This window comes from Cygnus atratus, chromosome 24 (assembly GCF_013377495.2).
Source record: "Cygnus atratus isolate AKBS03 ecotype Queensland, Australia chromosome 24, CAtr_DNAZoo_HiC_assembly, whole genome shotgun sequence".
Classification (NCBI taxonomy): domain Eukaryota; kingdom Metazoa; phylum Chordata; class Aves; order Anseriformes; family Anatidae; genus Cygnus; species Cygnus atratus.
This window is the reverse complement of record NC_066385.1, coordinates 1,956,022-2,093,691: the sequence shown is the minus strand read 5'-3', so window position 1 is coordinate 2,093,691 and position 137,670 is coordinate 1,956,022. Positions and strand designations below refer to the sequence as shown.

At 49.8% G+C, this 137,670-nt stretch overlaps 6 protein-coding genes across 11 annotated transcripts; 4 read left to right on the top strand and 2 right to left on the bottom strand.

The window, feature by feature from the left end:
- Positions 1-18,257: 18,257 nt before the first annotated feature.
- Positions 18,258-25,920, bottom strand: C24H1orf116 (chromosome 24 C1orf116 homolog). 3 transcript variants are annotated; one of them, XM_035561408.2, is made up of 5 exons: positions 25,158-25,920; positions 22,320-22,456; positions 20,804-20,972; positions 20,104-20,319; positions 18,258-20,013 (listed from the first exon to the last, which is right to left on the bottom strand). In XM_035561408.2, the coding sequence occupies exons 2-5, from the start codon at positions 22,410-22,412 to the stop codon at positions 19,058-19,060; spliced, it is 1,434 nt and encodes a 477-aa protein (XP_035417301.1). In that variant the 5' UTR covers positions 22,413-22,456; positions 25,158-25,920; the 3' UTR covers positions 18,258-19,057. The 3 variants fall into 3 exon arrangements, with proteins under 3 accessions (XP_035417301.1, XP_035417299.1, XP_035417300.1); XM_035561406.2 differs by having other exon boundaries at positions 18,258-20,319; positions 25,158-25,840; XM_035561407.2 differs by having other exon boundaries at positions 18,258-20,319; positions 25,335-25,840.
- Positions 25,921-29,333: 3,413 nt separating this feature from the next.
- Positions 29,334-34,140, bottom strand: YOD1 (YOD1 deubiquitinase). Its single transcript, XM_035561405.2, has 2 exons — positions 33,853-34,140; positions 29,334-33,508 (listed from the first exon to the last, which is right to left on the bottom strand). Exons 1-2 carry the CDS (start codon positions 34,058-34,060, stop codon positions 32,802-32,804), a joined length of 915 nt encoding a protein of 304 aa, XP_035417298.1. The 5' UTR covers positions 34,061-34,140; the 3' UTR covers positions 29,334-32,801.
- A 292-nt stretch (positions 34,141-34,432) lies between these two features.
- On the top strand, positions 34,433-51,398 carry PFKFB2 (6-phosphofructo-2-kinase/fructose-2,6-biphosphatase 2). Of its 3 annotated transcripts, none has more exons than XM_035561566.2 (16): positions 34,433-34,523; positions 35,141-35,266; positions 35,352-35,448; positions 36,099-36,165; positions 36,322-36,396; positions 36,524-36,580; positions 37,282-37,406; positions 37,769-37,976; positions 38,165-38,311; positions 39,185-39,289; positions 39,913-40,042; positions 40,881-40,943; positions 41,571-41,644; positions 43,427-43,618; positions 45,419-45,441; positions 45,990-47,378. In XM_035561566.2, exons 1-16 carry the CDS (start codon positions 34,448-34,450, stop codon positions 46,045-46,047), a joined length of 1,623 nt encoding a protein of 540 aa, XP_035417459.1. In that variant the 5' UTR covers positions 34,433-34,447; the 3' UTR covers positions 46,048-47,378. The 3 variants fall into 3 exon arrangements, with proteins under 3 accessions (XP_035417459.1, XP_050571341.1, XP_035417460.1); XM_050715384.1 differs by having other exon boundaries at positions 45,419-45,474; positions 45,990-46,040; XM_035561567.2 differs by lacking the exons at positions 43,427-43,618; positions 45,419-45,441; positions 45,990-47,378 and adding an exon at positions 48,441-51,398.
- A 3,226-nt stretch (positions 51,399-54,624) lies between these two features.
- CR1 (complement C3b/C4b receptor 1 (Knops blood group)) lies at positions 54,625-122,010 on the top strand. Its single transcript, XM_050715262.1, is given in 89 exon segments — positions 54,625-54,721; positions 55,201-55,389; positions 55,900-55,999; positions 56,971-57,056; positions 57,407-57,619; positions 58,040-58,222; positions 59,030-59,218; positions 59,588-59,785; positions 60,014-60,196; positions 60,488-60,676; positions 60,928-61,107; positions 61,205-61,374; positions 61,571-61,718; positions 64,424-64,447; positions 64,533-64,709; positions 64,892-65,071; positions 65,544-65,726; positions 66,245-66,433; positions 66,685-66,864; positions 67,166-67,365; positions 67,606-67,772; positions 69,665-69,897; positions 70,130-70,318; positions 70,788-70,979; positions 71,719-71,818; positions 73,386-73,468; positions 73,957-74,151; positions 74,360-74,419; positions 74,543-74,671; positions 80,778-80,969; positions 81,600-81,791; positions 83,114-83,200; positions 85,575-85,964; positions 86,082-86,273; positions 86,903-86,999; positions 87,737-87,819; positions 88,689-88,880; positions 89,534-89,716; positions 90,136-90,321; positions 91,127-91,220; positions 91,593-91,678; positions 92,295-92,486; positions 92,641-92,826; positions 93,632-93,725; positions 94,102-94,187; positions 94,804-95,010; positions 95,404-95,427; positions 97,188-97,216; positions 98,420-98,558; positions 99,919-100,107; positions 100,773-100,955; positions 101,090-101,269; positions 101,396-101,581; positions 102,101-102,283; positions 102,422-102,601; positions 102,729-102,911; positions 103,192-103,413; positions 103,714-103,905; positions 104,154-104,253; positions 104,597-104,682; positions 105,634-105,828; positions 106,177-106,359; positions 106,464-106,655; positions 106,834-106,933; positions 107,098-107,183; positions 107,724-107,918; positions 108,058-108,240; positions 109,161-109,343; positions 109,594-109,776; positions 110,035-110,217; positions 110,718-110,909; positions 111,095-111,194; positions 111,746-111,837; positions 112,049-112,243; positions 112,825-113,007; positions 113,360-113,542; positions 113,776-113,967; positions 114,240-114,339; positions 114,896-114,981; positions 115,608-115,787; positions 116,412-116,594; positions 116,790-116,966; positions 117,485-117,667; positions 118,002-118,184; positions 119,353-119,532; positions 120,130-120,159; positions 120,323-120,398; positions 120,650-120,734; positions 121,533-122,010. Coding segments are annotated over 88 exon segments (13,701 nt in total). The 3' UTR covers positions 120,732-120,734; positions 121,533-122,010.
- Positions 78,577-85,230, top strand: LOC126913567 (complement decay-accelerating factor-like). 2 transcript variants are annotated; one of them, XM_050715405.1, is made up of 9 exons: positions 78,577-78,767; positions 80,778-80,969; positions 81,600-81,791; positions 82,033-82,129; positions 82,287-82,381; positions 83,114-83,200; positions 83,764-83,790; positions 84,486-84,540; positions 84,733-85,230. In XM_050715405.1, the coding sequence occupies exons 1-9, from the start codon at positions 78,758-78,760 to the stop codon at positions 84,809-84,811; spliced, it is 834 nt and encodes a 277-aa protein (XP_050571362.1). In that variant the 5' UTR covers positions 78,577-78,757; the 3' UTR covers positions 84,812-85,230. The 2 variants fall into 2 exon arrangements, with proteins under 2 accessions (XP_050571362.1, XP_050571361.1); XM_050715404.1 differs by lacking the exon at positions 78,577-78,767 and adding an exon at positions 80,253-80,401.
- A 257-nt stretch (positions 122,011-122,267) lies between the features above and the next one.
- LOC118255424 (membrane cofactor protein-like) lies at positions 122,268-134,758 on the top strand. Its single transcript, XM_035561601.2, has 11 exons — positions 122,268-122,517; positions 123,377-123,568; positions 123,772-123,868; positions 124,557-124,642; positions 125,039-125,245; positions 125,696-125,878; positions 126,901-127,089; positions 127,689-127,880; positions 128,223-128,249; positions 128,998-129,064; positions 132,817-134,758. The coding sequence occupies exons 1-11, from the start codon at positions 122,427-122,429 to the stop codon at positions 132,866-132,868; spliced, it is 1,383 nt and encodes a 460-aa protein (XP_035417494.1). The 5' UTR covers positions 122,268-122,426; the 3' UTR covers positions 132,869-134,758.
- Positions 134,759-137,670: the final 2,912 nt, after the last annotated feature.

Sequence of the window (137,670 nt, the reverse complement as noted above, 5' to 3'; positions counted from 1 at the left end):
CACAGGTGTGTTTGCCTTTCCTACAGCTCCCATTCCCACAGGCACCTTTCCCTTTTGGATGCCATGGTGTTCCCCACCCGGCTGCTCTGGCCCTGCAGTTTGCCCAGAGATGTGTAAAAGCACCGAGGAAGGCGGCATGGCCACGGGCAGAAGAAGCCCTGGCAGAAACCAGCCCATGGGGACCTGCAGCCACTTGTGAATCTCGGGCAAGAAGAGGTAGTCCCGGGTGGATTAACAGTTTCTTTAACCAAGCCACTGTCTTCGCCCTTGAAATTTCTGGTAAAACTGATCCATTGTCTCTGAACAAGATGGAATTACGCAAATATATTTACTTGCTTTAACAGACAAGGAAACGTCCTTCTGCCAAGTCACAGGTTCCAAAGCACTTTGGCATCTCCAGAAAACAAACAACCCTTACCTTGCTTTTTTGGGGGAGCCAAAGCACAGTTTACAGCATGGGATGTAATCTGAGCATGCAAACCAAAGCTACTGGTTTGGTCTGAGCTTCCTTCCCACCAGGAAGCTCAGCTGCTACAAGAGACAGTAAGGGCTGCACACAGGAGTAGCTTGATTAGACACCTTGTTTTATTCTCTACAAACCACATAACAAGTGACGTTTGGGCAGCCTGCAGTGATTCAGATTTTGACCTGCTGCACGGGATGCTCAGCTTCTGATTGGGGAGCAAGGAAAATATGGTGCTGTGTGCTTTGGGGTTTACAGCGATGCCTCAGCTTTTGATAAAGCAGCTCTGGTCTTATGTATGGAGTGGTTTGACAGCAGGGAGTTCTGCCTTATTTCCCTCCAGTCTTGATCAATTCTGTTGAAAAGTGTTTTTTTTCCTCAGAGGATCCCTGTGAAAACAGAAGGAAAGCTGTTACCCTGGTATTGCCTCTGCAATATTTTTAATGGTGTTTGTTTTTATGCCTAACTAGGTATTTTAAATGGGTCTGATATTTCAGGAAGTCCTGAGAACAGAAACTTTAAAAAAAAAAAAAAGGGGGGGGGGGAGGGGGTTGGAGGAGACTTCTGGAATCCACCCTCATACTCCGTTTAAGAGGGCAGTTAAGCCAAAATTTTTGAACTACTATTACATCAAATGATTTTTTTTTTTAATGGAGGAGAATGCATTTCAATGATATGAATTTCTACAAATTGGGTATATTTTAAAGTATCTTCTCAGGTGTTTTCTGTAAGAGCGAAGACAGACACTTACACATAAGCTGGTCCGCCTGAACCTTCCAAGGATAGCATAGATTATCCTGCAGATGTAGGGCAAAAAAGAATATGATTGCAACATAATGAACAAGAATTGCTTCTGTGTAATACTGCAAGAGGTTCCAAGTAATCAGATTTTGTTGGAATAAGCAAGCAGGAAGAGTGATAACATGCTTACTATGTGTAGGCAATAAGTTATCATCAACACTATAATAAATTTATAAAGCTCGCAAAGGATTTAATCAAATTATTTTGAAATATATGGCTCAATGTCTGTTGGTAAGGAATAAAGACAACAGCTCCACATCAGGTCATCTATCCTGGATTGCAGGATGGCAATTCCTGGACTGCAAACCCAACGTCTATCCCGTGGAGACATTTTACATGCTCAGTGGCAGATCCTCTGCCTAAAATGTGCTTTTACTCTCTTCTACCAAGGGAGCCAACATTTTCAGCACCAGTTTCAGAAAACACCCACCGACATTTGCTTGAGTCTGTCTTGCAACTGTTTGCTTTGTCTGGGATCCCGGTTTCCTCCATTTGCTCTTTCGCAGGGTTTAGACCAGCCTGAACCAGCACAGCTTCTGCATGTCCCAGGGTGCTTCTTTCTTGTCCTTAACAAAAAAATATGCTTGCAATGGAAGGGAAAAGCTCCTCTAAAGCCTATTTAAATCTATGAGCATGTTGTAACAGACATTGGATTAGGCCCATTGTTTCCCGGTTTCATTCTTGTAAATAATGTATTTTTATTCATCATTGTTCCCACTGGAGGTTTTTGGCCCTAAATTTCTAACCAGAGACACAGCATGTTGTAGAATAATGTATACATATGGTTTTTTGACAAACAGTTGTTAATGAAGAGCTTTTGGGTACGTTTTTGTCAGCTGTGCACTGAATGGGCTGGATTTGTCCCCGTAGAGCTGCCCAGCTCACAGCCACTCGCACGGCAGAGGTCCCTGCCCTTTATGCTCAGGATTTCCGAGCACTCCTGGAGCTGTAAAACTGTTTGTTCAATGCACAAAAACTCAGCCACGCTTTTGGTAGATCTCCACAATTTCTGTTTCCTTCCTTTGCTTTTCATTTAAGCATATTAAAACCCACCTTGATCATGCCGCCAGCAAAATGGATGCCTGTCTCTAGAGCCAGAAATCGTCAGTGAGTCATGCTGTGGCAAGAGCCAAGCCCTTGCAAAAGGATCAACCGCAACTCAAAAGGTGGTGCCTGGCCAACTTACCAGTCTCCTTTTGAAGCTTTATTTTGGTAAGGACGAGAATAGCGATAGTGATGAAAATCAGCAAAAGCAGAGCCGATAGCACAACTGGGAGCAGGTGTGATTCACCTGATGAGCTGGAAAGATGAACCATCGGAATTAAATTGGATTTCAAGTTAAAGACCGTGTTGTTGAATGGAGGCTGCAGATTTTACACCAAAGAGCACAAAAGAGTTATAAACAGACTGAATCAAAGGAGAACAGCCAACAAAGTCAAGTAGAGATGAAATTGTTTGATCTAGAGCTTGGCTTATGAGGAAGTAATTTCTACAGCTACCTCTGCTCTGCCATGTGGGGCTTATGCTGCCCGCTGAATTATCCCCTCCAAGAGGAAAATGTGCTATTTTCATCATATAAACTCCCAAGCAAGGTTCATACTCTTTCTTTGCAAGTTCTTGTAGGTTGTCATGCTGTTGCAGGGTGTCTACGTGCCATCTCCTTGTGAAAATGCCATAAATGCTATCAGAGCTCGACACGCGGATAGAGCTTTGCCAGGAACGGTGCAAAATCCTACCCTTTATACAGGAGCGTGACTTAAGGTAGGTAGCATGCTCCTCCTGGCTGGATGGTAGCTAAATGTGGTTTGAGGGAGGCTGTGGATGGGGAGGACAGGGTTGTAGAGAGGGTTGTAGAGGGGAGAACAGGGTTGTTTCATGCTGGGGGGGCAGATGCAAGCCCCGAGGTGTGCAGAGGGGCTGCTCAGGACATTGAGCTGGATTTGTGGACTGTGGTGTTTCTTCAGTTATGACTGATACTGCAATATCTGATACATCTGTGCCAGCTATGCAAATCACTTCACCTGGCACTGGATGGTGGCCATAGCCGGGATGAAGGGTCTAAGGGCTGCTCGCAGCCGTCCTGGCTAACAGGAAACCCAGGAGTTAAAATCACCAGGGAGCAAACTGGCTCTGGGGTGAGCAGCATGGCTTTTTTATAGAAGTCCTGTGGAGTAATTACTGGCCAAAATAGCTCACAGCCTTTTGATTAACCTTGTCCAAAGACAGGTCCTTATGCAACGCAGAGCACCCAAACACCGCACTGATTACTGACTGCCCATGATGAGTGGGATAAGGTGCGCCATGAAGTATGTAGCAGCTACTGATTTGCCAGCATTATTGCTCAAACCTAATGTTTCCTAACGTCCTGTCTCCACACTAACCAAAGGAAAACAGACAGGAGCACATCTGTTGACTCTGGCAGCTGATCTACAGGAGTGACCAGCACCAGAAGATTTCAAGACCAGTTCAAAGATCCACTCGTCAGATAGACAGGAGATAAGCTTGCCAACTGCTTTTCTAATTACACCCATCTCCTATCAGAGTTTATAACTTGCAGCCTCTGCACAACCTAAGTAGAGGCCAGGGGAATTGGGCAGACGGGTGCAAACCACCAAGTTTGCATCTCGGAGAAAAGTGGCTGTGAGCTTACCTCTCGTGATAGATGCTGCTGCGGGAGGTCACCAAAGTGCCAGGGGGGGCAGTGGGCAGCTGGATGCTGGTGCCCGTGGTGCCCATGGTGCCTGCAGCGTACTTGGTGCCTGTGGTATACCTGGTGCCCACAGTGTATCTGGTGCCTGCAGTGTTCCTCTGCGTGGGCATGCTGTAGGCCGCCAGGCTTGATGGCAAAATGGGGTTCACAAGAGTGTATGTTTCTGGGTTTTGTGAAGTGCAGGTTCCTGCAAAGAAAATGATTTTGAGGCTTGAATACCCATCTTTTTGCAGAAAACATTCTAGATTTACCAAAAGTTTGTGCATTTCACCTTGCAGTTGATGGAAAAAATATACAGCATGATATGACCAAACTCAAGTATTTATACTATGGAAAGCAATTTGGGAATACCAATGAAAACCCATTAATAGTTGGCAAAAATTCTTTCTTCAGCCCCACTGTTTCTGCCTTTTACAGCTGAGCAGTGACATGGATCTATGTATTTATGTGCTGCAGTCTCTAAAGCTGTAAGATAACGTTCAGCTTGTCTGCAGAGCAAAGCATTTGTCTCCACGGTGCACATGCTATGCTCAGGTTGTCATATGCTGGGGTTTTGCCTCATAAATAATCAATAATATAATTCAAACAAACCAAGTTCCTGCTGAAAGCTCAGCTTACAGCCCCACCTCTACAAACTTTGCCATCCTCTCGGTTACTTGCCAATACCTGCTTGTAAGGCAAAATGTAGAGCAGAAGTTTCTCATAGCGCCATGACATTTATGCACAGAGCAAAGCAAAACCTACTCTTTTCGTGCCCATGAAGGAGTAGGGGGAAGAATGATTAAAAAAAACAAAAGGGATTATTGTGTTCCTAGCTGCCTCATGGCCTACCCTTCTGGATGAGCAGCTTCACAGCGGACGTGTGCTCCGTGTGCCCGCTTCTGGCCCCACACCAGTACCACCCCGCATCGTCCTCTCTCAGGGGGCCCATCACCACGGTGTACATCCCCTTCTCCTTGTCGCTGCTGGCGATCCGTATGCGCCCTTCGTAGGACTCATGCACAAACCCATCCAGATCCACCAGCAGGGAGCAGCTGGCCGCCTTCCACCTGCACAGGTACTTCGCCTCGTAGCTGCCCTGGGGGTCGTGATGGCACCTCACGGACAGTGAGCCTCCCACCGCGCCGCTTAGGAACTTCGGCCTCCTGGGCCGGGAGGAGGCTGCAAGTTGGGAGAGGACCATCAGCATTAATGTGAATTAATTAGAATTTCGTGCTCCTTCTCAGAGGCCATGAGGAGCCCCCAGGGCACAGCAGCCACCCAGCGCCCCGTCCTACCTGTGGTCACCTGCAGAGCCACGTCCCGTGGGCTGTCCCGGCTGCCCAGGCTGCCCGTCCCACACCTGTACAGCCCTGCGTCTTCCTTTCTTAAATCGTTTATCAGCACTTTGAATGTTCCAGAGCTGTCCTGAGGGGTAATAAAGATTCGTCCCTCGTAGCTCTTTGCCACATAGCCATTGGTGTCGGCGATGAGAGTGCAGCCAGTGCTCCCCACTTTGCACCAGAACCTCTTTGTGCCATTGCGGGTGTCCCCAGGAGGGCAGGGGATGGTGACGGAACCGCGGAGCTCCCCGTGGAGCAACTCGGCCAGCCTCGGTGTGCCCAGGTCTGTGGGGAGAGAGCGGGTGGGCAATGTCATGCACAGCCAGGTGTGGTGGTGGTCCCGTTTGTGCCGGTCAGCAGCTGCTTGCGGTCACACCTGGGGGGTTTTGCCCCTGAGTGCTGAATAGCAAAGGGCAGAAAAACTTGGTACCGCAACGCTGTGTGCCACAACAGCACATGCTGCCCCTGGGGACTGGACCCCCCTCTCCACATTCCAGCTGCCTTACCTTCCGAAACCATCAGGTTCAGGCTGACATAGAGGTCCTGGTTGGTGCTGCCGATGCCACAGCGGTAGGTCCCTGTGTCGCTGCTCTCCAGCTGCGTCATTGTCACCATGAAGGTGCCGTTCTCTGGGATGTCCTTGAGGGACACCCGGCCTGCGTGGCCTTTTGAGACATAGCCAGTTGTAGAAACGATGGTGTAGCAAACTCCATCACTTGCTCTTTTACACCAGTATTTTCTGTCGTGTTTGTTGGCGGGTGTGATTGAGTAGAAGCACTGGTGAGTGACCGACCCTCCAACTGTGCCTGTCAGAAACCGGGGCCCGTACAATGTACTCGAGACCAGCTCTTTGTGGGGAAAGAAGGAAACAGAAGTTGTTTGTTAGAGACAGGCAGGTCCTCCCCTGGCAAAATCAGCCCCATGCCTTAGGGTCAGCAGGGGGCTAGGAGCAGCACTGATGTGATACCTGGCTCCAAAAGGCCAGTCTTCATTTTGGACACGATAAGTTACTTTCCTTGAGTGCCCCATTACGGGCTGTGCAGGTGGGGAAACCCTCCCTGACCCACCGGAGCAGGGTGTCCGGCTCCTCCGAGGGCAGAGCTCCCACCAGCCCTGACCCTCCTGCCCGGAGTGAAGCATCAGGGGCAGCAGTCAACAGCAAACAGCCAGCGGTGACCTTTGGTGTTTGCAGACTGCCCGCTCTGGCAGCTTTCTTCCCCCCGCAGCGGCGTTGCGCAGGCGGCTGCACGAAGCGCAGAGCAGCGTGGTCCTGCCCGGGGCTGAGCCCGTGCCAGCAAGGTTTGACCCGGCCCCATTCTGCAGGTGGGGTTGGCTGCTGTGCACATGGGGATTTAGCCGGAGCTGCACCCCTGTCCCCTGCACCTCCAGTTTCCCCTGTTTTCACGGTGGAGGTAGCTGGAGAGTTTCTTGGCAACTCACCTTGCAGCAAAGCTACAAAGAGAAGGAGAACCTCCATGCCCACCTTCCTCAAATGTTTGCTCAGCAAACTTCCAAATCTCACTTTGGACACTGGATTTTGCTGATGTCTCTGTTACCAAACAGAAGAGAGATTGTGGCAGTGATCTGCCAAGGTTGTCTCTGGTACCCCCTTGACGCAGACCACCCACGTCCCTTGCGGCTCCCACCCTGGGACATGGCGCAGTGCAAGATAAGAGAATTTTAAAAAGAAAACAAGTGCTCGTAGCACTCCTGCATTAATCCCGTGTTGTTCAGGCAGGATGGTCACTAAAGACATTGCTGGTAATGACCGCTCATGGGCAGCCAAAGCTCAGGGACCACGCTGCAGACCCAGCACCGCAGACTGAGACCTGTGCGAGCACTGGCTGAGTGTGGGCACGCACGGAAGGGTTTGAGGACCACAGCGGCATTTGCCAAACCAGCAGCTATGAGCCACAACACCTCACCAGGGCCTGCACCCAGCCTCCTGCAGCCAGACCTGCAGGCATCAAGCCTTGTTTTTTTCTATATTTTTTTTTTCAGTGCAACAAACTATAGCACATGCTGCAGCTCTCGGGAATGCCAACAGCACTCCTTAAACATCTCCTGCTGAACTGCAATCATCTTTCTTCCCTTTCTATTTTTCTTCCCTGCAGCTCCCTGCAGAAAATCTTTGGGCAGATTGCTGCTATCCGTTTTCAGATCTGGATAGAAACGGTGTTTGAGTGTCTCTGATTAGCAAGGGAACTACTTCCTTGTCTGAGTTAAAAATTGACCTCTAATTACTGCAGTTTTATCCCAAAGACTCCCTACTAGAATTCTTTGTTTAAGATTTGCATAACCCCCGCCATGGTTAAAACCTTGGTAGGTACAAACCAGGCGATTTATTTCATACTTGTTAACACATTGAGATCACTTCAAAGCGTTTTGGAGATATGAACAAGGAAATGTCGGAAGCACAACGCCATCGTGAGCCTTATTCCCCGTCACGGTGCAGAGCTGAGCCCTGGCCGCCAGCGCTGGTGGCAATGTCTGGGGCTGGATGACCGCGGGGGCCACGCTTCGGCTGCTGCCCACCCTGGTCCACAGGCAGCAGGACACGAGGGGCTTGGTCCACACAGTGGCTCTCTCTATGCCTTGTTTTGGGGGTGACGTGCATCGCTCCTGTAGCTGCGACCCCCCCAGCCGTGAGCTCCAGGCTTGCAAACCTGGCTCCCACCCAGCTCTTGGCCTCAGCTCTCGCACTGCTGGAAGGAAGCGTGGGTTGGGGCAGCAGAAATGGGCTCTTCCCCTTTCAACTCAGGCAGAAGCGCTGTGCCGGGGCAGCTTCTCCAATATACACCACTACGGCTGAGCTAGTGCCTTGCTCTTTTTCTTGTTTTGGGGCTGGGGACATGAGGAGAAGTCCTGGCACCCCAAAATTAATGAAAAAGTCTCTGTTTTTGCCAACTAGAGGCCAAAGTTCCATCATTTAGCTGGCCCAGCTGCTGTGATCCTAACGTTCAGGTTAGCATCCGCACAAGGCTCTTTTTCCTAAGCAGACGAATTCTGTGCTGGCATGAACGTGCTAAATTCTCCCTGGCATCAGGCCATGAACAACTGAGATGTGAAGTGTCTGCAAGCCCACAGAGCTCCTTGCCTCGCTCGGAGGTGGGTGCCATGCTTGCACAATCACCCAGCTGCAATCTCTAAAGATCAGGGGCAATTACTTCCCAACCCCCCTCATTCACTTCTCCATTTCCCACCCTGCAGCAACAGGCAGGGCGTTAGCAAAGAGCCTGAGCCGTGCCCTCCAGGACCACCATGAAGGGCTTTCAAGCTGCTAATAAGGAGATTTCACTTTTTCCATGAGAAAAGCTAGTCCAATTATCTTGGGTAACTTCAGCTGAGTGCCAGCCATGCTCATTCAGCCCGCAGCACGAAATGGGTGCTTTCGGGGTTATTGACAGCATCCCCTGGCAGTGAGCTGCGTGCGATCTGCAGGTAGGAGATAGCTGGCTGATGTGCAGGCAGACTTATGGATTAGATGGAAGCTAAAATAAAGCACCTTCAGTGAGGTCTTTCTCGCCTGCCTGTCTGTGCTTGCAGCACTGTTGGGTTACTGGGCTGCTTTTTTTGTGCTCTCTGTGGGGTCTAATTGTGAAAAATCCTCTGTAGGGGGAGTACTGATGTATGTAGGAGGGTGGACTTGGTTTCCTATCGACGACACAGAGCTGCCAGCTAAATTTTAAATTCATTTAATTTCAGGATTTAGGTGAGGAGGTGTTTTGCTTGTAACCAGCAAAATAGGCATTTCTCACCCCAATAACAGAGCAGAAAATGAAAAGAGAGACAGAATTATAAATCCTGTAAAAGCAGGCTTTACTGGGACGCATTGATTTTTTTTTTATCCTATCTTCAATTCAGTTCTGTCTTGTGAAAATGTTTATATGCACAGTTTTCTTCATCTATCTGATTAAGCCACTATCCTGCTACCAACCAAAATAAGCTAGCTGCTGCTACACAATAACTGGACAAAGGGTCTCTCTGTGTGGGTTTGCATAAGAACTTGCCTCATCTACCTCATTTTTGTATGTGTTCTTTGTAAAAAGCCAACAATCTAATTTATGACTTAAAAAAATTACAGTTACACCAGCTTAAAAAAAATAAAAATTTCAGCATAAATGAGTTATGCTACACTTACTGCTATAGAAATAATCACCTTAAATTTCAGATCTGTTGCACATTGTAAGCGAAATCCATCAAAGTGGCACATACAAGTGCTGTCTGATAGCATAATACTCCATTCAATAGTAAATTAAGGGCAAATCGAGGATCACCCACCTGAGGTCAAGATGCTTCTGCTGCTGGAAATTTTCTCCTGCACTGCACTCTGGTTTGGATTTAGTCTAACGAAGTATCTTGCAGCTCAGATGGTCTCTGCTCTGTTGTTGACGTTAAACTGTTTTTTTAATATAGTGATGTCCAGAGTTAAGAAAAATAGTGTATTTATTTTTTAAAGTCCAGGTATGCCTTGCTGAGCAAAATGATAGCCAAAATACTTAGACAATGGTAGAAATGCCACCAATGTACTGAACATGGAACCTGAAAAATGTTCTTTTTTAGCCACCAAGTAAGTGATGTGGGTGACATCATGGAAGAAAAATAACGAAGAGGTCAGGAGCAGAAATTGCAAAGTTTGAGAGGAGTTCCCCTGTTTTTCAGTTAACTTGCAAAGATTTAACACCAAACGACTGCTTCTAATTACTAGTAGTGAAATGTGATTGCTGGGAACTACTTCCAGGCAGAACTTAACATGAAGAACGAACTTTGTGTGTGTTACCTCAAACTTCTGCAGTTTGAATGAACCTGACTGCGTTAACCAGCTCATGCCTGTCCTCTGGTGCTATGCTCTGTATGAATACAGGATAAAAAGCTGTTTTCTGCCCCAATGTTTGTTATAAAATTATCCGAGCAGGAAGAATGTAGCATGTGATGCCCTGTAGATAGAAGTCCTGCCTAACTAACATGTTTATTTGCTTGTTTTTTGTCTGTTCTTCTTCGTTTGTTTTTTTTTTCCTCTAGTAATTCCTTTGCACTGCAGAACATACTCAGATGCCTCTTCCACAAGGACATCACCTTTATAACCAGCAAAACTCTACTCAGCCTTCACAATTCTATAAAATGTACTTTCAGACTATTTCTTAAGGGGTTGTGGGGTTTGTTTCTTTTGTTTTCCGTGCATTGCTAATCTCTGTTTGCAGGGCTCCATCCCACAGGTTCATCCCATGTCCTCACTTCACTCAGCTAGCCTGAAGAAGTCACCCTGGGAGCTCTGGAAGCGGCCAGAAGCTGGCTCTGGGAGGCTCAGGGCCCTGGTACCCAAGAAGCACAAACCAGCCCAGCTCTCCACTGCTAAACACTGCTGTCTTTCTGCTGTAATTCCCAGGTAGGCAGCTTCAGTTACAATCAGGTTAATTGAAGAAAATTATATAAGAGCATTGCCACATAGCCTGATTGAACCAAATTGCCAATCAGTGAAGTAGACCAAAGCTGAGAAATCAAAGCAGCATGACAGTAAGGCACAGGCACTCGGGAATACCTTTACGCTCAGTAACTTGTCATTTCGTAGTGATTAGCTTCTCTCTAATTTTGTTGTGCTTCAACCATTTCACATTTAAAGTCGGGCAGTCAGTGGGTTACAGGGCCTCGGGAAATGTGCCATCATTTCTTGCTAAGCCCAGAGCTCTGCGAGGTGCGACCAAAGCCCAAAGGCTTGGTTCACATGGCAGTGGCCATGCTCATTGCCTTGCAGGGGCTGGAGATGTGGCTAAGGGCTGCTCATCCCTGCACACATGCAATTCCTCTTCCACACTGACCAAGTCATCTTAATCGGCTGAAGCTTGGATGTGCTGCTCGTTATTTCAAAGCTAGGTGTGCATGGTAATGGTTGTGTTATTGCGGGGACTTTGCTCTATTTTTCTATCAAATAAAAATGACGGGTTGAAAAAGTCTCCCTGTGGCAGTTCTGGGAACACCCTGGGCTGGTCCTGCCTTATCTGCATATCTACAGAGCCTGCAAGATATCACAGCGTGAGACATAGCATGTGGTTTAGAGCGTTCACAGCGGGGCTGATAGAAACCACTTACTGGAAAGCTTTGGTCTGCCCCGGTGCAGTGCTGCCAGGGTTCAGAGGTCCGACTCCTGCACTCCTTGTACACAGGCATGCTTTGAAGATTGTGATCATGTTTTGTGTGTGTCAATGTTTGAAGCACTTTGGAATCTCCCTGGATGAAGGCATATCTCTATCAAGTAGTTTTGCTTTCTTTATCATGATATGATTATTATATTGCAGTAATTTTTGTTGTTTTGTACCAAACCTGTGCAATAACCAGCTCCCAATATTGATTGTATTGCAATGATATTGGTCTCTCTAAGGATGTTTTTATTTACCGCATTGTTAGCAAAGCAATTGGATTGCCCTTGTACTAGTAATAAAATGTGATGCATAAAACTGATGATAAGAAACGCCTAAGACTGTTGAGTGTTATTTATCCGTGCAGCAGATGTGGCAGAAATGTTCAGCCCACGACAAGCTGCCCTCTCCAGGGAGCCCCTGCCTATGCCAAAGGGGCAGCTGGAGGGTTGTGGTGCAGCTCCTTCCCTCGGCACCCAGAGACCCCTCTGTAGGTCTGCATTCGAGGGCTGAGGGAGAAGCAGAGCTGATGCCACCTCTGCGGGGCACAGTGGGATTTGCAAGGGTGAGCTGAGGATGGGAGCTGAGCTGCTTGTCCTTGTCCTTGCCCTGCAGGGAAACCACATTCTGGGCTGAGAGGGTCTCCCACAGCCCGGTCACCCCAGTTGGCCTCACCTGGCTGACAATTTGGGTGAGATTGTGCCTGCCTTAGCTGGTGAGCCCTGCACAGCAGCAGTGTCCCCCGGGACCCCGTGCACTGCCACCGGGACGGGAGCTGGCACCTGTGGGCAGGCAGCCAAGGCACTGCAGGGGCTGCAGCCTTGGTGCAGAGGCCTGGGCTTAGGAGGTGCACCTGAGGCGCAGATTTGTGCCCCCAGTTCTGGAAGCGCTCGGCGTGCTCAAAGGTTGCTCTCACAATTGTTTTATTGCCTCCGATAAGACAAAGCCTACTTCTACACCACTGTTAATAATTCATCTTTAACTGCGGCGCTGGGTTAACTGCGCCATATTCGGCTTTCATTACCTTTCCCCAAATACTCGTGTGCCCGTGGTGCTGGGAAGGGCCAAGTACCCTCTGCGGGGCCAGACCCCGGCTCTCGGTGCGGCTCGGAGGGGGCACAGCGGGGAAGGGTCGCCCCTGCCCTCCGCTTCTTGCCTGGGCTGGTGGGGGTTCGGGGGTCGTGGAAGCCCCCGGGGGGAGCGCCTGCTTTGTGCTGCCGGCAGCAAAAAGCCCCGGGCGCCTCCGGGCTCCTGGGGTGCAAATGCCTTCGCAGCACAGCTCAGATGCGGGGAGCGCGTGGGTGCCGGCTGTCCCCGGCCCTGTCCGGCTGTCCCCGCCTGTCCCCGGCCGTGCCCGGGCGGGCGGCGCTCCCCGCGGGCTCGCAGTGCCACCGCGCGTCGCTCCGCGGAGCTGCTGCCGCCGCCGCGCCCTGGCGACCCCTTGCTGGCACCGCGGGGAACGATGCCGGGAGCAAGGGCAAGTCCTGGCGCCGCGCTCTGCCCGGCCACCTGCCCCTAAAGCCGGGCTAAGGGGCTGCTCTCGGGGCTGCCAGCCCGCAGGATTGGTGCCGGGAGCGGGGCAGAGCTGCTCCCAGACCAGAACGCGTGGGTAGAAAGCTGCTCTACCTGGTGGTCCTTCTGGATCCATCAGCTGGATCCAGGCCACAGCCGGAAAACACCTCTTCTAGAGAGTCATTTCTTTGTGGAAAAGTTCTTCTAGAGAGTCATTTTTTGGTATTTTTTTAATTATTATTATTTGGATGCAAATTCTTGACCTCTCTGGGTACGGGGGGGGACCTGGCTCCGCTTCTGCGTTTCGCTCAGTCCAGAAAGGGGCGCTTCTGTACCTCAGTACAGAAAAGGGAGGGAGGTGTGTTAGCAAAGTGGGGCCGGGCAGGAGGGGTTAAGGCTCCTCTGTTTGCTCCCTGCCTTGTTCAGCCTGAGGGTGTTCAGCACCAGGAGCAGCCGCTGTTGTGGGGTGTCCGTGCTGGGGTGTTGTGTGCTGCCAGCCTGCTGCAGGGGCATGGTGAAATCCATGGGTGACAAAACCTGCTGCCACCGGGTGAGCCACCAGCGCCTGGCATCCCGTGGGCTCCTTACAAAAGGTAATGAATGCAGCTTGGGGCTGCTACGTCCCGCAGGGAGTGCTGCAGCCTGTGTGCGGATGGAAACGAGCAGAATTGCTGGGGAACTGGGAGAAAAGAGCAACCTCTGGGGGATAAGGAGCAGGACTTATGCAATGTTGCAGCAGAATCCCAGCCCCATGGATAGGGGCTGGTTTGCCCCAATAGTGGGAGCTGTCCCACCCCCAGCTGCAGGAGCTGCTGGAGCAGCCACGGCTGTGCCTGCGTTAGGAAGGAGCTCAGCGGGTTGAGATCAAAGGCAGTGGCTGCTCTCGGACGAGCTCTCCCGAGAGGAGCCGGTCAGGCCGGGTAAGACGTCCTGAGTCACTCTGAAGAGCAGTGAGGTGGCAGGATATTCTGGGTGGAGGCAGATTGCCTGTGACAGAGATGCTGTGAAGGGGTGCTAACAAGCAGCGCTAGCACTGAGCTGCTTCCTTGCTCTCCTGGGGTGGGAACGCTCACCTTGTTCTCTGCACAAGGTCCCCGGGTGTCCCAAGCTGACCCCAGCTTTTGAACAGCTGGGCTCTCCACCTCCTTCAGATAGAAAAGCAAACAGATTCGGCAGCCCTGGAGCAGCGAGGGACATTTTCAGAGCATAACTCCTGAAGCAAGGAACACGCTGTGGCAGGGTGACAGTGACCGCAGCAAAAGGCAGGGACTGCGTGGGGGCAGCAAAGGCGGCTGCTTCATGGCCTTGCAGCTTCTCCTATTGCCGAACAGGAGCTGGCTTTCAGTCAGGTTACAGGATTTGCTCTTCTGAGCTATGCTTGTGAAGGAAATTTCTCTTCCTTTCTGTAATGGGCACACGATGGCACAACTCAGCACAACTGAGCAGTGGCCCCGTGCCACACAGATGGGCATCGCGCTGGTCCCCGGTGTGTGTTCTCCCAACGAGCAGCTGTGGAGGCTGCTGGCAGCATCTCCGTGCAGCCTGCCTGCACTCAGAGCTGTTACCAATAAATCCCAGCACCCCCTGCTTGTTCTGCAGCGTCCACGGGAGTTAATGATTAAATTCAGGCTAGGGCAGCACTGTTGAAACAGGTCAGATATGTTATCACTGCGCACAAACCCCTGTGTCAGGAACAATAATGACCCGTTCTGTCTCTTACTGAACTTCAAAGCTGAAGGGTATTTGAAAACAAAGAACAGCTGAAATCTCACAGCAGCGTGTTCACCCACACCATCCTGCCAAGGGAGATGCAGGGGTTCACTGGGGCTGAACTGGTGGCTGCTGAGGCAGAGCCAGGGCACAGGCTTTAAGAGCAGGGGTGAGGAACATTGACCTCAATTGGTTTTAAGATATCAGGTAAATTCACATCACTGGTAAGTAAAGCAAAACAAACCAAAGCCAGAGAAAAAAGTGTTCATTTTGAAGGAGTCTGCAGTAAAACACTTGAATGCATTTGGTGCAGCTCGTCTTTCTGTCTGGCTTTTCTGCAGGTTGCTAGCTCTCCGGCGCTCAGCACCGTGCGCAAAGGAACTGCAGTGAGGAGGGTTTGGGGGTACGTGCGCCTGTTTTCTCTGAAACGTCCATTAGAAACAAAGAACATGAACAAAAACATAATGGAGAGAAATGCAGAGTATATTTGGTCCAGTTCTGCACTGGATTCTGCCCAGCTTTGCTGAGCCCCAGGGGAGGTTTGTCACATCCGGACCAGCGCAGGGGCAGCAGGGACAAGGCAGCTTCCTGATACCACCAGAATTTAACAAACCACTTCTCCTGAAAGTGATCTTTGTAATGAAAGATGTATGCAAGAATGCTTTAATTGGGCTAGCAGGTCTTGACAGACTCACATAGACATGGAAATGATATGTCTGAGCCAGTGCGGGACTGATAGTTAAAAAGTGGATAAATAGTCTATGCAAAATGCAAAGCTGAGTGTTTTCTTTGGATCCTTACTAAGATTGTTGCAGTGTAAACACAGCCTGTATAATCCAGGTATCGAGGGTAGATTTGCCAACTCTTTATGTTACATTTTAAATACTACGTTCTCTCTTCATGGCTATTTTTTTGTCTAGGGTCTGCTGTAATTTTGCCTTCCAGACACAAATCAAGAAAATTGTGCCCAGAATTAAATGATACCAAGTCTGCTTTCAGAGGTACCCAGACAAGAGCCCAGGAACCCAGCTGGAGTCTGGCTGAACTTGAACGTGGATTTTGGTTTTGTTCTTTCTTTTCTCCTGCTCATCCCCTGGATACCTGGATAAATCCAAGCACCCACCATGGCTCTGCCAAGTGCTTTTTATCATGTCCTCTTATTGTCTGTGCACACTGTGTCAGTACTTTTAGGTTAAAAATGACCATGTTTCTGTGCAAAGAGCAGCAACCACTACAGCCCCTCGCACCAGCTGTGCTTGGGCAAGGCTTTGGGCTTGATGGAGGCAGCAGCTGTGGCAGCCAGGCACCTGACCTCAGTGCCCTATAAAAGAGACACGAAGTGCTTGGCTCAGGCTCCTTCCAGTCTGCAAACTAGGGTTGTTCTGGCTGCTTGTGCACCAGGTGACAGCGGGGATGCTGCGGGCACTTGGCTGCAGAGCAGCTCGTCCTTGGAGACTGCCGCTGAGAAGCGTGGGCTGGGTTGGAGCAGAGGTAAAGCTTTCCTTTGAGCCTGTGGATTACGGGTTACGTCCGAGCAGGAGAGCTCTGCTCCCTGTGGTCTTTGCTGGCTGGTGTGGAGGGAGAAATCACCTGGGAGGCTGACAGCACAGGGCTGATGCTGATTCCCAGCCCCACTGCCTGCTTGCAGGGGCTGCAGCTGCCTCCTGGGCTGCAGGAGGAGAGGTTTCCACCCAGTGCTGTGCTCCCCAGGCCCTTGACTTTCAAGTGCAAGTGATTCTCTTTAAAGGAGAAAGCATGGTCTAAATGAAAGAGAAGTTTTGGTTGGCCATCTTAGCAGAAAATTTGCTTTAAAGGTTATATGTTAAACCCGGATGGCATGGAGTGATGGTCACTTACAGGAGCTGTGCACGTGGCTCAGTTGGTGTGAAATGCAAACAAAAGGGAATAAATTAAAGCAGCTGCACGGATGAGTGGTGTCCCTTCTCTGAACTCCCAGAGCTGTGCCTCTGGGAGCTGTGCTGGTGAAGTGCTTCTCTTGGCCTTGGGTCCTCTGGGTGTAATCGCTCACCCTGGGCCAGCCCTGCCAAAAGCAGGCGTTGCTATGTAATCCTGCGAGCAAAAATACAGCAATTGACAGGTGAGGTGTGTTTGCAGTCATTAGAAGGGAAGGGAAGGTGTTTATCCCCACAGGCTGTGTGACTCCTTGCGCAAGAGCAGCTCCTGGGTGCGTGGTGCTGCCCGGAGCTGGCCCTGCTGTGGACACTGGGATGGATCCTGCTGTGGCAGGGAGGGCACAGCTGTAGCCTGCAGAGCCTTTTGCAACATCTGGGAGTGGTTTTCTCAAGCCAAGCTGTGCTTTCTGCCTTTTGCTTTGGCCAGGGTGGCCCCAGCCCTGTGTGCAAGCAGCTGGCTGTGGAGGGTGGGGTGGGACAGTCGGGATGCAAGCACCGAAATCATAAAAGCAGAGCATCCCCTTGCTCTTTTTTCCCTTCACATGGCCAAGTCTACCAATTTGCATGGAGGACACCTTCACTCTGACCCCTGTTACTGTGAGCTGCTTGTGCCCAAGGTGCTGTGCACGGGACCTGCACCCTGCTCAGTCCTCACTGCAAGGAGCTGTAATCCTGCCCGGCCCCTGCAGCGTGGCATTTACTGAGCAAAACGCTGAGTTTTCGGTTGGACCTTAGCCCGTGCATCTCCTAGCTTCCTCTCTAGGTTTGCATTACTGCTGGCCAGCCTCAAACTAATTAAGCTATTTGCTTAACTACAAACAAGCATTTCCCTGGTTTCGTAAAGTGTAGCTAATCAGATATTTTCTTGCATTCCTTGGATTCCTGATGTGGGTCAGTGCTTTTAATTTGTACTCTTCCCACCACTTGTGCACACCTCTGTTATTTGGGGATTCAGAAAATGGTGTAGCTCTTTTGGAGGGATGCTTTCCCCTTTCCATGCAAAACCAAAGCTCTGCTTATGCCTGTTGAGAGAGGAATTAGAAACCTGGCTCTGGGTTTTGTGGTATGAGCCTGTTTAGTATTCACAACACTGGCTTTAAAAAGTATTTTTATTGCAAGGTCAGCTAGGAAAACGGTAGAGTGCAACTTTATCTTAATATTGTCAGCAGTTAATTAACATCAGTAAATTGTTTCGTGCAATTGCCTCCACAGGTCAGCCCCTCTTTCCAAAACAAGCCCGTGTTAGTTTGGAAATGAAATTGCCTGTTAGGAACAAAGGCGCTTGCTTTCTCAGGCAGAGGCTCTTTCTAAAAGTCCAGCTCTGAAAACCAGGGTTGCATGAAAGACTTGTTTTTGGGGGGAAGAAAATAAAATGGTCTTTTCAAGCCAAGCTGCTGTTAACGTTGCCACCCGGCTGCTATGGGCCATGTCCCCGCAGAGCCAGGAGGTGACGCAGGTGGGGTGGGACTGTCAGAGCAGGTCCTGTGTCCCAGCCTGGCAGAGTTTTGTGCCTGCCTGTCCTACTGGAAGCACCGACACAAACCCTTATTTCTGCAGGTCCCCGACTGGCTTGGACCTTGTCACGGTGCTGGCTGGGCTGCTCGCACCGTCAAGTCAGGGCACCTCGATGGGTAAAACTCATCACTCGCCAGAGCTTTGACTGCTACACAAGAGTAAATCTGTACCACATCGTTATTTTACGATCACATAAATTTTATTACAGGAATAATACACCTTTGTCATAAAAGGTGCACAGCATAAATTTTGGGTCTCAAGGATGCAGGGAGAGCAGAAAGGGAATGAGATGGTGTTTTCTGATTTGCACCTTTCTGGCTTTGGGCAGCATTTCTGGCTCTGTCACCAGAACACAATCTGTCACTTCTTAACTCTCTTTTCGTGATGAACGCTGATGTTTGTGTCTTATTTCTAAGCGGCGTACCCAGGGTTATCAGGGCCGGGTGTGAGCACAGTCACTGTCTGAGGAGCACTGATGCACGCTTCCAGCTCCTGTCAGCCTGGCAGTTTTACACGTGGCAGTTGTGGCTTTGGGGAGGTGTATGCGTGGGGCAGGTGAGCGCTCAGGCCTTGGAGGCTTTTGATTAATTTACCAAAAAAAAAAAAACCTACCATAAAATCCCAAAGTGAGCAGCAGAGTCCAGCACTTCTCTCCAGAGAGCTTTTATCCAGAGCCAACCCGTGTTAAAACAAGCAAAATCCACAGTTTCCCCACTGTGACAGACCCCAGATGCATTAAAGACATGAGACGCACCCCGTCCAAGTTCTGACTGCCAACTTCTTTAAATAACTCACCCCTTGCTATGTACAAAACCTTATGTACAGGTGGCATCGCTTTATTTGGCATGAGCGCAGCTCTGGGGGCAGCAGGACCCGATGTCCCCCCTCCTGAGATGCTGGGCTCACGGCAGCAGGTTCTGATGGCCACATCCCCAAGGAAATCCCCGCGGGGTGAGCCCCTCATGCCGGGGGTCTCGCTACTCCTTCAGCAGGCCGAGCTTCCTCAGCGCCTCGCGCCGGTGCTCGTCGGTGGCTCCCTTGGGGGAAATCTTGACGCTGACGCAGGAGCGGGGCGGCCGGGGGAAGCTCTGCAGCGGGTGCGATCTGCGCTTGCTGCTCTTCTCCGGCTCGGGGGGCTCCTTCAGAGCCGCGAAGTCCTTCCCCGCCCCGAGCGATGCCGGCCGGGGGCGGCTGCTGCGGAGGAAGCTGGGGGCGAGGCGCTCGATGAAGGACATCTTGCCCAGCGAGCTGCTGCCCTTGGTGGCCGGCTCCTTGGCGCTGGCCATGCAGCTGCCCAGCCCCACGCCGGAGCGCTCCAGGGTGTTGGACTTGAAGTGCATCGCCCGTGCGCCCGGGGCCGCGCTCTCCATCGCCCTGTGCTCGCCGCGGGGAGCAGGGGCAGGGCCGAGGCGGGTGCGGGGCTCCCCGTGGTCCTGGGGCAGCCCCAGCTTCTCCAGCGCCTCCCGCCTGGCTTTCTCCCGCTCCTTGGGGTCGAGCTGCCCTGAATTCACTTTTTCTGCAGCGGCATCGCTGGCAGAGCCGGGCTGAGAGCCGGCGGGTGCCGGAGGGGGGATTTTCACCTTCTGGCCAGGCTCTGTGGCGAGCAGCACCGGGCTGTTTTTGCTGGTTTTCAGGATAATGTTTGGTGGCAGTTTGCGTGGCTTGGGGGCTGTTGGAGGCCCACGCTTGGCTTCAGGGTCCTGAGGGGCCTCCTGTGGTGCTGGCTGCTCCAGCTGGCCCTGAGGAAGCGCTGTGCTCTCCCTCCCCATCTCCTGGTGTGGTGGCAATGTAAGATCAGGGACAGATGCGTGCTCTGGGGCTGGCCGGGATGGCACGGCCCGTGTCCAGCTTTCCTCCGTGTTTTCCCACTTGGCATCCAAGCTGCTCCTCCGTGGCTGCTCTTCACGGCTCACCAGGTCATCCTGGAAGGGAGCTGGAGGTGGGATAAGCAGGGGTTTCACCTGGGTTCTTAGGTTGCCTTGGCCAAGCCTGTCCTCCTCAGCCATCTCCTGGGAAGCTTTACCTGGTGGCGCTGGGTCCTTCACATCGTGTACAGCCACTTTGCCATCAGAAACCTGGTTTGCTCTTTGTGCATTTGCTGTAGTGATGCTCCTTGGAAGACTGTAGTAGCCTGGGCTTGGAACGGCTGCTGGAGCTGGGCTGGAGGAGCTCTCGCCACCCCTCTGCTCAGCTGCACGCTGCTGGCCTGCGCCGGGAGGAGGAGCCCCGTTCTCCAAATCTAGTCAGAGAGGGGAAAAGTCAAGCACTTTTCTGCACATGGACACAGAATATCTTGGTGCTTACAGAACATTTCATGCCTGATTAAACCAGTGCAGTACAACAGAGTACTTGCTCCCAGTGTTTACCCCGACCCCAGCTAATGTGCTCTGGCTGTAAAGGTCAGATACTTTGGATTTGACAGAGCACATGTGGTGAGGAGCCTTAACTTGTGCATGCCTGTTCAGAGCACAGGAAAAGATGCAGTGCTCTTTGCCTTGTTAGATAGCTGCTAGCAGCTCCTGCATGCAATAACTGGGAAAAGGCAGCTGGTGCCCTACCTATGGCTGCCTGAAGCCACCTCTTATCTGTGGAGCGATGGAAACCAGCTGGCTTTGGCTTATGTGAATAAAACTGGGGCCCTGCTCCTTCCCTGCCTGCCAAGGAGGTGCACCCCAGTGTGGAGTCCCCTGGCACCCCAGGGAGGAGCACGATTCCCAGCTCACCCCAGGCAGCGGCGTCTCTCTTGGGCCGTGGCCTGGGGGGCTCCGTGTAGTCGGTGTCATCGGTGGAAACCCCACTGTCTGCTTCGGCATCCAGCGAGCCGATGGTTTCTTCCAAGAACATCAAGCACTCTTTCTCTTCCACAGATAAATAGTCATAGCTGTTATCACTCTGAAAAGGAAAAAGGTGGTGTGGATAGGAGACGCAGGTGTACTTCATTCACAGCCCCAGCAGCTCAGGGGAGACCTGGGGCACGACTCCTGGCCCTGGGACCCAGGCAGCAGCTACTCAGAGACGGGTACTTAGCAGCTGCAGGCAACTAGAGAATGTCCTCTAATGAAGATGGTACTGCAGGGACACTTTTACATCGCCCTACTGCGAGCATCAGAAGGCAGGTTATTCTCATTGTGAAAACTTGGCCTCCACCTCTCAGTTCTTTGTTTTCCTTTGAAATATGACAGGGCTGGTACCGTGGGTGGTCTGTAGATGCTGACATCTGTACTGACCAGCAGTGCTGAATCCTAGAAATTTGTCTAAACATCCTAAATACTGAAAGCTTCCTGGGGATGTGGTCCCTCTCCTTGTTCTCCCATTTGTACCCCAGCTTAGAAAGGAGTACAGCAAGATCCTGCTTAATTATTGTTGCACTTCAAGCATCATGAGATATGATCGCTGTAGAAGTGCCAAGTCAAAAGGCACCACAAGCAATATATCATCAAACAACTGAAGGGGGGGAAAGGATGGAGAGTGCATCAGATCAACAAGCATGGGGGATAAATTGTCCCAGGTGGAGCTGTTTTGCAGAGGCACCTACCCAAACCCTTTACCATGCAATATTACAACCAGTTTGTCCATCCCTAATAAATTTTAGAGGGTTTGGTTCTGGTTTGCAATACATCAAATGGAAAACCTGTTTGGGACTGAGCTTTGCACTAACACATATCAATTATGCTCCAAGTCAGACAGGATGTAATTAGGCCATCAATCTTGGAATCGGTGTTTGGAGACAAACAAGTTTTAAGAAACAGATAATGAAAAATTGCGCATCTACACCCATCACCCCAGCTCGTCTCTGCCTTAACTCCTAACCCAATCTCTTGTCAGCTGGGGAGGAGTCTCAGTGTCTTTTCCAGGTGAAGTCACCCTTGCTGGAGCCACTCTGACCCAGTTATCCGGCTGGTCTAATCCTGCATGGGGGAACCACCAGGCTCCTCCTGCCCAGTGCCAGGGCAATCTGCCCCTTTGGCAGCTCTTGCAGCTTGGTTTTATTCCTCAAGGGAACCAAACTGCAGTGAGGTCTGCTCCATCGCTGCCACACAGGCAGGGAGGACTCTGAGCGCTTTGGGGCAGGGATTCCTGGGGCCCTTGTGCTGCCCTTGGCACGGGGCTCCCCAGGCACTGTCACAGCACCTGCAGGGAGTAGTTTTGAGCAGAAATTGAGGAGAGCAGAAATCAGACCCAAATCCCGTGCTGAGAGGGTTGAGCTGTGCCCAGGCTGGGCGCGACGGGGTGACTTACCCGCTGCGAGTGGTTGGAGGCCGTGCTGACCATGCTGTCGCAGCTGTCGGAGTTGCAGCCAGCCATCCCCAGTCCCAGCCCCTTCCCAGGCATGTCACAGGCTGCCGCGGTGTCCGGCGCAGGCTGGGATAGCCCGGCTGGAGCAGAAGAAAGGAGATGTGTTAGGCTGTGAGGCCACTTGCGGGGCCACAGGGAGCACAGGAGGGCTGCTGGGTGCAAAGGTGCTCGTCCTTAGGCTGCTCCCAGAGGGGAGAAGGGAGCAGATGTGGTTTCTGAAAGCATCCTTGGAAATGAAGTTATCCCAAAAAGAATTAGAAGCAGAGTGAGCCCTGGAGCACCTATCTACATCCGTTTCATGGTGGTGGTGACCACTCGGAGGTGTGGATAAGGGGTTCCCGAGCGAAGGAAGGGGCTGTAAGGCTGCAGTGAGCATGCACGCTGCCCCACCAGAGCTGAGAAGTGCCGCCAGCAGCCATCCCAAAAGTGCTCTCAAAATTCTGAGCACGTTGGCCCCCGATGCTGCCCCTTACCCCCTGCCTTGCCCTGCTGCGTGCTTCCATCAGTAGCCACGGAGCTGTCACGGGGGTGCCCGGGTGCGTTTGGGCAGGCGATGGGCAGCAGCGATGTGCTGACACAAGGGGTGCTGGTGTCCCCCGATGTCCCCTGCTGTGCCAGGCACTGTGCCAATACCACACGCAGCCCACCAGCGGTGCTGCCCGAAGGCGGCGATGCCGAGCTGATTGAGGTTTCTCCCTGCCACGCCACCCTGGGGGTCCCACGCCAGCCGGTTATCTTCACAGGGCGCCCAGCAAAGAGAGCTTCGCTGCCTGGGAGAAAGGCCAAGCAGCCTACAAAAGCCGTAATTACAGCCGTAAAGTATTAATCTTCCAAAATTTACCACCACCGCCGCCAATTAGGTGCTTTCTTCACTCGCACCGCCCGTCCTCCAGGAGGGATCTGGGCTGCAGAGGCTGCTGAGAGCAGCAAACAAACGCCCCCCCCAGCGCTCCCCATCCCACGCGGGAGCAGACAGAGGAGCTCTTTGTGCTGTAACCTGGCCGTGGCGCACGGGAGCACACTGGTGTGCTTTTTGGTTTTTTTTTTTGTTTGTTTTTTTGGAAGCAGGATCAGGGAATTAGATCTGGTGATAAGTGAGCAGAACTGGCTCCTTGTTAAGAGAGTCGGACCCTGAAAGAATTCCTTTGTAATTGGAATATGCCGCAAAAATCAGATTTCACCACCCACACCCTGAGAGATCCAACGCTTCCACCCAGGAAGAGCCGAGTATTTCAGTCTCACTTCTGCAGTGTTTACTACCCAGAACGCATTTGAGGAAGCAATTTTTTTGGAGCAGCAGCACCCTCGATTCTCTGAATTTGGATAAGCTTATAGCTTTTAGCTGTCAGGAAGCAGGGACGTGGTGTAGGTCTGGGGTTTTTTAGGCTTCTGCAGGCTGCGTGGTTTTGCTGTGAACCCAAACATTCGCAATGTGAAATAGAAATCTGCTTCCAAGCACCAAGAGACTACCGTCTGCTCAATTGGGACCCGCAGGATTGCTGCAATGCTCTTCGCTGCTTCCTTCCCCACCACACAAACCCCAGGGAGCAAAGCAGGCGCAGGGAAGCGAAAGTCCTGCTTGAACTTGACGCCTGCAGCTGGAGCGGCCGCTCGGAGCCAGCAGCACAGCGAGCAGCCCCGAGGGGAAGCGGCAGCCCACGCGGGAGGCTCGGCAGAGCTAATTTCTTGGTGAGGGGCCTGGTCAGTGTGTCAAAAGAAATGCCACGAGTGGCCCTCTCTTTCAAAGGATGTTGCGGGAGCAGAGGCTGGCTGCCCCCCACCTCAAGCCCACCCACAGGCAGGGGCTGCAAAGCCGGCACCGGGAGGAGGCAAAGTTCAGCACAGAGCACGTCGGGATCTGCGCAGGAACAAGAGGTTCATTTTGCTCTGTGCTGGTTCTCTGAGCAGATTATGGCTCTGACACATTCATCCGACTCAGGAGAGGGAAAAGGGAAACCAGCCCTGAAAAAATCTGTTTTCAGGATTCAGGAGGGTTTTACAGTTCCTTCCTTTCACAAAACAACAGCTCTGCCACAAACCGAAAATGCGACCGAGCCTTTAAATTAAAAGACGTGCTCTTTGAAAAGCTGTTTTTGATGACATATTCTTCCCCACTAAAAATGCTTTTATAAGAGGTTACTTTTTATCTGAAATAAAAGCTAGTTTGGGCAGCTTTTGCAACAGCTGCCCTAACTGTCCTCTGCAAAGCTTGCTGAGCCCTCAAACATCAAAGAGGTGCTGGGTAGCAATTAATGCTAATTGCTTTATGTGAAGAAGCCACTTTCTTTTAAGCCCAGAGTTACTACAAGTGCTCAATGGCAGCTCTTCAGCAATGTTCAGGAACATCGGTGGGTTTTTTGTCCAAGGCAGTGCAGCTCTACCCCGTGCCTTACACCTGCCAGCTCCAAACACAAAGAGCAAGGAGGCAATGGCAGCAGATCCCAGTTCCTCCTATTTAAACAAATAAATCGGGTGCATGTTGCAGTTCCCCAAGCTGACTTCGCTGTCCTGAGTACGAGTTTTACCAGTACGGCCGCCAGCAGCCACTGGGTCTCCCCAGCTCCCCCCCACTACCTGCAGGCACCCCGTCCCTTCCCCAGTGCCACCTCGGTGTGACAGTTCCACAACCCTTCTCCTCCCAAAGCAAAGCAGTCGTGAGGGTGCCCACAGCCCCCCTGTCCCCAGGGAAGAGGCGCTCAGCTCCTCACCGCGGCCGCGTTCAGCAGGAAAGGGACAGAGAGCAGAGGGCGAGAAGGAACCGAGATCGTCGGGCTCTTTTACCAGGATGGCTGTCGTTCCGCGGCGCCCAAATCCTTGTCCTGGCCGTGCCTATCCCAGGACCTCTTTGCTTTTCCGTGCTAACCAAACAGGGCCGGATTACACATTAACTCGCCCTCCCAGCAGAGATAAGGCTGCGCGGGGCTCGCCGGGCACGCGTGGCAGCAGCCAGCTCCTCACCTGCAGCCACGCCAAGCCGAACTCATCCCGAGCGCGGCAAGCTCCTTACTGCCGGGTGCTGCTGCAGCAGGAGGAGCAGCAGAGCCCGACTGGGGTCACAGCCCAGCCCAGCCCCGCAGCAGCACCGTGCTCAGCCCCGGAGAAGCGCGGTGGCTGCGTGCGTCGCAGCCCCGCGGGAGCAGCTCTGCCAGGGCGCAGCGGCCACGCCAGCACCCAGTGCCCGGGAGGGCAGAGCCGGGCGAGCGGCTGCGGGTGCTCGGCACCACCCAGCGCCCTCCCTTCCTGGCTCCGGCTGCCGGCCTCGGCACGGGTTTCGCCGGAGACTCCTTAATCTGACATCCTGTTCTGCTGCATAGTTGCTCGCTGACATCTGGAGGAGTCGCGCGCGCAGCCCTGACCGAAGCGCTTTTGCACATAGTAATTAAGTCCTGCACTGGGTGCTGCCGAATGCATTTCCTCGCAACAGGTTGATGCTCTTCTGTGGTTTGGGGCACTGGGTCCCTCAACTCAGGGTTCCCTCGCAGCTCCAAAAACACAGATTTGTTGCCCAAACCGATGGAGACTCGTGTATCGCCAAAGCTATCCCAGGAACCCAACATTTGCCTGCTGCTGCTGCACGCTGTAAGGAAATGCTTGCCAAGATAAAAAGCCATTTTAGAAGGAAAGCTTCACCAGTGCACTCTATTTGCCTGTTAGAGGATGGGTGAGGAGGCCAGGGCTTGTTCAGCTCACACAGACACCTGCGGACCTGCAGCTGCCCCGTTGCGGGGGCAGAGCAATGCCGAGCCCCTCTGCAGGCTCACCCCCATCTCTCATACTGGAAACCGCAAGGTGCTGTGAGGTAGAGTCCAAAAATAACCAAATATTCAAGCAGAATCCCTGCAGCAAACTCCCATATCTGATACAGCCACCAGATTCATTCACGTTTTCATGCTTTGATGATTTTTTAAAAAAATATTGTGTCGCAACATGTGCCCTGCTACACAGAACAGGGAAGTGGAAACATCAGTTATTTAAAGCTGTGGTAGGATGGATGGAAAGCGATGAGCCAGGAAGCACGGAGATTGCCACCAGCCCTGTCGAGCTGCAGCTGTGCCTGGTTACAAAAGGGCCGGGTGGGTTGAAGAGCAAATCACAGCAAATGGGGGGCTCCTGGGAGCCTCGTGCCAGCTCTGCTCTGCTCTGCTCTGCTCTGCTCTGCTCTCCCACCCCAGCCTGCAGTGAAGGTAAGAGATATGAACGTGTGTGAATGTGTCCAGAGCTGTAGCAGTGCACTGACTGGTTATTGTAGAGCCAAGTGCCAGGCTTAGTCCAAACGCTGCTGGAAGCGATACCTGCTGTGGTGCTTGGTGGTGTGGCAGTTTAAACAATCGGGTTTGTGATGGTTTTGTCAAGTTGCGCTTAGTTCTGAGCCTGCTTGTAACAAAGGAGCAAATCAAACCCAGATATTCTCGTATTGTACGTACAGATACAGAGGGGCAATGAATAAACACCCCAGGGCAGGGCAAGTATGTTCTGAGAGCATGATGCTGATAGTACTGGGACTTAAACCTTTGCAATAGGATATGTAGAGCTGCTGCATGAGCTCTATATAGATCAGGGAAAACGTCCTGATCCATTAAGAGAAGCCTCGAGCTGCTGAGAAAGCTCAGCTGCTGTAAACTGGATGCCCGGAAAGAACCTGGTCTTTCTCTGTGTTCTTCTTCCTCCAACGAACAAAAATAGCTACTACCCAAAATAAAGCATGATTTCATGTACGTGGTATGAAGCATATGCAAGTAGTCAAGTGATGCAAAGAAAACTCTCTGCAGTGCTACGAAAGGACTTTGGCATGCTGACAGGCCCCTGGTGCCTCACCCTCTGCATAAACAGCAGAGCAGGGGTGATTCAGTCCTGGCGCTGAAGGAAACGCATCCGTACGGCATCGCAGATAAGATACGTGCTAACACAGCCGTGTCTATTTGTCTGTGTAGGACTGCTGAACACTTCCCTCACACCGAGTTGTACGTACAGTACCATGTATGCTGACAAATTAATTATGAAAAATACTGGGTAATCAATACCTCATATTACGCAGCAGTTCAGAGCAATAATTGCGTCTTAGTACAGCTGTGAACCAAGCAAGGAGCCCTATTTATTATCCCCATTTTACAGGACAGAGGCAGAGAACTGAGGCGGTCTGTTTCCACAGCTTGGTTAGCATTAACTCTGCCTGAGAAACCAGGAGCCAGGTCTTACTGTGTAATACAGCTCCCCAGCATCTTCCCCTAGGCTTTAATTAAAAATAATAGACAAGGACACCACAGTCCTGGACAAGCTAGTTCTGCGAACTCCCCTATTCTTTCATTACAGAAACCATTCTGGTGCTCAGACTCGGAAAAGTAAAAAAGCAATCTTGATTTCAGCAAACTTAAAGTCATTTTATTCTGCCCTGTCCAGAGCAGAGCAAAACCTGACGGGAGGTCTAAGGCTGGAGGCATAGCTTCGTTCAAGGCGCAGGCAGACGTTTAATTTGTATGATACAGAGCTGTAATTTTCAAAAAAGCAAGCTGAAAACTCTGTGCTCCTCTTATTAACGAGTTTCCCTGCCAGGGGGAGGGCTGCTGGGCTGCGCAGCAAAGACAGATGCCTTCATCAGTTCTGCGCCCAGGTCTGAAATCCCAAAAATCCATCGACGCGAGTGTTTCTGCGCTAAAGGCAGTCAGCAGAGACATTCTGCAAAGAATCAGAAGTTTCCTTCGCTTGTGCCCGTGCCCTCGTCCCTGCTTCCTCAATCCTAGAGCAAATAATGACATTGCCTAGGTCAAACGTGGTCAGAACAATGCCTGCTGTGTTCCTGGGCTGGGAGTGCAGTTTGACAAGGGCTTTGTCACCCCCCAGCTGATCACATTCGCTGCACTGTGATATTCCTGAACAGGTCGCTACAAAAACTGGGGTGGGCACACAGGACACGCTTCCAAAAACGCCACGAGCAAACCCTGCTGTGAACACAGAAGAGGAGATGCAAATGGAGAAACTGCTCCTGTACCATGTCACAAGACGTCCCTTTCCTCTCCCCTCTCCCCAGTCGTCCTTCCTACATAACTTTACTCAGAACTCAGGAATCCAGTTTCTCTCTCTTCTGCTGTTGCGTGTGCTTGTCGAGTTGATACGAAAACATTGCGGTCATTATTACAAACCGTGTGTAATTTCTGCTCTCAAAGAAAACTATGGGAACATGGGAGACATTCATGTGCTATCAGCTCTGAGGATGTGCAACATCCCTTGGGTTTCCCTGGGGTAACAGGCGGCACCCATGCTGTTCTGTTCCCTGCTTCTATGCTGCTATATCCTTTGAAGTCTATGACAAAAATCCATTCCCAAGTCCATTTTCCAAGAGACTATTTTGCTTTAGTGGAGACTTTTTTCCCCTCCCCTGAAAGTAATATAAAGAACTGGGACTTGTTAAAGGCAGGGCAAAGGAGCTGCTGCTAGAATCCAAGTTGCAGAGGCACGCAGGCAGCCCAGCAACCCACCTGCTGACAGCTGTGGCTGGGGAATTCAGAGCAGCACTGATTTCCTCCTGTGGTTGGCCTTTCGGGCAATTGCTTGAAGTGGATGTGAATGTCACAAACAGAAAACTCCTCAAGTCTGTCTATTTAATGACTTATACGTGTAAATGCGTGAATGATTGGGGAGGTATGTAAAACCTTGAAGAGCTGTTCTTCTTGATGCCTGACAGAGTACACAGAGGAAGTATTTTACTATTAAAAATAACGTTATTGTTGAACAAGTTGAAAGAGAAGAAGGCCTGAGCAGGCTGCGAGGCTGAGTCCCTCTCGATATGACTGCCTCTTAGTGTCAAAGAAAAAAGGGAATGAGACAGGGGAAAGCAGATGTAAATTACTCCAAGACTGTATTATATAGGTGTGAAGGCAAGAAAAAACGCACTGGTGAACAAGAGTGAATAGAGCAAAAAAACAAAATTCAAGAACTGAGGCAGAGACTACACTAAGCAAGTATGCATGCATCAGTCGTTTATTGGTGCATCAACAATTTCTGCAGTTCAGGGTACGTGTTTAAGGAAATATTCCAAGCGATCCGTACTGATGACACAAAGCAGAACGTTATACCACTGGGTTACATCGGTAAGACTTCTAGAAACATTTGCTCACACCGCTCACTGCTGCAACGGGAACACGCGCTACCTACATCAGTGAAAGTCCTTGCTCGACATCTGCTAAACGTCGAAACTCAGACAAGCTTTTAAAGTGCTGTTAGGACCATGAGATGTGCATCTCTTCATACAATATAAAATGCTCGTGAAAGGCCACGTGATTAGAGTGTGTTAGGCTCTTCTTTAGTTAAAGAAGGAATTTAGTGCTGGTGAAACGGCCAGACTAGCCCCAGGAAACTGAAATCTCTATTTGGGCAAAGGTCCCTACCTGTTTCGGCCAGTAAAACAGTATTAATAACCCAGCTTTCAGCGAGCCCACTCCCAAAGTAAAAATTTCAGTTTCCAGGGCCCATTTAATTATTGACCTATGTGCTGAAGTATTCAGCAAGGAAATTAGTGCTTGTTTTAAATTTTTATGGGAATAAGTGGTAACAGTAAGGACAAACCCATATCTTGCAGGCTTTCTGGACTGGTGTGGACAGGTGACCCCTTCCTGCCACTACCTGAGCCTGTGCCCCACAACGCATCTGCTCTAAAACATCTGTAACTAAGACCTTGCTGCACAATTAACAACTGTTCAGCGCAAATGTATTAGTGATGTTTAGAAATTGATCCTACTAGTACCAGGATGCCATTTTTGTGACACTTCCATAACTGTATCATTAAGGACAGGTAAATGCTGGTAAAAAGACATTAAAAAAATCCCTAACTTTCACAATCTTTTTAAAAAAGGGGAGTTGTCCTTTAAATGTATTCTGTTCAGGAGAGTTCAGAACTACACAAGGTTTTCCAACTCCACCAATATCCCCTTGTTACTTGTTCTTCGGAACAGTGTGTCAGCCTCTAACACTATCAGCTTTTACACAGATGAATTACAGCAGTTCAGTTGATATTTTTTTTTTTTTAACCAAAGAGATTTTATTGTCTAGGCAACTAAAGAAAACATCCACGCAGTGATACTGACATCGCCCTCAAATGGAACTCGCGCTCTGTTAGTGGATTTGCTATGCAAATACAATAAAGCAAAGCTAAACACTCTGGATTAAATAAAACTAAGTTTAAATTTAAAAATACTGCAACTGAGAAATATCCCAAAAAATGTCTTTACACACTTTCAGAAATCCATCCAAGATACAAAGCTAAAAAAAATCTAAGTGTTGCTCCCAAACATCAACACATTTGCAAACATGGCAGACAATAAATACTTATCTTCCGCTTCTACAGCACTTCTGTTTCAAAGATAGTCACCTTGTACACCTCTCTGAGGTAGGTATTCTGTCCGTTTTACAGGTGGCAAGTGGTGAGGAACAGCTCCTTGTCCAAGGCGCCTCACCTCTTCAGTGTGAAAGCTGAGAACACGATTTAGGATTGATAGTCTCTTGGTCTCATTCCTAGACAGCATTGCATCTCAAGTAGTTATAACACAGTGTAATCTTCAAGTTCCTTTGAACTGTCAGGTTATTTCTTTAGATTCATAAGCATCAGCTTCTATAGTCTTTTGGTTTTTTTTCCTCATGATAGGCTAAAGCAAAGTGGGGTTTAACACTGGAAGCTAAGTGGTTTTCTATCGGAAACTCCCAACAGTGTGAATATCTACTTTAATGCTGAATTGAAAAGAAACTTGGTCCTCAGTGCTTTTGGCAATTTATCCTTAATTATTCATGACTTGCTTTAGCAAAGCACGTACATAATTATGTTCCATTTTCAATAAGACCCCTTCAGTATTTTACGGTATTTCAACCTCAGCTGAGAACTTCAGTGGAACACGCTTCCTGCAGAAAATAAGTTTTCGCTGCACCAGGAGTTTAGCTGGATGCCTTACCGAACAGAGGCCTTTGAAGCTAGCTAGACTGATTCCATTAGGAAAGTGGGTTTATTTCTGCCTCAAAATGAAGATGAACGTTCTTGCTCCCCATTTGTAGAAGTGCAAGAGAGATAACTCAAAACAGAGCGGCAAAGAATAGAAGGCTAAGAGTATTTTAAAATTCATTAAAAACAAGCACGTATTACAGGCATTAAAAAGAAAATCCCTTTCAGTAATATGCACCTTTACAGCACCTTTTCAAAGACCTCAAAGCACTTACTGTTAAGCCTCACAACCTCTCTGTGAGGTAAGATTTATTAAACCAATTCCAACCTCCCTGATTCTGAGGAGTACGAGAAGTAGGGCAGTTTACCCAGCTTGTTTTGTTCTGACAATTAAACTGCACCCTTCATTATCGGAATTAGAGTCTTGCTACTGAACAGTCATCAGTGACAAATCAAACGCATTAAGGCAGAATGCAGATGAAGAAACCTTGAGCCTCCCTTCTGGATTAGCACTCTGCCCTTCTAAAAAGGGCAAAACTTCTTACCGGTAAAGAATGAGAACCATACCTTAAAGTGCTAATTTACAGTATTTGGAATCTGCTACAGCTCGGTAACACTGTGGCCGTGAGATCAGCTACACCCAAGCCAAGTCTGTTTGAATGTATTTAACAGATGCAAATTAAGTTACTTCCCTAGCTGCTCTATTTCCCTCTTGCCAGAAGTTGAGATATTATAAAGAAGAAGCCAAGAATTTCAAGAAACATGCCTATGTTCCGATGCAGTGTAAACACCAAGGGGTTGATAGTTATTTTCCAAGCAACTAAAAACTACCTATGGAAGATTAATAAGTTTATTCAACACTTAATCAACTACTCGTTAATTTTAAGAAGGCTACCTTAAAGCTTAAAGGCCATTTCTCTCTCTAAAGCCATGACTTCACACAAACAATACATTCTACTTCTGATGGTACCATAGTATAGGGCAGCTTTGGAGATGCTCTTTCCACTAAAAACTGTGCACAATGTGAGCAGTTTCCCCCGCAAGGTCTGCTTGTATGTGCAGAGTCTATTTTTTAGTATGAACAATGCCGATATGTGTTTCCCAAACCCTTAGATTAATTTAGTTACCCTGAAAACATAATACAGAGAGATTAATTCTGTAACTGAGAGGCTACGTTGTTACGTTAGTGTTGAAGAAGCCCGGTTTTGTATGTCTGCTCAGAGCACACACACAAAGAAAAGATTATTTCAGGAATCAGGTTTTAGCTGCCAGTGTATACCACCTGCCAAAGTACTATAAATTAGCATGCGAGAAGATACCTATTTCAAACCAGTTGGCAAAGTCACTAACCACAGCAAACCTGTGCATCTCGGCCATCGTCAAGTTAATGCGCTTTTCAAGCTCTGTGAACGGAATTTTATGATTACATACAGCTTATCTGGAAATCCAGAATTTTATTCCGGATCAGTGAGGTAGTAGCTGTACCCATCCTCATGCAGTTGTCACACTTCCCCGAAGTTGGTGTGTCCCGTCTCCTTGGCGTGTTCTCTGGCTTCCACTTGTCCCGTCAGTCCCTTCTGGCACACCATGCAGCGCAGCGTAAAGCGATTCACGTCGGTAAACTGCCTCTTCCGTCGGGCTTCATCTGCTAACTCCAAGGCTTGTGCAAGAACAACATCGTCAGTCGTAGAGAAAATGGTCTGGGGAGGAACGTCCGAGTCGGGGATTTTACGCTCAAGGGGATCGTAGTGAATCCCATCGTAAATTAACAGGACCCGCTTGGTGTAACCGGCATCTTCCCCAAAACGGTCAATTCGGACGGTCTGCGTGTCCACCACGCAGATTTCACACTGGTAAAACTTGGATAAAATAGACACTTCGATGGCTCCTCCCCAGGTTTCTTCTCTCCTGATCCAGTCGCAGTACTCCCTGTTGGTTTTCCCTAGCACTGCCTCGCAGTAAGACTCGGGATCGCTCGCTACTATCTGGGCTATGAGGCTGCGCATCTCTGGAGCGCAGCCGGGGTCGTACACGCCCCCCTCCACCACATAGTACACACTGGTGAACAGACAGGAGTTATCTGCCGGCACCACCCTCCGCGCCAGCACTGGCACCGCTTCCCTGACTGAGTTGGCCATGGGTCTTTTCGCAACCGCAGGTGGGTCAGCGCCGGGCTTGGACGGATCCTCCTCGACGATGAGAGTGTCCCCTGTCAGGGAGAGAGGGGGGTTGAGAGGGACGTGCGGGTGGGAGCTAACGATGCTGCCAGGGAGGGATCCCAAAAAAGGGGGGGGGGGGGGGGGAACAGCAAAAGGATGGGGGGACTCCAAAGGACCGGGGGGAGGGGGGGTGGGGACCCAAAGCGGCTCGTCACCGCAGCCACTCGCCTCCTCCCCTCCGAAGGCGCCTCGGCCGCAGCCCGCCCGCCCTCCCCGACCCTGCACCGGCCCCGCGGAGCCGCCGCGGAGAACGAGCAGAGGAGAGGAGGCCCCGGCCCGGCCCGGCCCGGCCCGGCCCGGCCCGCGGAGGCGAGGCGCCGCCGCCCGCCCTCACCCGAGTGGATGCCGAGGTCTCCCAGCCGCCGCTCGCCGTCGCTGAGGTCGAGGCTCCGCGGGGGGAAGCCGAGGAGGAGGCGCTGGGCCGGGGCGGGGACGCCGGTGAGGGCGGCGAGGGCGGCCTGCATGTCGCGGAGGCGGGAGTGGGCGGTGAGGCCGGGCAGCGGCTGGCTGCCGCCCCGGGCCTTGCAGCGCAGCCGCAGCATCGTGCGCGGGGCCACCCCGCGCCGCCGCCTCCACCGTCCCGACCGCCCCGACTGCCCGCCGCTTCCGCTTCCGGCCCGTTCCCCCCGCCCGCTCCCGCGAGATCTACCTCCGCGCCCCGTCATTGGCCGCGGGGCGCTGCCTGCTCCCGGCCCCGCGCCGAGCAGCGGCCAATCAGGGCGTCGCCATCGCAGGGGCGGCGGGGAGGGGGGCGGTGGCGCGCGCGCGCGCGGCGGCAGAGCCTCGGTTTGGTCTGCACGGCGGGCCCGCCCCCCTTTGTGACGTCACGCGGGGCGCCCTCGCGCCGCCCGCTTGCCGGCGCGCGATTTGCATGCGATTTGCATGCGATTTGCATGCGATCTGCATGTGGCGCGGCGCGCAGCGGGGCCATGGCGGCGGCGGCGCGGGCGGGCGGCACCGTGCGGGGCAGCAGCGGGGCCCTGCGCGGCGGGGAGAAGCAGTGCTGTGAGTGCGGGGGGGCGCGGGGGAAGGGGGGGGGGGGAAGGAAAAAAAGGGGGAAAAAAGGGAGGGGGGGAAAAAAGGGGGAAAAGGGGGAAAAAAAGAAAAAAATAGGGGAAAAAATGAAAAAAGGAAAAATGGGGGAAAAAGGGGAGAAAAATGCAAAAAAAAAAAAGGAAAAGGAAAAGGGGGGAAAAAGGGGAGAAAATGGAAAAAAAATAAGGAAAAAAGGGGAAAAAATGGGGAAGGGAAGGGGAAGAAAAGGGGGAAAATGGAGGAAAAAAGGAAAAAAAAGGGAAAAAGGAAAAAAGCGGTTTCCCCTCACCGCGTGTCCCTGGCTGCAGCCCCCCAGTGCTGCCCGGCCCCAGCCCCTCGTTGCCGGCCGCTGCCCCGCGGCTCGGTGCCGGCGTCGCCTCGGTGCCGCCGGCAGGTGCAGCCCTGCACATCGCCTCCTTGGCTGCCGGTGGCGGCGTTAGCAGCGGGGGGCACGGCTGCTGGATGTCCTGCAAGGGTCCATCCATCCATCCATCTATCCATCCGTCCATCCATCCATGCATCTGTCCGTCCGTCGGTCGGTGCGCCGAGCCCCCCGCTGATGTGCTGCCCCCCTGCCGTCCCCGCAGCGTGGGCGTCCTACATGACCAACTCGCCCACCCTCATCGTGATGATCGGGCTGCCCGCCCGCGGCAAGACCTACGTCTCCAAGAAGCTCACGCGCTACCTCAACTGGATCGGGGTGCCCACGCGAGGTGAGGGGCTCGGGGGGCCGCGGGTGGCTGGGGGCTGGCGGCCGAGTGCTGCCACCCTCACCGGTGTGACTTTTTGTGTGTGAAGTGTTTAATTTAGGGGTGTACCGCCGGGAAGCAGTGAAGTCGTACAAGTCCTATGACTTCTTCAGGCACGATAACAAGGAGGCCATGGAGATCCGCAAGTAAGTCGGGGCGCTGAGCAGGTCGGTGGCGATCTGGTTGCTCTCAGGTGTTCGCAGCCTGTGTGCGTGCACGAAGGAGTGGTTAATGCCCACGAAATTGTGGCAGGAGACAGTGCAGCCCATACAGGGCGCCTGCCGAAGGGTCTCCGTGGGGGAATTTTGTCACTGACTTCAAGAAAAATAGACAGACACAAAGACTGGGCTCTGAACACCCAGAGGTGCATGAAATGTGAGGCTCTGGGCACCCAGAGGTGCGTTAAATGTAATGCTCTGCATGCCCAGAGGTGCATGAAATTCTGGGTACAAATCCCCTGTGGTCTCACCAGGCATGGATTTGTGCCCTCAGGGTCTCTGGTGGGGGTGGCCTCCTGAGAGCAGCCATGGCTTGGGCTCTGCGGGGAGCCTCAGCTGGCAGAGGGAGCGACGGGAGCGTTCTTAGAGCAGGGATGTGGGCATAGGAAAACGGGAATTTAAACAGGATTCAGCTCTGCAGAGCCCCAGGGACTCGGGAGGAAGCAGGGCTGGGTGCCCCATGCAGGGAGAGAGAAGGAGTTTGGATCTCTCCCCATATCAGTGCCAGAGCGGTGATTCAGAGGACCCGAAATCTGAGTGCTGTACATCCGCTGTGACAGCATGTTTCTCTCCTGCAGGCGCTGTGCCTTGGTGGCTCTAGAAGATGTGAAAGCTTACCTCCTGGAGGAGTGCGGGCAAATCGCTGTAAGGCTTTTCTCAACTAAACACACGTGTGGGGGTTTATGTCTGTGTTGTTCAGAGCTGCCCAGGGCATTTGGGAACCCAACTGTAATCCCAAATGATTTGGGGCTGGTTTAAAAGTGTAGATAAACTTGCTCATTGCCACTTCTTTTCTGCCAGGTGTTTGATGCGACCAACACAACTCGAGAAAGACGGGACCTGATCTTAAATTTTGCTAAAGAAAACGCTTTCAAGGTAGGGTCCCTGCATTTAACTCGTAATTGGAGTTGCTGTACCAAAGCCGTTACTGCTCCCTCGGGTAATAGTGGTTTGAGATAGAGCTCCTGGTTCTCTGAACCGTATCTCATCGCCTCCCTCCCAGGTGTTCTTCGTGGAGTCCGTCTGTGACGACCCGGAGGTGATTGCTGCCAACATCCTGGTGCGTGCGGCACTTCCAGGCCCAGCTCTCACTGCCCGTAGGAGATCGGTGCAAGGTCACCGGCGGCTTACGGGAACGACGGCAGATTGTTGGCACTAGAGGTGTGCCCAGCACCAGGGAACTCTGAGTCCCAGTCGGGCTGGCACCGGAGGTGGCTGCGGTGCTGCTTGCGAACATCCCCTCCGCCTCTGCTTGCAGCTGGGCAGTCGGTGCCTCCCTTGGAGGGCAGCCACAGGCCAAGGCTCTGCGGTTGTCACCTCGCCGCTGCAGCCCGTGGGAAGCACGGGGAGGGCTGGTGCCTAAAAACGCTCGCGGTCTGGTTTCCTACGTCCCACCTCGCAAATTAGCAGTTAAGGTTTGTAGGCTTACGAAAACTAAAGGTGCAGTTATTTAGCCCGGAAATCAAATGGAGCTGAGAAATGTTTGACCTTGAGCGTGGCTTTATTGTCAAGGGAGGACAGGCAGTGAGTGGCTCGCGGGGACGGGTGGATGGCAAGCCAGCTGTGTTTGTACCAGGGCCAAGCGCTGCAGCGTGCCTCCAGAATCGCCTTTTGTTGCCTTGCCAGGAGCAGGTTTTTCCACAGGGCGGCATGAGACAATGTTTACTTGTTTCAGAAGAGAAGAATAATGTTATTCAGCAGCGCTTTTGCTCCGTGTCGAGTTTGCTTGACTTTCACGGAGTGTCACTGTCTGTTGGCCAGGAAGTGAAAGTTTCCAGCCCCGACTACCCAGAGAGAAACAGGGAGAATGTGATGGATGATTTCCTGAAGAGGATCGAGTGCTACAAGGTCACCTACCAGCCCTTGGATCCCGACGAGTACGACAAGTAAGGAGCAAGGCCCCGGGCTGTGTTTTGTCCTCGCGCTCCGGTGCACGAAGGCGTGAGCTGCTTTGCTTTGTCGCTTTTGTCCTCCGGCTCGAGACGCTGCAGTGCTTGTGCTGAAGCCTCTGCTCTCCCAAAGCGAGGTTGCTCGCGTGAAGGTGATATCCTCGGGCCCCAAGGGATGATTTGAAAGTGATGCTCCTTGTTTAGCACGGCAGTTCAGTGTGTCTCCTGTCTGCTGAGGCAGCCCAGTGGTAGTGCTGATGCCTTTAACACAGGGTAAATAGCTAGATTACACCCGCAGATGCACGTGTGTCATTTTTAAAACCAGTCGTGTGGGTGTTCTTATTTTATGTTGACTCCAGAGATCTTTCCTTCATTAAAGTGATCAATGTGGGACAGCGGTTCCTAGTAAACAGAGTCCAGGATTACATCCAGAGTAAAATCGTCTATTACCTAATGAACATTCATGTCCAGCCGCGTACCATCTACCTTTGCCGACATGGTGAGAGTGAATATAATCTTGTTGGCAAGATTGGTGGGGATTCTGGTCTGTCACCACGAGGGAAGCAGGTACGTTTTTTTGGCAACACCCGGATTGCTGTATGTTTAAAGTGTCGTGTGAACACGGTCCGAGCCTGGCACCTGGCTCTGTGCAGGTACGGCCCCGCGGCGCTGGATCTTGTCGCGGCAGCGGAGGGGTCGGCTGGCCCCGAAATGATGCTTCCTGCGCTCTGCTAACCTCCTCTGGCCTTTTCCAGTTTGCCCAGGCTCTGAAGAAGTTCATTGAGGAGCAGGAAATCGTCGACCTGAAGGTTTGGACGAGCCAGCTGAAGAGGACGATCCAGACGGCCGAGTCGCTGGGGGTGACATACGAGCAGTGGAAGATTCTCAACGAGATCGATGCCGTGAGTGAGGGCACGGGGGGAGCACAACGCTGCCGGCAGCCTTCGGTTTTCTGAGATGGAAGGTGACATTAAAAACAAACCCACTGCAATAAACTTATATCCTGATCATCAGTTGAGCCTTCCAGCCACAGCTATGTATAACGTACTCCAGCCGTTATCGGGAAGCTTAGGATCACTTGCTGCAGGGCTGAAAATGTCTGGAAGTGTTAGACCTTGCTGCAAAGCAGCTGGTATTGAGAAAGAGAATAACACCGAACATCCCACGCCTCTGTGGCCCTGGCTGTAAAACTGTCCTGGGTGGACAAAGGTTAATACTCCCACTCCAGTTCTTTCAGGCAAAAGAAATTGCAAGATTGTTGCTGTGGAAATGAACGCTCGTTTTCATCCTTTGCAAACAATTTGCAATAAAAACAAAGCCCATGGCCCTGAAATATCAGTATGTTATCTTAAATTAAAAATGAGGAAACAAGTGGTAATAATTTACAGAACATCTACTGGTTGTGCTGGGTGATTTCTTTGGCATTTCCAGCTCCCTGAATTTACTGGTGCTGTGCTCTCAGGCTGCTTGCTTCTCCTTTCTGCACCTCGTGCTGGGGTCAGGGGGACAGAAACTGCCTTGCTCAGCTCTGGGACTCAGCAGAGTTTGGAGATTTCAATGTTTTCCAGTACTGCAAGCATGTTAGGTGTAGGTGGTTCATCATTTCTAAGCCACCCTCGACCCGTGATGCACAAGCACGGTGTCGATTCTGAAATTTTCATCCCAGAACAGAATTTCTGATACCAGTCCCTTGCTATTTATGTGTGTGTATGTGTTGTATTTTGCTGTGCTTCTGTTGAAACAAGCTGTGTTGTAACAAATTCTACTTCCTCCAGGGGGTATGTGAAGAAATGACCTACGCAGAAATTGAAGCCAAGTATCCTGACGAGTTTGCCTTGAGGGATCAAGAAAAATACCTTTATCGCTATCCTGGAGGAGAGGTGAAAGCACTTAGGAAAAACAATAAGCTACAGTGTGTGGCCAACAGATGCATGATGTGTGAAGGACTTTGCTTAATTTCAGCTTTCTGTCCCCACTGTTTGTGTTAGGAATTGAAACCATTAGGATCCCCAGATCTCTTTTAGAGGAGAGGTATTTTGGTGTGCGTAACGGCAGTGTGCTAATGATGCCGTACTAATGGGGCCGCTCGAGTCCTTGACACTCTCCTCGCCCAGAGGTTTCTGCACTACACTCATGGGCTGAAGCCTGAGGTGTCCCTGTGGAAAACCACCTTGGGCAGAAATGAATGGGGGGGGGGGGGCGGGTACAGAGTCATTTCTGGTTTTACTTCACAACCTTAGTTAAATGTATCATTGACATTTTTTTTTTTATTTTAATGGAGTTATCAGTAATCTGAATCTCCCGGTAACCTGAGGGTTGCTGACATCCATTTCACCTTGTGCTGTTTCCTTTTTTTTCCTCCCTGTATTTACTGGATCACCCACGACTTCTGCAGTTTGTTTTAACTGATACTTTCCTAAATGCGAAGCCGTGCTAATTGCCACTTCTGCTTTCAGCGTATGTTTATAAAACCCCTTGCAAAACTCCTGTTTTGTTTTTTCAGTCCTACCAGGACTTGGTTCAGCGCCTGGAGCCGGTAATTATGGAGCTGGAACGTCAAGGCAACGTCCTCGTTATCTCCCACCAGGCAGTTATGAGGTGCCTCTTGGCTTATTTTCTTGACAAGAGCGCAGGTACAAAAATAAGCGCGTGATGTTAGGGGCTGGATTCTATTTCTGCTTCCATTTCAGAGTTTTTGGGAGGGTGGCTTGTAATTGCTGTTTTGATTTTTGCAGCAGAGGAGTTGCTTAAAAAGGAAATAAAAACACTTGTGAAATGCTATAACCGTTGCATTTCAGCAAAGCCTTGCAGGAACCTCTGCTTGTGATGAGTGCAGGGGCAGAAAGCTGACTTTTTGATGCCTGCCCTGATGTTTTTCTGCTCAGCCCTTGTTTCTGCAGCTGTTTCAACCAGTCACCTTTCCAAAATCTCAATGGGATTAATTTTTAATATAAGGACACAGTTTTCTGGTACATCAGTAGCCTGTGAGGGCTTGCCAGCAGTCCTGCACCTCTGAGTGGCGCTGATCCAGCGCATGGTGTGCTGGCGACAAGGTGCTGTGTTAAAACTCAGCGAAACTGTAAAATTCAGTGCAAAACACTCATCACTGCTCATCCTTGCTTTGCAAACGGTGAAACGTACCGATTGGCTTAGAGGTATAAATAATGGGGAAAAGTACTATTTAACGTTATTCAAAGCAAGAAAACGATCAGGCAGCCGAAACCCCAGACCCTAAGAAATCGAGGTGTTGCTCGAAGGTGCTGGTGGCTGGGGGAACGGAGGGTGCGTGCCCCCGCTCTGTGATGCAGGCCAGAGGTGTGCTCGGCCGCGGCGTTTCTCCGCGCTGCCATTGGGGCAGGCTCCTCTGGATGGCGGTGTCCGCTGCTTGGCGGCTGGGTGGCTGCACTGAAATAGTTGTTACTGGAAAGAAAAGGGGATAAGGTGCACGGGTGACGCCTGCCTCTCTCGCAGACGAGCTGCCCTACCTGCGGTGCCCCCTGCACACCATCCTCAAGCTCACCCCGGTTGCGTACGGTATGTGCCTCCTGTTTTTTTTTTTTGTTTGTTTTTTTATTTTTCTGTGGTTTATATGAATCTGATTATGGTATCTGTGTGCAGAAGTAGCAGGGCTTGCTCTCAATGCGCCCGGAGATGTTCTGAACACAAAAAGGCACTGAAGAGTGGGAGGTTTTGGGGGGACAGTGGAAGGGGGATGGATGGTTTTGGGATTTTGTTTATCCACGTGGGGACACAAGTGGTCTCCCACGGCTTCTCTCTTAAATAATAACCACCGTCTCTGGGCTTTATTTGTCAATGAAGAAGCCTGTTTGTCCCTCACGCCTGGATTTGCCTCTGGGTGCAGTGAGTTAAAAGCAGCTTTGCTGGATAAGCGTGTAGTTCTCTTGACATGTGGCTGCCTGCAAGGTGTCGCTGTGCTTTTACAGTGAAGGTCAAAGCCAGAGAGTGATTTAAGTGTAAATTCTCCGTTAATTTGGAATGAAATGTTTACGAGTTTTTGGCTGTTGTTTTGTTTATTTTTTTTTAAACAAGTAACAAACTTACTTCTGCTCACTTTACATGCTCTTTTTAATACATTTTTAAAAATAGATAATAAAATAGATTACAATTCCTCATGTAAACTTCTCTTTCTTTTTGGCAAAGGTTGTAAAGTGGAGACAATTACCCTGAACGTGGAAGCAGTGAACACCCACCGCGACAAACCTTCTCTGAACTCGGTAAGTCCTGGTGCAGAATTTTGGCTTTTGTTTCAGGCAGTCACCAAACACTTGCCTTCTTTGAATACAACTAAAGTGAGACAATAACTTCTTAAACTCTTAAGGTTCTTAAATACCTGCTAGAAGAGGCTGGCTGCTTTCAATGACCAGAAAGACTTTCTTCAGAAGTAGTCCCCAGAAGTAGGACTAATGGTTGGTAGAATTGCACGTGCTTCCCAAACGAGAGGGAGATATTTGTAAGAATTGTTCTAGGGAGCAGAATGGAGAAACTGAAGTCACTTTGGTCAGGATGTACTTTTTAAATTCCAGGTCTTGTTCTCAGTTTTTTATGAAGTGTTTGTTGACGCTTGTTTGTGTTGATTGCAGTAATTCCAAAAAGACATGTCAGAGTATTTAAAATTAATTCTTCTTGCTGTCTTCATCAGCTTTGTCTCCTTCAGAGAGCCACAGGCGGCGTCAGGCTGGGCGCGGAGGCTGGGCTGGTGCCTTTGGGTGGCTTTTGGTGGGGTGGGCAGCCCCCAAGACAGGGTTGCTGCTGTGCATGCCAGTGGAAAGTACAGGATTCATCCCTCGGTTTGTGATGATGTTTGTGGTTTGCTGAGAGATGTGGGGATCTTTCTTTGCCCTTGTCTCTGCAGGTCTGACCTTTACAGGCTTTCTGTGCAAGTTAAGGCTGTGCTGCTACTAAACTTGTATGTGTGTACCAAAGCGTAGGGAGCAGGAGCTGAGGTCCGTGCTACCTCCCATGTTCTGTGGATCTTCTTGCAGCAGCAGTGGGAATGTGCACTGCTTCCAGCCCAGTCAGTAGGTGGTTTTGTTTAGGAAGCCCTGCTTTGCAGTGACTCAGGTAACCATTCAGCTATCTACCTGGCTCAGCAAAGCCCTGAAGTATGTGCCAAATCTGTGGAGTTGCTGCTATTTTTGGTGTTCACTTTTGCAGGCATGGTTCTGTTTTGCAGAGGGACTAAGCTGGGAGCACCCGCAGGCTTGGCTCCCCGGTTAAACACCACAAACCAACTCGCTGCTATGAGTAGATCTGATCTAATTGATCACGTTTTGTGTTCTTTTGGTGCATTTAGGCTTTTTGCTGCCTCTTGTCATTGTAGGAGGTTTTATAAAGATCTCTAAAGGTGAAAAGTTATTTGCCAGTTGCCTCGAATACAGTTATTTTTGTGTCCTGGCATAAAAAGGGCAGAGTCAGGAGCTCCTCTATGCTGAGGGAATCCTAAACAATAGGTGGAAAACCTGGAAAATGCATCTCTAGTTGGGGGGCTTGCAGAGCTAAGATGCCAAATGCTAAATGAGGATGTTCAGCAAGATTTTTGTGGCTGGTCCCTTTCTGGTGGTGCCTAGTCAGGCATTTATTGCTTAGCTACTTCTGTGTGATTCCCACGTTGCAGTCGTTGATGCCCGCTCGGAGGAGTCGGAGGCTGTTCCTGGTGGTTTGTGCTTACTTTGAAGCACAGCTGCTTTGAGACCAGAAGTACAAATAAGGGAAGTTTTGTACTTGATTTTTTTTTCTGAAGTTGATGGTAAAAATAAGTAAGCAAAAAATAAAGAATCCCAGAGAGAAGTAAAACTGCTGAAAAAGCAGACTGCTAGCAGACTTTGGGCTTGACCAGCCAACAAAGAGGTCATTTCCTACCGCGCGCCCGGTGCTGTTCGGCCACTGTCCGCTCGTGGCAGTGGCTGGAGGCTCTCAGGTGCCTGCAGGTGTGTGATGTGGTTGTAAACTCTGCTTCCACTTTTCCATGCCTCGCAACATCCTCTATCTCTGCTCAGAACAACCTTCCCACCAGCCAAAGCCCAGTGAGGATGAGAAGGAGCAGCCTCACCCCGCGGGCCAGCACGGACACAGAGCAGCGCCCGCGGCATCACAGCGTTGGGAGCAAGCCCCTTGACCCGCTGGGGCCCTTCCCCTTCCTGGAAGCTCGAGGTGGATCTGGTCGGCCACGGCTGCCAGCCGGTGTCCAGGTGGTACCTTGCCTCTGCTACCCCTCCCCGGCCACCCCGCGTGCCACCGCTGTCACCCCGCCATGGCACTGGTCCTGGCTGCAATCCCCTGCTGGGGTCTGGGATGCTGCCACTGATGCACTCAAAAATTGTGCTGGATTAGGTGCCCTGTTTAAAATAATAATAATAATAAATCACCCCACTAAACTAGACTTGTGGTGCCAGAGGCTTACAAAATCAGGCTCCATGCAGGCGAGTTCCCATCAGTACCACAGGGTTTTTGTAGGGTGGTTGGTTCTGGGTAACATCTTGCTTTTCAGCAAAAACTTGCCTGGGAAGAGTTACAGATACTTTCTCTGTCCAGGTGTGGTAGTGCCTAACAGTGACAGCCGAGCGTTGCTCTAGCTGTGGCACAGCAGGTTGGGAAGGCTTTGTGTTCGTGGTGATAGAGCCCATTTTCCTACAGATCCCATCAGTAGGTGGTTGAGCAAAGTTTGGGCTTCTGGTGTTTGGGTGCTGCTTGGTTTTTGGCAGCTGGCTTTTCTTTCGGCTTGAAAGAATGATAGAGTCGTAGAATATCCTGAGTTGGAGGGGAGCCATGAGGATCATCGAGTCCAGCTCCTGGGCCAACACATAGGACCTCATCAGGATTATGTGTGAAGCCCTGTTTGCTTCTTTGCTCATTAAAAATCATCTCTCTTTGCTAAGTTAGGAGTCTTTGTGTGCCTGGAAGGCAGAACAGGCTGCACGCTGCCTCCCATCACATGAGGCAGAGGAGGCATGAGGGGCTCCTGGCTGGGATCCTCGTGTGGTTGGTTCCCCTCAGTGCAGCCTGAGAGCTCCTTTCAGCAGGACAGCCTGGGGTGGCTCTTTTGTAAGAATGTTAATTTTATTTTTAAGATAACAATGGAGAACAATTTTTATCTTGGATACTTTTCAGCTCGATGTTTTCCAAGCTATTCAGTGAGCCCTGCTTCTTGTTCTTCCTATTAGTAGAGTAAGTGGTCAGAGGGAAAGGGGCCATGCGCAGGTGAACACTGCTGGTGTTTTCACAAATGGCAAACATCAGCACGAGGCTTGGACATCTCCAGAGACCTGGGCTCCAGTGGGACTGGATCAGACAGGGCTGCTGGTGTTTGCATTAGGAGTGAGTTTGGCCCATAGCTGTTATCTGATGAATCACAGCGGGAGAGGACCATGGCTTCCTGGGGTCCCAGGTGCTCTGAATTTGTTGGGGCAGTGAGCAATGAGCAGCTACTAGCCCAGCTTAGCAGCTGTTAGCCCCGCTTGTCATCAGCACCATGGGTCAGTCGTCCCGTTCCTGGCCCCAGACTGCAGGAGGGGTCGGTGCAGAGCCTGCATCCAGCATTTGTGGCTCACGGGAGGCAGAAGTGGGCAAGTCTGTGCTGGCTCTGTGTGCTCCATGCTGCTTCTGAAGCCTCCCAGAGCTCAGGTTCCTTGGAGGTCTCTGCAGCTGCCCCTGCCCTGGCTGTCCGCTGTTGGCAGTCGTACCGCTTGTAATCATAACGCAGCGTTGAAAACTTTGGAGCGTTTCAAAACCTTCTGGAGTTGGTGTGGGTGGGGATGGGGAGTGCTGTTCTGAACCTCTCACCTGAACGGAGCTGCTCGAGGAGCCGCAGCAGGCAGCGTGCATGGCTTGTAGCAGCGGCTGTCACACCAGGCCGCGGCGACCTCCCTGCCCTGAGACCCTTGGGTTGCTTCACTTTATTCCTCACCTGCTTCAGTGCTGTTCCTATTGCTTCTAAACCGTCTCGAAAATGCACTACGAGCTCTCCTGTGCTGTTTCTTTTTCCTTTGCAGCCTCCAGTGGGAAATGCTTGCCTGTGAGTACCACTGACAGCAGCTTGTGTGTTGTGGTTAGTAAGTAGGCCTTCTCCTGACCCGAGGTGCATGGACACCGCTTTGGGGAAAGGCGACTGCTCGGGGCAGAAGGAGGTCTTGCTGTGTAAAAATCCCTCACTGAGGGGGGACCACTGCTCTGCAGGGCTCCCGCTGGTGCACGTGCACAGCCCCCAGAGCAGGATGCTGGAGCTTGCTCTGGGCACCCCGAGTCCCGTCCATCACCTGTCCCCGCTGTCAGTCTTGGGGCGCTGCCGTAACAGGGCCTTGCAGGAGGCATCTGATGGCAGTCTGCGCTGGGTGCTGCATGCCTGTGTCTCAAAGTGAGCCGCATGGGAAGGGGGCTCTGATTTGTGTTGTGGGGAGCACGCTTGGAAAGCAGCTTCGTGAATGAGCCTTGCTGTGCTAGTGGCATCGCCACTGCCTCCTCGCTGTCATGGCCCCATGGGGGCACCTTTGGGGTGAGCAGGGCAGGGCTGGCTGTCTCCCACCACAAAGGGAGGACGTTCTCTTGTCTGTCGCCCCTCTCCAGGGAGCCAGCAGCCAGCATCACCCAGGAGACCTCGGGCTCGCTCTCGGCCTCCGAGTGAGGCGGGCGGAGGAGACGTTTGCTGCTGCTACGCTGAGGCCGGGGGTGCCCTTGCCCCACTGCACGCCCGCTGGCCTCGAGGCCGTCCCTCGGTGCGACCCCTCGCTGGGCTTAGCAGACGCTTCTCCTCATGCAGGACGTGCAGCGTTGATGTTTCTGTTTTGTAGAAGTTTGTCGCCGTTTATTTTTGTGGACCTGACTGTACAGTGTGCTATTTCCCCATGGGATGGCTCTGGGCAGGCGCTGTGCCTGGCTTCCTGGCACAGTGCCACGCTGCTCCCCGTGTGATCGGGATGCCCCCCAGCACCAGCCTGCTTTTACTTGTCCTTGGAAGCGTTGTGGCCCTGGGAGGCTTTGGGCTTTGCACCTGTGCTGCTGCGAAGGTGGATGTTGGGTGTTGCTGCTCTGGGGCTACCGGCAAATCCTCTTGCCTGCTGGTGCATTGCCTTCAAATTTAGAGAAAAACTGAATTTAGTGTAAAGAAAGTAAAGTGGTAGCCAGTCCCATTTCCTGGCAAATCAAGAAAAGAAGATTAAGGTTTGGCTGGGAGGATGTGCCTGGGTTTTGCCCGGAGGCTGGGTGAACCCAGGCGCAGCTTCTGCTGAAATGGAGGGAGAAAGGTTTCTGTCTGGGTGGTGTTCCTCCACGTCTCAGCGCCCCTGCTGGAATGCATTTGGCCATTTGGATGAACAGATTTTGGTTTTGTCAAAAGTCTGATTTTGCACTTTATCCTCAAAGTGAAGCTCTTCCAGCTTTTCTTCAATGATACTCGCCAGCCTTTCCGCACAGCCAGTAATTATACGCATTTCTTGGGATAAAAAGGGCCAATTTTGATCTGACAATTGATCTTAAATGTGTCTTTCCTGTTCCCTGGCTTTATGGCATCCTTAATAATGCTGCAGAGGAGCTGTCTTAATGATGAAGCAGCAGGACTGTCCTGCCAAAGCTGCAGAAGCGCACAAAACGTCAGCTCGGGTGTTGGGGTAGCGCCTCGCATGGTGCCGGGGCTTTCCCTGGAATTGTCCAGCGGGTCACGATGTGAGCACTGGGACCTTCCTCCTGACCCTGCCTGTCTCCACAGGTTTCAGAGTTAATGGTGAAGATGGGGGGAAAAGCAGAAAGAACCTGGGATGGGGGAGCCTGCAATAAGTCTGATAAGTCATCAGATTGTTCCTATGCTTAGGAACTTAGAATCAAATAAGAGAAAAAATGTCCACAGGCTAAAATTCGAGCCTTACTGACCTGTTCAGCTTTGCCTTTATATTCTGAACCGAAAGGAGCTGTGTTTAGAAAATTAATGTATATGCCAGCTTTGAAAAATTACTTTTCTAACTCTGTGCTTCAAGTGTTTGTTTTCCCTTCATTTAAAAAAAAAAAAAAAAGATTCCTTGGAAGGGAGCTTGGTCCAACTTCCTTGATTCCTGTACAAATTCTGTCTTTATCTTGGTGTTCTGCTTGAGAAAACAACATGTGAGCAGCTCTTGCGGATTAACTCTATCTGATGATGGTTTTTGGTGTTGCTGTCAGGAAAGCTGTTCAGATTTTTATTTTTTTTCCAATTGCAAATGGAAAGAATGTAGGGTCTGAGTTTCCTGGATGCTGGATCAAAATGTTGATGGTTATTGTTAATTGTCAGCGTGATAGCTGTGCTGTTTCTTTATTGCAAAACAGCTCTGAGACAAACTGTACATACCGATTGACACATCCATTGCAATCTCCAAAAACGCTGCAGCCGAGCAGAACGGGCACTGAGCGTTGTGGCTCAGGTCCCTTGAGATCATTTGCTTTGCTCCAAGCCATTGAATGAGCAGCAGCTGCTTTAGGCCGTCCTGGCTGCCAGGTTTTAATCTACGTGCTTGTGCATTTGTAAATATCTAACTCACTTGTACTGACACGAGTGTGTTCTTGTCTTCTCTCCGACCCTCAGGGAGGCAGTGGAAGGCATTTTATCAGAACTAGAAGTATTTATCATGGCTAATATGCAAAGGTATTACTGTAATGTTTCTTACATCTGTCCTGGAAGTGTAATTTCCTGTGGAGAAGGTGAATAAAACCGAGTAACCTCCAGTACGAAGTGGCTTCATTCTTGCCTGCCTTCCTGCGAGACCCTCGCTGAACCGCAGCCTGCCTGGTCTCGGGGCTGGGAAGAGGCAGCACACGGAGCTCTGCGGGGGGCTGCAGGGCGATGTGAAGTGGGAAAGCAACACAGGAGAGATTATTTACTCGGGGACAAGTGAATGAGTAAACCCTCGGGTAGATCTGCCAGGTAGCCCAGCTGCGTGGAGCTGTCGGACTGCTGCAAAGTGCCTGTGTTCGTCCTGGGCTCTGTCCCAGGATTTACCATGCCCTGCTTTAGCCGTGTTATAACCCGTACTACTTCTCTCTTATTCGCAGAGGATGGCTGGTTTAGCCATGTAGAGGCCGGTGGCTTCACCTCGAAGGCGGCCGGGACGTCAGTGGCCGGGAGGAGTGCGGCGCGGGGAGCCCTGAGCCGGTGGCACCGCGGGGAGCACAGTGAGCCCTGGGCACTCCGGCCAGCAGTGTCCTCGCTCGTGTGCTTCGCAGCCTCTGTGTCCTGTCCTTCCGAATGCCGAAATGTCTACCAGTGACACTGGAGAGATTTTTATCATGAAGATTTTTAAACCGCTTTTAATGTGCATGTGTGTGCGTGAGCGAGCACGTCCCTGAGCCTGTTGGGAGAGGTGCGTGCTGCTCGGCCCCGCAGGGGTCGGGGTCATCCCCTGCACCTCTCCTCCCGTCGGATGGCGTGAGTATCTGCAGTGTGTGCGAGGATGAAGCTGTTTTCTGCACATTTCTGTACTTGCTGAAGTAGCTTTTATTGGAAGATGTTCTCAGCACGCCTAATCCCATTTAACTTTGCTTTCGTGGCTGCTGATTTGAATCCCCAGACCTGAGCCTCTTCCTTTGGTTTGGGAAGGGTTTTTTTGCACGTGGCAATGCAGAAGGTGTGCATGGGGTTGGCTGATCCCTGGAGAAGCCCCCTATGGGGGGACAGAAGTGCCCAGTGCCCTCTGCGAACAGCTGAGCTGCCAGTGCTGCTGCTCCTGCTGCAAGCCTTGCCGTGTCCGCCTTTCTTCTGGGCTCTGTGGATGCTTTTCTCTCTTGCAACAGAAAATGCTTGCTCTGCCCTGCACTGCCTTGCTCCTGCATTCCACATTTGACGTCCTGTTCCTTTTACCTTAGCCAGAACCTCTCAAAATAAGCTCGGATGTTTGTCCCTGCGTGCTCGCGCACGAGCATTGCATCCACAGGGCTTGGTTTGTAGACAGAGGTTGAGTAACATTAATTCTGCAGAACATTTCCTATTTCTCAAGTTACTGTTGTTTTCAGAGGCTATGGGTGAGGTGAAGAGGAGCAGCGAGGAGGTACAGTTGTCTCTTGTACCAAGTTTTAGGCCCGCAACACATTTCTGAACTTGCATACGATTAAGCTGTGAAAGTTACTGCTGTTTAATGCTGCCTTTCAGAGAGTTTAAGCTCTTTTAGTACTTAGGACATGGTGCAACTCCTGCGGCACTGGCTGCCAGTTGCTGGAGCACCCTGCCGAGCCGGGGGGCAAGCGACCCCCCGGATGTTCAGTTTTGTCCCACGAGCCTTGACTTGTGTTTTGCTAAACTCCATTTGTCTCACTCCTACTGTTCTCAGACTCCTACAGTCTTTTATAACAAAGACAAAACTGTCAGGCTTGCAGTCCCAAGGTTAGGTGAAGAAACGAGCGTTTAGGTACAAGCAGGAGGCTGTCACGGACCTGCTGCTTCCAGTAACTCCAGGATCTGTGTGAGCAACCTCTGGGACCCAGGCCGCTGATTTTAAAGGCGTAAATAAATGCCAGGCACACCCCATCTGAGCCCCAGAAATGCAGGCTTTCTCTGCCCTTGCTGCCACAGAGCTCAGCAGCCCGAAGCCTGAGGTTTACCTGGGGATTTTGAGAGCTCAGAGCCAGTTGTTTTAAACATTCCCTGAGCTTTAATTCTCTAAAGCTGAGATAGAGAGGGCCACGGTTACGGTGCTTAGAAATAAACCAGAAAAAAGGGAAGGAGGGAAAAAGGGGTGAAAAAAATGAAGGAAGAGGTTTATAGCCTATATAGCATAGCAGTGCTTGCTTGTGCTTTCTGCCCCTTTCTGCAGTAATCCTCTAAATGCACAAAGTGGCACCGGGACAGGCTGCCTGCCTCTACAAACCTGCTGCACGGAAAGAGCCCGTGGAAACGCACTGTGAGATGTTAACGCACAACATGCTGTCATGGCCTTACACGGTGATAAGGAGTTAATTCTGTTTGTATCAGTGAGTGGCTAATGGCTGTACCGAGACAGATGTCTCTTTTTACCTGCCAGAACTCACCAATGTAGCTGCTAATACATTGGCAGTCGTAACTTTTAAATCACTGCTAAAAATCAGGATGGAGCCTCCCAGACCCACCTGCAGGAGTCAGGATGCGAGCCTCAGTGTTAAAGCCTAATTATAGCTTCTCCTCCTGCTTTTTAACTTTTAAAAGGTGTAAATATGTGTGTCTGTAAAGCAGGGCATTGGAAAATGTTGTGGAGACCATGTACGGGTGATGCTAGCGAGCGCATGCCTCTCCCCATGCCCAAACGGCCGGGTGGGTGCCAGGTATTTCCTTGAAACCACCTGATTCCCTTGGCACTATTCACGCAAATACCCCAGAATAAACAAAGATTGCACAATTTACATGAATTTAAGATTAGCAGGGGCTTGTGCTGGTGGTCATAGCGGAGCCGTTGTGTTAGGCTGAGCAGATCCAAGCCCTGTTCAAAGCACTCCGGTAGTTCACAAAGGGCTGAGCGTAGGTGTGTGGAAGTGGACTTGTCTGCTTCATGAGCGTTGCACCAAGACTAGATCTCTGTGATTCTGTGATCTTTCTATTTCCCTGTCTTTCTCCATCCATGTTCAGTGTCAGAGGTGCAGTGAGCACTGCCGCAGTGAATGCCGTCCCTGCGGTCTGGGCGCTTGCAGGCACAGCAGCATTACGTCCTGGTTTAGAGAAAAATGTCATCACTCGTGCAAAATCTGTTCAATTTCTGCTGCCAGCGGGGCTGGGGCCCTGCCCTGTGCTGGTCTCGGGGTGCTGGCAGCACTGCGCCTCGCTGCTGCTGCATCGCTGAGCGCCACTCGCAAGCTGCATCTCTGCGTGGCGTGCATGGCGAGGTGGATATTACGTGTTTACGTGCTATTTTGTTATGTTACTGCTTTCTAATGATTTTTTTTTTTAGCTTTTTAGGAAAAAAAGCTATGTATGCAAACTTGTGCTGTGTGTTATGTATTCTTTGCATTTATGCATAAATATCCCATGGGCATTTATTTACAATAAAGAGATTAAAAAAAAAACAAACTGCTTCCTCTTGTGTTCCACTAATATTTGCTGTAACTACCTGTAGTGTGCTGGTTTGGGGAGATAGCACCGAATTCAGGAATTCTGTGGGAAGCATTTGAAGGAAGAGGCTGTGCAGGGAGCAAGGTGCCCTCAGGTCCTGGGAGCAGGAGAGATGGGTTGGGAATGGTGAATGCTGTACCCTGGAACTGCTGCTGCTGCCAGCCCACTACTAAATAACCAATTTTAAGTGTTTATTATTATTATTATTATTTATTATTTATATTTTATTTCTTTTTTATTGGATCAACTGAAATTCACATCTTCAGGTTTCTTATGGAGCTGTTATGGTAAGAACATATTTTTCCTTTTTTTATTCCTTAAAACACATCTGTCTTCCATCAGAAAGTTAACTGGTGTTATGAATCTCTGATTTCCAACCTCTGCAGCTGGAAGCCAGCCTGTCCAGCCATCCGGTCCCTCCACCTGTGTGCTCACCTTCCCCATCATTTGGAAGGTCCCTGAGCAGGCTGCGTTGTAGGATAACCCCAATTTCCTGCTCTGCTCCTGTCTGAGAGCAGAAATCGAGTGTGAGGACACGCTTTAGAGGGAAGGTCTGTCCCCCAGGTAGCTGTGCGTGTTTTACAGCTGTGTTGTTAACAGAGCTCATTCTTTTGCAATCATATTTCCATTTTACGAGAGTTTCATAACTTAATAATTTAATTTTATAAGAGTTTCATAATTTTACCCTTTAGCTTTAGCCAAAGCCTGAAGAGCAGCAGCAGCAATGTGGTGTGTCATGGATGTGGTCAAGGAAAAAACCCTTTTATCCTGCTTACCCTGACTGTGCCTCGGAGCAGGAGGTGCCTCAGGTGCTGCTGTGCCCTGCCTGTTGCTCGCGGCGGCTGAGAGCCCCCGGGGAGGTGACGGGCACGGAGCCGCTGAGCTTTCAGCATGCACGGGTGGGCTTGTTCTGAGCCGTCCAGGAAAAATAAATCAGGCAGGCCTGTGTTTGGGTTTGAGATTAACTGGGTTCTTGTAAATGGTTATTGGAAGTAACTGCGTGCTCGGGGTACACGGCATGAACAAGCCTGAGCTTGTGGCATGTGGGATGGCAGCGTTTTGGTGGGTTTTAGAGTCAAATCTGCTTTGTGTTACGGCCTGGGCTCAGGAGAAAGTCAGGAAGGTAACATATCCCACTGAAAGTGGGGATGCAGTAAATTTTTTTTGGGAAAAAAAAAAGCTCAGATCTGACTGAACAAACCACTAAGTGCGAGAAAAACAATGCAGGGTAACAGGGCCACTGCGGAGTTCGTGGTGGCAATTCAATCCTGAACGAAAGTATGCAGCCAAAGTGCAAAAGGAGCAAATGGTTGTGGCCTCTGCCAAAACTGTTACTGGAAAACGGGCTGGCAGCGGGGCTCAGGTGCTTCCCATCACTGACCTGGGCATTCCCTGGGGCGCAGAGCGCTGCTGAGCCCTGCGCTGGCTCTTTGGCCACCATGACTTCAGTGGGATGAGAGTGGGTTGAGGAAACCCTAATTCCGAGGCTGGCCATGAGGCTTTTGGGTCAGGAGACATAAGCCGTGGTGGAGCTGATGTGAGCCTCTCGAGGAGGCCGTGGAGCGGTGCCAGGCTCTGGGTGCCTTCACCTCCAGATCATTTCAGCACAGCGCTGGCAGCTCGGCGCAGAAAGCAAACGATTTCACCATCTGAGTGGGCTGCGTTCAGCTTCCTACCGTGTTTCGTTTTGTAGGCTGAACAAACGACTTCCTTCTTGCTTGGAAGAGTTAATAATTTATAGGCGAGCTGGCACAAGCCTGGTGTCTGCAGAGCTCGGCCCCGGCTGCGTGTGGCCGTCTCTGCGCGTATAGGCGTAGCGCGACGCCTCCTGCAGCTCGGCACTGCCCGGTGTCAGGGTCAGCGGTGAGGAACTCGCTCCTCTGCCTGCCAGGAGCCCAGGCTGGTCAGCTCCCCCACTGACGGACCCCCAGGTAAGATGAGTTGAGCCACCCAGCTTCGGGCGCTGTTGCTCTCAGGGCTGTGTCGGAGCATTCTCACAGCTCCAGCGGGCACAAGGATGAAGGAATTCAGCCAAAAGCTGTGGTAAGGACTGAGGGAAAGCCAGAAGTGTCAGGTTTAGGGCAAAGGGGTGGAAAAAATAGGGGTGTAACCTGATTAGAAAGAGGTGCTTTCCTTTCTTTTAGTTACTAATTTGTTGTAAGAGTCACCTTTGGTCAAAGCCTGTGCAATGTAGAAAGCATCAAGAAAGACTGCCTCGTTTGCAGAAGGAAGGCAGGCACTCACTGTGCATAGTGCTGGGAAGATTTAGGTTCATAAATGATGATCCTGGGTAGTTAGAGATTAGAAAAAGTTAGAGAGAGCTCTGCCTGATCTCCAGCGCAGCCAGGTTAGTCAAATTGCACTTAAATTCCGTTTTGTAAAGCAATCTCCTGAATGATTTGCATGCTTCGGAGCCTTATTTCAACTGGTAAAATGTGACAATCTGCGCAACCCTTTTGTGCATACAGTTGTAGCTTTCTGCTTAGGTATTTTTTCCTTTTTCTGCATGTAATTTATTTCTAGGGGATTGTATTGACTCCAGCAGGAGGATTTCTCCCACCTGTGGATTTGCTTCCCGAAGATTTATTGCTAAAGCAAAATGTTTTGTCCTTAAGTTAAGTTTCAAGGTAATTTTTCTGGAAGGATAAATGAATTCAAATGACCCTGCAGGTATTAATTTGGCTGTTTGGCTGGGAAGAACTCCTTACTGGTTTTATAGTGTTCTTAAGTAAACCTGACAAGCTATGAAGTATTTGTTACAATCAAAGTGGAGCTTTTTTCTTTTTTCCTACCTTTAAAAAATTTTAATTAAAAGCTTCTCACACATGTGAACGAAGGACTAGGGGAGGAAAGCCTACAGGATGCTTAGCATCTACAACCAGTTTCCCTGTTCCTGTGCTGCCTCTCAGTCATGGGCCAGCGAGGAGCCTGCAGAGGGGCTGCTGCTGAACTGCTCGTCCCCTGCTGGGGCATCTGCAGCGCCTCATCCCCTCCTGTCCTATGGGCACTGCATGGAGATGGAGAACTGAGACCTGTCCCTACCAGCTGTGGTTACCCCAAGTGTAAACTCAACACTTTGTTCCCCCCTCTGCTATTTTTCACAGGTACTTGGCCTAGAAAAAGAATGTGGTAATGTCTGCAGGCTCTGCAGGCAGGGAGGCTGGGATGAGGATGATGCCAGCTCCAGGGGCAGGGAGGTCAAGGGGCCGTGCTGCTGTCCTCAGGCTGCTCCTCGCTGCTGCCCTCGTTGTGGCTGTGCAGGGTAAGTGAACGCAAGAGGGGAGCGAGTCCGTCGGATAAACTGAGCTCCGTCAGAGGGAAACTGTTTCCCAAGGTTCACAAAACCTTGATGCTCCTCATTTCCTCATTGCTGTGCATTTCAGGGATCTGGTCAGAATCCATCCTCCTTGGCCTTTTTTTCCTTTCCTGTGCAGAATGGCTGTAAAATTACTCTAGCTTAAAAAGGTGCACTGGTTTGGAGATAGGAAGCAGTTAGTCTGGACTTTGGCACCAGCCTTTGAAACGGCCAGATGAAGTGTGAGGAGCAAAGAACATACGGGGTGATGCTCCTTCCCTGTCCTTTGTGGCTGTCCCGAGTCACAGACTGCCTTCCTCCTCTTTGCCTCTAGCTTTAAGGGGTTTTAAGGCCACCAAAGCATCTTTACCTGGACCTTCAGAGAAAGGCAGACTCAAACTCTCATTTTTTTCCTCACATCTTTCTGATGGTATTTCTGCTGGTAGGTTCCTGCGATGCTCCGCCACGTATCCCATCCGCAGAACTGAAAGAGAGCTACCAGCACATCAGGACATTTTCCCGCTCTCAACGGGTGGAATACACCTGCCGTCCAGGTTATGTAAAAAATAGGGTCCGGACCAGCCTTGTTTGTGAAGAGGATGGTAGGTGGAAAGGATCGACCGACTTTTGCTCACGTGAGTACATTTTCAGTTGATTTTGATTCTGTGCAAGTGCTGTCAGCTCGCTGGGCTGGAGCAGCATCCCAGGGGCTGCATGGGGTGGCAGGAGCTGAGTGAGGGTGACAGCACCGGCGGTGCTCTGCTGAGCACCAGCAACAGCGGCAAGAGCTGAGATCTGTTGCCTTTGACCATTGACTCTGACTATATTCAAAAGCAGGTTCCTCTGCTCAGGCACTTAGTAACTCTTAGTTCAAAACGGGCTTTTCAAACTGTCAGTAAGAGAACCCTTTAGCTGTAAAGAAATGCCGTCATGCTTGGCAGAGGTCCTGCAACCTCCCTTAGGCTGCAGAGGCTGACTGCAGGTCATGATGCAAAGTCCTGACGGCATCGTGAATCATGCAACAATTTAGGGTAGGAGGGTCGTCCTTCCCCTTGTTAAATATTGGAGGCGTCTTCTGCTCTCCTGCTGGATTTTCCTGCTCCTTCAGGAACCAAAGCACTCACCCTGGTCCTGTTGTCCCTCAGCCAAGCCATGCAGCTACCCCGGAGACCTGGCCAATGGCAGACTTGTGGAAGTGGAGCAGTTCACCTTTGGCTCAATAGCCAACTACAGCTGCGACATGGGGTAAGCCAGCAGCGCTCAGGGCACAGGTCCTTGTGACCCCGAGGTGATGCCCAGTCCAATTTTCTGTACAATAGTGGCTGCAGAGCTAAAGCACAGGCTCTGCTATCAAGCCAGCTTGTCGTGATTGACTTACAACACGCTGCCTGGAAACTCCTCCGATTTGTGTTTAAGGACCCAAAAGGAGAGTCCAACACACGGCGCAGTTATGGTTCTTCATGCTCACTCTTAATTACAAGTCAGGTACCAGGAAAAAAGGCATTTGTACTCCCTGGTGATAGCTTGTGCTATCAGAAACCCTGTACTAGTGTAGGTAACTGCAGACTGTAATCAAAGTGTCTTCTAAACTTTCCTTTGAAAGCTTGAAGAATTTTTCTTAACCTCATACTTTGAGGCAGTTCTTCCCAAACTCCAGCTCTCCAGGGCCTTTCTAAACCCTTCCCAATGTTTCATTATCTTTCTGAAGGAAATACATCAGTACTGAAGTCAGAGCTCTACTGATAGTTACAGCCAGCTGATCAGTGTGCAGAGGGGAATCCTGATTTAAGAAAGTGTGCTTCTGAATCGGTCACACTGCTGTAGTTTTCCTGCAGCTGCTACCAACCATTCTGCTAGTTTGTTTGGGGCTGATGCCCAGTGAGACAGGGCCACCTCTGATCCTGCCTCTTTCACAACAAGGACAGGAGAGGAAAGAGTGAGACCTCCCAGGTGCAAATGTGATGAGCCATCATTAACTGCATCTTGATGTCACACATAATAAATAAAATAATGGACATTTTTCCCCTAGAAACCATGTAACATTATGCTTTGTCAAAAAAACAACATCACTGGAAAAAAAACAGCATTGATGGCAAATTTCTGATCAGCTTGGATTATATGGAAGCCAAAACAATCCTACTGTTGATGTTTTAGGTAAAATCAAAAAAATCAAAACTGAGCTTGACAAGTAATTCCCTCCCCTCTGTTTCACACAGGTACAGACTGATTGGAAATTCCCAAATCCGTTGCGTGCTTAAAAATGGGCAAGTTACGTGGGATGGAGACGTTCCCTTCTGTGAACGTGAGTCCCCCAGCTGAGCTGCTTTTTAAATGGTACTGGGGATGCAAGAAGAAGCAGTCGCTTTACCCCACGGAGGGCTTTGGTAATTCATGGCCTGGTGAAGCCTGGAAAAATAGTTTTTCTTGGTGTTTTTATTCCTATGTCATCCTGTGGAAAAGTCGAAGCAAGGCAGCTGCACGTAAGAGGGATTACCCCAAAGCCACCCAGTTGCGAGGCAGAGCCCTGCTGAGCAGGGGCTGGCACGTAGGGCGCCTGCCTTGAATTTCTGACCCCTCACTCATTTGTATTTCAACTCTCTTTTACCAGACCTTTGATTAAAAGGAGTCTTTCACCTTTTTTTTTTTTTTTAGCAATCCCATGTTCACCCCCTCCAAAAATAGAGAATGGAGAGCACAATGGAGGCGACGTTGCCATCTTCAGCTACGGATCCTCCGTCACCTATCGGTGCCGCTCTGCCGGCAGGGGGGAGAGAGCTTTCTCGATGGTGGGGGATCCCTCTATTTTCTGCACGACCATGGATAACCTGAACGGTGTCTGGAACAAGCCAGCCCCGGAGTGCAAAGGTGAGCAGCAAAGTGCCAGGCTGCTGCAGCCTGCAGGGGACCTGGTGCTGGGGACTTTGGGGTTGGACCCAATGATCTCTTGAGTCCCTTCCAACCCCTACAATTCTGTGATTCTGTGATTCTGTGGGACTTATTTGAGCTTTGGGAGGAAACAGAAGGCCTGCAAAGAATTCAGAAACCTGCTGTGGTACCTGCTGCCTTTCCTTTTTTCTTCTTGTGATGTGCCTTAATAAATGTGTAAAATTAAAGAAAAAATGCTGTAATATAGAATGAAGAGTTCAAAAATATCATGTCAGCCTGCTACCTGGTCCTGTCCATTTTCAGCCCTTTTCACAAATGTGTGCTATGAGAATGCTTTTAATAATCTCCCCTTTAAACATGACTGCCCGCTGGCTGAGCGGTGGCATTTCTCTGATGCAGTGGTGGGCTGCGAGCACCCCCGGGTCGAGAACGGGAAGCTGCTGAGCGGGTACAGGGCCGAGTACACGTACCGCGACACCGTCATGTTCGACTGCGAGTTCCGCTACACCCTGCAGGGCAGCGAGACCTCCACGTGCAGCGAGGCCGGGCACTGGGAGCCGCCGCTGCCACTCTGCCAGCGCAGTGAGTGCCCATCCTGCCAGGGGAGTGTGCAGTACTGACAGCGGTGCCTCCAAGCTTCAGGATTTCATTTTTCATAATTATTTTATTTCATTTCATTTAATTTCATTTCATTTCATTTCATTTCATTTCACTATATTTTATTTTACTGTATTTTACTTTATTTTACCATTTTATTTTATTTTATTTTACTATAGTTTATTATATTTTATTTTACTTTATTTTACTATTTTATTTTATTTTACTTTTTATTTTATTTTATTTTATTTTATTTTATTTTATTTTATTTTATATTTTTATTCCTTAGCAAATCTGTTGCACCACAGTGGCTTTTGATTTCCTCTTTCCTGGCAGCATGCTGGAGATGAGATAGGAATAGGATATAGGAATGTAGGTGTAGGAATTTACAACTTCGGGCCATAAAAGCTGAAGTCTTGTCCCGCTCAAGCTGGTGAGCATTTCTCAGTAGAATTCAAAGGGACTAAGCTGATCTTTCTATACTTAATAATTTTAAAGGTCATTGGCAGGTGAGGTCAGAGCCTCACACAGTATAAACTTTGTTAGAAATCGCACCTCATTATAACATAGTAGTGTAAATTGCTGTCTGGTCTGAAACTATTTGTACATTTTCATTTATTTCCATTGCATTCACTCTCCAGCATTACTGAACTCAGGCAATTGCCTTAAGTGGATCTCAGAAAGAACAACGTGAGCCCCTATTTTTCCCCAAATTCTCTTTTTCCGCATGCTGTTAAGGGCATCACTGGTTTATCGCTGGCAACGTCCTCAAATTGCTGATTTCACTCCTAGGCAGCTGCGATGACCCTCCCGATGTGTTTAGGGCTGTTAAAGCGAGACTCGCGGGCAATTTGTTTCCTGTTGATACTGTGGTTACCTACGAGTGTGAGACAGGCTACGAGTTCAGCCCCGGAGAAAACACGCGACACATTACGTGTCTGCCAGACCTGACCTGGACCAAGGTTCCCCATCCTTGTGACAGTGAGTGCACGTCCCTTCAGCTTCATTTCCCGTGTGATTGGACAAAGCTGTTCCCAAATAAATAATCTGCATGCAACCTGCTTCATTTACCGCCACGTCTAAGGCATGGGCTGGCTTGGTGCTGCCCCACAAGCAGCTGCCGGGGCCCCCAGGAGAGGAGGAGGAACGTGTGCCCAGCAAAGCTCCTGAGGGGCCTGCCTTGCCCGTTTTTGTGGGAGGATGTGTGTGCCCAGAAAATAAAAGTTCCTCTAGGAGAGTCAGGAAATGGCCATCCATTTGTCTTACAGAGCCTTCTGCTTCCGATGAATCTGCTCTCATCCGGTTATCTTTGCCATGATTTGTCTCTTGCTAATATTTGGCATTTCTCAGAAATTAGGTGCCCGGATCCAGTTGTCAGGAACGCAATGCGTGTAAATGAGTGGTACAAAAGAGGCAAGTACGCGTATGGAGACAGCGTCGAGATTGTGTGTAACGAAGGCTATACTGTCAAGGATTATGGCAGCAAAGTTGCGCTTCGGTGCACAAACAAAGGCACGTGGGAACCGGCAGTAACAGAGTGCACAGCAGGTAGGCAGCGCTGGTGAGGCATGTTGGCTGGGTGACTGCTTATTTCTGACTTCAGCAAAGGTTTGGGTCACTCTGTACAGTGCCCCTGTCTGCTACCAGCACTGGAAAAATGTGTGCAGAAACCTACAAGCGGCCTTGGATGATGATAGCTGTCTTTTCCATGGAAAGCCTCTTCACTGGAGTTCTTCCTGAAAATATATGAAATCCTTTATTTTCTTCTGTTTCTAGAACCTCGTTGCCCACGGCCCGTTATTGATCATGGGCAAGAGGTGTATAAGAGCAAAAATGACTACAGCGCCGGGACCCGCCTGAGGGTGGTGTGTGATGAAGGCTACGTCCTCAGAGGCGATGAGCAGATCGAGTGCAAGGCTGATGAGAACTGGGCTCCCTCGGTGCCGTTTTGTGACAAAGGTACGTGCAAGGCAGCAGCATCACCAAGGAGAATCGTGGGTGCCTTCCCCCGGGAGGGGCCACGGGGTGGGTGCTGAGCACGGGGGGAGCAGGGTGGCGGTGGAAGGGGCTGCGCTGGGGCCTGATCCAGCAAGAAGCTGGGCAGCAACCCTACATGTGTTTTCGTTCTTACAAGCATGAAGTTGACTCCTGTACTAACTTCTGAGAAGTGATTTTGGTTCTCACCTGAATGCAACGATCACGCATTATTTTTACTTTATTTATTTTGTATCAATTCCCATTGTTTCATAGTCTGTGACCCCCCTCCCCAAATCACCAGCGGGCAGCACAGGAGCTCGAGATCAGGGGTCTTCCCCTACGGCTCGGAGGTGACGTACAGCTGTGCCGCGGGTCTGTCCCTCATCGGGGACGAGTCCATCTACTGCACCTCCACCGACGGGGTGAACCTGGTGTGGAGCGGCCCTGCCCCGGAGTGCAGGGGTGAGTCGCTTCCCCATGGGGTCACACCGGGACCTGGGTGCGCAGGGGGGTTCAGAGCAGGGGTGTCAGCAGCTCCTGCTTCCCCTGCAGGCTGCGGTGTGAGCTCGGTGCCTGCCTCGGGGCTGGCGTGGAGAGAGGAGACGCCAGTTCTCCTGCGCTGGGTGCCCCAAAGCGCTCAGGGAGAGTCCCGCTTTGTGTCCCGGGGCAGGGCTGCACCCGGCCTGACGCAGCCATGCGCACTCTGCCCGCAGTGGTTCGCTGCCCCGGGCCTGCCGTTGAGCACGGAAGGATGTCTCCGCTGAGACACACATTCCCCTACGGGGTGACCTTGAAGTTCTCCTGTGATGAAGGCTTCACGCTGCAGGGCGATGCTGAGACCCGGTGCATGGCTGACGGCACCTGGCAGCCGCCGCTGCCCTCCTGCGTCCCAGGTGGGTCCGGCCCCGGCACTGCACATCCACCGCCCTGGAGCTGGCAGGGCATTCTCTCCTTCTGTTGCATCATTTTTGCCACCTGTTTTCCTTCCAGTTCAATGCCCCTTGCCAGTGAAAGAAGGGGATATAGAGTTTCACTACTTTAAGACTATGTTCAAGGTGAATGACATCCTGTACAGCTCCTGCGAGCATGATGGCTATCGCTTAAAAAATGTACCAAGCACCTGCTCAGCTGATGGCACGTGGATACCACCAGCCAAATGTGTGAGTACCACTTTCTGCCCAGGCTCTGCATTTTGCCCCATTCATAGCCTGGAACAGCACTGGTCTGACTTCATGACTGTGCCTTGTTACCATAGGGCTGGCACGGTGGGGGGGCTGCATTAAGAGGGGGATGCGTCCTGCGTAGGTCCTGTCGTGTAGCCTCACGCCCTCTGTCTTTGTCTTGGTTCTTTTAAAGAAAACGCTTCACACATGCCAGAAGATTCTTCAAATCAGGGAAACTTTCCTGTGCGGCGTTCCTCTGACAGAACTGAAAACTTTGCTGGAGGTGCAGAAGCTGTACCTGGAGATCCAGAAGCTGGAGGAGGATCTGAGAATCAGAAGAAGCAGCTGACTACAGCGGCTGCTTGGTTTCATGAGAACCGCCTCCTTTGCGTGATGAATAATATGCTGACTGAGGATTTTGTATGACCTTGTAATTCATGCTAATACTTAAGTAGCCAGAAAAAAAAGTCGGTGAAGGAATAGATTTTTTTTTTTTTTTAGAAAAGGAGTCAGAAAGTCTTTTGGCTCATTCTGCTACAGCTCACTGGGTTAGGTTTGTACATCACTTCATACTTTAAAGCTTTACTTTTAGATATGTTTGTTAGCCTCTGTTCACATACATTATGTGCATCGCTGTGAACAAGCATTTAACTGCCTAATTAGCTGCAGCCTTCAGAGCTGATACAATGAGGAAATCTTCAAAGCCTGTTTTCTAGCACAATAAGAATGCCGTGTTTTCTTCCCAAGCAGGACAGTTCTGACGGAGCAGAAGTGCCACTTGCTGCTTCTTTGTGTGTCCCCCCTTGCACCAAGAGCAGTTGTTGGAAATAATTTCAGCTGCTTCTTTCTTTACAGTTTAATTTCTGCAATGTCCAGCAAAGGGGAAGTGCTCCACTGGATCTTGTGATCGGAGCAGTATTCCTTCACTGCCAGATTAAAATAAAGCTGCAGTTCTAATGACAACTGCGTCTTGTTTTCAATAACTCTGTCCTCTCTGTGCTAAAGCAAGGGCACGTTCTGTACTCTCTGCTTGCTCAGACACAGTTTTGCTGTTCCCCAAGCACAGGGCTGCCTGGAACAGGGTGTGTGAGGCCATCGGCTGCCTGTCCCACTGCCCCTCCTGGGTCCAGGTGAAAAGGCAAAGGGAACACACAGCCCTGCCCTGTGTGCCCATCAGCGTCTCCTTCTGCTCCAGAAACGAGGCCAGCATGGTGCGGAGCAGCTCTAGCCATAAAATAGCTTTATTCCCCGTTGTCCCCACCGGGGAAGAAGGCAGAGCAGTATTCCTTCCCTTACTACAGCCTCGCTGGAGGATGCAGGGTGGGCAGCCCTCACCCCGAGCAGGACAGAAGCACCAGCGTGCTGCCGTCGGCGTGGCTGCCTGGCCTGGCCCCGACTTCCTACAGCTGCTTCCCCTTCCCCGGGGCTCCTCGCCTTCCCCCGGCACAGTCGGCGCTCGCCCAGCAGCTCCCGCACCATGCGGGCGCTTCACAGCTGGATGGGGCCGCTGCTGGCAGCGGCGGTGCTCGTGCTGCAGCCCACTGGGAGTCTCGGTGAGTGTTGCACCCCTGCCCACTTCCCTTGCTTCCGTGGCTCAGCTTTGCTTATCAGTCAAATGGGGAATAATCAGGCCAGGAAAGTTCAGCAGGAGACCTTCCTATGGCTGGAGGCACTGCTGATTTCTTTCTGATGTTCTTGCAAAGCTGCCCTGAGCCCAGTGGGTCCTGCTAACTGTGCATTTCTCCACTCAGTTGCGCCTCTGGATGCTTACAAACAGCCACCCAAAATTCCCAAATGCTTTCCCATAGTCTGGATCCGCCCAGCCTGCACTGTTGAGAAGTAAGGCAGCTCAGGGGCTGTGAGCTTGTCTCCGGGATAGCCCAGGGCCAGGTCCTTTGCTGAGCTTCTCACGGGCTGAAGCTCAGGACTTTATTGCAGTGAGTGCATCAGCCTGGGACTCACTTATCTGTGTGGTAGCCGAGAAGTTGTTCCCAGGGTCAGAGGATGTCCTGATGCTTTGAGGCTTGAGATAAGGATGGTGGTAAGTCAGGGAGACTCAAGAAGCGGTAATAGTTTGTATCATTTAATTACAAGGGTCATAGTTTGTAGTTTGAGCGGTGTCAGGAGCGAGGCTGATGCGTAAGCACAGAGGTAGCCTGCAGACATCCTGAAGGCAGCTGGCCCCTTGTTGTCGTGCATCCTGCGGGCTGGCAGCAGGGCATGAGAAGTGGAGGTTTGCTCGCTAATGACCCTCAGAAGAGGAATAACTCACGGTTTCTGTCTGGAAGTTGACATTTGCTTTAAAAAGAGGCTTTATAGGAAACTGCTCTGCTGTGCTAAGTGTTCCCTGCTGCCTCCTCAGCCTTGTGCAGCTGCTGCCCCCAGCTGAGCGCTGCTTTACACCTGTTTTCTTTAACTCGTGGTAATTCTCAGAAGCCCCTTGTCCCAGCCAAACGTTACCACTGGGGTGCAGATACCTAAGCTGAGACCTGGGGAAGACACAAGCAGATATGGAGACTCTCCGCTGAGTGCAATCCTGGGTAGGGTATCAAGGGCAGGTATGCTGGTGCCGCTGTCCCAGCGTGTGAACCAGGTTTGTTTCTAACAGAGCAGTCCTGCGGCTTGGTGACCTGCTGGCCTTTATCATAAGGCATAAGGAACCCCAGTTATATCCACCTTTAGCTTTGCCCCCCGCTATTACGGTCTGTGACCAGCCCCAGCATGTTTCTTGTGGCAGGTACAGTAGCCGAAGAAGTTTTTTGTTTGGGCATCAGTGATGGACACATGGGCTGGAGGCTAAGTGTTGTTTTTGAGCCTCTCGTTTACCTTAAAGCTGGAGGCAGGGCGCCAGCACAGCGGGGTCGCCCACCCAGGGCGTGCAGTGCGGTCGTACCCCAAGCTGCCAGAGCAAGCAGTGTTAGGAATGGGCAGAAACAGCCATCAGTTGTCTGTGAGTGATGGAAGGGCTACACCTCTGCAGTCCTGGTGATGATGGCTTCTCAGGCATGCTTATTAACCCTTAATCTCTCTGCCTCAATTCCTGCAGTTGTTAAACTGATCAGTTTACCAGGTGGGGGTGCAGTGACCACGGGTCACCGCAGCTGCGATCAGTAAAAAACACCCCTGCAAAGTCCGTGTTGTCCACTGCTCTGCAGAGCTGCAGTGTCCGGTCCCATTTATTGCACATGGACGGCTGAGACCCGTGCAGAACTTCACCTCCGGCAGCGCGGCCATGGTCGAGTGCGACGCTGGCTACGTCCCCGCGGGCACCGGCACCGTGCGGTGCCTGTCCAGTGGCAGGTGGCAGCCGCGGGTGCCCGCCTGCGTCCCAGGTACACGCAGGTTCCTCTTCTCCCTAGTTCATCTCCTACGTGTCGTTTCATGAGTTTATTTTGCTAAAAATGTGTTGGGGTGGGCTGGGTCCTGCCAGAGGCAGGGCTCAGCCCTATCCCTGGCGGGTCCGGGAGAGCCCCGGTGGCTCTGAGTGTCCTCCCGGTCCCTGCCCCGGCACCAGGTCGCTGCCCTTCGCCTCCTGCTCTCAGCTACGCCGACCGAAGCCCTCAGCGCGAGTTCCTGGTCGGTTCGACCGTCACCTACTTCTGCAGAAACGGGTACACTTTGATCCCCGAAGTATCTCCGACAATTACTTGTCTCAAAAATTTCACCTGGTCCGCAATCCCAACGCTTTGCCAGAGTAAGTGCCCCGGTTTCTTTGCCTTGCCAACAAAGCAGCCGTTTAATGGTGGGGAAATACCATCATTTTCTAAACACCCACCAGCAGTGCAGTGCCACAAGGCTCAGTGCTATATAGCAGTGTTTTGGCTCTCAGTGATAATAATTTTGCCATTCAAAGGGTGGCATGGATGAAAAGAAATATCTGAATCTCATTCTAATCATTTAGTCTTTCAAACAATGATGCATCCAGTAACGTTGTTCCTCCAGTGCCATCTCTAGCTAATCACGGGGTTCAGACCGCTCTGCCTTCCAAGAGAAATGGCTGTTATCCCGTTATTGCAGTCCCTGAGTGTGCCAGGGCTGGCTGGGGACGTCTGGCAGGGTCCCTGGGTTAGCGAGCCACCACCATGGGAAACACCCCGGTGTGGATGTGTCCGGCAAGCACTGTCTGACCCCATCCCTGGAACCTTTCTGATGCCGGTGTTCCTCAGTGGTGCAGTGTCCGAACCCCGCCATCAGCCACGGGCAGGAGATCAACGTGAAGGATGCCAAGTACACCTTCGGGCGCCAGGCAGCGTTTCAGTGTGACCCTGGCTACGTGCTGTGGGGCAGCCAGAGGGCTCACTGCGGGTCTGACGGGACGTGGAGCCCCCCCATTCCGTTCTGCGATAAGGGTGAGTCCGAGCAGCAGCTGCTTGGGGGGAGCTGGGAACTGCATTTCCATAGCACGGGGGAAGAGCAGTTAGAAAAATCACATAAACCTGGCGTCTCCGGTCGGAGAAGGCTGTGTTAGAAGGGGTCCAAGTCACAGCATTAAATGGTTTTAATGTATTCGCTTTCTAATCAAGGTGTTGAGTAACGAGCCTGCAGCCATTTTCTTAGAGGACTGTTTAAGGGGTTTATAATGCTGGCAAATCCCTGACCCAGTTTATGAGCAGGATTGTTTATAACGAGATCCAAGGGGAGGGAGACCCACAATGTGGTGTGGGGTTGGCGGGTGAGGGTGCACGGCTGCTCCCTCTATGAGCACCAGCAGAGCTGGGGATGAACCTGGCAAGAAGCTGGGAGACTTTGAGCAGAGCCTGGCCAAGCATAATACAGAGAACTGGCTTCTCCTGGTACTGCCAGCACTTCTCCATCTGGAGACAGACTCAAAAACATCTTAACTTTTCTTTTCTCCTCTCTCTTGTAGTCTGTGACCCCCCTCCCCAAATCACCAGCGGGCAGCACACGGCCTCGAGATCAGACCTCTTCCGCTACGGCTACGAAGTGAAGTACAGCTGTGCCGCGGGTCTGTCCCTCATCGGGGACGAGTCCATCTACTGCACCTCCACCGACGGGGTGAACCTGGTGTGGAGCGGCCCTGCCCCGGAGTGCAGGGGTGAGTCGCTTCCCCATGGGGTCACACCAGGACCTGGGTGCGCAGGGGGGTTCAGAGCAGGGGTGTCAGCAGCTCCTGCTTCCCCTGCAGGCTGCGGTGTGAGCTCGGTGCCTGCCTCGGGGCTGGCGTGGAGAGAGGAGACGCCGGTTCTCCTGCGCTGGGTGCCCCAAAGCGCTCAGGGAGAGTCCCGCTTTGTGTCCCGGGGCAGGGCTGCACCCGGCCTGACGCAGCCGTGCGCACTCTGCCCGCAGTGGTTCGCTGCCCCAGGCCTGCCGTTGAGCATGGAAGGATGTCTCCGCTGAGACACACATTCCCCTACGGGGTGTCCATGCGCTTCTCCTGCGACGAAGGCTTCGTGCTGCACGGCGATGCTGAGACCCGGTGCGCGGCCCATGGCACCTGGCAGCCGCCGCTGCCCTCCTGCGTCCCAGGTGGGTCCGGCCCCGGCACCGCAGCCCCGGTGATGCGCAGGCATCGGGGTGCAGCACGGCATGGTGGTGCCTCCTGCCGCGGCTCCCCTGGTGCCTTCTCCTCTCAAGGGCTGTTCTGTCCTTCGTCAACCCCTCCTGCACACCCTGGGGATGTAACTTTGCGTTAATGTTTGGTTTTGTGGCTTCATAGATTTAAGTTCACCTGCACTGATTCATTCTTCACTAATTTCATATTTATTTCCTACCGACATAACGATGATCCCCTGGCTGTGCTGCCCTCTGCTGTGTGGTTTACTTTCAGTTCAGTGTCCGGAACCGCAAGTCGTCAATGGAAGGCTGAAAAACCCCAGTGACAGCAAAATGTGGTACCCAGCAAACGCGACTGTTACTTTTGAGTGCCTTCATGGGTACCAATTCTCTGGTGATGGACCCGCCACTTTCGAAGACACTTGGACAGCCACGTGCCTGGCTGATGGCAACTGGACACCGCTGCCCAAGTGTGTAAGTGTCATGGTCTGAGTTTCTGGATGAGTGCTGCCTGATTCCTAATACAAGAAGTGATGGTCTGAGCCTCTTAAAGGCTTTGGCGTTATTGCCACAGTGTGGGATGCAGACTGCATTAGGGCAATGCATGGCAAATTGGGCAGAAGCGCAGCCTCAGAGCTGCAGTGTTTGGAACTCCATCCACCACCATGCAATCATACACGCCTGTCTCTGCTTTTTGTTACACTTTTTTTACAGAAGAAGCAAGGAGATGCTGATGTATGTGAAGAGATTGGGTATATTAAAATGGCCTTTGAGTGCGGTGTGCCTATGGAGGAAGTGAGAACTCTGCTGGAAGTACAAAAACTGTTTCTGGAGATTCAAAAACTAAAGGTGGAAGTTGAGCTATTGAATAAGGATGTCCTGTAACACGCAGTGTAATGAATTACCTGTCCTTTGGACACAGTTCACGCAGTCAGAGCATCTATAAGAAGACTCTTAGTGACTTCATAGTTCATGCTTGCATACACAGAACCAGAGAAATAATAAACAATTTTTGGGAGGTTGCTTTTGTCATGCTAGGTGCTAGAGCACAGGGAAGTTTTTGCTCTGTTTCTTAAATCCACAAGCTTGATTTCCTATATAACAAACCATTTTCACTTTTCATTTTAGCAAGCATAATAAGATGTTACACTGAGCTTCCTTGAGTCACGGAATAAACCGTGCTAGGCCAAGGGCAGTGAAACTGGAGTCCAGGGAAGCAAATTTCTGGCAGAGCTGAGCTGCCGGCTCCTGGAGGCGGTTCTGCAGCAACCTGCTGCCCGGCAGCCCCTGCCCGCTGCCCGCTGCCAGGCATTAGCACACCTCGCCTGCCCAGAAATAGCCCTGGAGTGAATATTTAACTGCGTCATTTCCTGGTGACCCAGGTCACGGCTTCTATTCATCTAGCTAAGGGCAGTTATATTTAAGTGTGTTAGTGGAGGCTTGCAAAGCCTATTTGCTTATGCCTGGGTTTTAAAAGAGGCAACAGGTTCTGACACAGTGCTGCTCTTGGCAGATAGCTGGGTTGGTGTCGTCTTCCACATCCCTGTGTTTCCAAGCAAATGCTAAGAATAGATGTTGTAAGTTTAAGTGGAAAGAATCAGACAGCAATGATTTTTCTTATTCAATAAATGATAATCCTCTTACTGTGCCTGCGTGGTGAAGGAATCAGGCTTTCTGTTCAGGGGTATGATAAAAGCAGAGATGTAAGCGCGTGTTTTGTAATCCCTCACAGCAGCTGTAGGTCTGGCAGGGTTTTGCTGTGGCCAAGCAGTCCTTCTGGCCGAGAGCTGAGCCCTGGCAGCTGGGGCGGGCATGGGGCAGCAGCGGGGCTCAGCAGGAGCCGGGAGGTGCTCAGCTCCTGCCCAAGAGATTCATAGCCGTACGTCCTGGTGAGTCGCACACTTTTAATAGTTAACTAGCGTTGCTTTCAAGGTTACTAGTACCCAACACACAATGCCCAGGGATGGCATCTCCCACAGGATGCACAGAAGGGTGCCTCGATAATTCATCCGGTGCTTTACCAAGGTGGCGCAAGGGGACACGGTAACGGGAGGCAGAGCCCGGTGTCACCAGGAAAGCCATGCTGCACCCTGCGGTGCAACACCCTGCTCCCGGTGCTGCACCCTGCGGTGTGACACCTTGCTCCCACCCCTGGTGCTGCACCCTGCTCCTCCCACGCTCTGCACACCTCTGGCTGCAAACAAAGGTAAAGCATCGCCACGGGCGGTGCTCGAAACACGTAAGCAGAAGTGAGCTGGGTGTTTCTAGCAATGTGCTGGAGCGCTCCTAACAGACGTCAGGGGATGTTTCAGAGTGTTAGTCAGTGCACAGATGTATCCGCTCACAGCCCTTCCTAATTACACAGTGCCTGACTCAGGCAATTAGGAAAAAATATCAGATAATAAGATAATAGGAAAAAGGGTAACACTTTTATTTTGCATTTCGCTAACATGGAGGAGCTGTGCTGCGTTACCTGCCAGCAAATGACTAAGCAGGCATTTTTCTGCCTTAGTTACAGCTCAGGGGTGGAGGGCTTTTCTGCCCTGGTAGTGTTTGGTTTTGGTATATCTGTGCTAGTCAGGGCTCACTGCTAGTCTCAGGACTAAGAAAAGGTCTGAGTTACTCCCCCAACCCCCATGTGGGGCAGGAGGACCTGGAGGCTTTGCCCGGGCCCCCTGGGTGACTGCTGTTCGCCACCCCTGGCTGCACTCCTTGTCCCTGTGGGAGGGTTGAGCTCCATGTGTGTTCTGGACGGGTTTCCACTGCTCCACAGGCTTGGCTGCGTCTCCGCTGCTGCATCTCCTCTCAGCTTTCAGAAACAGCCTCTGGGAGCCAACAGTGCTCGGCAGAGGAGCACAGGAATCGCTGCGATAAAGCCTGGAGAACCAGGTCAGGGGAAGCACACTGGCACCTCGAGCTGCTGGGCTCCCACCATGCGGCAGGGATCCGGCTGCCCCACACTGCTCCTGGCCTTGATAGGACTCCTGGGCACACCTGCAGCTCGCGGTGAGTAAGGGCACATGGGATACACTGCGGGGGGCAGCGAGACCTGCCCAGCTCCCCCCTCATTGCTCGGGGGCTGGGGAGGGCGATGGCACCACCCCCAAGCCAAGGTGCTCCCAGGGATGCAGCCCAGCATGGTGCCTTTGCTCAGAGGGAAATCCAGAGCTGCCCTCCTGGGATGCTCGCTGGGGCTGGGGAATGGGATCCTCACCCAAAGAGGTTTTCTCCTGCACAGGTGACTGTGGGCCCCCACCCCGTATGGCCCACTCCAAGCCGTCCGTGGCCGAGCAGCCCAGCAGCTTCCCGGTTGGATCCAGGGTCACCTACACGTGCCTCGAAGGCGCCATCAAAATCCCCGGGCGGGCGGACACGGTGCAGTGCCTGCCCGGGCCCCACTGGTCCCAGCTGCCAGAGCCCTGTGGCCGTAAATATCCCCTTCTCTGAAGCAGCACCGCTTCAGCTTTCTCTTGCTTAGTTAAAGCTTTCATGCAGCTGCTCTGCAATGGCACCCTTAGGTGCAAAACCGCCTCCTTTAGCTGCTGCCAATGGGCGCGGGGTCTGCTCCTGCCGGTGATGGGGTAAGTGGGGCCGCAGCCCCTGGGGCCGCTGTTTGTGCTGACCCTGGGCTGGCAGAGGTTGGCTTCGTGGGGGGCTGCAACGCACGGCTTCCGATCTACTGACGGCTTTGCCTGTGCAGTGTGTGCATCCTGAGCTGCACTTTGCTATGGATGCATTCAGTGGGGTTGCAGCTGGTAAGAGAGAAGGGACAATCTGTGATGAACACACAGAGCTCTCCAAAAGCGCCGTAGCAGGAGCATTTCTGCAATTACAAGCTCTGATGTGCACGCCTCTTGCTGGCCAGCTCTCTCAGACCTGCTCTCCTTGATTGCCAGTGAGCTGCTCTACCCCGACAAGGTTACAGTTTGCTGCCCTGTCCAAGGTGGACGAGAGGATAAATTTCTTTCCTATTGGGTCCACTGTGAGCTACGTCTGCCACCCCGGCTATGAGAACATCTCGGAAAGCTCCCCCACCAGCACTTGTCTTGAAAATCTGACATGGTCGGAGGTTGCTGCATTGTGCCGCAGTGAGTACCTCTGCCCCTGCCTGTGGGTGAGCAGCCCCCAGGGCTGGAGCCTGCAGGCCAGGTACCTGCTCCTTGCCTGTGTGCTGCAATACACCCCAACAGCCGCATGCTTAACCCAAAAGCAGGTGGATATTCCTTGACATTCATCTGTAACACCCTGGGAGTGTTTAGGAAAGGTTGGACGTGGTGCTTAGGGACATAGTTTAGCAGGTGACATTGGTGGTAGGGGGGTGGCTGGACCAGGTGATCTTGGAGGGCTTTTCCAACCTTAACGATTCTGTGATTCTATGATTTTAAGACTTAGCAGTGAGAGTATCAAGAGTGTTATTTATTTTCTCTTGGCATGAAAAGATCTGTTTTCATTTTCACATAATGTTCTCATCTGGGCACAGTATATGCACAGAACAAACATCAATTTGCAGGGAGTATTTCTAGCCTTGAACCTCAGAATGTAGACAAAGCATATTTCCTGATGAAATCCATATCACATTAAGACAGACAATGTGGCAGCAACACATTTTTCACTTGCTACCAAAGCATCGAGATGGAAATCTCTCTGCAAATATTCCTTTCTGCCGTCCTGTGAAGTGTTTACAGGTGTCGGCTGTGAGCATGGAGCCCTTCTGGGGCTGCACAGCTCGGCTGTGTCTGAGAGAAAAGAAGCCCTTTGCTACCTCCGGGTGCAACCTTCTTGGTCTGCCCCCTGTTAGCCGCTCACTTTGGCCTTGCTCCCCTGCAGGGAAGTCCTGCGGGCAGCCGCCGGCGCTGCCCAGGGGCAGGACCCTCGCCCTGACGGATTTTCTGTTCGGTGCCAGAGCGAGAGTGGTCTGCGATGAAGGGTGAGTCCCGGGGGGCCCGGTGCTGATGGTGGGTTGCAGGCTCTGCTCTTACACATAAGATATGTAACATCCTATAACATGCCCAGGGCTCGGGCAATGAACCTGCGGGTGCAGGCTGGGCGCTCTTTCGCAATATAACCCTGGTACAGCGCTGCTCCAAGCGAAGAGCTGAGTGCTTTTCCCTTCAGTTTGAGCTTTGTGCTGGGAAGGAATGAGACACAGGTAGAGCACAGGGGTGGGGAGCTGAGTTTATGGCAGCCTTTTCCTTCAGGCATCATCTAGGGGAAATTCAACTGCCCTAGGCTATCTGTCCCAACAGGACTAGTTGTGGCATCAGTTCGTACCTACAGGCTTCAAAACAGGCTACTTGAAATATTTCAACTTAACATATTCATGACATATTGAATAAGAAGGGGTTATGTATGAATTTTAAAACTTATTGGATGCTCAGCTTGAAAACTTCAGTGAAGCACACTTTCCATTAGTCAGTGCTCTGAGTCATGCTTTCTGCCTGCTCCTAATCAGGGCACACATGCACTGTTTGCAGACTTGCAAAATTAAGCTCCCAAACCCCTGACTAGTATTCAGCTAGGGCTGGAAAAGCTAGGGCTTTCCTCCCTAGCAAGAGCTTGCTGGCATCGCTGGGCTTGTTCTGTCCTTCTGTGCAGCTGTTTCAATTACACTAGGGCTTTTTTCTCCAAATACTCCCTTAGAGTGGACTTCAGGGAAATGACAGCACGTTCCACCCTTCTGTGGTTCAGCTCATCTTTGAAAATACCCATCAGGGTGGAGGGATAATGTTATCCCTTGAAGCACTATCAGATGTTATCACTTGCATCCAAATGATGGATTACATCCTCCCATTCTGAAAATTCAGAGATCTGGGAAGGTGTCGGTGTTTTCAGGAAAAGATGTCTAACTTCCAGCAAGCAAATCCAGAAGCCACTGCAGTGAAATGCAGATTTGTACTGCTCCCCACCTGTCCCCGCTGTGTGCAGTGGATGCGTTTGAATATTTGCAGAGATAAGCTGAGCAGGTTTTGCTTTTCTGGCAACACTCTAGCAAAACAGCTGCAGCCTTAGAACCCCAAAGCAATGTGCAAGTGAGGAGGTGGCACCACCAGTGGTGAGGATTTCAGCAGATCCAGCTACCCTCGGTAACATCTCTGCCATAAGCTGAGCAGCAAGCAGGGGCCGAGCAGGCTTCAGGCTTCCCTGGTCTAACAAATCTGAGCCCAGTGCATCTGACTGGGGATCCACACCTGCCCACAGCCCTGCCTGACCTTCCCTGTGCTCGCCTCGGGACGCTGGCTGTGGCTTCTCCCTTCCTTGCACTGGGAGGGGCGCTCTGCACCGAGTCAAAGGCGAGAGGCACCGAAAAGCAGATTAACAAGGATCCTAGCAGAGAGCAAGGTGAAGGAGCTCTGCCGTTACCCAGCTCGTATTTGCACATCTGCTTGCTTTAAAGCTGCCCTTTCTCCACTCCTGATCACACCGGTACTGAGGGGAAAATGTTCTCAGTTTCTGGGTAGTTACAGAAATTTCTCTCTTGTTGTGTTTTCACTTAGGTACAAACTAAATGGGAGGAATTTCATCCAATGTTGGCTGAAAGGAGATGACGTTGAGTGGAGTAAACTTCCAACCTGTGAATGTAAGACTGATGCGATATTACTTCAGTAGATCCTGCATGCTGAGGTCTAGTACAAGCCTGCCTTCACGGAGGGTTTGTTTGTCTTTATATTATGTGGCAGATCTGTCACCCACACTGCAGCTGAGATATATCCATTTTGCTGCTGACACTGCATTTCAGCAGTTTTGTTCCCACAAAATCAAAATATTTTCTCATGAGCTACGATTAGCAGTGAGGGTGATGGGATGAGATTTCTAGGGCTCTAGCCCATGACAAGCTGCCTGTTTATTTCTGTGACACGGGAAGAGAGAGGGAGAAGGAACTGGCAGGAGAAACACTGCAGAAACAAAAGAGATGATCAGAACAGAAGGTAGTGCTAGTGACCCATCTTCACTTGTCCAAAAGGCTTATTCTCTTCAAAAATCTTAGGTGAACTCTTAAGAAACATTTTGCATTTTCATCGTTACTGAGGCTTTTAGCAACACTCATGTCGACCTTCTTTCACGCAGTAATTACCTGCTCTTCACCTCCTCCAATTAGCAATGGGAAGCACAATGGTGAAGGTGTAGAAAAACTTGCTTACAACTCAACAGTGACTTACAGCTGTGACCCTGGCTTCCAACTCATTGGAAAAGCGAGCATCCACTGTACAAGTACAGACAGAACAAATGGAGTCTGGAGTGGAGCAGCGCCTAAATGTAAAGGTGACTTTCCCTGGAGTTTAGGACTTGTAATATGAGTTCAGTATTTAGTATGCACCAGCTAAACATACTGTGATTGCTTAGTATAAGATGTGTCAAGTGGGAGTCGTACTGCAATTTGAAAAAGAAAAAATGCAATGCTGCTAAGTGAGTAGGGAGTGAACTGCCTGAAATGGAGAGCTTTTACCAATACTTATTCTTTTTACTACAGAGAAAAGCAAATTTGTCAAACTTGGAGCAAAAGAAGTGGAAAGGAGCACTCCTCCCCAAAGTGAGTTGAAATGACTCTGCATTGAATTAAGCCCCACATTTCCAGACATAACTTGTCCCTTTATGATCTTTCTATGAAAAAGCCATTCAAGGAGTTTCATACTGTGATCTTCATTCTTTTCAGATTTCCAGGGAAATGGCATCCAAACAGATAAAAGGGTTTTCACAAAGGAAATGAAAATCACCCTTTATAAAGAGTCACTCCAAAGCAGCAACTCCTTCTCCCATTCTTCTTCCTTCTCCAGGCCACGAGGTGAGTCCAGCACATCTCCTGAGACTCGTCAGGAGTTCGGGGGAGCTCATTCATAGGGCTCAGGGTTTATTTCCAGTTCCGTGTCTGGAGCTTTCACTCTTTCCCATGTTTCTCTTCCGTGGTAGGGAGCTGTGCTACCTCAGCATTCAGATTTGTTGTGCCTTTTTACAAAACCCAAAGCTACTACTCTCCTGGAACCAGCCGAGGACCTCTGTGTCCTCCAAAGTACATGGGGATCTCTGGCATTCTCCCCCAAGCTGGCTGCTTTGAAAGTGTAAAGTGGTCTAAAGTTGCAGCACTTTGTGGAAGTGAGTGTTTTATTTGTCATCTTGTTGTCTTCTTTAAGTTTTCTTTAGGTAATTTGTAGTTTTACTGGTTGGGCACCAGGTTCAAAGTTCGGGTTTGAGTGCACTGACCTTCTTCTCTTAAAGAAGCTTTGTTTTGTTTGCGATGTATTCTCATGTGTCTGTTGTTTCCTTGCCCTGCTGTTGTTAGAGATTTTGCTCGACCCGTTTTTTGTCATATTGAAAACCAGCAGTGCTATACCGTGTAGCCTTAGGAGAGCTGGGTTTTCTGTCCCTGTCAGGGCCGCATGAGGCAGCCAGCTAACGCTTACCTTGTTCCACGCCAGCACGGTCGTGGGCAGCCAGGAGAACCCGGACGTGGCAGAAGTGCTGCTACCACAGATTTCCCATTCGTTGCAAAGGAGTGTTTTACCTGTAAAAAGGGTGAGTGTCGGCTGTGTTGGAAGCAGTGTCAGGGTGGGAGCCGTGAGCATAGAACTGGGAATGACACAGACATACTGCCCACTGGAAGGTTTCCTGCACAGCCGGAGATGCGATGAGAAGCCTTTCTTGGGTGTGAACTTGGACTGTCCTTGAGCCGTGTCTCTGGGGTCACAAAAGGAAAATCTGTCCCCCATTGTGGGGATTTTGTGCATGGCCCCACGCACGCTGGGGCTGCTACAGGAACATGGCGAGGCAGTCGGAGAAGCCTGGGTGTGGAAATGCCCCTGTGCCAGCACAGCATGGCCAGGAGGGATCTGCCCCTTGCTGTGTCATTTCCCAAAGGTGTTTGGTTTTTTTCCACACAGTGCTGCTCCATCCTTTTAGCATCACCAGGCTGGTGTCTAGCTTTGACCAAAAACTCGGTGTATTTGCCTAGACTGCTAAACAGGGAGTCAGAGAAGCCGACCTACCAGGCTAACGCGGGGAACTGGGCTGCATGGCTGGGCGCTCGCAGATGTATGTGCAGGAATGAAATTACAGTGGTATCAGTGCATGGACAGGGCTCCAAAGAAGGGCTTCAGAGCCCTTAACAGAGAGGAAGTATGGGGGCACTGGGCCCTTGGTAGTAACAAACAAAGGCTGAAAGCATCCTAAATAATGCAACAAGGAAGGAAAGGGGCAAACTTTGTCTTGTTTATTTCCTAAAAATGTCTACATTGCTCTATCATATGCCTTCAGAGGGAAGAGAGATCTAAAAACCTCTTCCTGTTGGTTTTCCTTTTTTTCTACTGTTTTGTCATTCTTGGCACTTCTACAGGAGATTGTGTAAAAGCAGCAGCTTGACATACGCTCTAAAACTGGCTGCAGTGTGGGAAACACTGCTTTGCATTGTGCTTCAGGAACTCGGCCCTCCCGCCCCAAAATAGGAGCCCTATGGAGTCAGCCTGTCGGTGCCAGCAGGCAGGAGCAAGTGGTGAGACAGGGAAAGTGGCACACAGCCTGCGAACAGCTTCTGATGTTTGAGGGAGGGAATGGCTTGGGCCTTTCTAAAGGTGGCTTCGATGTTCTTTAATGTTCTGGGCGAGAATCGCCAGGCAGAAAGCTCAACTCTCCTTGCACCTCCAGCCAGGCCAGCCTTCATGTGAGCGTTTCCTTCCCTCAGGCTGCGCACATGGCCCATGGGAAGCACGATGGCATGAGCACAGAAAGATTTACCTGCAGCTTTGGAGCACTTTGTGGGATGTGGCTTCTCTCCTTCGGTGACACCGTGACAAAGGGACACCCAGGGAAGAAATCCCCTGCCAGGAGGCGTTTGCACCTTATTTGCATGGTTGCAAAGACAACTTTCTCATGCTGCTCTTCCTGATGCCTCACTGCAGATATAAACCGCAGGCAGTTCAGTGGGATCCCACTATCTAAATACATTGTTTTTGTTTCGAAAGAAAATAACCCTGTTAAGTGCAAGCCATGCAAACCCTTCACCATGTTCTTAGAGTGCCTGCTTCAGTGGTTGTACTCATTTGGACTCTTTCACTTTGGTTTAAAACAAAGAATAAGCTATTTCAGACATGTCCTAGGTACGCATACAAAATGTGTTTTTCTAAATTGTGATATGTTTTAACGTTCCAAGAAACTGAATGAAAATTGCTTGTACAAGAGTTGGTCAATTCCCATAGCTGCTTTTCCCATCTGAGTTTTTCTCTTTTGCTAGTTTCCTTCTAATATCACAACTCCAGTTAGGGATCCCTTCTGATCTGACCAGATGTTGCTCAGGCTTGGGGCGAGGCTGTGTTATTTTCCAAAACCCTTCAAGCTTTCTGCAGAATTTTGCTCACAGTTCCGCAGTGTCACAATTGGTTACAGTACGAGTTTCCACAACCGCATATTTCCTTTCTCACTAGCAGCACAGCCCTGCTGCCAGAGCAATCACCATAAACACAGAAACACCCGAGACAGGTTGTAAAGGAGACCCAAACATCTCTGCTGGGCTGAGTTGCTGCCTTAACTCCCAGGATTTTGTGGCTGTAGCAGTGGTTCTGCTGCAGATACGCCCCTGCTAGCTGTCAGCAGGGTTCTGCTGAAACCGAAATCCTGACCTCCTTGTCCTACAAAGCTGTGTGCTCATTTCTGTTAGGAAATCTTGACTCATTAAACTGAATGTTGATCTTTAGATCTTCAGTACTGTTAGCGCTTTCTTTAGCAAAAGCCTTTTTGTCTCAAACATAAATATTGGTTCTTTGCTGCTGGTATTTCTCTTAGGGCTACATGTAAGGCAACAGCCACAAAGGGTGTGCAGCTCAGCACTGCTGCAGGCTCAGCAGGTTGGCTGTGTAGGGATGCATACAACTGTTAAATGTGCTCTCAAGTGTTGTCATACTGCAACAAAGACACCAGAATTGTCAGTTTTATGTTGTTGACTATTATCTTCGGTCTATACAGTACATTAATTGCCTTATATTTAGGTGGCTTCCTGAGTCTTTATTTACATTTAATAATAAACGGCAATTGTTTCCAAAGGATCGCCTGTGAATTCAACTGCCTCCTGCTCCTTTTCTACATCCTATGCTCTATTTAGGAAGGTATCGGCTTTTAGGGGTATCAACAATGTAACTTTATTCAGGTTTGCTGTTAAATTGGTTCCTTATAAGCACTCTTCCATATTTATTTTCTAAATGACCTCTCATGCAAGTTTAGTTTAAAAAAAAAAAAAGAAAGAAAAACACTCCATGCAGTAGCACTTGGGGATATGAGCACTTCCAGCAGGTGGTCTGAAAAAGAAAGGTGAGCGGTCTGGAGGGATGTGCACCTGTCTGAACCCCACCTGCCAGCCCCAGACCTGAGCCCTGTGGGGCTCCGGTGAGCCGTGGCGAGGAGCCCGGCTGCCCTGGCCCTGGGGGAGCAGGGGCAGAGGGGATGCTGATGTGGGAGGCCAGGAGTGGTGCTTGCAGTCCCACGCATGCTTTTGCTGGCTGGTTCTGCTGGAAGCCTCGTGTCGTTCCAGCCAGAGCCTGGTCGTGCTTCAGCCTCCGACAGCATCGATGCGTGGCGCAGCAGCAGCCGTGCTCACCATTGAGTGCTTTCACTTCGGCCTTTGCCATCTGCTTGGCCTGATTTCTGTCCTATGGGGAGGGGATGTCAGAGCAAGATAAAGCAAGCTGGCTGCAGCTGAGCAGAGGTCGTTCCGCTATCGCAGGGCTCAGCTGCCATCTGTGTGTGCACCCAGGGCAGCTCCTGCCTGGGAGATTCCGATGCTCGGCCAGGCGCCGTGGCTGCACAAGGCAGAGCTGCAGAGGGACAGGGCTGGTGTGAGCCTGGTCTCACCAGGGACAGGCTCCTCCTGCTTCTGCTGGATGCGGGCATGGCCTCAGGTAGGAACACAGCTGGTTCAAGGGGTTGATCTGAACTCTGTGAGCAAGGGGCATTTTTCTGAGTTAAAACTGCAGTGGTTTGTGCTTCTGATGTGTGCGTGAGCCAGGCTGCTCCCCGGGGAGTCTGTCTGAGATAGCAACTCTTTGCCAAATACTTCTTAAAGCTTTATCTTGCACTGAGGTCACTGCTGTAATCTGTTATGAGAGAATTCCCAGCATTTAAAGCATTTTTTCCTGTTGGCAACACCCTTTTACATTTTACACCCACCGTTCCCATTCACACCGCAGGTGACCAGTGGCCAAGTCATCTCCATATAACGTCAACACACTCACAAGCATGTATTGCAAAGGCACCTGCAATTCGGCTGCTTGACTCCTCCCTTAAGAAAACACCTCTTGGCCTCATCGCGAATGCCTTTGACGGAGCTTAAATTGCATTGAGGAGAGTAATAAAGTGAAAAAGAAAGAAAAGATAATGAAAGATAACCAAGATGCTCAGTGAAAACACTACTGCTTCCTGGATGAGAAGGGCAGAGAGAGGCAGGAAGGTGCTGGCTGCCCTGCCCTGGGCTGGGTGACACCGGCCCCTCTCTGGCAGTGCTGCCAGCAGCTGGGGACAGGCAGCAAAGAGCTCCGTGCACATTGCCATCCGCTTTTCCCTCAAGCCCTGCAGGCAGGGCCTGGGCAGGAGTCCCAAAGCAGCTCCACTTTCACACCCCCACACCGAGCCGGGGCAAACAGCTCCCATCCCTGGCAGTGCCTCACGTGAAGGGGCTTGTGTTTAACTGGGAGAGTTGCAGTGGGAATGCTGGCATCCCTGCTCTGCTGGTTTTTTTGTATAGGCATTAATTGAAGCGGCCCAATTAGTGACTTCCAGTGTGGGTGATTTGCAGCCCTCTGGTCCCCCGTGCACCCGTCGGGCTGGAGGAAAGCCCCCTCTCCTTGCATGGATGTCTTCAGGGAGATCTCTCCTCAGGGACAGGTGGGTGCCCTTCTGAAGGGGGTGCAGGGATGCTGGCAGGGGCAGGTGCCACCACTGCACTGCTCCGTGCTCCCGGCAGCAGCCTTGGGCTGAAGACTGCTAGCAAGGGCTGGGGGCACCCACTGGGGGTAGGGACATCAGATCCTGCCCTGTCCCTTCTGGCTCCGGGGCACGCTGCAGGCTCCCAACTGACAAAGCCCGCAGGCTGCACTTTTTTTTTTTTTTTTCCTTGGTTGGTTGGTTTGGTTTGGTTTGGTTTGGTTTTGTGTGTGTATGTTATTTTTTCTCCGCATTGGGGAGGTGATAGCTGCGGGAAGAGCTGTGCCCTTACTGGAAGGTGCACAGGGGCTGAGGTGGGGGCTCCTGGTGCTGAGGGAGCCTCGCGGCGGGGGGGGAACCCATTTGGCTTCCAGGCGAGCAAACCGCACCCGGGAGTCCACCCACCCCCCCCCCCCGCCTGCCCACGCGTGGCCGTGGGCGAGCGCTGCCCGCCCCGGGGCGGTCCCGGCCCCCCCAGGGCGGAGGCGAGGAGCCCCCGGCAGCACCCCGGGGCCGGGAGGGGCCGGAGCCGGGCGCCCCTCGGTAGCGATGGGCTCTGGGCGGTGCTGCTCGCTGCTGGTGGTGCTGGTGGTGCTGGTGCCTGCGGCCCGCGGTGAGCTCTGGCTTGGGGAGGGCGGGGGGGGGGCATGCCAGGGGTGTCTGAGTGTCTGTCTGTACCTGGGGTTTTGTGTCTGTGTGTCTGTCTGTGTGTACCAGTGTGTCTGCGTCTGTATGTCTGTGTCTGACTGTAGCTGTCTGTGTGTCTGTACCCACGTCTGTCTGCCTGTACCCTTATCTGCCTGTAACCGTGTCGGTCTGTCTGTACCCGTGTCTGTCTGTGTGTCTGTCCGTGTCCCTGTGCCTGTACCCGTCTGTGCGTCTGTACCTGTAGCTGTATGTCTGCCCGTTGTGTTTGCCTTTGCGCTGTGCCCTGCCAGGTTGCTAACGAAGGCAGCAGGACCCTCCTGAATCACTTCGTTTTGTTGCAGGGGACTGCGGGCCATTGCCCCAGCTGCCCGGGGCAGAGCCTCCAGAGGACTCCAAAGATAACCAAAGCTTCCCCATCGGCTCCAAAATAACATACCGGTGCATTCAAGGCTTTGCTAAGCTCCCCTTGAAGTCAGACACAATACAGTGCCTGGAGAACGCCCTCTGGTCCGTCCTCCCAGAGTTTTGCAATCGTAAGTAGTGCACTTTCTCTGAAGTTGCTCGGAGATGCGGGCTGCTTGCGAAAGCATTTGCTGCTTTAGCAATTGCTGTTCGGGGGGTTTCCTCATCAGGGGTGAGGCATGAGCAAGTTGTTTGTCAGAGAACCTTTCACTGTCCCTTCTTCCTGACGTGGCTGAGTCCCTTGGAGCCGCGTGCTGGTGCCTGTGTGTTAATAAAACCCGATACATTCCCTGGGGAAGCGCAGCAGCGAGGCAAAGAACAGCAGAGGGGCACTGGCACAGCTTGGGGCTGAATTTGAAGGACCCAGGAGTTAGCTACATGGGAAGGTTTCGCTTGGGAAATTTGCAGACCTCTGCAGAGAGAGCTGGCTGCACCTCCCACATCACACACTTGGGCTGTGGAAGTGGCCAGGCAGATAGCGCTCACCTCGGGAGCAGTTCTAGGAGGGCAACGTTTAACATCAGAAATCTTTTCTATTAAAAGTATAGAAATTATCAATCATCTTATTAAAAATATTTATAGTATTAGTATCGTGAGGGAGGCTTGTGTATTACGACTTGTATTTATGGTTATACATATCTGAGTGCAAAATACTGTTTTACTCTGGAACTGTACATTTCGATTGTCCTTGTTATCACTAGGTAGCTGTTACAGCCCACCTCGTGTGAGTTTCGCAAGAGTATCACAGGAAGATGAATTCAAGAATTTTTATGCTGTTGGTATCACGGTGAACTACGTTTGTAACCCCGGCTATGAGAATAGCACTGACGAGCTTCCTACCAGCACTTGTCATGAAAATTTAACGTGGTCAGAGGTTCCCAAGTTATGTCAAAGTGAGTGTCCCTGCATTGGTTCATTTTTCTCCAGCATCCTACAGCCACATCCTTAGCGCTGTGCTTGGAGTTCCACCTCGGATTTGTATTCTAGAATGTTGTTTTTTTTCAATGATGTTTAGCATGAAATATCATCAGATGCCCAGTTTGACATTGCCGTACTGTTGTGAAAAGCATGTCAGTGGTTGGCTTGTTTGTTTTCCTGTCCTTGTAGCTTCCTAAGGACAATCTTCTTTTTTAGGGAAATCTTGTGGTACTCCACAAAATCCAGAACATGGTACGGTTGTTACAACAGATCACCTGTTCGGCACAAAGGCAGATGTTATTTGTGACGATGGGTGAGTGGAAGCAGGCTGCCGTGCTGCCTGGCCAGGGCCCTGGCGTGTGGCACAGGACATGGGGCTCTGCCTGTCAAGTCTGTGGCACCCCTCTGGAGTGACAAGTTCTTGGCTGGTGACAGCAGACTGAGCTGGGGATGTGCCTTTTGCACCTTAGGTACATGCTAACAGTGGGGCCAGCTTTCATCCGGTGTTACCTAAAGGGAGATGGAGTTGCCTGGACTCAGCTTCCAACTTGTCAGCTTATCCAGGGTAAGTGAGCTTATCCAGGGCTTGACTGGAAACACTGAATAGTCCTATTAAAAACCACTGAACTCTGTGTTGATTGTAGCGAATTAAGTCAGGTGAATACATATGGAAAGTAGACACCTGGAGTAAAAACGTAGGGCATACCTAAACAGCATTGGTGGTGCCTCCTGCAGGGCACTTCCCGAGTGCAGGGGTGAGCATTGCTGGAGGATGCTCCTCCTGCTCTCCAGCGGTTCTCCTGGCTCTGCAGTTAGTCCAAATTCCCATCTCTCAGACCAGGGAGACCACAGTCTGGACAGGAACTCCCTTAGGGTTTGCTTCCAGCAGAGCAACGTGTGCGTAGGGCATTGTGAGGTGCCGAGCTCCACTGAAGAGCAACGTGAGTGCAGTCGTGCAGGGTTTTGTATTTTCCCTTCACGAGAAACAGAACTACAATACACAGTGTTTGTAGTGTATCAGTAACTGAAAAGCTGATGGATAGATGGATTTATTTTTAATGATTAACAAAAAATGAGCAATAAGACAGAGAGGAATGGGGACTCCCCTCTGTCGGTGACTTGCAGCATCACCAAGGGGTTCCCACGTGCCTCTTGTGCAGCTCTCACTGCCGGAGCCACCGGTGCGCTGATCAGAGGCCACCTGCCCATGCTACATTTACACCTCGCTGAAGTCTTACATACATTTTATATAAATGGAATATTATGTAAAATAAAATTGTGACTGTTTCTCCTTTAGCTTCGTCCTCTACTGTTGGCACTACAGCAGTGACAGACGCAACCAAACCGTTGGAAGAGAAGACACCAGAGTATCGCTACATCCTACGTAAGAGCTCAGGAAAGGCTTCCTGCCTTGTGGCCCCTGTAGTTGCTCAAATCGCACCCACGATGGGCAGCCCTGACTCCACGCACTGTTGGTTTTCTGCTCTCATTGTGTCTTCCTCAATCCTTTTGGTGGGCCCATCCCCCAGTTTCTGAGGGGTTTGCACAGGTTAGCTTGGTGGCCTGATCTCCTTTTCTCTGCGCTCCCCAGCTGACCTGATACAGGGCGGGGTTTTGGTGCTTGAATCTCCCTCTGTGCATCCAAGCATCTCAGCAGAAACCGCTGACGTTACCTTGGCTGTGTTTGGATGTTGCTGGGGGGGGAACAGCTTGGAGCAACGGACCTCAGCTCTGTCAGTGGGAAAAGATGGGGTGAGGGGCTCAAGAAGCACATCACAACGTGTTTAGTAATTGACGATGATTGCTTTAGATTGCTTCTCAGCAGTGCTATGGTTAGCTGGATTTGAATAACACTGTTGTGCAAGCATAGATTGAGTTTTCCACTTTGTTTATCAGCATCATTGGTTTCAATTTTTTTAATATCAGTTTCGTTATTTTCTTCTCCAGCACTTGTCATCATACCTTGCATCATTGGTGAGTAATTTACAATTGAAAATATACTTTCCTAATGCAAAGCTGTTATTAATGCTAAACATCTGGAGGCAGTGCTGTTGGCCTCTTCATTTGAAAACTCCTCATGCTGAGTGTCTCCAGACAGGATTCCTGGGTTTCCCTGCTGTTGGATAATGCAGCAGCACCACAAGCATTATGGATGAATTGTCTTTGTCTTGGTAGAAAACATTACGTTAATTGAGGATGAAATGGAAGAAGCCAAAGAGGCTGATGTAAGAAGCCAACCAAAAAATGTACATCCTGGCACTCCTTAATTGATGAAATTGGTTTAAAAGGCTTTGGCAGACTTTGAAATATTAGAGATCAATGAAACTTGGAACATCCATGCTGCAAAAGAGATTGAGTACTAAAAATGGTATGTCTAAAACACAAAATAAACAGCAGGCTGTCTATAAAAGTACCAGATACATGAGGATCATACTTTTGAGAAAGGTCAGCATGGTGCTACACTTGGTGGTTTCTGGGCTCATTTTTCAGAACACGAGGGATTTTACATTGTTCTGGCTGAGAAAGAGCCTCTAGGTGGGGACAGGCTGCCACAGAGCAGTGAATTTTGCTGTCAGTCTCTTACCAAACTGCTGTATTTCACTTAACGTTACATACCAAATTTGCTGTTCATTTTTTCTTTTTGCCTGTTTGTTTGCTTGCTTCCCAAGGAGTTGCTGTAATTCTAATCTGGACCATCAAGAAGTGTGGTGTAAAGCAAAAAGGGTAAGTGAGCCGAGCTGCTGCTCAGCATTCCTTGGCCATCGTCGGCTTTTTCCTAACTGGGTGCTTCCTTTTAAGCTCTGAGTGATGGTAATAACATTCGGTATATATTTGTGTGGCTTAGTACTATTATTTCTGTGTTGTTAAATTGTTGCTTATTCCATAGATTATCTTCTTTCTTTTCCATGTCTTCAGGACATATAAGCCAAATCCTACAAATGCAGGAGATGAAGAACAGGGACCATCCTGCCAGGAGCGTAAAACTGGTCCGTGAGAAGGGACAGTTCCTGCTAGCTCCTGACACCGTCAGTGATGAAGTTTTGCGTGCAGTAAGGCAATATGAAATCAAGTTTCTTACTTCATAATCAAGAATTCCTATGTGAAGCAGCAGGAGAATCAAATCTACTTCGAATTCAGCTCCCTGTCATTTTAGTGCCTACATGTTTTTTTTAGTACCGAAACCATTTTTGCAGTTCTTAAAGTGAGGCTTTTAACATTCAATAAACGTTTCTTTCCACTAGGAAAATGATTCTATAGAAAACGCCCTGTTTGCACATCCTCCGAAGATCCACTTCTATTTTTTTAAACTACTTTTTTGCTGAGGTTCATTTCCTGGCATGCAGACAAGAGTTTGACAACTCCAGTATTTATAGCAAAACCGTTTTGTAAATAAAAGGCACGCAGAATAAGTGAGACTGGCGTACTGGGATGCTTCCTCATTCGTAGTTCTTAATCAAACCTCCTCGCAGAGCGCTGTAAATGGCGCCGCGATCTCCTGATCTCCCCGGGAGCGAGGGCTGGGCTGGGGCGATGGATTGCGGGGGGGGATTGCGGGGGTGACGGATTGCGGGGCGATTGCGGGGAGGATTGCGGGGGCGATGGCTGAGCTGTGCCCGGGGCAGGGGCGCGGCGCTTCCCAGGAACTGCGGCGGGGAGGCAGGGAGGGAGGAGGGGAGGAGGCTGTGCGGGAGAGGAGGCCGTGCCCAGTGCCCTCGTGTGCTTGTTTTTGTTTGCCATTGACGCGGGGACGCATTTAGCGAGGGTACCGCAGGAGACGCCCCCGCGGGGGGGGGGGCGGAGCCGCTCGGGGGGGCGGGCGCGGGCGCGGGCGCGGGGCGGGGGCTCCCGCAACCGGCCCCGCACGCCCGCTTCTTGTTCACCCACGGAAGAAGGGCGAAGGCTCCCTAGGCGCCGGGGCCGGGCTCAGCCAAGCCCTTCATTTTCCTACGAAGCCGGAAAATTCGCCCAAGCCCGGCCCGGCGTCCGCCCGCCCGCCCCGGAAAGGGCCGTGCCGGCGGGGTGCGCTGCGCATCACTCCGACGGGCACCGGCACAGGGGCACCGGTACCGGGATGGGAACGGGCACCGACACCGGCATGGGGCTGCTGTGGCTCTGCGCCGTGCTGCTGGCGCTGCCCGGAGCCTGGGGTGAGCGGGGCTGGGGCTGCCGGGGGTCTGGGGCTGGATGTGGGGGGCTGGAGGTGGGGGGCTGCAGGTGAGGGCTCTCCTCGGCTTGTCCCCCGCTACCTCCCTGTCCCTCCCCAGGTGACTGCCAGGGCGTTCTCCTGCCGAGGTTCTCCTTCGCCGAGCCCAGCAGCCCCACCAACAAGTCGTACCCCGTCGGGTCCTGGGTGCGCTACAAGTGTCGCCCTGGGTACGTGGGGGACAGCAGCAAGTCCCCCCTGGTCACCTGCCTCCCCAACTCCACCTGGGCATCGGACCCCGACTTCTGCATCGGTGAGTGCCCCCCGGCTGGCTGCTGTGAGCTATAAGGGGGTCATGGTGAGGGTGTGTGGACCCCAGACCCCTCTTGGGGCTCAGTGCAGGCTTGGGGGTGCTCCCTGGGGTGCTCTGTTTGGGGGTGCTGAGAGCAAGCACCTTCCCAGGGTGTCTACGTGAGGTTGCCCTTTGAGCTAAGGCACCGTAATCTCCTGTGGATGATCTCTGTCCCACTTAATTGCTTTACCACCTGGTGATACAGCACGTCTGCTGAGGCAGGTTTCCGCAAAACCAAGGTACAGAGTGGGCAGCGGGATCACTCATCCCTCGTCACAGTGATAACGCGCTCGTGCTCCCTGCCCCTTCTCCTTTCCGTTGTTTTCCTCCCCAAAACCTCATGTCTTTATTAGTTTCCTGCCTCATTAAGAGTTCTTTCATTTGTTCTGAGCCGAGTTTAACCTTCAGTTCCTCCAAAGTTAATGTGTAATTTGTGTCTTTTCTGAAAGTGCCGCTACTTGCTCTCGAGGAAGCGCAGGTGCGAGTGAAAGGGTCGCCTGATCCGTGACAGTCCTGAGCAGCACTGTCACCTGCGTTTCGTTATAATGCAATAAAATACAGCTAATGCTGAGCACTTGCTCCCCCCCCAGGAAAGTTGTGCCGTGAACCAGACATAGAAAACGGCAAATTTCACTACTCAACCGACCTCCGGTTCGGGGCAACAATAAATTTCACTTGTAACTTCGGGTAAGTGTTCGCACGGGTTGCTGGTGAGTTGAGGGAGCTGAGGCTGGGAGACCTTGGGGACTCTTTTAATGCCTGGGGGCCGTTTCCTTGGCAAGCACAGGCCAGGTGGGAGGTGTTCAGAGCAGGCAGCCCTGGGGATCAGGCTCCTTCCTGTCCTTATTACCAGAACAGGTTATTTTCTGGGTGTGAGATCATGTTCTTTGCAAACTGCTTGCAACTTTGCTTTGAAAAGAAATTTGTTCACTCCTTGTCGCTCCTTATTAGTAATTATCAATGTTTCAGGTGTTTCCTGTACGTTGGTTAATGCTTGGTGCACTTTCCATCTGAGGCCCAGTGGGTGCCCTGCAGGGATGTTTGCTGTTGTGCAAAAGAGGAGGGTGGGGGGAAAACAAGCCCAGTGGCCTGGGTCTAAGCTGAGAGGCTTTTGGTGTCCTGGTGATACAGGGACAGGAGAGAGTGGCCTGGGGTATGTCAGTGACACCCAGCCCTGTTCGGGTCTGCTGCGCAGCCTCAGGATGGGGATGCTCCTGCGAGCTTGTACCCACCTGCTACAAGTATGAAGTTTCCTTAAATTGTGTCAAATAATGCATTTCTTTAGGTACTGAGAAAGTTGTATTTCACAGGATGGAAGGCTTTTTCCCCTAGGTTTCATCTTCTCCAGAGAATGCTACAAGAAACTGTATGGTTTTCTGGATTTCAAATTTTTTCAGTTTTTAAGAGATTCAATCTTTTCTTAGGTACCGATTAGTTGGGGAACCATCTGCGCGATGCATACTTAGTAACAATGAAGTTATTTGGGATAACGTTCCATTCTGCGAGAGTAAGTACATCTTAAATGTTCTGTGTACATCTTTCTTGAGGCTACTGCATATCCCTCATAGTCCTGGGAGCAGCAGATGGGTTCTGTCTTCCTGGCACCTGGTGCAAATTACATCAGTCTCTAAAGAGATTACCCTTTACCTCTCCCCCAGACAAGCACTCCCAGCGAAAGTGGGAATGAAAATTAAATACTAAGGAGGATCTGTGGATGTTGGCAGCAGCTCGTGAGTCAGATCTGCAGGGCAAGCAGCTTCTGGGGTTGTTTTTCCTGGCTTTTGGCCAGGCTGGTGTGGGCCCCACACTGCTTGTGTTGCACTTCTCATCAGTCGGGCACTGCCGAACTGCTGATCGAGAGCTGTGCTTGGGATGGCTTTAGATGTGACAATGTCAAAAATACGTGTTTTCAGAGGGGAAAATAATTTCAAGAGTTTTCTTCATTTGGGCATTGTTTGTACCCAGTAGGCAACTAGCCGTCAGCTGCAGATAGCTTGGATGGTCTGTGTCTATCAGAAGTATTCTGGCCTCCTCCTCAGCAAGAGCAGGAACTGGTATCACCAGTTGGTGAAGTTGCCAGGCTACTTGGCAAGACAACATGTAGTGCATGTGTAGTGCATCCAGAAGGACTCGTCTTTAACGTCTCCTCTTGGACAATGGCTGCTGCTCTGCTGTTTTAACACCCATTAAACAAAACTTCAGAGTCTGAAGGAGCATTAGCATTCAATACTATAGGTTAAGATGATTGATTTAGGGCCACTTACCTGCTTTTTTTTGGCTTTTCTTAGTAGTTTTTTTTTCTGTTTAAGTAGCTAGATGTCAGTTTCATATTTGATGGAAATGTTCTTGTATTTTTGCCATCGCTTTCCTATGCAGTTATTCCCTGTGAACCACCTCCTGTAACTGCAAATGGGCAGTTCAGCGGTACGCAAACAGAATACACCTTTGGCTTAGCTGTAACTTACACGTGCGATGAAGGTTTTTCTCTCATTGGAAGCTCCACGATTTACTGTACAGTGGATGCTGAGTCCAATGGAATATGGAGTGGTCCAGCCCCTGAATGCAAAGGTAGATGTTTTCTTTCTCTCCTTATTCTTTTTGCTTTGTTTCTTACCCCTCTCCCATGTGAATTATTTCCGGTAAGCTGCCAAATATGAGAAGGTTGATTTGAGTATAAAATGATTCCCAGACTTAATGCAGTGGTTCCGAAGTCATAGTCAGAAGCAGGGCTTGGTTTAATGGATTCTTCAGCACATAGAAAGCCACTGTAATAACCTAGATTGAATGAGAATAAGCAACACTGCCTCGTTCCACCAAAGGTAAAGCTGAAAAGATAAAGTGGGAAACTACAGCTTATGTGAAAGGGCCGAGATGCTGTGCCTGCATTCTTCCTGGCAGCAGTAACGAGACTTATTTTCCTTTTGGTCTTCCACAAAGTGTAAATGAACACGATTCATTTGTTTGGGATTCTCAGAAGTCCTTGAGAGCAGTCCTCTCCCTGCCTGCGTCCAGGGCTTTCTGCAAATGAAGCTCTGTATGCAGTTTTTAATGGTGTCTCTGCTCACGGAGTACCTGTGGCATGCTGGGGACCTGCCTCTTGTAGAGCAGAAGGATGGCGGTTGTCACCAGAGGAATTACATGAGAAACTTATGTAGACACTGTGGGGCTTTTTTTTTTTTTTCTTATAACAAGCATTTTTACTGATTTGTCTTCACTTCCAGTGGTGACATGTGAAAATCCAGTAGTGGAAAATGGGAAGAAGTTAACTGGATTTGTTGAGCAGTACACATATGGAGATACAGTGACCTTTGAATGTCTTCCTGGTTATTTTATGAATGGTTCTCATACAGTTAAATGTGATGCAGACAATGCCTGGAATCCACCTCTGCCAAAGTGTGACCGACGTGAGTACAAACAAACTTAAATTTTGAAGCAATTGCACTGAATGATGCATTTGTGAACTACAAATGGTCCAGAAGTACATTGAAACGAGAGATGAAGCTGCCTTCTGCACCTGATGGGCTTGCTTCCTTCATGCCTGGTGGGGATGTTTGACTTCCAAGCTCCACTGTGGCTGGTGCTGCAGGTTGGGTGGGCGGACACTGAAGCAGCATCAGAGAGGCAGAGATGCTCTCCCATCTCCACCTTGTCTCTGGCTAAGCAAACTGTGATATATAAGCGGGTTGAATGCAAACTGTATCCCAGACACCACAATTCAAACAGGTTAAAACAGTGTGTGCTCCAAAGCACGGTTCACAATCGTTCCTGCTGAACCTCTGGGCACTCTTCTGTAGCTGAGTTTGCTTTTGTCTCCAATTGTTAGGCTACTGTGGTCATCCTCCCAGCATCCCTTTTGCTGAGTTAATGGGGACTGTGAGTAGCAGCTCTCCTGCTGGAACCACGCTGACGTACAGATGTAACCCGGGGTATGCTGCAGGAGATGGAACGTCTTTGGAAGTCACTTGTCTGGGGAATACCAGTTGGTCTGTAAGCTCCAAGTCATGTACACGTGAGTATCTCTGTTCCTCTCCTGTCTGGGCTGGCTGTACAAGTGATCTTGCTGTGCTCAAAATGTTCTTTGCTCTGAAGTTTGGTTCATATCCAGCTCTGGGTTTGCAGACACACCTAGAATTTTCTTGCTGAACTCGTTTGAAGTGTGTGTGTGTAAATCTAGCATTTTGGTCTACTCGAGGAACTGAGAACAAGCTCTGCATGCCTCAGAGTATGTTTATTGCGTATGTGGGTTGAGTGCTTTGTTTTCTGAACAAACTGAACGGCTCCGCTCTGCCTCCAGGCCCCCACAGGTCAGGTGGCTGTTCCCAGCGAGGCAGCTGGAATCGACTCTTCTGGTGGATCAGCTTTTGCTCTTGCTTTGTAATCCAACGTGTTTTGAGGACAGTCAGAGGAGTTGATCAGATTGTGCCATGAGCTTTACTCCTTCCTGCTGCTTGCACATAGCCTTTCTCGCTTGCTGTATGCCCCAGTAAGAGGTGCTTGCGTTGCAGTCACCTTCCCTCAGGAGCCAGGCGTGTGGCTGGACGTAGGCCGTGCCGTACCTGGCACAGGTCGGTGCCCTTCCTCTGCGCTGGCTCGTGATGTTAAAGTCACTCATGGTGTTAAAGCGCAGGGCTGAGCCTCCTGCTGCCACAGAGGGGAGGTGGTCAAGTCCTTCCCAGGCTTCTCTCCACACAGATGAGTTTTGGCAGGGTTGCAAAACTGTCTGAGGTGTTGGTGATGTCGGACCAAGCTGAGGCCCTATTGCTTGACAGCATCACCACTTCAAAGCAGGTGAAGTAACCTCTTTTTCTCTCTAGGACAGCAATGTACTCCTCTCGAGATAGAGAACGGGTTTGTAAAAGGGGAAGATTTCCTGTTTGGGACAACTGTGGAGTTCTCCTGTCGTGATGGGTGAGTGGATGCATGCTTAGACAGGCCAGCGGTGGGGTTCAGAAGACGGGGGTCCCAGAGAGGCTGCCATACCCACTGGCCTCCTCCTGCCCTGGTTTCCCAGTGCAAGCCACAGTACAGCTGTGTATGAGCTCTCCAGTGAGATGAGCGCATGGCAACGCGCGCTGACTGGTAATGCAGCAACCTCTTCAGTTCGGCCGTGTGCCACCTACGGGCCCTTATCAAAGCAGCCTTTGGTGTGGCCAGACCCCATTTCATAGCAGTGGCAACTCCTGGTTAACAACTTGTATCCGTGCGATGGCAGGGAGGAGTGGGGAGAACCTTTTCTGGGGTGTTTGTGGGAAAGCACTCAACTTCCTCTTGTTTCCTTAGGTATGAATTACAAGGGTCATCTTCTGCCAAATGTGTGGCATCAGGAAATGGAGTTAGCTGGGATGTGTCTCTTCCAACCTGTAAAAGTAAGAGGAAAAACTGCACAAAGCCATTCAGACAACACCTGGAACTGCTCTGGTGGTGGGCTTGGGCTGCTCTTGTATGCCATAACTCAATTGGCTGTAAAATTCAGGATTTCTGTACTAACTCATGCTGTGAGGCCTGAGGTGCAATATTCTTGTACAACTCGGAAACTATGCTGACAAACTGGAGGGAGCAAGGGAAGAGCAGAAATTCTATGAAACTATGGGAAAAATGGTGATCTGATTTCTAAGTGGAGTAAAGTTTTTTTCTTTCTCTGTAGTTACCAAATAATTGAACATTAGAGCTCTGCCCACTTAATTCGATGTAATGCTAAAGTCAGGTAGTGCATAGTGTTAGAGGAAGCTGGAAATGGTGGAAACGCTGCTTCTAGTCTGATTAGGCATTTCAGTGGCTTAGTTCATGGGGTGACATGCCTGGAGCTGGGCTGCCAGCAGTAGCTGAGGCCCAGTACCAAGCGAGAAAGCTCGAAGTATTTTCAGTTGCTTCTAGATGTATGCTTCTAGATGTCTGTTGGTTGGCTAGAGCTCCTCCTCCTCGTGTACCGTGTGTAAATTTTCCGTTAGCAGAAGTACTCAGACACTCTTGTTGATGTTCCAGCTGCAGGACAGCTGACTGTTCTCTGTGGAGAGCCACCTGCAGTTGCCAATGGGAGGCACAATGGCACGAAGGGGGAGTTTGTCCACGGCTCCATTGTAGTTTATAAATGCAATCATGGTTTCACCCTGGCTGGAGGGTCCTCTATTCGCTGTACAGCAAGAGATGAGTACTGTAGAGTCTGGAGCAAACTGTGATATATAAGCGGGTTGAATGCAAACTGTATCCCAGACACCACAATTCAAACAGGTTAAAACAGTGTGTGCTCCAAAGCACGGTTCACAATCGTTCCTGCTGAGCCTCTGGGCACTCTTCTGTAGCTGAGTTTGCTTTTGTCTCCAATTGTTAGGCTACTGTGGTCATCCTCCCAGCATCCCTTTTGCTGAGTTAATGGGGACTGTGAGTAGCAGCTCTCCTGCTGGAACCACGCTGACGTACAGATGTAACCCGGGGTATGCTGCAGGAGATGGAACGTCTTTGGAAGTCACTTGTCTGGGGAATACCAGTTGGTCTGTAAGCTCCAAGTCATGTACACGTGAGTATCTCTGTTCCTCTCCTGTCTGGGCTGACTGTACAAGTGATCTTGCTGTGCTCAAAATGTTCCTTGCTCTGAAGTTTGCAAACCCAAAGCTGGATATGAACCAAACACACCTAGAATTTTCTTGCTGAACTCGTTTGAAGTGTGTGTGTGTAAATCTAGCATTTTGGTCTACTCGAGGAACCGAGAACAAGCTCTGCATGCCTCAGAGTATGTTTATTGCGTATGTGGGTTGAGTGCTTTGTTTTCTGAACAAACTGAACGGCTCCGCTCTGCCTCCAGGCCCCCACAGGTCAGGTGGCTGTTCCCAGCGAGGCAGCTGGAATCGACTCTTCTGGTGGATCAGCTTTTGCTCTTGCTTTGTAATCCAACATGTTTTGAGGACAGTCAGAGGAGTTGATCAGATTGTGCCATGAGCTTTACTCCTTCCTGCTGCTTGCACATAGCCTTTCTCGCTTGCTGTATGCCCCAGTAAGAGGTGCTTGCGTTGCAGTCACCTTCCCTCAGGAGCCAGGCGTGTGGCTGGACGTAGGCCGTGCCGTACCTGGCACAGGTTGGTGCCCTTCCTCTGCGCTGGCTCGTGATGTTAAAGTCACTCATGGTGTTAAAGCGCAGGGCTGAGCCTCCTGCTGCCACAGAGGGGAGGTGGTCAAGTCCTTCCCAGGCTTCTCTCCACACAGATGAGTTTTGGCAGGGTTGCAAAACTGTCTGAGGTGTTGGTGATGTCAGACCAAGCTGAGGCCCTATTGCTTGACAGCATCACCACTTCAAAGCAGGTGAAGTAACCTCTTTTTCTCTCTAGGACAGCAATGTACTCCTCTCGAGATAGAGAACGGGTTTGTAAAAGGGAAAGATTTCCTGTTTGGGACAACTGTGGAGTTCTCCTGTCGTGATGGGTGAGTGGATTGGATGCATGCTTAGACAGGCCAGCGGTGGGGTTCAGAAGACGGGGGTCCCAGAGAGGCTGCCATACCCACTGGCCTCCTCCTGCCCTGGTTTCCCAGTGCAAGCCACAGTACAGCTGTGTACGAGCTCTCCAGTGAGATGAGCGCATGGCAACGCATGCTGACTGGTAATGCAGCAACCTCTTCAGTTCGGCCGTATGCCACCTACGGGCCCTTATCAAAGCAGCCTTTGGTGTGGCCAGACCCCATTTCATAGCAGTGGCAACTTCTGGTTAACAACTTGTATCCATGCGATGGCAGGGAGGAGTGGGGAGAACCTTTTCTGGGGTGTTTGTGGGAAAGCACTCAACTTCCTCTGTTTCTTTAGGTATGAATTACAAGGGTCATCTTCTGCCAAATGTGTGGCATCAGGAAATGGAGTTAGCTGGGATGTGTCTCTTCCAACCTGTAAAAGTAAGAGGAAAAACTGCACAAAGCCATTCAGACAACACCTGGAACTGCTCTGGTGGTGGGCTTGGGCTGCTCTTGTATGCCATAACTCAATTGGCTGTAAAATTCAGGATTTCTGTACTAACTCATGCTGTGAGGCCTGAGGTGCAATATTCTTGTACAACTCGGAAACTATGCTGACAAACTGGAGGGAGCAAGGGAAGAGCAGAAATTCTATGAAACTATGGGAAAAATGGTGATCTGATTTCTAAGTGGAGTAAAGTTTTTTTCTTTCTCTGTAGTTACCAAATAATTGAACATTAGAGCTCTGCCCACTTAATTCGATGTAATGCTAAAGTCAGGTAGTGCATAGTGTTAGAGGAAGCTGGAAATGGTGGAAACGCTGCTTCTAGTCTGATTAGGCATTTCAGTGGCTTAGTTCATGGGGTGACATGCCTGGAGCTGGGCTGCCAGCAGTAGCTGAGGCCCAGTACCAAGCGAGAAAGCTCGAAGTATTTTCAGTTGCTTCTAGATGTATGCTTCTAGATGTCTGTTGGTTGGCTAGAGCTCCTCCTCCTTGTGTACCGTGTGTAAATTTTCCGTTAGCAGAAGTACTCAGACACTCTTGTTGATGTTCCAGCTGCAGGACAGCTGACTGTTCTCTGTGGAGAGCCACCTGCAGTTGCCAATGGGAGGCACAATGGCACGAAGGGGGAGTTTGTCCACGGCTCCATTGTAGTTTATAAATGCAATCATGGTTTCACCCTGGCTGGAGGGTCCTCTATTCGCTGTACAGCAAGAGATGAGTACCGTGGTGTCTGGAGCACACCTACTCCTGAGTGCCGAGGTGGTTATCTCCTCTCCATGTCTTATTGTCTTGTTTCTCTCTTTTAAAAAAAAAAAAAAAAAAAATCCACCATTTTTCACTTCCTCTGTGAATCCTCGAATCAGATAATTCAGCTAAGAATTAATCTTTTTATGCTTCCTGGCACAGCTTCTGTTAAAATCTCACGCCAGCAGTGTATGATTGTGTTGCGGGATGGGCTTGCAGGCTGCTGGAACTGCTCCTCTGTTAAAACCCAGGTGTATTTCTGGGATACATCTGTGGTGTAGGGCTATGTGTTGCTTGAATTGTCTCACGTGTGCACTGGCTTTCATTTGAGATACTCAGTGTTGTATAGTCTGAATTTCTGTGCTGCCTGGATATTCAGGTTCACATTTTGGCTTGTTTCCTTTCCAGGTGGAGCGACCACCATCATTGTCGGTAGGTAACATGTACCCTGGATCTTTGTGCCCCCTTTCTCACCCATCTTTACATTACTGTCTCTTAATTATTCTGCTTAAACCTGAAAAAGGATTAAGAGCCTTCCACTACAGTCTGTCACGTTTATATTTTTGTTGCTCTAAGGTCATGTGAAAAAGAGGGGAGGAAGGTAAAGGTGCTACATGCCTGTGGATGGGGAGGGAAAAGGCAAGTGAATGTGTTTGGAGCACAGATTGAAGTCTGTTGTGTCTCCTGCAGGCATCCTGCCCCTCCTCCTGGCGTTGCTGGTTATGAGCTTCTAGCTCAGGTTGCGGCCGCAGCGGGAATGCCCAGATCAGCTCCTCGGGGAGCTCTGAAATCCTACGGGTGGTGGGACGTGATCACGCTGATCCCCGTGCTCCGCATTGCCCTCTGCTGAAATTGGCCTCACAATAGCAATCAATGAAACTTCGATGGAAAAAAGATGACCTTTACCCCCAGGTGCTCCCTCCCACTGCCCAGGACTGCTCGCGCTTCTGTCTGCCGGAGCCGTGTGTTGTACTGGCAGCTTGCTGCCACCCAGCCAGGTCTGTGGCTTGAAAACCGAGCACAGTTATCCCCACGTGAAGTTGCAATAGTGCCAAAGACTTCTGTGCTGTGCTGCTCTGGACTCAAGGAAATTGGGCACTTTGGGTACCCCGTGTGTTCTGGTTATTAGCCCTGCTGAGGTAATGTTGTGCCCAGCTCTGATCAGGGTTTTTGGGTGTCATAAGTGAACTGATGGGAAAAGTGTGAGTGTCTTTGTGTGAGTGATATGTACTTGAAGAAAGTGTTTGATATGTATAGATTGTGTAAGACAGGTGCTCCCTGGCAGTACTGAAAGCACTGAAAACATTCGTATAGAAGCACATGTTGTAGCACTTACTTCAAGGCAAGTCTGAACCACTGTGCAAACAGCCAGCCTTACAGATGGGCAATTTTACCAGAGAATAAAACTGTGAATGCCTTCTTACAAAGAACAACTCCTCTGACTCTTCCTGTATGCACTAAAGTTAGTGCCACGGCAGATTCTAAAACTAGCTCTGTGATACGTCAAGGTTTTTCTCTGACTGCCTTGCAGAAATACCCTTCCTGTCAGTGCAGTGACTCAGTGCTGCTGTGGAAGTGGTGAAGCAGTCGGGTGCCTGAAAGCCCCAGGAGGAACCGCAGCAGGGTGGGTGCTCAGCAGGGCAGGTGGCCCCGGGGCCAAATGCGGAACTTGCAGCTGTCTCTGCAGATGCCACCGAACGTCAGAAAGTTGCTCGGTGTGAATCTTTTCACTTTCTGCTCAAATGCTGCCCCAATAGGAGGCCCTGGGGCTGCTGCAGTGGTGAGGGAGGAAAAACAGGTTTGGGCTTCTTGCTCCGCTGGTAGCGGGGCTGGTGCACAGAGCAGCTGCTGCACCTGGAAGTTGGCACAGATGCACACCAAGTCAAAGCCTTAATTTACTCATCCGTGGGGAACAAATGCTGCATTTTTGTGTGTGCTTTTGTCATCCTGTCGAACCTGTCCCGCCTGGTCCCTGTGCTGAGGAGGGCTGGTGAGGGTGCTGCGCCCAGCTGAATGAGGCAGCGTGCTGCAGCTGGGCGTGCTGGCCCCTGCTTGGCTTTGGCAGTGCCACAAGGACAGCTCTGGTGATGGAACCTCACACACCTTGTGTAAACTGAGGATACGGGCTTAAGGTGCAGGGCTCTGATGCAGGGGGTTAAATGACCAGTCTGTGAGCTTTGCACTGTGCACAGGTGGGAAAGGGAAGCCTTCGAAATGTCTAGTACGTGCTTCTTTGTTTCTGCATTTTTACTCATGCTTTTCTACTAACAGGAACGTGCATCTAATTAGAGGGAAAAACACAAAGAACGATTTCCGTCACCATGTTAGTCTCAAATAGAAAAGTTCCCCTTACCAGCAGAGCATCATCCTGCTCAGCTGTCACTGTGGCACAGCAGAATCCAGTTTTCGGAAGTAAATCTTACAAAATAAGCAGTTACAGATTGCTGTTTCATTCATATTCATGCATTTTACATATATATATACACATGTACGTGAAATGTGTGAATATATATTTCACTATATAGATGTGTGTGTATATATGAAAAACATTACTGTAAGCCACATGAATGACCAGGTAATCAAAACAAATGGAAAGCCTAGTACCTTAGTCATGTGTTTGGTTTTATTTTAATCTCAGCACAATTGTTTCTACTGTATAGTCCAGAATGTGTCTTGCAAATGGTTTAGCTCCTGATTTTAAGGATCAGCTTGAAGTGACCTACCTTCAGCCCAATGGAAGGAACTGTAAATGCTGTCATACAGCTTACAGATGTGGTCACCAAATTTTATGGTTGAAGAGCACTTGTGTGCTGTGTTTATATGTGAATAGAATTAAGTTGTGTATAATTTAACTTTATGATCTGAATGTAAGCAGTCTAATGCATATCCAGTATATAAATGTCAAAATTGCATGTTGTGGAAGGTCTCTGTCAATAAAAAGGATAAGAAAGACTTCAGCAGTGTACATCTTACTGCCTCTTCTAGGCTCAGAGAGCATCCTCAGCTATGTTGCCCCTGGTCCCATGTGTGGGAGGAGGGGGAAATGCCCCCCTCTGCCCTTCCCCTCACTTTGCCCTTCCCTTCCCGTACGTGGGGGGCTCAGCTGGTTCCTGGGAAGGGCTGCTGGGGGTTTGGGGAAGAGCCCAGGCCACTTCCCATAACCAAGGATGCTCTGCAAGGGCCTCATCCAGCTCATGGCTCCACTGGGTGCTCTGTCACAGCTGCCCTGGGCCCTGCAGTGGGTCCCAGGGGGCCACCCTCCCCTGCATGGGGTAGGAGGGGGTGGGAGCAAAAATAGCAGCAGCAGAAGCGTCTGGGACCTGCACCACCCTGGGGCTGGTGGCTGCGCCCATCCTGTGCGGGGAGCCCACGGGTTCCTGTCCCATGGCACCGGGAAGCCCCGCAGCTGCGGCTCCTTCCGCAGGCCTGGGGGAACTGGGGTGTCCATATCAGCCCGCGGCCCCCCGGGAGCTGCAGTCGGGACCGGAGCATGGTGCTCGCCTTCGCCCTCCGCCTCCTGGGCAGCTCCGCTCTGCTCCTGGCTGCCCTGGCTGGGGCTCAAGGTAAGGCAGACTCACAGGGCTGTGCCTCTGTGCCCTTCCTCCTGCGACCCTCCTCTGCCTCCTCACTGCCCCTTTTGCTTTCCCCAGTGCAGGCAGCTCTGTGCCAGTCCCAGGGTGACGTGGGCACGCCAGACCTTGAGCATCACAGAGCCTTCGGGCTTTCAAATAAAGTAAAACGGGGTAGAAAACATCCAGCCCGAACCTCGCTCTGGTTCCCCGTGTGTTAGGCTGTGTGGGACGGGGGAGGACTGGGGGCTGGCGGGGGCACTGGGGGCTGTTCATCAGCCTGCGCTGAAGGCAGGGAGCTGCGCACCAGCACCTCCGTCGGCACGTGGCTTGGGGTGCCTGGGCCCTTCAGGTAAGGTTATGCTGGATGGGGACTTGGCAGTGATGGGGATGTTCTGTAGGGCAGCATCAAGGCTGCCCTGTGCCCTTCAGTGGCGGGGGGAGATGGGGGTGATGGAAGGGGATGCCAGAGGCTGCAGGAAGTCCTCCACGACCCACCCATCTTCTTGGAATAAGGGCTTGATCTACGTGTTCGAAGTGCCAGAATAAAGCCAGGGTATGAGCAAAGCATTTTATGGAAATTAGGCGAGGAGGCTGTTGTAATAATAGCTCGTGTTTGGGATTTGTCAAGTTGAAACTTGCCATGTTAAATAGAAATGACTTGGGATGGGGCAAGCGAGGAGTGCAATGGCAAACAAAGGCTGAGCTGCTCGGCAGGGTGGGTGCAGCCTGGCAGGCAGCCCCACGTCCCCTCGGCGGGGACGGCACAGCCAAAACCCACAGAAACTCAGCTTCGTCTCTGCGGTGGGGCTTTGTTTACCCCTTCCCGTCTTGTAAGCGTAGATGTTGTGACCTGGCTCCCCCGACAAGGCCTGAGAAGGCCTTTGGTGCTGTGTGGGGGTTCCTGCTGGTGCCCTTGATTGTGTTTGTTATTCTCAGGCATCCTCAGACAGCAAAAGCTGCTCCCCGCCCGTCTTCGCTGGCCAAGGTGGCTCAGTGCCAGGCTTGGAGCCAAGCATCAGCAACCTCAAAGGGTTTAAGGAAAAAAGGAAACTTATCGCTAAGTTAACACCTTGTAGTGCGGGGGAGCAGCTTGGGGTAAGGGGCTGTGGTCCTCTGCTCAGCAATGCAGGGGGAATTACCAGTGAGAGGCATTTCCACTTCTTTCCACGTGCCCATATCTAGTGCAACTATTTGCTCCGTGATCCAGGCGGCTTCCCTGCCGTTTTGGTTCAACAGGCTGCGCGGACAGCAGCGACACTGCACCCGTTGCAGGCAGGAAAGGCTCAAGGGCTGTGCAGCTGAACGCCGTGCTCTTTGTCTGAACATCATGCTCCTTGTCTCCCTTTTCCAGTTATCCGATGCCCGCCCCCATACATCCAGAATGGGAAGAGCGTGTCTGCTGCTCGCTATGTCTACAGGGCTGGGGACAGCGCAAGCTTCACATGCAACCCAGGCTACACCTTGCAGGGCTCCCACACCAGCACCTGCCAAGCTGACTCCAGATGGAGCCCACCTGTGCCAGAGTGCAAAAAGGGCAAGTGTCCCAGTGGGTGTGCGAGTGGGATGGCCATGGGGGGAAAGCTCCCTCCTGTGTGCACTCTCTTTCATGAGAAAGTAAGGCCAGGATGCATCTGTCCTTGCTGCTCTTCCCAAAGCAAGGTGTTTCCAGTGAGAAGCAGCTTGGGAGAGAGGAGCTAGGGTGGGAAATGAGGCTGCTGCAGCCTGCCCTGGGCTTTCAGGGGGATGGGAAGAAGCTGATGCTGGGGCTGCAATGCTCTGCGGCCAGAGGCTGTAACCCCCAGGCACACCAACGAGCCATGGGCCAGCCGTGGGGAATGGCACTTTCAGCCTCCCCGGGGGATTTCTCTGCTTCTGTTCACAGTCAGATCGGGGATGTTTCCTTCTTCCTCCTGGAAGGGGAAGCAATCACAGATTCCCACTCTTCTTGCTGCTTCCATGTTCATCTTCTACCAAATCTGTGGTGTGCCCGCGAGTTCCCCTTTCAGGGGTGTCCCTATTATTAGTAATTCCCTCTGGCTGTGATGTGATTGTAATCTTGGTGTTGCTCTAATTTTGGTTAACACATACTTTGGCCCAGCAAACAGAGCAAAGACTGAGCAGGATTCAGGATGTTACCCTGGCCAGCTGTCCTAGCATGCAGAATGGGGAGCAGTGGACTTACGGGGCAATTTCTCCTCCCTGCAGAGGTGACGTGTCCTCAGCCACCAAACATCGCCAACGGGCTGCACAGCGGCCAGACCACGGACAAATTTACTCAGGGAGACATTGTGTACTACGGCTGCAAGGACGGCTTCACGCTGGTCGGGAACATCTCCATCAACTGCTCGGAGGCCGGGCTGTGGAGCCGGCCGCTGCCACGCTGTCAAGGTGGGTCAGGGCATCCCCGCGGCGCTGCAGGAGCCGCTGCAGGGCTTGCGGCACCGCTGGGAAGGGAGGGGGCTGAGTGTGCAGGATGTGGCCCAGGCACCGACATGTAAAGGCCATGTCCATGTTCCCTGCAGCAATTGGCTGCGAGAGACCCGAGGTGCGGAACGGAAAGGTGCACAAGCACCCGAACACCTACGAAGCCGGGGAGATTCTGCGCTTCAACTGTGATGCTGGCCATGCCACAGATGGTGCTCAGGAGGCTCGGTGTCAGCCAGGGGGCACCTGGGACCCACCAGTGCTGGCCTGCGAGAGAGGTGAGTGCGGGCAGGGGTGCTGAGCTGGTCTCATGGGGACTTTTGCCCATCCCCTCACCCTGCAGCCGCTCATTCCCCCATGCACTGCCCTCCCACTAACCTGGACTTGCTGTTGCCCTCTTGCAGTCCGACCGTGCCCCATGCCCCCGAAAATCAGCAATGGCAATCACGATGGGCAGGGCAAAGCAGAATTTACCATGGGGATGTATGTGACCTACACCTGCGATCCCGGCTACTACCTCGCTGAGGACATCTCGCATGTATTTTGCAAAGCCTCGGGGAACTGGAGCCAGCCCAGCCCGCGCTGCGAAGGTGCGTCCGCACGGTCACCTTGTCCTGCAGCCAGCTCCGTGTGGCACTGGCACGGGGCAGGCCCTGGCCATTGAGCTGAGACCTTCAGTAAGGGACTAAACTCTCCCCTGATTATGTATATATACAGTTTTATAATATGCAAAGAATGATCTTACAACCATGAACTCAGAGCTAGATGTTTCTGAAGCCCACGGCCAAGCGTGATGCCGACATCTGGCCTATGGTCGGCGTGCAATGCACACAGAGGGGCTGCAGAGGCAGCAGTTCCTGCACAGCCTCAGGTGAGGCTGGTTGGGCTTCCTTGAATCAGTCAGCACCCCTTTTGGCCAGAAAAGCCAGAGGAAAGGCAGAGCAGCCACAGCAGGCTGCCAGGAAAGAGATGGGCAGTACCCGGGGTACCAGCCCTCTGCCCCCCACCTGCACCTTCCCAATGCTGGATGTCATGCTGGTTTGAGCTGTGCCAACTCCCCAGCACCACCTCTTCCACACCCCCCATGAGCCTTTCCAACCCCTCTGCAGAGGTGATGTGTACTCGTCCACCGAACATCGCCAACGGGCTGCACAGCGGCCAGACCATGGACAGGTTTCCCCAGGGCACGACCGTGTACTACGGCTGCAAGGACGGCTTCGCGCTGGTCGGGAACATCTCCATCAACTGCTCGGAGGCCGGGCTGTGGAGCCGGCCGCTGCCACGCTGTCAAGGTGGGTCAGGGCGTCCCCACGGTGCTGCAGGAGCCGCTGCAGGGCTCGCGGCACTGCTGGGAAGGGAAGGGAGGGGGCTGAGCGTGCAGGATGCGGCCCAGGCACTGATGTGTAAAGGCCACGTCCGTGTTCCTGCAGCAATCGGCTGCGAGAGACCCGAGGTGCGGAACGGGAAGGTGCACGGGCACGAGAGCACCTACGAAGCTGGGGAGATTCTGCGCTTCTACTGCGATGCTGGCCATGTCACAGAGGGCGCCCAGCGGGCTCGGTGCCAGCCGGGGGGCACCTGGGACCCACCAGTGCTGGCCTGCGAGAGAGGTGAGTGCGGGCAGGGGTGCTGAGCTGGTCCCATGGGGGCTTTCGCCCATCCCCTCACCCTGTAGCCACTCGTTCCCCCTTTGCGCTGCCCTCCCACTAACCTGGACTTGCTGTCGCCCTCTTGCAGTCCGACCATGCCCCATGCCCCCAAAGATCAGCAACGGACAACACGACGGGCAGGGCAAAACTTTTTTTACCACGGGGATGTCTGTGATGTACAGCTGCGATCCTGGCTACTACCTCATTGGAAATGCTCAGGTGGTCTGCAAAGCCTCGGGGAACTGGAGCCAGCCCAGCCCGCGCTGCGAAGGTGCGTCCGCACGGTCACCTTGTCCTGCAGCCAGCTCCGTGTGGCACTGGCACGGGGCAGGCGCCGGCCGTTGCCACCAAATCCTCAGAGAAAAATAATCCCATGTAAAATGTCACATGGTAGAAATTAATGTCAAGCCCTCTTGTCGTGAAGGTGGGGATGGGGAAGTCTATATAAATTTCACGTAGATTTTGCTGTTGCAGTATTAGCTGTCTGTTTGGTTTTTTTTTCCTTCTTTTTACTCCTTTTGCACATCACTTCTGCGCATCTTCCTTTCCAGTGACGATCTGCACAAAGCCAGATATACTGAACGGATGGATAGTTGATGGTGAAGGACTTATCTACGGACCTGGGCAGATGGTGACGTTTCAGTGCCATGACGGTTACAGCCTGCAAGGTACTGCTAAAATCCTCTGCCAGGAGGACGGCAGCTGGGACCCTCCCGCGCCCCTCTGCAACCTGCACCATCACCAGCTGCTGCCGATCAGGCCTGAGCGTTCAGGTAAACGCTGACGGGGCTGCCAGGGGCATGCTGCTATTTGATATCCCTTAACCCCCCTCCAAAATGTGCCTAAATCCTGTAAGAGAGTAGGAGATTTAAGGTTGTTTTGGGAACAGGAACCTGATCCTCCGGAATCCTTTGGGAAAATACATTGTTTTTGTTTAATAATGGCTACGTTAATCAAAATAAAGAATTTTTCAAGGCAAACCAAACCTCTTTCCTCGCAACATTGTTGTTTGTGTGCTTGCACCTGGCATGCTGGCCCTGCTTGACTCTCATATCTGTTTTCTTTCCCAATAGGTGGTTGTGGTGCTCCTACAAGGTTACCCTTTGCTGAGCTAAACGAGGAGCATAGGAATGAGATTGATTTTTCTGTTGGGAAGACTGTGAAATACACTTGTCGGCCTGGATTTGCTAAACACCCAGGATTGTCACCTACTATTACATGCCTTCAGAGCGGAGTGTGGTCAGAAGCACTAGAGTTCTGTAAAAGTGAATAGCTCCTTGATTTGGTGTCCGTTGTTCGAGAAGGAATAGGTGCTAGGTTCTGTCTGTGCTGCAAAAACCTTACCATTATCCTGGTGTTCCAAGAATATGTGACTAGTAAAGCCATGTAACTTTATGCTGTTCAAAACCCGTTTTGGGGGTAATTGGAAATGTGGGCAGATTGCTGGAGTTGTAGTTGTATCTGCAGTGCCATGGTGCAGTGAGATCCTAAAGCGAGTTTCTGTCTCCTGCAGGGAAGCAGTGCAACCATCCCGGGGAACCCGAGAATGGCAGGATTACCTTCCTGGCGGATCTCTTCTTTGGGTCGACCGTGGTCTACAGCTGTGAAGAAGGGTAAGTGCTAGGTCCTGGTTCTGCTGCTCCTTAAAATGCCATGGAAAGATGCATTAGGTAAGTCTCCCTTTTCCCCTCCTATTCATTCATTCCCAGAACGTGGGTTCTGTGCAGAAGCCACTGTGTAGTTCTGTACCTCTGGGAGCACGTAGGGCGTTCCCTACCTTCTGTGTACACATTTATGCTGTGGAATTGGTACAGGGTGCTGAGCTGGGGGGAAACTTCTCCCAGGGGGCCGGGGCTCTGCGGCCAGCAGGGCTGCCTGCGCTGTCTGCTGGTGAGAAGGAGGTAACGGCTCACACTGAGGCAACTCTGAATTAATACGAACTCCTTCTAACACCAGGCACAGGTTAATCGGACAGTCCAGCAGGCGCTGTGAGATCTCTGGTGGACGTGTCGCGTGGACCGGCGATATCCCCACCTGCCAGCGTAAGTAGCTTACAGCCCTGGGGGCTTTACGTGACTCTGGTAAATAGTTCCCAGCACAGGCTGCCAAATCTTTCCAATCAAAGTTTTAACGGGGAATTTCTCTGCTCTGAGGGCATGAAAAATATCAGGAGGTTTTGATGTCATAAGAAAATATTCTGGGAAAAGGTACAAGATCTCAGAGCTTAATGGATTACAGAAAGCAAGGTCTCAGCTGGAGCTTTCTCAGTAGTGCTTGTGTGCCCTGTCTCTGACTAACATCACAACCCTGATGTAAGAGGAAAGGAAAATATTATGTTCAGCTCAGGGGGATTAATGTTAGACACAGAAGGACCAAGTCACTGCTGTAAGGAGATGCAAAGTGCTGCAGATCAGCCAGAAATGGGATCCCAGCACCCCTTGGGCTCTCCCTTTCAGTGCATGCACAGACAGCTCATTTGTGCCCAGCGCTGCCGCAGCACACCTCAGCAATTAGAGATCAGCGTGTCTTTGCTGGTTACATAGAGGTCGGTGACTGTTTCCTGAGGACAGAAAAGAAACATTTACTGGCACCTTCATTTTAAAGCATTTTACAGATTCTCCTGGTACACATTAACCTAACAGGTGACACACAAATTACTGCCTGTATGAGCCTTTGCATTGTGTGCAGCTGAAAAACCAGTATTTTACGTGGGCGATACAAAAGAAATTTTCTCTTTTTATTTCTTAAATGGTAGAAAGCACAAAGCATGTAGATGCTTCCTCTAAAGAGAAATTTGTCTTACTGGCGTGCTTTCTGACTGTCATAGAAATAGCTGCTCAGGGAAATGGGCTGTCTACAAGGTCTTACTGGGGAGGCCACATCATTGTGGTTACTCTGTCAGTAGGACAAGAGTTTGTGCCCCACAGACTGAGGGGCTTCGAGTACCTCAGTGCTGCAGTTGCGTTCAGCAGGCTCGTTCCGCACTGCTGCAGGTATCCCCTGCATGCCCCCGCCCAACATTCCCCACGGGAAGCACACGGGGCGGCTGCTGGACGAATTCCACTACGGCACGTCGGTCACCTACAGCTGCGAGCCTGGCTACCCGCTGCAGGGAGAGGCCTCCATCTTCTGTACCACCAGGGACGGGATGAACGGGGAGTGGAGCGGGCCTCCCCCGCTGTGTGGAGGTAGGGGTGGGCGCCTGGAAGAGCTTGGGTGCAAGCCCCCAGCCCCGCTGCTTCGTGTTCGGGATGATGAGGGGACCTCAAGACGACTGCTTGTGCCTGGGTGCCCGCTGGGGCAGGAGCTGCTGCTCTGGGGCAGGCGGAGGGAGGAGGCCGTGGGAGCAGCCCGCTGCCTCCAGCATCCCCAGCCTCCCCTTCCAGGTGGATCTCCCCCACAACTCTTGTTGGGTGGGTGGTACAGCATCTATCGGAAAGTTATCTTCCAGGCTAGTGTCTTAAAAGTGATCACAGCTGGAAGTGGCTCGCGGCCGCACAGCTGTGCTGCTCTGAGGCCCTGCGCTTCCTTCCCAGAGGCGAGATGTCCCGTCCCGCAGATCCAGAATGGGCGAATAGTGTCGGCTCCCAGCATCACCTACACGTACAAGGACACCATCACCTTCGAGTGTGAGCCAGGCTACACCATGCGCGGGCACAGCGTGGTGCAGTGCCAGCTGAATAGCACCTGGGAGCCACCCGTGCCAGCCTGCGAGCAGGGCAAGTGTCTGGGCAGCGCTCTGCGTGCCAGCCCGACTCTGCGTCCCCGGCCCCACGTTTCCCAAAACACCCTTGACCAGGGGGCTGGCTTGTGTCTCCCCCAGCTGGCTGCAGTGCTCCCCCCAGGCTGGTGTTTGCTGAGCTGAAGGAGGCATTCAGGAACCAGAGCGCCTTCCCCGTGGGCAGGGCGGTGGAGTACGTATGCCGGCCCGGCTACAGCATGCACCCAGGGATGTCGGCGACCGTCGTGTGCCTTGGGAATCAGACCTGGTCTGCGGCGCTGGAGTTCTGTAAAAGTGTGTCCTTCAATGTTAGGCTTGGCTGGAAATTCACGCTTCTTGGGTGTGAAGCCCTCTGGCTTTATGGGTTTCTTTGTTTGGGGCAGCCTGCTGCCTGTGTGAGCATCCCCAGGGGATTTGCGCGCACCACGCCGGTGAGCAGCAGAGCTCTGAGGGTGGTGGTGTTCCCTTCTAGGGATGCAGTGTGAGAACCCCGAGGATCCGGAGAATGGCAGAGCCGTTGTCTTGACCGACCTCCTCCTTGGGTCCAAAGTGAATTACACGTGTGAAAAAGGGTGAGCCTTGCGACTAGCCAAGCAGAAGGAAAGCAGGTTTTAAGTGGCAAAATGGCTTTACGTGAAGGAATCTGGTTCCAAAGTCAGATATCCCGGCCACCAAGGGTTGTAAAGGAATCTGAAGGTTCCTCACATAAATAAATAATATTTCTGTGTGACCTCAGGCACATGCTGGTGGGGCGGTCTCAGAGGACGTGTGAGATCTCTGGCACCCGTGTCTCCTGGAGCGGAGCTGCTCCCGTCTGCCGGCGTAAGTAGGCCACGAGAGAAGATCCTGGGGGGTGGCTTGCCCTGGTGCTTGCAGCAGAAAGAGGTGAATCGTTCAAGACAAATAATTTATTGCAAAAGATTTCTCAGGTCACTCTAGGTATAAAATATTTTATTTTTCTTTTCTTTGTGTTTTGAATATTTCTTGAAAATGTTTCCAAAGGTCTTTTATCTTGGTCCAGCCTGGGAAAAATGTTGATGTTTTAAACTCCCTGTTCCTGTAGCCTGTGTTTCTCACTGGTCACATGTAGGAATGTGTGGTCAGGCTCTGTCTGCATGTGTCAGCAGTGGTTATGGAAAGGGAGGTAAGATCAGTCCCACCACCTCCAGCGATGGGCAGCGAGGAAGTGACTCACAAGAGGGCACAGGTTTTCCTTCCTGGAGGACCTTTGTCTCAGGCCAATTTGGGTCATCTTATCTGGAGAGCATGACACTGGGACGGGTTCACCCTTGCTCACTCCATCCCGGCAGCGTGCGTCCTGCAGACCTGGCGCTGCTAAAAGCTCCCTTGTGCGTGCTGCAGGTATCGTCTGCGACCCGCCCCCGGACATCCCCCGTGGGACACACAGCGGGCACTCGATGGACGCCTTCCCCTACGCGGCCGTGGTCACCTACACGTGCGAGCCGGGCCACGTGCTGGCCGGAGCCGCCTCCATCTTCTGCACCACAGTGGACGGGGAGCGCGGCGAGTGGAGCGGGCCGCCGCCACGCTGTGGAGGTGGGTGCTGATAGGAAGGGAGCTAACGTGGCAGGGATTTATTAATGGGAGCCAACAGGAGTCCATTGTCTTCCTCCTTTGGTTTCTGAAGGTTGGCTTATTCTGGTTTCCTTATTTCTCATCTCTCTCCCCTCCGCAGAGGTGAGGTGTCCTCCCCCTCCAGGCATCGCCAACGGGCAGCACAGCGGCCAGCCCTCGGACACCTTCCTGGCAGGCTCGGCGGTTCAGTACACCTGTAAGGATGGCTACTCCCTCGTCGGGAACGCGTCCCTTAACTGCACCGTCACGGGAACCTGGAGCCGGCCCCGGCCGCGCTGCGAAGGTGGGTTTGTGTTTGGGTTTGGGTTGTGTCGGCTGCTTTTTCCCCTGGGTCCTCTCTCCCTCCTTGCCTTGGTTTGGTCACTGCAGACCAAAGAATAAGAATCAATAATGTTGCCATGCCCGTGACAGTGATGGCAAGGTTCGGCAGCAGGTACTGCCCCGGGTGGGCTTCAAGTCCCAAACGGCACATTGTGCTCCTCCCTTCCAGCAATCGGCTGCAAAAGACCAGAGATCGAGCACGGGAGAACAACCGGGCTGGAGACCATGTACAAGCTTGAGGCCATCGCTGTCTTCGAATGCGATTTCGGTTATGCCCTGAAAGGCTCTCAGGAGTCTCAGTGCCAGTTTGGGGGCACGTGGCACCCACCTGTCCCCACCTGTGAAAAGAGTAAGTGTAAGCAGGGTGGTGGGCGGGGGGTGATTTCTTCTGAAGCCATCCTGGCAGGGTGCAACCACCTCACATTGGAGGTAAAGGGATCCTAAGAGCCCCTCTCCGGGACTGGAAAGGAAATGCATGCAAATATCTGTCCTCCCACCTTCATAATCCCCATGCAGGTTGTCGTTAGATAGGGCTTTTGCCTCCTTAAATGAATCCAGAAAGGGAGAGCCAAGATGATGCTGTATCATCTTGGTCACAACCATGGGAAGGCCAGAGCAAGCTGCTAGTGCCAAATGTTAGTGCCATGTAACCACTGCAAATGCCTAAATATGAGAAATGACCATTCTTCATGTCAGTAAGCTAGAAAAAAAATGAATGCAGGAAGATAGGTGTGGGCTGAAACATATTCCAGCATTGACATCCCTAGCTACTTGGGAAAAGGTAATGGGAAACAAAGAAGTTAAAATGCTGTCTTATTCCACGGGGGGTGGCTGTGGAACCTGCTTTTCACTAGGTTTGATGATTTTTTCCCCTCCTTATAGTGCTGCTGTGTCCTTCCCCTCCGACTATCAAAAATGGCCGGCACAGTAGCAAGGATGTGACAGTGTTCATCCCCGGGACATCGGTGAAGTATGAGTGTGACCCAGGCTACGTCCTCACGGGGAAAACCACCGTTTCTTGTTTGCCATCTGGAACCTGGAGCATCCCTTACCCCCGGTGTGAAGGTGAGCTGCGAATGCTGCGACCCGCAGCGAGAGGGGCGGCTGTCAGGGTATCCCGACAAGACAGCAGAGAGGCTGCAGGCAGGGGCTGCACTCATGGGGGAGCGAACAGGCAGGGATTTAAAGGCTCCGAGCCCACGCAGTCCTTTTTGCATGGCTTCTCCCTGAATTTCAACCTCATAAAAACAACGGGGGAAGCCCTAGCCCTGGCAGCTGCTCCCCCAGCCCACACTTTGCTGCTCTTTGCTTCCAGTTGTCAGCTGCATGAGCCCCAGTGTCCGGGATGGAGAAGTGGTTGAAGGGCAGCGAGCTGAGTACCTCCCCGGGGCCACCGTCACCTTCCGCTGCCGCCCGGGCTACACGATGCAGGGCAGCCAGGAGGCCAAGTGCCATCCCGACGGCCGCTGGGTCCCCGCCATCCCCAGCTGCGAGCCAGGTGAGTGCGGGCACGGCCGCTCCCGGCACCACGGGGAGCCAGGGGCTGGGCAACCCCGACCTGTGAGCAACCGAGGGGTAGGGGCATTGCCCCGGGGGGCAGAGGGGCACGCGGGGATCAGAAGGGGCAGCCTGGGGCTGTTATGCAGGGCTGGTGCTTTCTGCCTCACTCACATTGCCCCAGATGTGGAGGTGTTTTGCTGTCTTTTGTGTGCTCCTCCGCTGGGCAAAACCTCTCCAACCCCGTTCTCTCCGCCAGCGCTGCCTTGTCCGCCGCCGCCCGTCATCGCCCACGCCACGCACAGCGCGGAGCTTGGGGCCAACTTCACCAGCGGCATGGCCGTGAACTACAGCTGCCAGCCCGGCTTCTCCCTGCTCGGGGTCTCCTCCATCTGGTGCACGGCCGCGGGGAGCTGGAGCCGCCCGTACCCACGCTGCGCAGGTGCGGGGCCACCATGGCTGCTGCTGGGGCTGGCAAGCTGCACCCAGGAGAGTTTTGGGGGGACTGCACACCCAGAGACCCCCATGGGTCTAAGCTTGCTGCTGGCACACGCCAGGTGCTGTGCTGGCGTTGGTGGCATTGGGAATAAGCTGGTGGCGTTGCCAGAGCCTGTGCGTTCCCACCGGGAGACAGTCATGGTGCTCTCATACCTGAGACTGCAGATTCCTGTGTTCCAAGGCCCACAAACGATCCCGCTGCATTTTGGGGATGTGTGGAGTGGGAATACCCCAAACTGGCTAAACTGAGGGTTTTTATAAGAGCACATACATTGGGTGTGTGTGTCCTTGCATGCTACGTGTTCTTGATGTAGATAAATGTCAGAATACAAGCAATATTAATATCCCAGGGCATCATAGCAGTGCCTACCAATGCTCCTGTTTCTCTTTAGCTGCATTTCACAGTCAGCACTAATTTCTCATGTCCATTTTGTTTCTTGGCAGCTGGATGTGGGACACCACCACCGTTACTGTTTGCTGAGCTAAACAAGGAGTATAAGAACTGGACTGAGTTTCCTGTTGGGTCAACAGTGAAGTACAGCTGCCGGCCAGGATACGCTAAACATCCGCAGATAACCCCCGCTATTACATGCCTTGAGAATCAGACATGGTCAGAAGTCAAGAAGTTTTGCAAACGTATGTTTGGTGGATGCTTCTGTTTTGTTTAAATTGTGGTGTGGTAGCTGAAGCCTTGTAGCTCGGTGGAGGTTTCTCCCTTTCAGTTCCCTCCCCTAGGAACTTGGTCAGGTTAGCGGCATTAGTGCCGCTTTTCCTACTGCACTGAGTTAAAGAAGCCTAAAACCAGTTCTTGTTCTGTCTAGGGAGAAGGTGTAGTCATCCAGGAGAACCAGAAAATGGCAGAGTTATCGTTACAACAGACCTCTTCTTCGGGTCAACAGTGAATTACACGTGTGATGAAGGGTGAGTCCCAGCCACGCTCCTCTGCCCATCTGAGGTTGAATCAGCAGCGCTTCTGCTCTCTGCAGCTGGCAGGAAGAGCGCATGTTCCCTAGAGAGCAGAGCATCAGTGGCATCTGCATAGGGTGGTGCTGGGGAGGAACCCAAGTCCCCTGCTGCAGGTGCTGAGCAAAACCCGAAATGGTCCCCGTGACCAGGGCACACCTCACTGCCCTTCAGGTGCTGTAAAGCAGTTCTGTGCTAAAGCAATTCTGGTCTTCACCACGGACTATTTCCAGTCTAATTGCTAGTCCAACTGGCAGCAGAAATGTGGAGAAGGGGATTTGTTAACAAATTTTAAGTGCCAATTAGAGGGCGCAACCACCTGAGCATGCGAGGGTAAAAGGGGCCTTCGTTTTGAAGGCTTTGGGTGACAACAGAGGCCACCAAAGTGGGCATTCCTAGCCATAAAGTGGCAGTATTCGATGGCCGGTGAGGCTGTACTTGGTGGCTGTGGGAGCTGCCACCTCCAGAGACAGTCCCGTAGTAACAGCAGTGCCTTGGTTTAACCCCAGGCACCGGCTGGTTGGAGCCTCCCAGCGGCACTGCGTGATTTTGGACTCTGGGACACGCGTGGGATGGACCGGAGACCTTCCCGTCTGCCAGAGTAAGTGCGCCACGGCGGGAGCGGAGCAGAGGCTGATGAGGAACCAAACACAGCACAAAGAGATTCGTACGGGTGCTCTCCTTGGGAAGGATCTCCCAAGGCAAAGACAGAGAGCGTGACGCTGGGACGGGTTCACCCTCGTCCACTCCATCCCAGCAGTGTGCGTCCTGCAGACCTGGCGCTGCTAAAAGCTCCCTTGTGCGTGCTGCAGGTATCGTCTGTGACCCACCCCCGGACATCCCCCGCGGGACACACAGTGGGCACTCGATGGACGCCTTCCCCTATGCGGCCGTGGTCACCTACACGTGCGAGCCGGGCCACGCGCTGGCCGGAGCCGCCTCCATCTTCTGCACCACGGTGGACGGGGAGCGTGGCGAGTGGAGCGGGCCGCCGCCGCGGTGCGGAGGTAGGGCATGTGGGGCACGGGGATGGCACTCACAGGGGACACTCGCAGGGGACAAGTGTCCCCCCCTCCATGCGCCTGGGACCAGTGGGCTGAGCCTCCCAGATGGGCTGCAGCAATGAGGGCAGCCAAGGGACACCCTGCCCAGGCATCCCCGCCTCTTGCAGGCTGATGGCTCGGCTCTGATGTTTCTCTGCACTGAGTCCTTTCATTTTTCCCTTTTCCTTCTCTTTCTTGGTACTGATGTATGGCTTTGCCCTCTTCCCACAGAGTCGCAGTGCTCTCCCCCTCCAGCCATTGCCAACGGAAGACACAGTGGCCAAGCCCTGGCAGTTTTCACCAGCAGCACGTCCGTGAGCTACACCTGTGATCCTGGCTATGTTCTTGTTGGAGAGGCACACCTTAACTGTACCTCTGCCGGAGCTTGGAGTGCCCCTGCCCCATGGTGTCAAGGTGCCCTTTTCACTCCTGGACCTGGCAGTGATACAAAGGGATTAGGGGAGAACTTAATCGAACTTACAGACTCTGTTCTCTAGTAATAAATGGGAAAACTAAACAGAAAAATCAAAATTCTTTCCCTGCAGGGCAGCTGTGTCCCCCCCCACCAGTGATTAACCATGGCCAGCACGATGGCAAGGACATGGAAGTGTTCATCCCTGGGAAGTCCGTCAATTACAGCTGTGACCCCGGCTATTCTCTTGTTGGAAAATCCACCCTGTACTGTACAGACAACGCAAGCTGGAGCACCCCGCACCCCCAGTGTGAAGGTGAGCTGACAGCACCGTGGTGGGCAGTGAGAGGGCAGAGACCATCGCGGGGGCTCGACAAGAAGCGCCCCGTGCAGAGGGGCTCCTGGCAGCGGCTGCGGCTGCATTTCTTGGGCACGGGGGAGCAAACGGGCACGGATTTAAAGGCTCCAAATCCGGGCACTGCCTGCATGTCTGCTCCTGGAGTTAGCAAATTGCCAGTCGCAGAGCCAGGGGGACTGCAAATCCAGCGCCCCCCATGCATCCAAGCTTGCTTCCAGCACGTGCTGGATGCTGTGCTCACTTTGGTGGCATTGTGCGTGTAATCCTTGCTGCGTGTTAACCCACTCATGCTCTTTTTCAGTCTCTTTAGTAGTGCAATGTCCTGCACCTCCAAACATTGAAGGAGGCAGTCACAACAGCCAGGAGGTGGAAGTTTTCATTCCTGGGATGGTTGTAAACTACAGCTGTGACCCTGGCTTCAGCCTCCTGGGGGAGGCATCGATTTACTGCACTGAGTCTGGAAACTGGAGCCTGCCTCCTCCTCAGTGTGCAGGTACACAGGGTGGGGAGCTAAGGGCCGGGGCAAGGGTTGGGAACCTCTGCCATCAACCTGTGGGACTGACCCTTTCCCTCACTCCCCCTGAAACGCTGAATCGTCTAGTCCTTCCCTTTTGCTCTCAGTTTTGCTTGCAAACCTTTATCCATGCATACTCAATGCAAATTCTAAAACAACCTGACGTAGCTGATGGACATATCCAAGTTTCCTTGCCTTCCCTCTCCCAACAGGTGGCTGTGGTGCACCTCCAAGCCTCAGCTTTGCTGAGCTAACTGAGGAGTACAGAAACCAGACCGCGTTTCCCGTCGGGAAGATGGTGCGATACGCCTGTCGGCCGGGATACTCAAGGCACCCCACAGTACCCCCAGCTCTGACGTGCCTCAGAAACCACACGTGGTCTGAAGCGCGGGCGTTCTGCAAAAGTGAATAGCTCAATCCATTTGGTGGTGGTCTCTGAAAACTGTCTCAATTGCATTTCTGGGTCTCTAAAAGCAATCTTTAAAAAAAAAAAAAAAAAAGATTCATACATGGCTTCACTAGTCACATAGTTTGGGCAGCTATTGTTTTGGTTTGGTTTTTATAAGAATCCCTTATTTACTGGTGTCTGAATGTGGACAGATCCTTAAGATATTTTCTCGTAGCTCATTACCAAACCGCAAGAGAGGAGTTTAAACTTAGCCTTGTTCTCTCCCAGGGAAACAATGCCATTATCCAGAAGCACCAAAGAATGGCAGAGTTGTTGTTCTGACAGATCTCCTCTTTGGGTCCATTGTGAACCACACGTGTGAGGAAGGGTGAGTCCTGCGCTGCCTTTGCTGACTTCATTTACTGAGCTCGGTGCTGGGTGACTTACAGCAAAGGGGCACAGCACGCTCCTCGGCTTGTGCCATTCTCCACAGCAAGCCAGGATCTGTATTTTTGGTCCAGTTATGCCACTGGTGCCTGCTCAGGAAAGGGAGAAACATCTCCTTTTTCTCTGTCTGTGCTCAACCTGCTGCTTTGCAGACTCCACTTTCAGCCTGCCTTCGCAGACAGCCACCCAACAGGAGCCGAGGGTGCAGGCAAGCATGTGTTGCAAGGAGGCTCGGGAATCCCTTGGGTCCGAGCCCTGGTTTGGCACCTGACCAAACTAATCCAGAGTCATTTGGGATCACCACTGTTCCTCTTGGGTCCAGGAAGAAGGAGCTTGGTGTCCTTCATTCCCGTGTGTCAAACCAAGAGGGATACCTTGGTGACCACCAGAAGCAGGACGCTGCAGAAGGAAGCGCTGGGGGCAGTGTGACAGAGGGAGCGCAAAATCCAGACTGCGTGCCCTGGTGCCAGCTGGTGTTTCCTTCTGTGTGACTCCAGGCACCGACTGGTCGGGCTGTCTCTGAGGCGATGCGAGCTTTTTGGAGCAGATGTTGCATGGAGTGGAGATCTTCCCATTTGTCAGAGTAAGTGGGTCATGACAGATCTGGCCCGGAATTGCCAAATTAAGTCCTTAGAATCAAAAAGTGGCATTTCCTTAAAATAAATAGAGCCTTGAGGAATAAGACCTCTTAAGTGTAATATTCCTCTAGGATTGTTTTGTTTGCATATTTGTTTGGTTTCTTCTAAAAATCTTCCAGATGTTAGCTTTTGATCTTGCAGTTATGCAGAATGAAGAGTTGTCAGATGCCTCTAGGGATGTGTCCCCTTTGTTTTAGAAACACAGTAAATGAAGGAGGAAATGTGTCTTGCAGAAGAGTGGGCCACTGAGTAAAACTGAACAGGGACCTTCCAAGTCCTGCACTGCTATCCAAGCCACACAACTGTCTCACAGCGGGTGGTCGTTGCAGTTAGGATGTGGTCCTTCCTTCGGGTGCAGTTGCTTTGGAAAGCAGGAGCCTGGTGTAGTAAAACAGCCATGAGAATGCCCGACAGCGCTTACGGATTTTTACACCATTCAACGTATTTACTTGGAATGTGTTTGCATTATTCTGCTTACAGGCACAAAACTGTGTTTAAATATGCAATAATGTGGTAATCAACTAATGCCTACATACGGCTCCCTCTCTGAGATACGGAATTTCTCTTTCAGAGGTGGTATGTCCAGCCCCACAGATCCAGAACGGGAGGATATCTGTTATTAAACATCGCTACAGGTACAAGGACACCGTTAGCTTTACCTGCCGTGAAGGTTTCACCCTGCGAGGCCACCACACTGCCCAGTGCACAGCCAACAGGAGGTGGCACCCCCCCGTGCCCATCTGTGAGCAGGGTGAGCATCACGCTGACCCGCTGACATTGCACATCCTCCCTGACTGCTGCTGAAGCCAATTTTGCTTTTATGTTTCCTGTTTGCTCTGAGTGCTCTAAGGAAAAACCAGCAGCTGTTCCTTTCGTTTGTGACTCTCTTCTGACACAGGAGATGTGCCAGGTTGAGGGCGGTGCTCTAAGCGTAAGCGTTTTTTCCGCTTTGCTCCCCCTGCTTGTTGCAGCCCATAATCCATGTTATTATTCTTCCTTTTCTGAAAGTCAGAAACTTGATAGCTACATGGCAGGACATTGACTATCAGAGAGGAGTGATTTTTGCTGGAAGTATAAAGGAAAGATGATAGAAAATGAAGGTGCATTTGTGCATTGCATGTGTTCAACCAAATGTGTGTTTTCAACTCCTAATGCTGCATCTAGATGGAGTGGCAGAACACTATCATCGTCCTGATACCACAGTGAGGCCAGGTAGGTCTATGATGCAAGGCAAAATTTACTAAATGCTAACTTTTCTTCTCCCTCTCCTGCTTTTTGAGGGGAAGAGGAGTAATTGCACTTTTTTAGTCTTTTGTTATCACTTTTTTCATGATTTATCTTCACCTTCACACCTTCCTCCTCTCTCCTCTGTCAGCGGTAATGTGTCTGCCTCCTCCGGGCATTGCTAACGGGGAGCACAGCAGCCATTCCTCAGACACGTTTGGTGTAGGAGCACTCGTGCACTACCGCTGCAAACCTGGTTTTGTGCTTATTGGCAATGAGTCTGTCCACTGCATGCCCAACGGAGTCTGGAGCCGTCCCCTTCCTCGGTGCGAAGGTATGTTCATGCGCTTGTCACTGGTTCTCCTCGCCTTGCTAAATATGCGAAGCATGTAGTGACATTTGGGTAAGGACTTGCTATGATTCAGCAAATTCCACCTCTAAAGAATGAGGTCTCTGTGGCCAAATGCCCATCCCTATCCCACACAAGCTTCACAGTCTAAAGGCTTCTTTCTGCCCTCCCTGTCCGCAGCTGGCTGTGTGAGACCAGGAGTCGGGAACGGAGAGGCGATCGGATTGGAGTCTCTCTACTTGCCTGGAGACATCATTACGATTGAGTGTAATGCTGTTAATGTCCCCAGAGGTCTCCACAAGTCCCAGTGCCAGCCCGGGGGCACGTGGGATCCTCCACTGCCTGCCTGTACCAGAGGTAGGCGCCTGTGCTCAGACACCTCTCCTTGCTGACCCTGCCACTCTTCGTAGCATGCAGCAGGATGTTTAGGGGCCGAGAGGAATCCTGGCATCTAGTGTTTAGATCTGAAGATCCTAATTTTTCCCATTCTTATCGCTGCAGTATCTGGTGTCTCGGTTTCTCAGAACAAACTCCTTAAAAGCGAGCTCAGGCCAGCTTTGCCAGACGTAAGGGACCTGTATGGATGTTGCAGTAAGGTGGTCTTACAAGTGGGCAACTCCTATTATACACATGAACCTATCTGATGCATCAGGGAAGATGATGCTGGGCAGTGTTCCCCTGTGTAAGAAGAAACTTGTGTGACACGACGCTTTGTAGATGTTTCAGGGTGAAGTGAGCACATGGGGCTGGGCAGGGCTGGCTCCGTGCATTAGTGTCAGTGGTGTGGTGATGGGCGTGCAGCCACACATGGGTGCTTGGAGCCTCTTCTCTTGCCTGTACAAGTTGTGTTTTAATCTGTGCTCCCCTCTCTTTAGCAAAGCGCTGTTCCAAGCCTCCTGCTATCCCCCACGGGTGGCACAGTGGCCTGGCAAAAGCGGTTTTCGCTCCTGGAACATCTGTAAGCTACAGCTGTGAGCCCGGCTTCTCCCTCATTGGGATGGCATCCATTTATTGTACAGAGTCTGGAGCCTGGAGCCATCCTTCTCCAGTCTGTCAAGGTGTGTTTTTGTTGCAGAGAACTAAGAAGAAAGGACATTTAATATATAGCATGCCTTAGGGAAAGGTCTAAAGATGAAAATAATAATAAAAAAAAGGACTAAATAAAGACTAAATCTGAGTCCTTTACTACTGAACGGGTGTAAGAACAAGATAGTTTACACGCATTTAAACCTGGTGGAGTTATAGGGTTACAAAATCAGTTGTTGAGGCTAGGTAAAAAAAAATAAAAGGAAACAAACAAGGCTGCAAAGGTACAGTGCCTTAGCTGTTCTCTGGAAGTCCATGAGGATTCTCATTTCAACACTATCATTTGTCTCTCCGTGATTTTTCCAGCCGTGAAGTGTTCTCTTCCTCCAAATATCACCAATGGGAAGCTCAAAGGCAACATTTCTGACACTTTTTCCTACGGAACATCTGTATCCTACAGCTGTAATGCTGGTTATTCACTCACTGGGAATGCTTTCATCAACTGCACGGCACTAGGGACCTGGAGCCAGCCGCCTCCTCGGTGCGAAGGTGTGTGTGCGCTTCGTTTGCTCGTGCTGCTTGGAGGTTCTGGTGGCAGACATCCCCCAGAACTGGGCTGAGGAGCCATGTAGCCATGCTGACACACACGTTTTACTTTGGGAAATGAAATCTTCAGAGATACACGGGCCAAAATCTAAGTGGTAAAATGTTCTGCAGTTGCCAACACCAAATTCCACCCCCTTATTTCGCTTGGGAACCACTTCCACATCAGAGCTAGTGATGTCAATTGTCAATTTGTCCACTTTTTGATATCACTGGGAAGAGTATGATATTGTTATAGGGAAGTAGGATGGGAACCAGCTCGTGTTAATAGCCAGAAGGATATGAGTGCAGTAGGGGCAATTCTGGAAGGCAGTTTTAATTCTTGCATGTTCTGCCTCTCTGCCCTTGTTGCTGTGAGTGAGCTATTTATTAACTTTCCTCCTTTAAGAGCTTTTTCCCTTTGACAAGCAGAAACGTCTTTCCTTCCCTTCCCTTTCTGTGTCTCTCACTCCCCGTTACCACTAGAAGGAACAGAAGGAAGTGATTATGTCAGACGAATTTTCCCTGATGGACTACCTGTAAATTACATGTGAGCCTTTCCGTTCCTTTTGTGGAAAATGCCTCTATTCCTGTGACTTGGCACTTCCGTGCAGCACACTGTGAAGGTCGGTCATCAGGCAGACCTTGACTATCAGCTATTTCATGAATGTAACAAGATTCCTAGTGTGGGTGTTCCTGCACAGAAAAATGGGCATTCACGGGAATAAATTCACAGGGTGCTTCCTCAGTGGCGTTGCACCACAATAGTGATTCAATTGAAACGCACTTGGGTAACAAAAGGAGGAAACAAACCAAATGCTTATGTAAATAAGTCAGTGGCTATTTAGAGCAAGCAAACGCATGGAAAATTCTCCCTGTCATTTGACATTCTCATGGTTTTGAATTGTCCTTAGTAAGTATTACGCATGGTGGTAAAAATAAGAAAGGCATAAAACAGAGGTCAAAATTTACATGTTGATGTTACCCCTCTGGTCTCAGCTCTTACTTAGGAGTAAGAGTTATTCAGAAAGAATTCAAGAACAATGCCTTAAACAACCCCCAGCTGTACTTCTAATATTTTATGTTCCCTCTCATTTAATGTCCTTTTTTTTTTTTTCCTTATTTCTAATTTCAGAGATCAGATGTGTATTCCCAGAAGTTCAAGGTGTTAAAAAAGCCACAAGTGGAAACACTTATCGATTTGGGACTAACATTACTCTTGAATGTGATGATGGTTACATGTTGGAAGGCATCAGTCAGATTCAGTGCCAAGAGGACTTCAGCTGGGACCCTCCTGTGCCAGCCTGTAAACTAAGTGAGTGATAAGTAAATGAAGCAGAGAATAAGCAGAAAAATGCAAGTGAATTTATTCAGCCTTTGTTCTATTCTTAAAAGCTTAAAATGCTTGGCTACTAGTCAGGACAAGGTCTAAATCAATTCATTTTTTGCAGTATGTTGATGAACCCTTCAGGTGAGAATAGAAGCAAATTCCATGAGCTTTAGATCCCCCATAACAAGAAAAAGATGATTTCTAACAATAGTGTCATTCTTCTACCCTAACTGTCTGTGTGACCTGCTCCCAGGGCCTCTTAGGTCTGTTTAAATCTGATTTGACCAGGGAAATAGAAAACAGTAAGTAGTCATTTGTAGCAGGGCCCTGTTCCTCAGTCTTTCTGCACAATTCGAGACTCCTCTTTTCTGGGTAAGATTATCATTATCGTCGATCTCCCTTTTAAACATGCAAATGTCTTTCTGTATGAAAAAAAGTATATAATTATATGTTTTTTAAGAAATTCTGTATTGTAGGCCTTGGCAGCAAAAGCCATATTAATGAAGTGATTAGCTACTGTTGAGATACGTTGCCTTTTATTTTAGAATAGTTTACTGATTTTTGTTTCTCTCTTCCCTTCAGCTTCACGCAAGTCTGGTTCAGTAGGCCTAGGTAAGCAGCTTGGAAACATTTTTGTGGCCAGATCTTTAGCTTCTCACTGAGGCCTCAGGGGCACTATTTTCCTCTATGTACTTGAAGATATGCCTTATTATGTCTGTTGTGCTGATATGTTTTAAAACACACAGTGAAAATAACACGTGCTCTTCCCTCTCAGGAGTCGCAGCTGCGGCAGTCCTGCTTCTCCTGGGTGCAGGCATTATCTGGAAAATTATTTCTAAGCAGAAGGAAGGGTAAGGCAGTCTGCTGGATCTTTCTTGCCCAGGTGTGACTCCTATGCAGTAAAAATGCTTGAATTATGTTCCAGAGTGTGACTGGATCTTTTAATTTTGTGTCTTGAGCTCAGAGTTGCAAACTGTACAAGGCACATCAACCTGGAATTGTGTGGTTGTGTTGTTTCACTTCCAAGGCTCTTTCTTAGGGGGAACCTGAGTGGTCTTTACAAACTGACTTAGTTTACTGTGTCCTGTTCTTCTTCATGTAGCTTTTATCATACATACGAAAACTACAACTACAAAACGGCTCTGGACCAGATAACTGAAAAGAAATGCTCATGTCTTGCATAGCAGGTATGGTGTTTTTTTTTTTTTTTTTTTTTTAATTACATACAATATCAGCTACAGTTGCAAATTTAAGTTGTCCCAGAATAATCATTCAAGTAGAAAATTTTCTTCCCTCAGACTTCTGGTAAGATGCTTTCCTTTGCTGAATATATAAAAGAGACAGTGTTTTAAACATACTGTTTCTTTAAACATGCTATTCTTGCTAACACCATGTAACACGTATCTTAAATTTCACATATTTCCCCTGAAATCTGGAGAACTAAATCCAAATAATGTTCCAGACACTGTCCTTGATGTGTGCATTTCCTTTTCCGTAATCTGAATAAATGGTGTTCATTGGTCAGGCTTTCAATCTATGCCTTACTTCTTACATAAACTTGCTTTTCTTTGTAAGAATTATAGGACAGTTTGCTCTCTAAGCAACTGCCATAACAGCACTAGAATAAGGAAAGGACTCTGAACTGGGCCTTTTGTCTTTTTTGTTTATTTATTTTGGCTTGTTTTTGCATTTACTGCAATGCCAGTTTTACTTATCATTTTGACTACATCTACTACTACTAATCATTTTGACTACAAAATGGCATCTGTAAACTTAGGTGTCTTCTTTCTTTCTTTCTTTCCTTCTTTCTTTTTCTTCTTTTTTCCTTTTGTAAAGGCTGGTTTGAGATGATTTCCTCTTTGAAATAAAGTATTACCCAGAAGAGTATGCCCTCCTCCCTTCCTAAGTGATGACATAATCTCTAGACATTAGTATAAAGCCAGGGAAAATCTAATTTTAACACCATTATGTTGTCTTCTTCCTAGACTGGTGACCTGTGCTGCCTCTAATAAGGCACCGGAGACGTTCTTCCTCAAGCAGCAGCAGGTTGCACAGAAACACTGCTTGTGTCAAGACCGAAATTCTGCGTGGAAAAAGGCACTTTACCACAGAATCAAAGCTCACGCTCCTTCTGCTCCCACTAACCACTCCAAGGGCCTAACAAAGCTCAAGCTGTGCACAGTACAGAAGCTCATCAGAGGGACTTCTCTCCCTCACTGCATCTCAGGAAGATTATTTCCTTCTCTATTTGCAAACCCTGAGCTAAGCAAGATCCACAGAAGCACTCCTGTACGTGTGCAGTCAGGATTTGTTGGCCCGAAGATTTCCTTTGTTAGCGGTAGCTGTGCCCATGCCTGCAGCGTGGTTACTCAGCCTCAGCAGAGGCTGCTCTCTATTTTACTCCAGGAACGCTCACGCGTGGTGTTCCTCTACAAACGCTTAACCTAATAAAACGTGAACACAGGACAACTGCTTTAGGTTTTGTCCCTCCTTTTGCCCCCCATCTCAACAGATCTTGGCTTATTACTGTTCTCTTCGGCCCCACCCGCGGCTTATTTTTCATGGGGGAAAAAAAAAAAAAAAAATCCGCCCACAGGAGCGCTTATCTTCAGTTTCTTTGTCAGCGCTGAGCACGCTTTGAAGCCTCTCCTCTGGGCCGGAAAGGCAGGGCGGCGCCCCGGGGGCCCCTCTCCCCTCAGGCCGGGCAGCGGCGCCGCCCTTCCCGGGGAGGGTCGGGCCGGGCCCGGCCCCGACATGGCGGCCGCCCCCCGCCCGCCGCGCTGCGGGGAGCGGAGGCCGCGCAAGGCGCATGCGCCGCCAGCCCCGCGCTGCGTCTCCTGAGGCAGAGGCGCGGAGCGGGCGCTGACGGGGCTGCGGGCATGGGGACGGTGTCGGTCTGCCTGGCCGGCTTCAGGCTGCTGCTGGTGGTGGTGGTGATGGTGGTGCTCCTCGGCGAGGCGCGGGCGGAGGGTGAGGAACGGGCGCTTTCTCCCTCAGCCCTCTCTCTGAGACGCCATGGAGGGGGGAGCGGCCTCGCTGCGGGGAACTGGGGGAGCGCTGAGGAGAACCGGGGGGAGCTCCGGGGGGGGTCCTGGGGATAGTTCCTCGCCTCTCCCTTTCGCCTCACGGCGCTGCAGGGCGAGAGGAGCTGAGGGGAGGGACGGCCGGAGGGCTGGGGGCGGCGGGGGGCGAGCCCGGACCGCGAAACGCAGCGTGGCCCCGGTACCGGTGGGTGCTGGCTCAGCCCCTGAGCTGGGGGTTACCTTACGGGGGGCGGTGGCGGTGGTTTTGTTGTTTAACATTATTTTGTAGCTCGGTGGGTCTCCCCGCCGTAAGTACGATAGAGCACAAAGGTTTTTGTCCGGGGCGCTGCGGGTCTGGGCTGCGGCAGCGGCCTTTTGTCCTGGGGAAGGAAAGCTGCCACCTTTGTTCTTTCCGCCCCTTTGGTTTCCCAACAGCAACGCACACGGGTGTTCTGCTCCGCGTGAGCACGCAGGGGGTTAAGTCGCCTATCTAACCGCAAGAATGAGGCAAACACAAAAAATAGCCACTAGGAAGCAATGCGTTGCCTAGGGGGAGTGCTAAAGAGCAACGCAAGCAAACAAATGGTGGATTAACCAGTGCTAGCGTAGAGTTGGGCGTTGGATGTGCCCTAAATACGAATTGAAAACCTGAAATCTAAATAAATAAATAGCTCTGGCTTTTAAGAACTTTGTTGCTTTTATTTATTGATGCATCCTTAAACCTACCATACTAGCCTGCCCTCGACTTGTCTCTCTTCTTGTTGATAAATCTCCATGTTGCTTTTTCTTTCCTTGTGTTCTGACAGAAGGGTGTATGCCTCCAGAAAGACTGCAGTACGCGGAGCTCACGGAGAATTTCAGCACAATGCAGAGCTTTCCCGTTGGAACCACGGTGGCGTATGTCTGTCGCCCCGGGTATATGAGAATCCCTGGGAAGTCGTTAACTCGAACGTGTGGTGAAGACTTAAGGTGGTCGCAAACAGAGGAGTTCTGTGCAGGTGACACGTGCATAAACTCTTGCTTTTCCTCTTTGTTATTTGACAATTTCAGTTGTTTTCAAGTGAGAATCAATATTCTGTACAATTTAAAATGAAGCTTGAAAAATACTAGTGATTTTAAGGACAGCATATGACAAAGACTTAGTCATTGTATAGAACTACAAAGATGTAGATTTATCTTTTTTTTTCCCCCTTCTCCCCAGCGAAAAGATGTACTCATCCAGGAGAATTAGAAAATGGTATTGTTCATGTGACAGATCTTACGTTTGGTTCAAAAGCTACCTTTTCTTGTCACAAAGGGTAAGTGTTTTGGTGAAGTTTTCATTTCTCTTTTTTTTTTTTTTTTTATTTTCTGTTTAGACCAGGATTGAACCAGAACCAAACTTTCCTATGTAGGTTTCATTCCAGTTCTGACTTGAAAAATCTCCTGAATTATACGTGGGGCAAATAAAATCACAGCTAAATTTGATCCCCTGGCTTTACTTGCTGTTTGCATCAACCGAGGCTTAAGGTTTTTAGTGAAAACTACAGTGTTAACCACTAACAACCTTTTTTAAAGTTCCTGTGGCACAGGGAGCAAACATACGTTCATTGCACTTTATTATATTGAATAACAACCCACCTGTCTGCATATAGCAAATGAACTCAAAAGTACTAACCTCTTGCGAGGATTTTTTCTTCCTTTCCTTTTACAGTTTATTTCTTTAGCGTTAGTAACTTGAAGGTATTAGTTTAGTACTAGAGAGTACATGGAAGGGTTTCCATCCGTTTCTTTAATGACGTCTCATTTGCTTCTCTCTCACTTTCAAAGTTGAGACTGTTAGCAAAATAGAATCTTTTAAGATACCGTTTTCGTTATGACAAAAGTGTGGTATGTCATGTCCCCATAGTCAGAATTACAGAATTATGTAAGCAAAGTTTCTAGCTGCTTCCTTGCGAAATGAGTTTTCTTACGTTTTACCTCTTTTAAATGTTTTTACCTGTCTAGGTTCAGAATACGTGGAAATAGTGAAATTACCTGTGTAGTTAAAAATCAAGCTGTTGACTGGGATGGAGTTGTTCCTTTCTGTGAACGTAAGTAAATTTATAACCATATTTAAGTTTGTATTCAGGTGGTAATAGCTTATTTTAAAGCACCTGTGCAGTACAGTTTCCAGTGTAAGAAATGATGATAAAATAGGACAGCTTATTTATATATTTTTTTGAACTACTGGGGATGTACCTGAGGAATTGCCACTGAAAAATAATCAGTTACTGTGCTAGTAAGTTCACATTAGTTAAAGTCAACCTTCCTGAAATTGAGGTTCCCTGTAATAAATGACCATGAATAACTGTCAGTTATAACTGTCACTCGTCTTAGCTCTACGTCACGTTTTAAGTGAAATGATTTGACAGTCAAAGCTCCTTTCTTCTTAGATGAACAAGGTAACAGCAACATTCTGTCAGCTAAAATGTATGATTTATTTCTAGGAGTTCCTTGTGAACCACCACCAAGTATAGCCAACGGGTACTTCACCGAAGCAGCTGAGTATGTTTATCAAACAACAGTAACCTATAAGTGCAATGATGCACCGAAAGGTGAAGATCCCTACTCGCTGGTTGGTACACCTTCTATTTTCTGCACGCTTGATGGAGACTTAAATGGAGTTTGGAGTGGACCACCTCCACAATGTAAAGGTTGTTAGCTTTAAAATATATTTCTTTATTATAGCCTGTCTGACTCTAGAGCTTCAGTATCTTTTTTTGGAATTGAGTGAGGATGCGAATGGTATTTCTTATAGAAAAGGACGAACTTCCATCTTCTGCTGCTACAAATTGATGTAGTTCCAATGGAGGTCAGATAAACTACATTGTGGATATTGATTGATTATGACACAAAATGGCTTAGAACTTAAGATAAAACCCTTTTTAAAAAAAAGGGAAAACCCATCAGTTTGTATGCAGTTGGTACAAGTGACGAGGATAAAGTGAAGTGACGAGGATAAAGTGAAGAACTCAGACCATAAAGCCTGAGTATCTGATAAAAGAATGTGTAAAGAGCAAGAATGTGGAAGCTGGGTTAGGACTAGCTGTGACTGATACCGTTAACAAATGTTTCAGAGCTGGTTTTCCTCTTTCCTATTTCAGTGGTTAAATGTGAAAACCCAAAAGTTCAAAATGGAAAAAAAGTAACTGGATTTGGACCTCTGTATAGCTATGGGCACTCGGTTATGTTTGAATGTGATCCAGGCTATTTCATGATCGGAGAGGATGTAATTACTTGTCAAGAAAATAACACCTGGTATCCGCCGACACCAACTTGTGAAAAAAGTAAGTCTTTACATAGCAATCCAACTTTTCTTGTAAGTTGAGAATGTTGTAAGTCTTAGCTAAAATTTCAAGTCATTGTACTGTAGTTGGAAATCATAAGCTAAGGAAGATGACATTGAGCCTCCTGTATGGACGCTGTTTTAGGTGTTCACACATGGTTCTTAACAATTTTTGGGTGAGAATGAATTGAATCGCAGATTTGCGTATAGAAGTTGCAGCATGGGCATACCTGTGATGCTACCACATAGTTACAGCATCATGCTATTTGTTCAAGTGATTTCATCCGGAAATACAGGAAGAGGTGTGTTCCTGAATCGTGGTGGAAAATACAAGGGTTATGAACAATGAGGGAGTTCGTAATATCCTTCTAGAGTAATCAAAATCATCACGTCTGAATGTGTTCTCTCATCCAGCTCTTCAACTCTTGCTTTCCAGGCACCTTGTATGGTGTGCAGTATGTTGTTAGATTTTTGACAGGCAATTATTTTTAGGATTCATTTGCATGGGACATGGCAGAGCATTTTCTACAACCTTGCTCCTTCCTCTGTGCCAGAGGGAGGGGGAATGTTGCCACAGAGTATAGTGAGGGGATTTCCTACATGTATATTCTAGTAATGAGCTCTCAAGAATGAGAACCACTTCGGCAAAGGGTGTGCTTGAGTGTTGTATAATGAGCGAGTCTGACAAGGCACCTGGGAATGATTCTTACAAAAATAATTAACCAACAAATACAGATTTCTCAGCTACTATATCATGGTCATACTACCCTAAGAAATACCTAAAGTGATGTTTCTTTTTGAGTCTTCTAAAGGAAAATTTGCATTTAAAATTGTGAAGGTATGCCAGAAGTGTTAACAATTCAGATACGCTAATTTATTTTCTCGTACAAAGGCAATTCATATATACTGAGTGAGTTAATGAATTATAAAACATTTAAAGTGTGTTAATCACTACGCTTTTAAATTTCAGTACTAGCTACTGTGTGTATTTCAGTATTAGTTACTAATTAATATTTGTATTAGTTACTGAAGATAGATGTGGTGCCCCGAAGATCTCACACGGACAAGTGTTTCCGCTGCAATCTGAATACAGAAGTGGAGAGTCTGTTCGGTTAAGGTGCAATCCTCACTGTGCTTTTCCTGATGGTGCTGAAGAGATTACAGTAGTGTGTCAAGGACAAAATACATGGAGCTCTGTACAAAACTGTGCATGTAAGTAGAATTCATAATTAGTAAAATCAAGGATGGACAAGTTCCAAATGTCTGATGTAACAGTGAGCAGCCCCTGAAAGTCAGGTACCTGTCAGCATGCCCAGCTGGGCACAGCTGGTTCTGTTAATAGGTGGTGAGTGTCCTGGGCTGTGATCTGAGCAGGTGAGGAGAGTTCTGTGCCTAGTCGGAGTCCTAGTTTAGTCTTAGCTTGTGTATAGAAATTGACAAAATTCAAAAGCCTGTTTGAAAGGTCTGTACTGGGAGTGTTTTTTGAAGATTCTTCCTTTGATGACAGACTTCATGCTCATTTCACTCTGCATCATGTGATCACATACTATAAACAGAGAGGTTGTTACTTGGATGCAGCAGTTTGTCCTGATGGAACTGGGATGTGTATTTCTGGTAATGTGTCTGAAGCATGTCCATTAGCAAAAGTATCTGCAGCTTCTAGGAAGCAGGTGGCCTTTCCATATAAAATATCTTGAGGATTGACTGAGCTTCTTAAAATTACCCAAATGTAGGGGCTTTTTGTTGGCAACATCATTGACCTGTTTCATGTACCAGCTCTATTCTTGATTTTTTTTTTCTTTTTTTTTCAGGTAAGCCTGTACATTCTGATTCCTCTCCAGTCATTAGTCATGGGAGAATAATTTATGGACAAAAACCTGAATATTCTCCAGGGGATTCTATTACAATTGAATGTTACGCAGGCTACACGTTACACGGTACAGATCGTATTGTGTATAAGGGAGAAGGCAAATGGAGTCCTGAAGTCCCAGCCTGCCACTTAAGTAAGTATGAACTGCAAGAATTTCTCATAGAATAAAAGTATATGTAACAGAAAATTTACTTCTTGGGAACAGACTTTTATATTCAGGAGAAATCATTTAATGCAAACTTCCATCTTTATTTTGACATAAGAAAACAAGGTTTCGGTAAAAGTCCATTTAAGAATAGGAATATTTTAAAATAAATAGAAGTTGCCGTGTAAACAGACCTGCTGCAAGGCTTGTCTTGGCAAAAATGCTTGACCTGTTTGAAATACCCTAATAAATATTTGTATAACATATAACATTTGTATAACATCTTCAACAAGATGTGTTCCTCATAACGCTTATTTGTTTTGTTTTTAGGTGCCTATGTTATCGCCATCATCTGTGGTAAGTATCATCTAAAACCTGAACGATATTCAATGTGAATTTTATTCTTTATGTGGAATTGATATTCTCATCTTCACTTGTGACTAGAGTAATGTTAAATGATTTTGAAGGCTTGGTTATTTTAAAATTATTTTAGTGTTTAAAATTTTAGAAATGTCTACTGAAGTTGCAGAATTCAAGAAAGGTTAAGATTACTTAGCAATTATAAATCAGCTTTATGTGAAATTTTTTTTCATATATGTAATTAGATTTCAAAGGCAGCATTCCACAACTTTGTCACTTTCATAAACTCTTCAACATTTGGGTGTACTGAAAGCATGAACAGATAAATAACTGTGCCAGTGAACTGAAGTGCTTACGCCATCTTTCTGTCCTTGTGTTTGTTATCCACTTTTCTAAGCACATTTTTACAACTGTGGTTTTCTACCACTGATTCCTTATAAACTTTTTCTAAAAAGTAGCGTTAGGATGTTGTGACATCTGTTTTAATATTCCTGAACTGGTGGTGTTTTGCCATCGTGGTGATCACTGTTCTTGAGTGGATCTACCTTGAAGAGTCTTGAGTAAAGCATCAAATACATATGTGAAATAAGTCATGCAAATTTTAAGTGTTGTAAGGAGAGGGTGTTGTACAGGACTCTAGGTGAAGACAGTGCTAATTTTTGAGGCTGTCGTTTTTTTTGTGAGATAGTGACTGTCACTCTAAAGTTTTGTTTTTTTTTTTTTTTTTTTTTAATTCTTCCTCAAGTGATTACAGTAGTTCTGGTGTTCCTGGCAGCCTTCTGGGTCTATAAGAAGTTCTTTTCACAAGGAGGGTGAGTAAGCCTGCTTTTTTTTTTATTGCCAATTTCTGTGACTGAGCAAAAGCAGTGCTAACATATTTAAGTTTCTTGAGCTTTATCTGCCTTTTCTTTTTCAAATGCCTAATGTTTATACATAAGCTTAGCAGCTGATGGGAAGCTAAAGCGCCTAACAACATATTTGACTTTGTTTTTGTATCTGTTATTCAAATAAGCTGCTAATTAACACTTGTGCTATTTTTAGGGAAGGAAAAACTGTGCTTGGGTTTATATTTAACATAGGTACACTTACCAAGAAAGTAATTTTGCATCTGCTCTAAAACATGCCACTTTCTCTTAAAAACAGTAGTAGTATTGGCTTGGGTGGGCTTCACCTGCTTTATTTTCTTGACTGAATAAGCATCTGGCATCACTAGAGAAGGTCTCTGTAGGCTTTAAGAGCCAGAGGAGTTGAAGTGAGCTTGGAAGCCTTGTAGGTGAGCTAAGGGGCTTCCTTGCTTCTACAGAAGTAGCAGTGGTAGTGATGGGACCTGGACAACCACTGTGTTTCGGATCAGAAATACCTTAAAATAACACGGGCTTAATTGCAATGAAAAAAAGCACACGAAATTGACCTAAAATGGTCCTCCTGTACTGTTTGAAAAAGCAAATAGCTGGCTTTGCAACTGGAATGTATAACGTGTAGATCCACTTCAGTTTTTCCTTCTGCAGCAGCAATGATTGGTATCCCTACATTACAGACTTGTAAAATCAACTGTAAAATGTCAAATGCATAAATAGTAGTATTCTTTTGTTTTTAGGGAAACGCAGGGCATTTTGAACTTCATCTTCAAAGCATCTAGTTGTTAATGTATGCTTTTTCATAGGGGGTTGGCAGGAGATTTAAATGCCTCACTATGCATTGCTTCTTGTAGTGGTTTCTTACCTTACCTTCTTCGAAAAAAAGTGGAGGAATAGTTTGTAACAGGCAAAATACTGAAAATACAGAGCAAGTTAGGTGGTACGCATACTATATGCATCTCATCTGAACTGACTTAAATTCCAGCAGATCTTGTTAAAAGATTTTTGGGGTAAGTGAGATGAAGGAAGGGATGCTCATAATAAAGCACACCAGCGGAAATATTCCTGCAGTTCATGTTCATAGTAAAGTACACACGGTACTACTTGGGAGAACCCTGAAGCTAGCTTACATCCAGCAAGGTTTTAGCCTTAGTGTCTTCCACGTAGGCAATGTGGTATCTTTACAAGGGCCACAGTGGCGCCCTGTAAGCACAGTGGCAGAGGCTGCGTACCTGCGCGCTGCTGAGTAACGCAGTGCTTTTGAGTAAGTGCTTTTCACCACCCATGGCTTGGATAATTTGCAACCCGGATAGTCCGAGTGGGAGTTAAGAGTATTAGGGCAGCGCTTTGTGTTCTTCATGTATGGAAAGACTTCTCAGTGTGGAGAAAGAAGGGATCATCAAAAATGACAGAATGTTGTATTCTTGAAAATCCTGCGACATGAAACATCTTACTACACCTAGTGCTTTCCTTAAGCTTCATCACTGTGAGCATCTGACTATTAAATCGCATTCTTGTCTGAAAGCCCGACCTGACCTCCTTTTACTAAGGCCTAGATCTCACTACTTAGTTTTCTGGATTCCTGACGTAGTCGAGCCTTTCTGACCCATTGTGCTTCTAGTACCTCATACTGACTGGGTTTGTCTTCAAACTACAGCACAAATCTTTTCTCACCCTCTGTCGCTTGTGTGTCCAGTCTGCCAGTTTTATAGGATATATTCAATTAGACCTTTTTCCCCTTCTGCTGTTCAGCTCGTATACAGTTGATGAGAATTGCAAGGAAACATGTATTTTAAAAACTAATGTGCCAGCTGAGATGGAAGAAACTGAACAAATGAATTAATTGAATCTTAAAAGGTATATGCTTTCCGTTTCATTTGGACATTTGCATTAAGCTTAAGTGTCTTTTTTACAGTTTACTCAATTTCAGGGGAAGCATGGAATCCAGTATGCCTCACTTTCCTATAGGAAAGGTTATAATTGTTCGTTCATTTTGTGAGAAGATGTGTTACTGGAAGAACTGTCATTCGGTGCCATAAATGGTAGCTTCCAGTGATCATGTATCACAAATCTTAATTTTGGGTTGTCTTCAAAGAATGAGTAACGTTTTTCTGTGTGATAGAAGCCATGTACGGACTCAGTGGAACGTTGTGCCTGTTTCGGTAATGTGAAATGGGCTACAACAGTGCATTACTTCTGTTAACTAATAGTATAATTCCCTATAATTAGAAGTCTGGAACTGGAAACCACCTTTAACACAGCACACGGACACTGGAATTATAAAGATAGGATGCATCCCTTCAGAGGAAACCAGATTACGTGCTTTTCAGAACTGGTGATTCGTACATCTGCATTTTCAGCTTTCTTTAAAAAAAAAATGCAAAAGATTTTTTTAGTCCTTTTATAAAAAGGTAATTTCTTTTTCAAATTTAGAGTTCTGTGGGCCTGTAAAGTGCCAAAATATAGTTGCTTGTTTGGAATTGAGTTTTCTCTCATGTTTTAAACTAGTGCTTAGTCCAGTAGTCAGGTGCATTTGATGATAGTTGGAATTGTACTTGTCTGGAGTCCAAATTAGCTCTTTTAAAAATCTGACTCTTTAAACCTTGTTACAGTAGGACAGATTTAAGCCAGGAGAGATTAATTTGACTGTTAATTATTGGCGTTTTGACATTACTATATTAATGGCCAGAATTTGCACTACAAGTGGCTTTATAAACTTGTGTCTTTGTGTTGATTTTTTTCCATTGCACAAATTCTGAGAAGGTAATGATTGAAAAAGTGTATCTCTTTTAATGTGAAGGTCTTCTCAAATGAATGGCCTTTTTTTTATTATTCTTTTTAAAGACCAAGTGACTTTTGAGTATTTGTCATAAGTTTGAGATGGTGCACACAAATAAATGCTATATTTACCTATGAAATAAGACGTACATAATAGAGATGAGATTAGTTTTCTGGGTTAGTCGGCCTTATTTTTGTAGAGAGAAAAAAGGAATCAAGAGTTCTAATTTCCAGTCTTTACTTTTGTTCATGACAATAGGAGAAAATGTTCTGACATACCAGCTGGTATGTGTACACGCTGTTAGCTCCCAAGTTTTTCTTCCTCTATCTACAACTCCTTGGAGACCTCAAGTAATAGTGCAGAGGTTTGTTGCTTTTGGTTGAGTTGTGTTGTTGTTTTTTTTCTGTAAAAGAAGAGATGAGTCGCTCAAGAATGTGAAAATACATGCATATGGGTATAACTAGTTGTGGATGTGGCTATAAATTTTAACCCTCATGTTTAAATATTGTACATTAGCAGGCTACAGAATCAAAATTCTCACTAATACTTGGCTTCTGGTTATAAAATACATACTAACCATCATACTGTGCATAAAATAACGTAAGGGCTGCATGTGACGCAGCTTCCAAATGAGTTAGGAATCCTGTACCTGTTCTAAGTTCCTGATAATACTTGGGCATGGTCTGTTCATCACTTGAAAGGATCCATTTGGATCAAATGCTTTTCTAGTCTTCAGGTCATTCTTAGTAGTCTAGGGGCTGAAACTGAAGCAAAAATCTCATAGTTTGTTAGTTGCTTAGTAAGAAGAGGACAAATGATTTAGTTTCATGATTTTACATGTCGATTTAATAAAACTAAGGCTGTGCTTTCAGAATAAATGTAAGAACTATTTAAATGTAAACTCTCTGATTTGTTTTTTTGTTTGTAGGAAGAGTGACAGCACTCCATGTACTGCCAAATATACGAGCTGTAAAGCATGAATGACCCTTTCTGAGGGTGGGAGGGGAATTTGCAGTTGAATGTGCCTATCAGAAACGGAGAATGAGTGCATTAACTTCCTGTAGATAAATCTCTCTTGTACTGTGTTTTATACTACTGATTAACTGTAGTATGAGATCATTAATAGGATTAAAAAAAAATCAGAATATCCATCCTTGCTGTCCTTTGTGGGTCACTCGTATCATCTTTTCTGTGCATGTGAAATGGACTTAAAGGCGCTTCGTGTAGCATGCACCAGTGCCTGTGTCGGCGGGAGTACTGCGAGCAGGACTGTCACAGTACCGGCTGCTGCTGCCTGCTGCCTTCAGTGCTCCTCTTTCCGTACGGAAGACTATGCAATGTTAGTTCTGCTCACTAAAATTCTCATGTGCTTCTCATTCATTTTCACAGTTGAGGGGGTATAAATGATGTTTATTGTATTCTGAAATGTTTTAATTATTTCCTTAAGAGATAAGTACCGTTTAAGGCTGTGTCCGTTTGAAATGATCACAGTTTAGATCTTGTATATGCTATTTTTTTGTTTGCCCAAGCTGGTTTCTGTATATCTAATGAATTAAAATGTGCCTTTGAATCGGTTTTATAGCTTTTCTATTGCCTTTAAGAAGGAAAAAAGCCATATGTATTCCTGGCTCCTTGGCTTAGTCCCAGAAACACCATAATGGACTTGTTGCAATGGAAAACTGAAGGAAATTTGAATTCCATAGCAGAGCATCCCCTGATTCTGAATTCGTTGGCCTGTTGACAGAAGGTGCCTAACCATAAAATGCTTTGAAATCTGTGGTAGCCATCCTCTAAGATCATTGGGATGCTTGATTTTTTTATTTTATTTTTTTTTTATTTTGAGGCTTGGTGTCTGTTTCCGAGCTAATTATGTTGCTTGTTAGGATAGAAGGGGTGCTGTATGGGTTTAGCTTCCTTTTTTTTAAATTATTATTTGAAATAACATTCCACATACAGCATTTCAAATCTCTGTACACAGACTACTATGCTGAGTCAAGCTCTGTAATGCATGCAGGTGGTGTGGGTATCTGAGACGTGAGCCTGTCCCTGTCTGACTCCCTTCCCTTTTCACGGTAAGGGAAGACCAAGCCACCTTAGTTGCAGGAGCGAAGGAACGGGTATGTTGGCGATGTGGGAAGACGTGGTCTGTCTTCAGGTAGCCAGCCATGCTATGAAAGTTTTTGGTCGAGATGGTGACTCCAGGAGCTCCCATCACAGAATTCACCTTGAACTGAGGCTCAGACATGCACTGATAGCTGTTACTTTAAATGCCTACTAGCTATTTCTGTTTGTTATTAAAACCAAAAGCTAAATTAGGGCAGGTTTTGGCTTTGTGAATCTCCGAGTTTGCTGTCAACATAGAGGCAGCTTGTAAGAACCAGTTTCCCCAGAAAAAAACAAATTGCCTCACTTAAGATGGCTGAGGCAGCATTTAAGCTGTTCTCGTCTGTGGTAGATTGGCACTGCTGTCCCCTGTGGTGAACGGATTGTCTCAACATCATCAAACTATTTAGGGTTTCTTAGGCACTTTGGGACAATCCCAGCCGTTGTATTGTTAGAGTTCATAACAGCGTTGGGTTATTTAAAGAGGGCTTTTGGCTGCACAGAAGTACTTGTTGTTCGTAGTCGTTTGAATAGCTGATACCTAGTTCGATAATTGTTTGTAATTACTCTGATATTCTAATATATTGGGAATTGAGCGTGTCGGTTGTTAGACAGCTTATGTGTGGCATCTCCGATATTAAAATATGCTGCAACGCACTTATCGCTAAAGTGAAATAACTGTAAAAGGTGGCTTTATTTTTATATTTTCCCCAATGTAAAGACTAGTGATGGTTTGTAATATTGCAAATAAAAATACTGTGTTTTTAGCCGTGTTTGTCTTTCATTCATCATGTGGTACACAGCTGCTTTCCATTTTTTTCTTGAAGATAACTTTTCACGTACCAAATTTGCATTAGGTGGTAACTGTTGAGATCGAAGTTTGCACTTTGTGTGGAAAACTACTTAAAACACCTGGATGCATAGTGTAGAGAATGTGCATTAATTTCCTGAGCAGTTCGTGGTCTTTTGATCCTCTTTTGGAAGCGTAGAGGGTTTCCTAGAACCTCCAAAACCTAAGTGTTCACTCGTGAACATCAATTTTTACCAAACTTGATGGAGAAGAGGCAGCTTATCGTGTGGTTGTTCTGATGTAACCCTACGTCAGGAGCAAAGCCCGTGAAGTGCCCTGGCACTTTTGTCCAGGGCGTGACAGCTGTAATCTTTAGGGAAATATTGCTTGGGTGTTTTTAAGTAAAATGTTAAGTAGAATGTGATTATTTTGAGTTGTGTGAGGTTCACCCTTGAAATGAGCTTAATTTTCTTTGCAAAGAAATGTGTAGTCAGCTGCCTTGTGAAGGCATAAACTTTCAGAGAATGGACTAGTAAAATAATATGCTGTATCTTTTAATTTGTGGTTCTCAAATTAGTTGGTACGGACTGCAAGCGATGACAGTACACAGACTGTACAGCTTTAGAAACTATATATAAAGTTTAGGGAGTCCTGTGAGCATGGGTAGGAGGATAGGCAGCTACTGGGCAACTTTGACATCGATACTAGAAATGATTTTGTCCTGATTGTCGTGAGTTATATATCTCTTTCTAAAACGTGAATTGTTCTAGAATCGAACTGGTAATACCAAGGCACGTGGCACTGTGAGCACATGGACTTTGTGCTAACAAACAGGCCGGGTGTAACAAAGGCGTTGCGTTGCCATCTACTGGTAAATGCAGCTGCGTGGTGGTGGTTGGCAGGCTTCTCAGTGGTACTACAATCGGTAAATGCTCGCCTTTGAGCATGGTTCGTGCAGTGTGGTGGGTGTGAAGCTGGGGACTGAAGCGACACTTGAAGCAACTGGATATCGTCCAGCAGGGAAGCACGTAATCTGTCTACCTGAGACAGAGCCCAATACCAAGTAGCACACAAGTTTATTTAAAAGAAGAAAAAGTCTGAGTAGATAACAGGTTAAGGCAAACAAAGAGCACAAGGAATATAACTGGTCGGAAGGGCAGGTGGCAGTGCTGTCACGGAAGGGCCCTGGCTTGCTTGAGTTGAAGAATCTTTGTTAGGTGTTTGAACAGATGCTTCGTTTTCTCTTTAAGCATCCATCCTAGCTGAACGGGATGCTGACTGTCCTCCTTTTGTGCGGGTGGTTCGGCCTGTAGGTGTAACTTCAGGTCAGAGAACAGAAGAGCATAACATACGTGTTTGTGAAGCACGATCATACTTCGGATGGCCTTTATTTATAAGGACTCTGGGGGCGGGGGGAATGAAGTTTTCCATTATTGTTGCTTTTCCCCCTACATCATAACCGATTTCAAATGGTGCTAGACAAAAACTGAGACTCTGAACACCAAGAGAAATCGGTCAGCCTGTGTAAGAGACATTTTCCTGGCTCAGAGAAGAATCCTCTTGTAGATGACAGCTACGCATTCTTTAAAGAAGACTATTCAGTGGTCTGACCACGTGCTTCATCCACACAGCGACCATCCTTTTGTGTATATGAGCATGTCTGTGCAGGTGGGGTCGGGCAAAAATAGTTCAGCTTTGGTTTAGTGGTTTGGATGCAAAGTTATACAGGTCTACCAAAACATTGCTGGAAGGCAACAACAGTAAGCTTCAAAAAAAAAAAAAAATTAGGAAAAGGAGTGGATTCTGTGTGCATCGGTGCGACTTTGGCACGATTCCTGAAGTCACATTGGGTCTGTTAACTGCCCAGATCAAACTGTCAGAGGGAGTTTCTGTGGTTGCAGAGCAAGTCTCTGGAAGCTGTGGAATGATAACGCTGTGGCGGGAAGATCCCCAAGCACACAGCGAAAGTACGTTTGCTCTAAGTAAATTACTTGTTGGGGTCCTAGCGATTGTATAGTAAAGGGAATGCACTCCTTGCCTCTCGACATGCAAGAAGTACTACGTTGGTTTCCGTGCAACCTTCGGATGACTTTACTCTGGACAACTTTAACTCATAGCCATCGTTTATTAAGTAAAATACATTTGAAGGAAGACTTTCCTGTTGTGGCCCTAGCTTGAGAGGGTGCATACAGTGATTGTATAGTGTCTAGAAATCAGATGATGTTACAAAATGGATGGGTGTCAAAAAATTAATGATTGGAAAAAGTGCTGTTTTAAGGAGTATAGGCTGTCAGTGAAGTTAGCAGCTGCTTGATCTCCTCCCACGCTGTAATTCTTGCTCCTAGAACACTGATTTCAAATGGTGCTAGATACAAAGTGGGAAAATCTAAGCCACCATGTGAAACCAGCTTCCAGAGGAAGACAGATCTTGTGCATGGCTGCAGGTTGAAAGAGCAAATCCTCCATCTCCACTGTACCTAGAGAAAAATTAATTTATTTCATTTTATTAGAAAGTGAGACAGTGAACTTCAGGATAGTTATTTTATTGACACGTTTTTTGGCATCTCGTGAATAGTTTAGGCTGATATAGGAGCAATGAGACGTGTGATGAAGGAGCCCACTGCTGCGGCAGTGAGTGCAATTTCCTTTGCTAGCCAGGTAAAGCGAAGCTCTTAGCAGCTAGGGGCAGAAAAAGGTCTGACTTTGTAATGTAGAGGATGCTACTGGTCTGGGAGGAGGAATAAAAAGTTTGTGTCGTACAGGAGCAATTTTTTGTTACTGCGGTTACACCCAGGCTACAACCCCCGTTCTAAGGCAGAGTGTTCTGGCTTTCTGTCACTTACTGACCTCTGTGCCATCAGAGAGGACAGGTAGATAAACAAAAGTTGG

Coding starts and splice junctions, on each gene's coding strand:
- YOD1 (XM_035561405.2), bottom strand. CDS start 34,060: ATGCTGCGGCTGCGCTGCAAGGCCCGGGGCGGCAGCCAGCCGCTGCCC. Junction 33,509..33,852: donor AGACCTCGGCATCCACTCGG/GTGAGGGCGGGC, acceptor TCTCCCTGACAG/GGGACACTCTCATCGTCGAG.
- LOC126913567 (XM_050715404.1), top strand. CDS start 80,338: ATGGGCTCTGGGCGGTGCTGCTCGCTGCTGGTGGTGCTGGTGGTGCTG. Junction 82,130..82,286: donor GATGTTATTTGTGACGATGG/GTGAGTGGAAGC, acceptor TTTGCACCTTAG/GTACATGCTAACAGTGGGGC. Junction 82,382..83,113: donor AACTTGTCAGCTTATCCAGG/GTAAGTGAGCTT, acceptor TTTCTCCTTTAG/CTTCGTCCTCTACTGTTGGC.
- PFKFB2 (XM_035561566.2), top strand. CDS start 34,448: ATGGCGGCGGCGGCGCGGGCGGGCGGCACCGTGCGGGGCAGCAGCGGG. Junction 36,397..36,523: donor CTAAAGAAAACGCTTTCAAG/GTAGGGTCCCTG, acceptor CCTCCCTCCCAG/GTGTTCTTCGTGGAGTCCGT. Junction 43,619..45,418: donor GGCTGCCAGCCGGTGTCCAG/GTGGTACCTTGC, acceptor TTTCCTTTGCAG/CCTCCAGTGGGAAATGCTTG.
- C24H1orf116 (XM_035561406.2), bottom strand. CDS start 22,412: ATGCCTGGGAAGGGGCTGGGACTGGGGATGGCTGGCTGCAACTCCGAC. Junction 20,973..22,319: donor CCTCCAACCACTCGCAGCGG/GTAAGTCACCCC, acceptor TTTCCTTTTCAG/AGTGATAACAGCTATGACTA. Junction 20,320..20,803: donor GAGAGACGCCGCTGCCTGGG/GTGAGCTGGGAA, acceptor CTCTCTGACTAG/ATTTGGAGAACGGGGCTCCT.
- LOC118255424 (XM_035561601.2), top strand. CDS start 122,427: ATGGGGACGGTGTCGGTCTGCCTGGCCGGCTTCAGGCTGCTGCTGGTG. Junction 123,869..124,556: donor ACCTTTTCTTGTCACAAAGG/GTAAGTGTTTTG, acceptor TTACCTGTCTAG/GTTCAGAATACGTGGAAATA. Junction 129,065..132,816: donor AAGTTCTTTTCACAAGGAGG/GTGAGTAAGCCT, acceptor TTTTGTTTGTAG/GAAGAGTGACAGCACTCCAT.